The 143,420-nt window shown below is 44.5% G+C and overlaps 2 protein-coding genes, 1 non-coding gene and 1 pseudogene across 6 annotated transcripts; 2 read left to right on the top strand and 2 right to left on the bottom strand.

Moving 5' to 3' along the window:
• Positions 1-26,366: 26,366 nt before the first annotated feature.
• Positions 26,367-87,329, top strand: ACSS1 (acyl-CoA synthetase short chain family member 1). Of its 2 annotated transcripts, none has more exons than XM_059134237.1 (14): positions 26,367-26,735; positions 37,294-37,390; positions 55,099-55,298; positions 62,173-62,348; positions 62,741-62,893; positions 66,014-66,161; positions 67,418-67,555; positions 72,782-72,874; positions 74,034-74,146; positions 74,550-74,676; positions 75,460-75,587; positions 75,701-75,764; positions 78,325-78,443; positions 86,457-87,329. In XM_059134237.1, the coding sequence occupies exons 1-14, from the start codon at positions 26,444-26,446 to the stop codon at positions 86,634-86,636; spliced, it is 2,028 nt and encodes a 675-aa protein (XP_058990220.1). In that variant the 5' UTR covers positions 26,367-26,443; the 3' UTR covers positions 86,637-87,329. The 2 variants fall into 2 exon arrangements, with proteins under 2 accessions (XP_058990220.1, XP_058990221.1); XM_059134238.1 differs by lacking the exon at positions 26,367-26,735 and adding an exon at positions 27,510-27,528.
• Positions 81,520-81,893, bottom strand: LOC131808252 (small ribosomal subunit protein eS25-like; annotated as a pseudogene).
• A 9,437-nt stretch (positions 87,330-96,766) lies between the features above and the next one.
• On the top strand, positions 96,767-142,309 carry APMAP (adipocyte plasma membrane associated protein). 3 transcript variants are annotated; one of them, XM_059134233.1, is made up of 9 exons: positions 96,771-96,947; positions 108,563-108,679; positions 113,094-113,209; positions 129,124-129,216; positions 130,653-130,769; positions 132,056-132,230; positions 132,825-132,959; positions 133,404-133,596; positions 140,064-142,309. In XM_059134233.1, the coding sequence occupies exons 1-9, from the start codon at positions 96,856-96,858 to the stop codon at positions 140,271-140,273; spliced, it is 1,248 nt and encodes a 415-aa protein (XP_058990216.1). In that variant the 5' UTR covers positions 96,771-96,855; the 3' UTR covers positions 140,274-142,309. The 3 variants fall into 3 exon arrangements, with proteins under 3 accessions (XP_058990217.1, XP_058990218.1, XP_058990216.1); XM_059134234.1 differs by lacking the exon at positions 132,825-132,959 and having other exon boundaries at positions 96,767-96,947; XM_059134235.1 differs by lacking the exons at positions 129,124-129,216; positions 130,653-130,769 and having other exon boundaries at positions 96,769-96,947.
• Positions 128,577-128,680, bottom strand: LOC131808695 (U6 spliceosomal RNA). Its single transcript, XR_009344902.1, has one exon. It is a non-coding gene; the product is annotated as a U6 spliceosomal RNA (small nuclear RNA).
• Positions 142,310-143,420: the final 1,111 nt, after the last annotated feature.

Below are 143,420 nucleotides of genomic sequence, written 5' to 3'. Positions count from 1 at the left end.
GGGGTTGCAGAAATATATGATGATCTTGTAACCTTATAAAAACAGAGAGCCAACTGATAGTAAAATGTGATGAGGCCAAAGCTGGAAGAGACTCTATAGAAGCAGGACAGGATGAGGGCAAAGGCAGAGGGTCTGAATCCCAGTCCTTCCCCCTTACTAGCTATGTAATCTTAAGTGGGTGACTCAATTCTCCAAGCCTCAGTTTTCTTCACTTATAAAATGAAGAGAAACTCACATTAGGCTATTTATTCTAAGGACTAAATGAGTAGAGAAAGGATCGAACACAATGCTTGGTACAAAAATGTTGTTCACTGACTACTATTTTGTTTTTCTCTTCTCCTCCATTTCCAGAAAATACAAACAAGGCAATTTCTTCTTGCTAAGATTGTGCACACTTGATTTCTCCATGTGTCACCTAGGAGGGGTTGACACAGCTGAGTTTCTCATGGTTTTACCTAATTGAATCTGAACACCATCAGAATAGGTCAAAGCAATATCCAAGAACTGTTTATCTCACACATTGGTGACATGTACTCTTCAGTAACAGGGGACGTATTCATGGATGCTGCCATCACATCAGGTTAGATATTGCTCCTTTCTGAATCGCCAGTGATAGTGGATTAGGAATGTTGGCTAAGGGAAAAGACATAACATGTGACTCAGCAGTTTGTTCTGGGCTTATTTTGCTTCCTCTGCTTTCTGTGAGACCAAACCCATGAAGAGTTTATGGGTCCTTTTCAAAAGTTAAAGTCACAGTTCAGATGATTATAAATCATGTTATAATAAATCAAATTAATAATTCTGCTATAGCAGTCATAAAACAACAAAATAACACCCCACAGTGTAAAAGGTTTGGTTTAAATAACCTATCCAAAAGATACCAATTAAGGTTTTTCTCCAGAACTTACATGTTCATTTTTAAATCAAATAATAAGCCTTTTGTCTGAGCCTCTTCACAATTCAAGGTTCTTCTCATTCATTCATTGATTCAAAAAGCATTAACTGAGTTTCTTTTGCTGGGCACTTATTCTAGTCACTGAATGGGTATAAATTTAAAAAAAAAAAAAAAAAAGACAAAATCCTTGTTCCTGAGTTGCTGTCTGGTTGGGTAAACTATCTGAAGATAACACCTTACAAAATAATGTTGAAGCTGTTTTTATTTTTAACTTTCAGAAAGTATTTTAAAAAGCCCCTCCTTTCCTTTGCGTTTGTATAGTTCTGCCCCACTCCATCTCAGCCCTGGTTGTGAGATTGCCTACTGTAGGTGCAGGCTAAATAATTCCACTGGATTGTCAAGGGTTATCAGCAAGGAAATCCTGGAGTCTTAGAACGTCTTGAGAGTAAAATGTGACTGACAGATGTATTCCCTCAGTATAAAATGGAAAAATAAGAATCATAGTCGGTTAGTAAGTGGTTGTCACCAGCACTGGAGATGGAAAGACCAACCTGAATATGACATGCTAGTGCTGGCGACATTAGGGTGGCTGGACAATGCCATCTCATCCCACTACCATTTTGCAAAAAATTTGTGCGCCTTCTCCCATTCAGTCTTCACCACAGCTCATAAATCTGGGGTTCTTATCCCCATTTCACCTAGACTAAGAGAAGTTGTGTGGCTTCCCAAGGTTATACAGCTCGCAAGAAGCAGGTCAAAAGGACAAATCAGAGGGACTGAGATCAGCAGAGCTCAGGAATTAAGTAAATAACTGGGTTGGCCTTTTGGCAGCTGGAGATCAAGATAGACCAGCTCAAAAAGAATGGGATAGACTCATGAAGGAGAATGTAAAGACTTGCCTGGGAACTGAAACCTACCAAGACTTTAGACTCTGACTTTCAAACCAGATGCTACTTTAAAGTTCATCCAGACAAACTTTAGAAACTGGTCACTTCTCCAAATCTCTGAAGTTAATGAATAGTCCAACTAGGTAAGAAGTTCCAGTGTCTTGACTCCTAGGCCAATGCTCAACTTCACCCCATTATTTGCTGGCTAGAAAGGTTAGTGGAAGTTCAACTTTTAGTAAAAACTTGAAGGAGCCTGGACTTATCTTTGACAGTGGTTGTTCTCAATGAACCATACTCCCAGTGTTCATATACCTCTGCATTTTTCCTTTCCCTTTGAATCGAAACTGATTCTGTAATCTTCTTTAACCCATTGAACATAAAGAAAGTGACAGGGTACAAGTTTCCATGCTAAGCCTTAAAAGGACCTGGTAGCTTTTTTTTTTTTTTTTTTTTTTTCGCACTGGAAGAAGACAGTCACCGAGGAAGAAGTTTGACTATTTGGAGATTGCCCCCCTGAGAGATATCTAATCTAGCCATATGGAGAGACCACACAGAGAGGAACTGAGGCCCCTGGCTAACAGCCTCAGCTGAGCTTCGAGCCAACAGTTAACACCACCTTCCCAGCCATGAGAGTGGGGCCATCTTGCAAGTGCACCCTTGAGTCCAGGTCAAAACTATCAGCCATGTAGGGCAGAGTTGAACTGTCTCAGCCAAGCCTTACCCAAATTACAGGATTGTGAACAGATAAACAGAAAGGTTATTGGAGTGAGCCACCAAGTTTGGAGATGATTTGTTACATACCAGGAAGTAGCTACAACAGTGAAGGTATGTGCTGGTGGCTCCAAGAATCTGGAACTACCAAATTTGGAAGACTTATCTCCTTAGTTGGACAGAGCCACACACTACATCCACTGGCTCATCTCTAACATCCTTCTGGTTCTAAAGTTCTTTGAGCTTGTGACTCCTTGTGGCTCTTCCCTATGACTCTAAACAAGCCTGGTGTCTACATGATAAAGAGATTGTTGCCCCCCAGAAGATGACTGGCCTGAGAGGGATTGCTTTTCTCACCAAAGATTAGAAATGTAGGTGACAAGAAGGGAGGGAGACTGGTCTTCTAGAGGTAGAGGGATACAGAAGAAGAAGTTCCAAGAATTTGGGTGCTGGCAACAAGGAGATAAAGCTCAGAGTCTGTCTCCATAAAGGACATTTGGGAACATTTACACATTAATTAACCAAACATCCATAGAAAAAGCACCGTGCAAGCCTGAGATATGCAGGTCAACAGAAATTGACTTGAGAAAGTAACTTTTGATTGATTCAGTATTAGCGGAAGCACTTTAAAAACTGCTGGACCTGTAACTAGTTCCTGGCAGCTAGTAAGCAGGCAGAAACATAGATGGAGTCTCCAGGAGAGTTTGGAAGAGCACATATCAATTATATCTACCACTAAAATGTTGCGTGGCAACCAACCACATAACTGTAGTGGCATACACCAATAAACATTTATTCAGCTCATGAGTCTGTAGGGTTCATCTGATCTGGGTCAGTGTAGGCTGCTCTTCACTTATCTTGGAGTTCACAGCTGTTGGCTGACCTTTGTTGGGACAATGGTGGTAACTCTGCTCTGGTCCATAGGTTTTTCATCCTTCCCCTGGGACCAGGGGACTTGCCTGGGCAGGTCCTGCTTGGGACAGTACTACAGGGCAGAAGTGAGAAAACCCAACTGTACAAACAGTTTTAAGACTGCTGGACATATTTGCTATTATCCTATTGGCCAAAGCAACTCACAAGGCTGAGGCAAGAGCCAAAGTCAGAGAGCAAAAGGAATGGATAGAGAGGTTAAGAATGATGAGGATTAATCCGTCTAGCACAGAAATTCTTTTGTAAAGATCAACCTTGATGATGGAAAGGGTAGCTTTTGGAAAGACTTCTCAGAACATCTGTCTGATTAGGCTGCGTGATTAGCCCCTGAGGAACTGAAGCTAAGGAAACCTTCCTCTTCAACAAGCAGTGACTACTATCCTCAGTCCTTTTGTGACATTGTTGCAAGCACACTGTGAAGGCACACACACACAAGTCGTGTCTTTCCCCAATGTCTGCTTCCTTCAGTCATAAAGCAAGGTTAACAAATGAAAAAGCATGCGCAAGATTCCAAACTCAATGGCATTTCATCACATATGTTAACTTGGTGTCTTACACATCACACAAAGCAAAGACAAGACAAGTCACACAATAAAGAAGACAGAACAGGGGTGGGAAATGAATGCACCAAACACGAAGTCAGTCTGTGAGTGTGCAGTTGAGGTAAGGCCTTGGCCTGGTCTGGGTCAAATACGGGCACATGCTGCTTATTATGTTCAGGCAGTGGAAGATCTCTGTTATGCTCAGCAATCAATAGGGCAGAGTGTTTGGCAGCAGCTGCCTTTGGGATGTGGTCAGATGTGAAAGGGTCAGCATCTAGATAGTCAGTTTGCTGCAAAAAAAATTCTCCTTTTTTAAAGAGATGGAATGATTCTTGGGCATTTTTAGATGTCCTCTGGTTCTGCTGGTTATCAGTTCAGGGTCTCACCAGCTGTTGCCAGTTTTAGCGATATGTGGTCTTGGCTGCAATGCCCTCAGTTGCTGGCATCACTGCCTGACAGAAGTGACTGCTCGACACGAGTGACCCCATCTTGCTCTGTACACACTTTAAAGGAATTAATATTTCTGCCTGGTTATTTGCCTGACTACCTTGTGGTGACCACCCTTCAATATCCCCTGACTTTTGGAGATCACTGAACTTTGGAGTCTGGGGATAGAGGCTGTCCCAAGGGTGGAGAATAAATGTGGTGATGGTGGTGATACTAGTGGTCTTTCCAAGTCTATGTTATAAGAACCAGGTGGGTTATTGGGAAGGAATTGCTGATGTGAGATCAGTGCAATAGACTTAGTTATATTACACTTTCCCTACTACAAAATAAAAGGAACTTGGCAGCAATGTCCACAAAAGCCAAACTGTGGAGAGTGCCGAGATGCCCTTCAACAGATGAATGGGTAAAAGATGCGTCCATACATCAATGGTATATTACTCGGCTATCAGAAAGGATGAATACCAGAAATGATGTTACTGTAGGAGAGAGTGCTGAGTGAAATAAGTCAAGCAAAGAAAGTCAATTATCATGTGGTTTCACTTTTTTGTGGAAGGATTAACATGGAGGACATTAGGAGAAGCAAAGGAAAAGTGAATTGAGGAGAATCAGAGGGTGAGACAAACCATCAGAGACTATGGAGTCTTAGAAACAAACTGAGGGTTTTATAGGGGAGGGGAGTAGGGGGATGGGTTGACTAGATGACTAATGTTAAGAATGGCAGGCATTTGGGGAGACAAGATGGTGGAGAACTAGGAGGAGGTGCCGTTTCAACCTGTACCCTAAAGTGAGCTGATTACCTACCAAATAAGTCTGATCACCCATGAAATCAGCCTGATATTGGAATTATACACTTCTGGATCTCTATGGGGGCAGAAGATGCCAGTGGGCAGATAAAGCAGAGTGGGAACATTGGACTGATATCAGAAGATAAACAAAATGGGAAGGGAGCCACCAGAAGCAACCCATTGGAAAGTAATACCCCAATATGGAAGTGCCCTGCCACTGGGGACCAGCATTAACTTGGAGTCTGGTTGAAAGCACTCAAAAAGAACAAAGGATCATGGGGAGAAATTGTGGGAATTGGGGCAGTTAGGGACAGCGGCTTATGTCCCTGGACCTAGGACAGCCACCCTGGTGCTGAGCCAGAGAGAGTGCGGCGAAGAAACCAGGTCTTGGTCCCTGCGCCACAAGCATGCCAGAGAGTGCATGGGTGGCAGCTCCCATGAGGGGCTTGGAGCTTTGTCAGCCAGCAGAACCACTGCCTTTTGCACTCTCCAGGCACATGCTGTGCTGTGCTATCAGAGTCTGAGTCATGTCCCTCACCTCCCCCTGAGAGAGGTGCCTGTGGTCTCCAGCTGGCAGAAGCACAGCCTTTTGCACTCTCCATGTGTACAGGTCACCTGACCAGAATCTGAGTCGCGCCCGACACCCTCCGCTGAGATTGTCTGGTGTTCTCGGACCTGGAAAGTCTGAGCACTCCTAACTCGGGCCAGCGGGAAAATCTCAGTGTGCCACTGCTTGGGACCTCTCTGGCAGCTGCCCAGACAGCTACCACTGTCATGGTTTTGGGTACAAGCAGGAGTTCCTGTGTCCCCAGGGACCTTCACTGGGAATGTGCTCTTCCAGTGGCCAAGGGGGAATTTATGTACTCTGGAGTACCCAGAGGGGAACAGACTGAGGCTTCTCTCTGAGACAGAGGTCTGGGTGCAGTTTGCTTTCCTTTAAACATCCAAAAAACATCCAAAGCTGTCAAGGCAAGAGAAAACAAACAAACAAACAAAACCTCCAGAGAACAAAAGCCTGAAAAACCGGTTTCCTCAGAGCCCACCACCTAGATGGGGGTGGGAGGTCTTAACTCAGTAAACACTGCCTGAAAACCCATGCAACAGGCCCCTACTGCAGAAAGCCAACCAAAAAAAAAAAAAAAAAAAAAGACAAGAGAACAACCACCACTACTTTGTAGATACAACTTTTATTTTTGATTCGTTCCCACTATTCTGGTTCTTTATTTTTTATAGATAATATCTTAACCTATTTACCATCACAGTGAGATGTCCAGTACATCAAATTCCATAATAACCTTTTAACCTGAACTTGCTGATACATATACCTGTGTTTTCCTTTTGCTTTTCTATTTTTTTTTATTTATTTATTTTCAGGACAAGAGTATTCATTATTTTTGCACCACACCCAGTGCTCCATGCAATCCGTGCCCTCCATAATACCCACCACCTGGTACCCCAACCTCCCACCTCCCCCCTGCCACTTCAAACCCCTCAGATTGTTTTTCAGAGTCCATAGTCTCTCATGGTTCACCTCCCCTCCAATTTTCCCCAACTCCCTTCTCCTAACTCCCCGTGTCCTCCATGCTATTTTTCTATTTTTTAATCTTTTTAATTTTATTTTTGTTTAATTTAGTTTATTCTTTTTTTATTTTTATTTTTTAATATTCATATAGAGTTAAGCTTCAGGGTAATCCCCTTTCCCCCATCAATGCTATCCCTATAGGTAAACCAATTATTAATCCCCCATTATCTTAGGAAAGTTGAGTCCTTTAACAAAGATATCAAGATACATCCAGGAAGAATGAAAATAAACTTCCTCACCCATACTGAAAATTTATAACCACTCTCCCATCTTTTTCTTCCACCAGTGTTTCCGTGTATTTGTGTTTGTCCTGGTAGTGTATAAATATTACGCTGTGGTTTTTTTTTTTGTTTTTGTTTTTGTTTTTTTTTTTTGATGAGGTTCTTTTTTTGTTGTTTTTCTTTTATATATATATATTATTTTTCTCTTGTCATCTACTTTTATCAGTCTTTTTGTTTGTTTTTGTTTGTATACTTCATCAATCTTAAGGTACCTTGGGGCCCATTTGGGCTGGGCCTTCTCTTTTATTCTTTTTTTTCCTGTCTCTCTCTCTCCCCCTCTTTCTCTTTTTTATTTTTTCTCTCTTACTTTTTTTTTTTTCATTTGTGTGGAGACTCTTGATTGCTCAGAAGTGTTCCAGGGTGCACCTTGACTGCACTACGGTTGATACATCCAGCTACATCTCTCACCAAAATGACTGGTAGGAGGAATGCCCAACAGAAGAAAAATTCAGAGGCTGGGCCTTCTTCAACAGAGCTAATGGCTTTCAACATAGACAGTATGTCGGAAAGGGAAATCGGGCTAACAATTATCCAGGCAATAGCTAGGTTGGAGAAAGCTATGGATAACAAAAAGGAATTGATTAGGGCAGAACTGGAAGCCCCCAGGGATGATGTTCACAATGTTCTCAATGAGTTCCAATCTAATATAAATTCTGTAAAAGCTAGGGTAACTGAGACAGAAGATAGAATTAGTGATCTAGAAGACAAACAGAGAGAAAGGATCAGGAGGAAGCCTGGAACAAATAGCTTAGAAGCCATGAAAACAGAATTAGGGAAATAAATGATGGCATGAAACGTTCCAACATCAGAATTATTGGAATCCCTGAGGGGGAGGGGAAAGAAGAAGACTAGAAGATAGAGTGGAACAAATCCTCCATGAAAAGTTTCCCAGTTTCGCGAGTGGAAACAGCGTTCATGTACTAGAGGTAGAACAGCCTCCCCCCAAGATTATAGAATCTAGAAAGACCTCAAGACACCTGATAGTAAGAATGAGGAATCATAATTGTAGACAGGATCTCTTGAAAGCAGCTAGGACAAAGAACCTCCTTACATACAGAGGAAAGCCCATAAGAATAACTGTAGGCAGCCGCGGACTGGGCTAGAGTCAAGAGACCAAACCAGTCCCCGACTCACGCCTCCTGGAAGTCCAAGGGTTAATAACTCCATGAGTGGAAAGTTGAGCAGCGCTTGAGAAAGGGCCTGAGCTATGGATCTGAAGACTTGCTTACTTGGTTGCCTTGCATATGCTTATCTGGAACGGGCACAACAGGCCTGCTCATTAAACTATTGTGGGATTGTGCTGTCCTTGCACAGGCCATAAACTATGTCTTAAGTTACTTTGAAGTTAGTGCATCTAGTTTAGGAGTTATCTGAAGACAGAGACCACTGGTATCAGAGGGACTACTATTAGTCCTTGGGAAATAGATAATAGGGAAACTTGAAGGGTTTTCTGTGCATGATGCAAATTCTTTAGTAATCAGCTAAAAATAAATACTTTCTTCTGATTGTTTCTGTTAGCTATATAATGCCTCACAGCCTTGAATAAAATTGGCACTGCTTGGACATCATCCACTGTGTCCCTCCTGTCCCCATCTCTTTACGTCTCATCTTTGTCTCACCATCCTCTTACCCTCTCGACCCTGATCGTGTTGTCGCGCTGGCCACGATAAATAACAACAGACCTGTCCACAGAAACCTGGAAATCCAGAAAGGGCTGGCAAGACATATTAGGGCACTAAATGAGAAGAACATGCAGCCAAGAGTACCTTATTCAGCAAGGCTGACATTCAAAATGGATGGAGAGATAAAGAGTTTCCAAGACCAGCAAGGCTTAAAAGAGTATGTGACCACCAAGCTGACACTGCAGGAAATATTAAAGGGGGGGGTATATAAAAGAGGAAAAATCCTAAGAATATCATTGAGCAGAAATATATGGAGACAATCTACAGAAAGAAAGATTTCAAAGTAACACGATGTCAATAAAAACGTATTTATCAATAATCACTCTCAAAGTGAATGGCTGAAATGCACCCATAAAATGACACAGGGTTGCAGATTGGATAAAATGACAGGACCCATCCATATGTTGTCTATAAGAGATACATTTCGAACCTAAGGATACACCCAGACTGAAAGTGAAGGGATGGAGAAGCATCTTTCATGCCAATGGGCCTCAAAAGAAGGCCGGAGTAGTGATTCTCATATCAGATAAATTAGATTTTAAATTAAAGACTGTAGTCAGAGATAAAGAAGGACACTACATAATTCTTAAAGGGACTATTCACCAAGACGATCTAACAATTGTAAATATCTATGCTCCCAAAATGGGAGCAGCCAATTACATAAGAAAACTATTAATCAAGATGAAGAGTCATATTGATACGAATACAATAATAGTAGGAGATCTTAACACACCTCTCTCAGTAATAGACAGGTCATTGAAGCAGAAAATCAATAAAGAAAAAAGAGTATTGAATGACACATTGGACCAGATGGACCTCATAGATATATACAGAACATTCCACCCTAACACAACAGAATACTCATTCTTCTCAAGTTCACATGGAACCTTCTCCAGAATAGACCACATACTCGGTCACAAATCAGGAATCAAATTATACCAAAAGACTGAGATTATTCCCTGCATATTCTCAGATCACAATGCTTTGAAACTGGAGCTCAGTCACAGGAAAAGTTTGGAAGGAACTCAAACACCTGCAAGGTAGAGACCACCTTGCTTAAGAATGCTTGGATCAACCAGGAGATCAAAGAAGAACTGAAACAATTCATGGAAACCAATGAGAATGAGGTCACTTTGGCCCAAAACTTAGTGGATACAGCAAAGGCGGTCCCAAGGAAGAAATACATAGCCATCCAAGCCTCCCTCGAAAAAATTAAAAAATCCAGAATACACCAGCTGTGTCTACACCTTCAAGAACTGGAGAATCAACAACAAATTAAGCCAATTTCATACACAAGAAGGGAAATAATCAAGATTAGAGCAGAGATCAATGAGACAGAAACTAGAGATACAGTAGAATATATCAATGACACTAGAAGCTGTTTTTTTGAAAGAATCAATAAGATCGATAAGCCATTGGCCACACTAATCCAAAAGAAAAGAGAGAAAGCTGAAATTAATAAAATTATGAATGAAAAGGGAGAGATCACAACGAACATCAAGGAAATAAAAACAATCATCAGAAGTTATTATCAACAGTTATATGCCAATAAGTTAAGCAACCTAGATGAAATGGATGCATTCCTGGAAACTATAAACTTCCCAAATTGAACCAGGAAGAAATTGACAACCTGAATAGACTGATATCTAGTAATGAGATTGAAGCAGTGATCAAAAACCTCCCAAAAAACAGGAGCCCAGGACCTGACAGATTCCCTGGGGAATTCTACCAGACTTTCAAAGAAAAAATAACACCTATTCTCCTGACGCTGTATCAAAAAATTGAAGCAGAAGGGAAACTTCCAGACTCTTTTTATGAAGCCAGCATTACCCTTATCTCCAAACCAGGCAGAGACCACACCAGAAAGAATTTCAGACCAATATCACTGATGGATGTGGATGCTAAGATTCTCAACAAGATCCTAGCAAACAGGATCCAACAACACATTAAAAAGATTATCCACCATGACCAGGTGGGAATCATCCCTGAGTTACAAGGATGGTTCAACATTCACAAATCAATCAATGTAATAGGACAAATCAATAAAAGAAGAGAGAAGAACCACATGGTCCTCTCAGTTTATGCAGAAAAAACATTTGACAAAATCCAGCATCCATTCTTGATTAAAACGCTTCAAAGTATAGGGATAGAGGGAACATTCCTGAACTTCATTAAATCTATCTATGAAAAACCCACAGCAAATATAATCCTCAATTGGAAAAAGCTCACAGCCTTCCTGTTGAGGTCAGGAACACACAAGATGCCCACTTTCACCACTCTTGTTCAACATAGTATTAGAAGTCCTAGCAACAGCAATCAGACAACAAAGAGAAATAAAAGGTATCCAAATTGGTAATGAAGAAGTCAAACTCTCTCTCTTTGAAGATGACATGATTCTTTATATGGAAAACCCAAAAGACTCCACCCCCAAACTACTAGAACTCATACAGCAATTCAGCAACGTGACAGGATACAAAGTCAATGTGCAGAAATCAGTGGCTTTCTTATACACTAACAATGAAAATACAGAAAGGGAAATTAGAGAATCGATTCCATTGACTATAGCACCAAGAACCATAAGATACCTGGGAATAAACCTAACCAAAGAGGTAAAGGATCTGTACTCGAGGAACTACAGAACACTCATGAAAGAAACTGAAGAAGACACAAAAAGATGGAAGACCTTTCCATGCTTTGGATTGGAAGAATAAACATTATTAAAATGTCTATACTGCCTAGAGTTATCTATACCTTTAATGCCATTCTGATCAAAGTTCCTCCAGTATTTTTCAAAGAGCTGGAGCAAATAATCCAAAAATTTGTATGGAATCAGAAGAGACCCCGAATCACTAAGGAAATGTTGAAAAACAAAAATAAAATGGGGGGCATCACATTATCTGATTTCAAGCTTTACTACAAAGCTGAGATTCACCAAGACAGTATGGTCCTGGCATAAAAACAGACACATAGGCCAGTGGAACAGAGTAAAGAGTAAAGAGCCCAGAGACCCTAAACTCTATGGTCAAATAATCTTCAACAAAGCAGGAAAATATATGCAGTGGAAAAAAGACAGTCTCTTCAATAAATGGTGCTGGGAAAATCAGACAGCTATATGTAGGAGAATGAAACTCGGTCATTCGCTTACATCGTACACAAAGATAAACTCGAAATGGATTAAAAACCTCAACGTGAGACAGGAATCCATTAGAATCCTAGAGGAGAACATAGGTAGTAACCTCTTCAATATCAGCCATAGCAGGGCGCCTGGGTGGCTCAGTGGGTTAAGCCTCTGCCTTCAGCTCGGGTCATGATCTCAGGGTTCTGGGATCGAGTCCTGCGTCGGGCTCTCTGCTTGGCAGGGAGCCTGCTTCCTCTCTCTCTCTGCCTGCCTGTCTACCTATTTGTGATCTCTGTCTGTCAAATAAATAAAATTTTAAAAATCTTATAAAAATTAAAAAAATAAAAAATAATAAAAAAAAAAAATCAGCCACGGCAACTTCTCTCAAGATATGTCTCCAAAGGCAAAGAAAACAAAAGCGAAAATGAACTTTTGGGACTTCATCAAGATCAAAATCTTCTGCAGAGCAAAGGAAACAGTCAAGAAAACAAAGAGGCAACCCACGGAATGGGAGAAGTTTTTTGCAAATGACAGTACAGACAAAAGGCTGATATCCAGGATCTATAAAGAACTTCTCAAACTCAACACACACAAAACAGATAATCATGTCCTAAAATGGGCAGAAGACATGAACAGACACTTCTCCAATCAAGACATACAAATGGCTATCAGACACATGAAAAAATGTTCATCATCACTAGCCATCAGGGAGATTCAAGTTAAAACCACATTGAGATACCACCTTACACCAGTTAGAATGGCTAAAATTAGCAAGACAAGAAACAACGAGTGTTGGAGAGGATGTGGAGAGAGGGGAACCCTCTTTCACTGTTGGTAGGAATGCCAGTTGGTGCAGCCACTTTGGAGAACAGTGGAGATTTCTTAAGAAATTAAAAATAGAGCCTCCCTATGACACTGCAATTGCACTACTGGGTATTTACCCCAAAGATACAGATGGAGTGAAAAGAAGGGCCATCTGTACCCCAATGTTCATAGCAGCAAAGGCCATGGTCGCCAAAACGTGGAAAGAACCAAGATGCCCTTCAGTGGATGAATGGATAAGAAAGATGTGGTTCATATACACTATGGAGTATTATGCCTCCATCAGAAAGAATGAATTCCCAACTTTTGTAGCATCATGGATGGGACTGGAAGAGATTATGCTGAGTGAAATAAGTCAAGCAGAGTGAGTCAATTATCATATGGTTTCACTTATTTGTGGAGCTTAACAAATAACATGGGAGACATGGGGAGATGGAGAGGAGAATGGAGTTGAGGGAAATTGGAAGGGGAGATGAACCATGAGAGACAGTGGGCTCTGAAAAACAATCTGTGGGTTTTTTAGGGGCAGGGTGGGGTGGGAGGTTGGTGGAGCCAGGTGACGGGTATTAGCAAGGGCACATATTGCATGGAGCACTGGGTGTGGTGCATAAACAATTAATTCTGTTACGCTCAAAGAAATTAAAAAAACATTTTTAAAAACATAGCTTTAACCATGGGGGTGGGGAGAATGGTAGGTGTAAGGTTTATAGGCGAGATAAACACAACACCGGGTGAAGTGGGTGCAGGGCAAGATTTATTGAAGGCACTCTCCAGCGAAGTTTCAGGGCTCAGGAGAAGGGGAGCCAGGAAAGTGCCCGGGAGGATGTGGGCACCCTGGGGTGAGGTTCAGCAACTCTGGAAAGCAGAGTGGAGGAAGTGGAGCTGGGAGGAAGTTGGTGGGGGTCTTTTATCTATCTCCTGCATAGGTATTGGGTTACCTATGGAGACTTGACCTGGGCATACATCCTTTTGAGGAAGAGTCAAGGGTTAAGGAGTGGGGGCGGCGGGGGGTGGGGGAGTAGGCTGGAAGATGGGGGGACCCTCTCGGTGGTCATTTCCATTACTCTTACTGCACTCAGGGAGCCTCCAGAGCAGCTGGTCATTTCTATTGTTCCTCCTGCACTCCTGGAGCCCCCAGGCCCAACAGCAGATATTTTATGGAACACAGGGTGTTGTATATCAACAATGAATCTTGTAGCACTGCATGAAAAACTGATGATGTATTTTATGGCTAACATAGCACAATAAAAGGTGAAAGAAAGAAAGGAAGGAAGAAAGAAAGAAAGATGGGCATAAACAACACATAAGTATCAGAAGTTCACACACTGGTACCCCCTGTTCACAAGTACATTGATATGTTTATGTCTTGTTTTTAGCTTAGAATCCATCTGAATTCACAGCTTGGACATTTTTATGTGAAGGAATTATTGTAGTTCTACCTTCATTTTTCCAACTTGCCCTCTAAATCACCAGCTGTGACAGTCTTCTCATTACCTACTGATCTTTGAAATGTCTCTGTTCAAATCATTGTCCTATTAGCTACCTTGCTGGAATGTGGTTCAGCCTCAGTTACCGTTTTAGGACTTCTCTTTCAATCTCTTCCACCCAAGGCAGCCTGTATTACCTCTTTTCTCTTTCCCTCTTCAACACCATGTCAGTTTTGTGCAATGACTAAAGTTGCACTAAATCCTGAGTGAAGGCACTAGGGATGCAGCTGAGTGTGGGAGGTGGGGAGATTCTGGGATCTCTACATATCATGGGCAGAGAGCATGTGAAGGGGCTGGAATTCCATAAAAATGAATATTGCAAGGAAGTGTGTGTTCACATGTGTGGGGAGTGGGGGACAGAAATCCATTTCTTTTGCCACGTAATGCAATGAAGAGTCCTTCAAGAAATTTCTGATTGAGATACTCCTGAGACACACATCACATCTTCTTGAACATTTCTTAACTCTGGCTGCATCAACTTGCTTTGCAAGTCTGGCTGCTGCATGGAGAGTCTCAGTCTCTTAATTTCCATCTGGGCTTCTCAGACACTGAGGTATGGGTCCTTTTGGGAGTTCACCTGGTACTCTCACCTGTGAGACTTGGAAGTGCCAAGAGTCACAACTCATGACCGGTGGTTTGAGGGGTGGGGGTTGAATCCTTGAGAATGAATGTTCCCCTTTCCACCTCTGTGACTGCAACTCTAATGTGCATCCCATAAAGAAACCTGAAGGTCTTGGTGGGACCCTGGCCCCAGTGGCCCACAGGGGTAACCAGTTGGAGAAAGGGCGCTTGCTGTTGATGAGGGAGCAGGAGGCTGGCTGAAGACAAAGCAAAAGCTGGCACCCTGTACCCCCTCTCCACCAGCACCCCTTGGTAATGTGTGACATTCCTCAGGCACCCCTGACTGCCATAAGCGAGAAACAAATAGTTTACTTGCAGAAATCACAGCCCTACAAGACAGGAGTCTCCATTGGTTTACAAATGTCCTAGAGATTTACAAAGAAGTTACTTTATCAATAGTACAATTTCCAGAGGCAAATAACTCAGTTCCTCAAACCCTAATGTCACCCTCCCCTCCATAAACAAAACTGAAGGAGGCTGTAGTAGAAGGAAATGTAACTATAGTTAAATCTCTTCTGAACCTAAATCTCACTAACAAAGACGTTTGATAGCAGGATTGGGACATCCCACCAGGAATCTCCCAACTATCTTGACTTTAATGGCTGGCCAAAAGACAACACTGATCAAGCTGCAAGGCCTCTGGTATCCTGGCACCTTGAAGGCCCTCTTTAGCATATGAAAGCTCCATTGAAACCTCCCTTCCCCCTTCCCTTCCCCCAAGAGTAAGGTACACAACCTGCCATAGCTCACAACCTGGGGTGCAGCTCTTCCTGCCCTCGGGTCCTGTCCCCGTGCTTTAATAAACCACAATTTTGCACCAAAGATGTCTCAAGAATTATTTCTTGGTCATCAGCTCCGGACCTCAGCCCACCGAACCTCACCTAGGTTCTAGAACTTCATCACTGTTGCATTCCCTCCTTTTCCCTCTGTCTCATCGTCTTCTGCCATCACTCTTCTCCTTTCCCTAGGTGTCCTCCCAAGTCAAGCCATGAGCTCACAAGCCCTCAAGAGTTTCAGGTGGGGTGGGATGTGTCCACATCCTAGCCATGACAGAATCATTGTGGAATCTAAAACAATTCCTAAGGAGCACCTGGGTGGCTCAGTGGCTTGAGCCTCTGCCTTCGGCTCTGGTCATGAACTCAGAGTTTCTGGATTGAACCCGCATTGGGCTCTCTGCTCAGCAGGGACCCTGCTTCCCCCTCTCTCTCTGCCTATCTCTCTGCCTACTTGTGATCGCTCTCCCTCTCTCTGTCAAACAAGTAAATGAAATCTTTTTAAAAAATAAAAGAACCCTTATGATCTAAAATTTCTTTGCCTTTGGAGACATGTCTTGAAAGAAGTTGCTGTGGCCAAGGTCAGAGAGGTTACTGCCTATGTTCTCCTCTAGGATTTTGAACAGATTCCTATCTCATATTGAGGTCTTTCATCCATTTTGAGTTTATCTCTGTGTACGCTATAAAAGAATGGTCGAGTTTCATTCTTCTGTATATAGCCGTCCAATTCTCCCAGCACCATTCATTGAAGAGACAGTCTTTTTTCCATTGGATATTTTTTCCTGCTTTGTCAAAGATTATTTGACCATAGAGTAAAAGCAAAGGAAACAAAAGTGAAAATGACCTTTTGGGACTTCATCAAGATCAAAATCTTCTGCACAGCAAAGGAAACAGTCAACTAAATGAAGAGGCAACACAGAAAATGGGAGAAGATATTTGCAAATGACACCACAGACAAAGGGCTGATACCCAAGATTTATAAAGAACTTCTCAAATTCAACACCCCAAAAAACAAATAATCAAGTCAATAAATGGGCAGAAGATATGAGTAGACACTTCCCCAAAGAAGACATACCAATGCCTAACAGACACATGAAAAATTGTTCATCATCATTAGCCATCAGGGAAATTCAAATCAAAACCACATTGAGATACATCCTTACACCAGCCAGAATAAAAATTTAATTAGATTTAAATTAAAATTAGAAATTAACAAAATTAAAAATTAACAAGGCAAGAATAAACAAATGTAGGAGAGGATATGGAGAAAGGGGAACCCTCTTACACTGTTGGTGGAAATGCAAGTTGGTTCACCGCTTTGCAAAACAGTGTAGTGTTTCCTCAAAAAGTTGAAAATAGAGCTACCCTATGAGCCAGCAATTGCATTACTGGGTATTTATCTCAAAGGTACAGATGTAGTGAAAAGAAGGGCCATGTGCACCCCAATGTTCATAGCAGCCATGTCCACAATAGCCAAGCTGAGGAAAAGCCTAGATGCCCTTCAACAGACAAATGGATAAAGAAGGTGTGGTCCATATACGGGATGGAATATTACTCAGCCATAAGAAATGATGAATACCTAACTTTTCCATCAACGTGAATGGGACTGGAGGAGATTATGCTGAGTGAAATAAGTCAAGCAGAGAAAGTCGATTATCATATAGGTTCACTTACTTGTGGAACTTGAGGAATAGCATGGGAGACATTAGGAGAAGGAAGGGAAAAATGAAGGGGAGGTCATCAGAGGGGGAGACAAACCATGAGAGACTGGACTCTGAGAAACAAACTGAGGGTTTTAGAGTGGAGGGAGGTGGGGGATGTGTTGGCTTGGTGAGGGGTATTAAGGAGGGCATGTATTTCATGGTATTATACATAAACAATGGATCTTGGAACATTACATCAAAAACTAATGATGTACTGTATGGTGACTAATATAACATAATAAAAAAATAATAAATAATAAAATAAACAAAATTCCATCTGCCCACAGACTGGCTTTACTGAATTCAGTTTTGTAAACAAAGCTTGAATCCAATCAAACAGGCATTTTTGTCAGTCTAGATGATATCCAGTCACTGTCCCAATTTTTATGCGCTGGTTTTTGGGATTGTGTATACATGGTTTGAACATGATAAGAGTCAATTTGTTAGTTTCTCCTTGTATTTCTGTCAATTTTTACTTTATTCTTTTGGAGTTGTGTTTTTAGGTGTATACAGGTTAAGAATTTCTGAATTTTCCTCATGACCATTTACCATATGTAATTTTCTTCTTGATCTCCCATCCTATTTTGAACTATAGCCCATTTTGTCTGGTATTTAATCCATATTTATTTGGTAAATATTTTCCATGCTTTCAGTATCAATATTTCCATATATTTATACTTTTAGGTTGAAGTATATCTCTTGAAAAAGTATCTAGTTGGGATTTTTTTTATCCATGTCAACAATCTTTGTCTTCAACAAGAGAATTTACTTGGAACATAATTATTGACCGTTTTGAATTTGTTTTCACTAATTCTTTGTTATGTGTGTGGGAAAACTTCTCACCTTTCTTTCTTTTGTTTCTTTTAAATGTGTTTCTCCTTTCTTTCTATAGCTCAGATTGCTCAGATTCTCTTATTTTCGTTTCCCTGCTACTAGATTAAAAGTTGTGTTTCTACTTGTGATTAATCTAGAAATTGTAACAGTCATATTTACTTAAATTTAAAGCTCTCCCAACCCCTGGATGGATTATAGGATGCTACTCCCATCCACTTCTACAGTCTTGTTGTTTAGGATTTTGTTTCCATCTCTGATTCACTCCACCATGTAGACATTGCTGTTCCAGTTATATAGCTAATGATTGTTTTGATTTACCCCCAAGTGCAAAAACTTCCTTGTTTATGGCCCTCTTGAATTTTAGATCTTCATTTGGGGCTAATTTCTTTTTCTCCTGAAGGAATTCATTAGCAAGGGAGTTATGTGGAGAACTCTATTAGTTTTTGTTTTGTACTTTGCACTTGTTCTTGAAAAATGGTTTCACTAACTACACTATTCACAGTTGGCAATTGTTTTCCTATAATAGTTTAAAGATATCCCACCTGTGCCAGATTTCAATCTAATCACCATTCCTGTGTAGGCAATCCATCTTTTCTTTCTGTTTTTATGACCTGCTGCTTGTCTTGTCTTTGCTTTCTGACAATTTTACTATGATGTATGTAGGTGTTGATTTCATTTTACTTAACCTGCTTTGACTTGTGCACTTTATAGGCTGAGTATGTCTTTTGCTAATTCTGGAAAATGTGCAGCTTTTAAATCAATGAATATTGCCTCTTCTTATTCTCTCCTCTGGACCTTCAAGTGTGTGTGTGTGTGTGTGTGTGTGTGTGTGTGTGTGTGTGCTTGTGCATGCCTGCACGTCACACTGCATGTCTTGCATCCTCTTTCTCAAATTTTCTATCATTTTGACTCTATGCAACATATTTAATGGGTAAAATTTGATTAATTATAGCTATTACAGATAAGATGTTTGGACATACATCCCCTGATCTTGTTTTATATTTTCTAACTTACCTTTCTTGCTTTGTCCTTTCCCATGTTACTCAATCCAGCTTATATTTTTTTTGTTTTTTTGTTTTTTGTTTTTTGATTGGCCAACTTTTGTTCCATTTCCTTCACCAATGGTTTGTAGTTACATTCTCTATTTCTAGTTTTCTAGAATTATTTCTGATTTCTAAAAGCATACTCTATGTGTGTTTGGGCTATAGTTTCTTCTCCAAATTCCACCATTTGCCTTCCATCTGGCTGGGGTTCCTCCTCAGGATTTTTCTTCAACCATGGTGTTATGGACCAAATGTTTGTGTGCCTCCAAAACTCGTGTGTTGAGATCCTCACCCGAGCGTGCTGACATTAGGAGGTGAAGCTTTTGGGAGATGCTGAGGTCATGAGGGTGGAGCCCCAAGGTTGGGCTTAGTGCCTTTGTAAATGAGACCCTAGAGTGATTGCTTGCCCCTCCCACCATGTGAGGACACAGTGAAATGATGGCTGTTTATGAGCCAAGAAGAGGGTTCTCCCACCAGATACTGAATCTGCCAGTATCTCATCTTGGGACTTACCATCCTCCAGAACACTGAGAAATTAACTTCTGTGTTGAAGTCATCCAGTTGGTCATACTTGTTATAGCAGCCCAAATGAACTGAGACATTAAGCTTGTCTTTCCCATTTTATCAGAATTTTAAAATAAATTATTTTGATTATTTCATATACCCAGTCCACCACCATGATATCTCTCTCTCTCTCTCTCTCTTTCATTCTCCCTACCATATATGACAGATGTGTCATGTCTTTAACCAGAGGGTCTGTCCTTTGAGTTCAGGACTGCCACACTGCCTTGGACACAATCTTTGCTCAGGAACTCACTAAAGAGACAAAAACTATTTCAAGGGATCTCATTATTCAGGAAATACTCTTGAATTTCCTTTGATGGTGACATGATTTCAAGGAATGTATTGTGGTGACATGATTTCAAGGAATGTATTGTGGTGACATGATTTCAAGGAATGTATCTGTTTGACCTGTGTTGTAGTACAAATATCAGGTTTCCCAGACAGGATAGGAAGTAACGTTAACATTAAATGTAGCCTTCCCATAAAAAAGAATATCTTGCCATTTGCAACAACATAGATGGATCTAGAGAGTATTATGCTAAGTGAATTACATCAACCAGAAAATGAAAAATACCTTATAATTTACTCATATATGAACTTTTTTTTTTTTTTAATGCGTGGAATTAAAGAAACGAAACAAATGAGCAAAGAAGAGAGGAGGGGAGCGAAACCAAGAAACATACTCTTAATTATAGAGAACAAAACGAGAGTTACCAGAAGGGAGGGAGGTGTGTGGGGATAAAGGGTGAAAAGGGGGACTGGGATTAAAGACTAGATTTATGATGAAAAAAAGTTAAATGTAGAATTCATCACCAGGTGGCAGTGTTGGTCTGCTTTAAATTTCTCCAAACACCATGTTATAAGATGTTTGGTGCAACTAGATTTATGTTTTCTACCATATTGTTCTGATCCAATTAATGAGCACATATCCTCCTGTATTCTCACCTGGTGCTTTCAGGGTTGGGGTCCTGCTTAATCTGTCTTTGAACCAGCACCCAGGGAAAGCAGTGTCCTCCCCAGAGAAAGCAGTGTCTTCCCCAGCTGGCCAGCACCTGTTTGCTGGCTGAGCCCTCTGTTTTCAGGGTGTTTGTCTCAAAGTTGTGCTATATGTAAAACCTCATATTTGGGTTGATTGAGGTGAGAGGCTGGGGAGCTGATGGAAGCATTCCTATTGCCACAGGCAGAGATAGCAAGAGTGGTTTCAGCTGCCTTTTGCCTTCTTGTGGCAAGAAAAGGGTAGCTCAGACCTGCTCAAGGACTGCTCCCTGGATGCCCTTCTTCCCCTGTAGACTCTTGCGATGAAGGACCCAAGCATCCAGGGTGATCACTGCCAGACAAGTGTCTGAGCAAGGATACCCACAGCACTGAGACGATGAAGGGGACAGGGTGGGCTGCTAGTGGCCATTAGGGCCTTTGAAGAGGAGTGAGTGGACTCTGCAGGCCTCTGCCAGAGAATGAACCCACTGGATGAACCATGAGGACAAGTGGCCCCTGGGCCTTTCTGGCACATGCAGAAAATCCACACACTGTTCAGGATGGCTGTCCTAGTTTGGGAGGTGGCTTCTCTGAATAGTGTTGCACTTGGCTGTCTCATCTACTTTGCCCTCTGGAATATAAGCCTCCTGCTCTTCCTGTTACCTCCCACTGAATCACCAGTTGAGCTCAACGGAAACCCCAAGAGTGAGCTCAGAGCCCTCCCTAGTTGTCTACCCCCTTAATTTTTTCTTTCATCCAAGTTGAAATACAAACCTTCCCAGGCAGAACTGGCTGCCATTCTCAGAAGCTACTGGACCAGAAAGCCATCAGACCGTCCATCCCTGGTGGCACTTCTGTCCAGGACAAAGCCAGTTCTAAGTAGGCCAGCTTTAAAGAAATCCACAGACCATGCTCCTGACTGCATCAGTCGGGTGTGAGGTGCGGCAGATAGTATGTCTCCTTTGGAGCCCTGGATTTGGTCCTGGTTTTCACCTCCTGTCCTGCTTTTTGGTGGGGAACACTCCCACCCTGTAGTTGTTGTGTATCATTGGGTTAACCACACAGGTCGTGGGGTCGGCAGCTCATCCACAGGGATGTGGTGTGCAGTGTTACAGGATGGGAGACAAAGGTTGTGCTGCAGCTATATGGGAATCATTGAGCCCCCACTGCCAAAGGGGATGGAATCAAACCTCTCCAGATGTTGTCATTACCACTGAGTACATGGCAACACTGCAAAGTGGAAACCTGGGGGGAAGCTTTCCCTGACACCCTTCTGAAAGCACTCCTAGACTCCCAGCCAACCAAGTGTTCTCCTTCAAACCTGGTTCAAGCCACCTATTATGGAATTTTTGTTTGGGTTTTGTTTTGCATTTCACTCATTTGAGCAGCTCTCTGTCTCTCTGCCTCTCCCTGCCCCCCCCCCCCCCCCCGCTTTCTGTGGTAAGCTTGAGCTCAGGGCCTGTCTGGAGGTCATCCTTGTCAAGCTGTCAGCCCTTAGCCCTGGGCTGTGCACACAGGAGGGGCTCCAAAGATCACCTATGCATGTCATTGAAGAGAAGTGCAGAGTGGGTAAGCAGAGATCTTTGAAGGCTTTTGTGGAAGTACCCAACTTTACAGATTTGGTGAGTCAGGGCTAGGTCTTACTGACTGGGGGCAGGTGGTTTTCCCATCCATTACCAACAAAACTGTTTCTAGGGGCACCCAAGTGCTCTGAGTAAAGTAGGTGTTTGGATCTAAGGAGGCAAAAGTCGAAGGGGGTGTTGGTGGGCTATAGCCTCCAATGTGAACCTCAGGCCCAAGATATAAAGTAAGCCCCAGCTTCCCATGGGAAACCTCCCAGGCCTCCCTACGTTGGCACCTGCCAACGTACAGCTTTCAGTGCTGAGGACTTTGCCCAGGGGCCTGTTGGAAAGAACATGGGACCAGCTCTGCCTGGATGGTTGGCTGCTCTCTCAGCACCACTGTGGCCCCAGGGAAGCAGCCCGGGGAATATGGCTGGGGCGGATGGACAGTGGCTCCATTTGGTTTTAGTCATGGGAGATATGTTTCCAGGAGGCAGAAAGAATGGCTTTGGCCTCAGGGACCTCAGGGCTATGACACTCAGGAGGCAGGGTCCCAGGTCATCTCTTGGTTAATGGGCTGGCTGCTGGAAGTGCAATTCTGTACCACCTGAATTCTGAAATGTTTTATGTCCACATAATCACTTCTCTTTACCCAACCTGAAGAAAACAAGAACTAGGTACTTCTTTATTTTTTAAAGGTTTCTTTAAAAGGTTTCTTTTAAAGGTTTCTTTATTCGAGAGGGTAAGGGGCAGAGGGAGAAGAAGAGAGAGTCCCTAAGAGGACTCCACACTGAGTTGGAAGACCAATATGGGGCTCAGTCTCAGGACCCAGAGATCACAACCTGAGCCGAAATGAAGAGTTTGATGCTTAACGAACTGCACCACCCAGCTGCCCTTGAACTTCTTTATTTTTTTAAATAAGGATTTTATTTATTTATTTGACAGACAGAGATCACAATTAGGCAGAGAAAGAGAGGGAAGCAGGCTACCCACTGAGCAGAGAGCCCCATGTAGGGCTCAATCCCAGGACCCTGAGATCATGACCTGAGTCAAAGGCAGAGGCTGAACCCACTGAGCCACGCAGGCACCCCTCTACTTCTTTATTTTAAAGTCAAGTCAATTCTATGTACTTTTCTCATTGTTCTCATGAGGATCTTCCTCTGGGAGGCTACTTCAGCTCTCTTACAGCACCACACCTGAGTTCCAAGAAAGCTGGAGCTGCAGCTGGGGCCTGCAGGGCCTAAATCTGGGTCTGTCAGACAGGGATGCCCCCTGTGGCCCGGCACTAAAGAAATCCACCAGCCTGCATTCAAGGGGTGGGGGACAAGCTCCTCTCTCCACAGAGCAGCATACTATCCCTTCTACACAGGGGATGAAATGTTGGTGGTAGTCTTTGGGACACACTACAACAGTTATAATCTTCATGGACAGTTTAGCATTTTCTATTGAAAATGAAGATTCAGGCCAAATGGTGAGGCAGCTATTGAGATGGCAGCAGGAGTGCTGGGTGTCAGTGCTGCTCTTTCACGTGACCGCTGTGGGCTTTTCAGTAAGCCTGTTTATTTCTTTGTGTATCTGTCCTACCAGGGGTTGGTTATTGGTGGTAGCTGTAGATAATTTTTAAGCTAAGTAAAAAATGTGCTTGGCACAGATCAAGTCACATGTGTAATGCTAGCTTCAGCAGTCTTAAAATCCTTGGTTCTCTGGCAGAAGGCGGGCATCACACACACACACGCGCGCGCACGCACACGTGCAGGCGCTGCTGGGGCTGACTTCCAGTGGAAGTGCATCTGACATGTTCTCCTCTGCCTAGTCTTTCCCTCTGCAGATCATATAGCTAGCAGGAAGGAATCTTTCCCAAACCCAAAGAACTCAATCAACCAGTTTTTCCAAATCCCTGTTCTCCTCTGCTTGCCTTCTTTATTACACTTTTACATCTTGGGTGTTGAAATCTTTAAGAATCTGGTTGAAACAAGATTCCATGAGTTTCCTTCTATCCTTCTTGGCTTGAGGACAACAACATAGCCTCCACTAGGGAGCTTCCTGTGTGCCCACTGCAGGCTAGACTAGATACTACTGCATTTAATCTTGACCTTGGCCCTGGGAAAAGAGATGTTAATCCTCTTTTTCAGGAAATGAAAATGAGGCACAGAGAGTTTAAGAAACTTGACCTAATGCCCAGATTAAGGCTCTACAAGGTCCCTCTCTCTCTTTTAGTGATTGGTTAAGTTCCTGGTTTAGAGGAGGGCTATGGCCAAATCTCCTTTTCGGGCTTCTTATTCTTATCGCCTTATTAACCTTAATATGTTGCTTTGTTCCATGTTTCTCCACTTGGTGCCGAGACTCCATTGCTACAATGACTACACCACGACAGACGATCCTTGTTGCGCGAGGATGCCTCTTCACTGTCAGCGCTGGATTCAGCTGCCTCCACCTTTCGTAACTCCCTTATACATTCCTACCCTGATCAATATTGACCCCAGTAGGTAGGGACAGCTCTACACCCCTATTCAGCACGAAGAAGTTATAGAAGATGAGACCTTCCACCTTCAACCACCTTAAAGATTTAAGGGTCAAAGTTGTTCAGGGGGGAATGAAGGAGCAGGAGGCTGGCTGAGGACAAAGCAAAGGCTGGCGCCTTGCACCCCCCCTTCACCCGCTCCCCTCCATATGTGTGGCGTTCCTCAGGCACCCCTGACTGCCATAAAATGATAAATGGTTAACTTGCTGAGATCACAATCCTGCAAGACAGGAGTCTCCCTTGGTTTGCAAATGTCCTTGAGATTTACAAACAAAGAGGTTACCTTATCAATAGCCCAATTTCCAGGGACGCAGAACTCAGTTCCTCAAGCCCTAATGTCACCCTCCCCTCCATAAAAAAACCGAAGGAGACGGAGGTAGAAGGAAAAGTAAATAAAGTTAAATTTCTTCTAAACCTAAATCTCATTAACAAGGATGCTTTATAGCAGGAATGTAACATTCCACCAGGAGACTCCCAATTGTCTTTACTTGATAGTAACCAGGCCTTTAATATCCTGATAGTGCTTTTTTCCGCATGCGTGGGCTAACCGGCCAGTTCTGCTTCTGTAAGATTGCTTTGTCTGCTTTCGCGCTGGGTCCCCTGACCCAATTCACTGACACGAAGTATGCCTGTTCAAACTGTCAATCAATCAGCTCAGCCCCACCCGAAACTTGTTTGTACCTGTCTATAAAAACCCTGCACCAACCCAGCTCTGGACCTCTCGGGGTTATCGGCAACTAGCAGCGCAGAGGTCCAGGTTGGAACCTGCAATAAACGACCCTTGCTGATTGGCTCACGTCTCTGGTGGTCTTTTAAGGTGGGGGTAATACTCTATTGGCATTTCAGACCAAAATCAAAGCCAAGGTTTAAGCTAAGGCCACAGATGCGGGAGCAATGGGAGAAACCCCCAGGTTTCTAAATCAGTCAAGGTTAGCAGAGCATTTTCTTTGCTTATACTCCCCAAGGGGCCTAAGGCTGGCAGCTGGCTGCTAAGAGCATCAGTCCTCGGGCCAGGGTCTGAGCCTCAGACCCCAGAACAACATCCTGGCTCTAGGCACACTAACCAGCCCATTGGGCCCACATGGGCCACTTATGTGTGTCACAGGTCGGCCTGGCAAGATGATGTGCTCACTCCCAAGGGAGCACAAAAGGAGTGATATTTGGACTTCAGCCTCTGAGATGCTGAAAGAACCTAACTGTGGTGGTCTTCACACCCACCTGCGTGCTTCCCTCCACCAGAGGCTTCCATTTTTTGCCGGCTCTTTCCCATAACGGATGGTTCAGGCTACCTGGAGCCTGGAGCCTATACCCGGTGACGCACCCGTCTTTTTTTTTTTTTTTTTTTTTTTTCCCTGGCGCAGCTGTTGGTTCCTGAAGACCCACAAAGTGAAACCAAAACCGCCTGACGCTGAGTGTCAGGCCGGGAAGGCAAAGACAAGGGCATCACAGCCCACCAGAACCGACGGCCACCTTCTGGCCTGTGCTCCCCATGCCTACTCTTCCTTAGCGGACCTCTTCTCTGGGGCAGGCTCCGGGAGGCAGCGTCTTACCGCACAGGCTGGGGGAGGAGTGGGTGGTGGCTGGAGGAGGAGACCGGGCGGGGCCGCACAGACATTAAGGGGCGCCCCCGCTCGCAGCCCCAGCTTGCGGCTCAGAGTGCCTCAGGGCTTCTGGCGAGATGGCGGTGCGTGGCCTGGGCCCCTGCGCGCGGCGGCTCCTGGGCAGCCTGTGCGGGCGCTCGGTAAAGTCGGTGCCACAGCTGCGCGGGGTGAGAGCCGCCCCCGGGGCTGCGGGGCAGCCAGGCTCCTACCAGGCGCAGAGCGCACAGGCGGCCCGGGATCCCGCCGCTTTCTGGGGGCCGCTGGCTCAGGACACGCTGGTGTGGGACACCCCCTACCACACCGTCTGGGACTGTGATTTCAGCAGCGGGAAGATCGGCTGGTTTCTAGGAGGCCAGTTAAACGTGTCTGGTGAGTGGGCTACGGGGGGGTGGGGGTGGGGACGGGAAGTAATCCAGGGCGCCCTCAGCTCAGGAGTCCCGAGGGCATTTAACAGCCATTCACGGCCCCACGGGAGGCCCCTCCTCCAGTCCTCTGCTCCTCGCACTCTCAACGGTGGCGCCTCACCGTCCCAGCCCCCATCCCATCAGGATCCCCGGAGGCTCCAGTCCGGGCCTCAGTCACCCTGAACCCAGATTCCAGCTTAAGCGCTAGGGTTCGCGCGTGCGGAGACCCGGGCGGGCATCCGTTCAGGTCGCCCAGTCATTGGTCTTGCCCCAGCGCAGCTCCTCAGTCCACTGTCCCCAGAGTTCAGCCTGGGGGTTCCACTGCGCTGCGGGCTACCCCTGTGCCAGGCTAGGGAGGAGGGCGCCGGCTCTCAGATGTAGGCCGGGACTTCCCCACTCCTGTCCCTGGGAGAGGCAAAAACTAAAAGCGCCTGACTTGTTGCCTCCGGTTGGGTACCCCAGAGACTTGCTCCGGGAGAGACTGCCCAAGTAAACAAACCGAGTGGCAGGCAGAGGGGTAGGAAAAAATTACCGCCAGCAGTTGGAATCAGTTATCTCCTTGCTCTGGGGCTTGTGGGCGGGAAGGAAGGGATGGGTGTCTCCCAGTTGACTGTTTCAGTTGTGTACTGCCTCGGAAGACCTACAGGTTGCTTTAGACCGGGTGGTGATTGAGATTCCAGAAACCAGCTCCACCAGGCAGTCAATCAATCCTCTGGTATCTTCTGAGATTGAATCCACTAGTATTTCTTTAAGATAAGGTGGGTACACTGTATCCCCATGCCACAAGGGGAGAAGGTCCAGGGACTGGAGGCGGTAATGGCCAGGAAGGGTAGGCCTGGGGTTGGTCTTACAGGGCAAGATGGGACTTGCAGTCAGGTGCCAAGTCAGGGGGGCTGCCTGCTGTCCCAGACTATGGAGTTGATTGGCGTCTAGGAGTTATTTAAGGAAAGCACATGCAGATCTTCATGGCAGGGCCATAACTAGACCTGAACTTCTAGGTAGGATCTGTTGTGTGGCACAGCTCGACCAGGTAATGGCCAAATTTTTCTGCTCCTCTGAGCTTAAGTGCCCCCCCCCCCCCATATAAACTGCAGGCAATAATACCTACCTGCTATTCTGGTTGTGAGGACACAGTGCCAGAAGGTATGGAACAGCCTGGCATTTATTGGTGATCAGTATGTAGTAGTGAATTTAATTTATTATATTTAGAAATAGCCATAAAATTATGGGTAGTGTGTTGCAGTTAACTTTCAAACAAAGAAACTTGAGGGAACTTTGGACCAGATATATGTTTTTTCATATTGTATATTACTTTGCTGGTTTAATCGAAGTGAGTCACTTACTAGATAAGTGTTTTCTCTAAAATTGAGTCAGCAGCAAGTGTCCTTGGACCAATGGAAAGAAAACCAAACACTTAGGTTTGCAGGGTTGATGGCATGTGCCTTTGAAAGGGAGGAGAACAGCCTCTAAAGGCATAGAAAGTGCAGCTTCTGGAGGCCTGAGGCTACTGTGAACATTCCTGGGTGGCTTGCCACCTCACACTCTTTGATAAGCCAGTAGGGACGGACCTCATGGGACAGGCACCAAGGACCTCATGAGCCTCACTGAGTCAGGGCTGGGTGTGTTCAGCAAACAATTCTTCTGCTTCTTTTTTCTTCACTTATTTCTCCTTTCTGGCTACATAGTCAGCTGAGCTTCAGAAAACTGTTGTATAGAAAGCTTTTCACAACTTCCTACCTCTAATGCATATGCCTGCCCACTCAGCTGTCAGGAATATCTCTGCCCTTTGCCAGTGTCTGCAAAGTGTGTTCAGAGTATGGAGAAAGGCCAGGTCAGGCCAGAGCTGCCCTGGGAACCACTTAAAACGTTGTGGAATGGGTGCGGGTGTTTTGGCCTGATCTGTAGACAGCACAATGATGGCTTGTTCCAAAGAAGTATTGCTCTCAAAAATGACATTACTCCTTCAGGAGGATCTATACTAGCGGTTTTCAAGGTGTGGTCCCCAGGCTAGTGGTGTTAGAATCATCTGGGAACATTTTAGAAACATAAGTTTTCACACCCCATTCTAGACTGTCAAAATCAGAAACCTTGGGAGTGGGGCCCTGCCATCTTTCTGTATGTGTATGTGTGTGTGTGTGTGTGTGTGTATGTGTTTTAAAGATTTTATTTATTTGATAAATAAATATTTATTTATTATTTATTTATAATAATAATATTATAGTCATGACCTAAGCCAAATCAAGAGTTGGTTGCTCAACCAGCTGAGCCAACCGGGCCTTGAATCTGTGTTGTTGTTGTTGTTTTTAAAATATTTTATTTATTTATTTGACAGAGAGAGATCACAAGTAAATGGAGAGGCAGGCAGAGAGAGAGAGGGGGAAACAGGCTCCCCGCTGAGCAGAGAGCCAGATGCAGGACTCGATCCCCGAACCCTGAGATCATGACCTGAGCCGAAGGCAGCGGCTTAACCCACTGAGCCACCCAGGTGCCCTGAATCTGTGTTTTTAACAAGCCCTCCAAGGGCTTCTGGTGCACGTTCAAGTTGGAGGACCACTGACCTATATATCCCATACCAGTGAAGATGAAAAAAAAAATAATAAAAAGGATAGGATTGAGATTAGTGTCCTGGGGATGCCTTCTTTAAGCAAACAAAAATGGTATATGGGTAATGCCATACAGTTTAGTGTTCTAGAGTGTATCTAGAATCACACCTAGATGTGAATCCTTGTTTTCCCCTTATCTGTACTTTGCATGCATCTCCTCATGTGTAAAGTAAAGATAGATGTAACCAAACTCTATTCTAGTTACTATTGTTGCATATCCAACTACCCTAAGCTTAGTGGCATAAAGCAGCAACAATTTTATTAATCCCCCAGATTCTGTGGGTCAGGACTTTGGACAGGGGCTGATGGGCAAGCGCCAGGAGATGGCTTCTTTCTGCTCCTGAAGTCTGTCTCCGTCTCTTGTGTCGGCCCTGCTTCTCACTCCAAAGTCGGGGACCTGGACTGGGATGGCTGTAGACTGGGCTCAACTGGAACTGTGGCCCGAAGCACCTACACAGGCCTTGTCACTGGGCGACAGAACATGGGTGACAGGAGGTCTCAGAGACTAGTATTGAGACCAATACTCAGAGCCAAGCTGCTAAGCTTCTTCTGACTGGCAGTGTATGTATGACCTGGGGACATCTGGGGCTGTTGTTAGTGTCAAATGAGAAAATGCTTATAAAGCATTACTTGCATCCAATCACTGGCTTTTGTTATTTATTAATGAATCATGGGGAAAGCTGTGACCTTGAACTTGGCCTTCAGCATTGTTAATAGTGTGCTGTTTCCTCTGAACAGGACTACATCGGTTTGCATATGATCAGTCTTGGATAAGAGGGAAGCAGGCTAGCGAAGGCATGCAGGTGGCCAACACAGCTCTCAAAGTCCATCCTGGGGCTCTGGGACAGCCAGGTCACCAGGTGGGGTCATGGTGTCAGGGGCCACCTGGGCAGGGCAGGTAGAGAGAGCCTCCAGTTGCTTCCCTTATATTTATGTAAAACTGCTTTGCTGAAGCAGTTCTTTTTTTTAAACCAAGATCTAAAGAGGATACTTTTTTTTTTTTTAATTGGGTTTTTTGGGGCACCTAGGTGGCTCAGTGGGTTAAAGCCTTTGCCTTCAGCTCAGGTCATGATCCCAGGGTCCTGGGATTGAGCCCCGCATCAGGGTCTCTGCTCAGCGGGGAGCCTGCTTCTCCTCTCTCTCTCTCTGCCTGCCTCTCTGCCTACTGGTGATCTCCGTTGTCATATAAATAAATAATAATAAAAAAAATCTTTATAAGAATTAGGTTTTTTATTTTAATTCCTATATAGTTAACATGTGTTATATTAGTTTCAGGTGTACAATATAGTGTGATTCAACAATTCTATACATTACTCAGTGCTCATCAAGATAAATGTACTCTTAATCTCTGTCACCTATTTCACCCATCCCACCACCCACCTCACCTCTGATATTTGCAAATGACATAGCTGATAAAAGGTTAGTATCTAGAAAGTATTCTTACCAATCTGAAATTTGGCTGTCTTTCACAGGGCTCAATGGATAAAAGTCTGTGCTTTTTTGCCCATGAGCTCAGGATGTCAGGAAGTTGAGAATGCAGAACTAGAGGGTAATGACATGTGTTGCCTTCAAAACACACAACTAAATTCTGTTTTTTCTCTCTTTTTAAGATTTTATTTATTTATTTGAGAGAGAGAGAGAGAGAGAGAGCACGCACATGAGTGGGGGGAGGGGCAGAGGGAGAAGCAGACTCCCCACTGAGCCTGACTCCAATCATCCCAGGACCCTAGGATCATCTCCTGATCAGAAGGCAGATGTTTAACTAACCGAGCCACCCAGGCACCCCTAAATTCTTTTTTCTTTTTTTCAAAGATTTTTATTTATTTATTTGATAGAGAGAGATCATAGTAGACAGAGAGGCAGGCAGAGGGAGAATGAGAGGGAAGCAGGCTCTCTGCTGAGCAGAGAACCCGATGCGGGGCTTGATCCCAGGACCCTGAGATCATGACCTGAGCCGAAGGCAACGGCTTAACCCACTGAGCCACCCAGGTGCCCCTAAATTCTTTTTTCTAAAGACCAAATTCTGAGTCAGATTTTTTTTAAAAAATGGGTTTTTTTACCTTAAAGCAAGGGTGTAGAAAAACTATTTTTAATTGACCATTGAGTGTAGAGTTTTCTGGATGCTTTTTGGAGCATGAGTTGAAGGTATGGAAACCATTTTGCTTTACTTCCCTCCTCTTTCTGATTGCACCTCCCATAATCCAGACGGCAGACACACTGAGAGTGGCAAGATGCTGCATTTCTGTGCCTCATTTTTCTCTCAGTGACCGAAGAAACTTTTCTAAAGTCTTTCAAGGAAGTCTAAATGGAAGTGTAACCCTTGGTCTTAGGAGGAGGGTCCCCCTGAAGAGACTGAATTCTTCCCACTTGTCAGATGCACAACTTACTTTAAATAGCAGATGTTTCTGGAAAGTTGGCAAATACAATTTGAGACTGATGTAATTTCTTTAAATGTGCCAGGGAGATTTTCTATTTAAAGAAAGCCCATTGTGAATCCTTTTGTGAATATTAACTCCCTCATTTCTTTTGAATAAAATTGAATTTCCCTGTGTGGGTTCACTTAAAGTTGGGGAGGGGAAGAGATGTATTTAAACAACTGACAGTAGTTCTTGAAAATTCCTAGGTAAGTGTGTGCCATCTTTATAATGGAAATGATAATCCTATTGTAATCTTTTTTAAAAAAACAAAACTGGGGCACCTGGGTGGCTCAGTGGTTTAAGCCTCTGCCTTCAGCTCGGGTCATGGCCTCAGGGTCCTGGGATCGAGCCCCGCATCGGGCTCTCTGCTCTGCCAGGAGCCTGCCTCCCCCTCTCTCTCTGCCTGCCTCTCTGCCTACTTGTGATCTTCGTCTGATAAATAAATAAAATCTTTAAAAAACAAACAAACAAACAAACAGGGTGGCTCAGTCAGTTAAGTATCTGACTCTTGATTTCAGCTCAGGTCCTAATCTCAGGGTCTTGGGATCAAGCGCTGCTTGGTGTTTTTGGCTCTATACTCAGTAGGGAGTCTGCTTGCCCTTCTGCCCCTCCCCCCCACCCGTTTTCTCTCTCTCTCTCTAATAAAATAACATCTAAAAAAAAAAAAAAAAAAAAAGCTCAGAACACATGAACCACCAACAGACATTTGCCTAACTTTTTGCAGAATTGTGTTAGGCCAGGTGCACACCTGATCTTAGGAACATGATGGAGCCTCATATCATCTCATCCTCCTGATCCCGATGTGAAGTGGTTTGTGGTCCCATTGTACAGATATGGAAACGAAGGCTCCAATTCATATATGGTGATGAACAGTATGGAAGATACCCAATGCCACAGAGCCTGCATTCTTCCGAGGAGGGGAACCACAAATCATTAAGCAAGTGACCTCACACGGGGGTCACTTGCTCAAGGTTTTTATAGATGCTAAGGGGAGGATTCTGATAGCATCCCTTCTACTCCAAACCCATGATAAAGGAATCTTAGGGACATGTTCCCTGTCCTCAGGGACTTGTGACCCAGATAGGGGAAGATCTAGCAAAACTAGCATTGTGTCCCAGAGTGGTGACTACTGGTCAGGTAAGTAAGCATTAAAAATGGTGTGAAAATGACAGGGATCAAGAGGTCACTGTGTGTTGGGAAATTGGAAAAGACTTACAGGAGGAGGTGGGGTTTGAGCTGAGCCTTAAAAATCACACTAGGTCCTTAACTGCTTGTTCTTGGAAATGGAATTTTCTTGTCCCACTGCCCAGTTCTTTAGGTGGAGTCTTTGTTTTCCAATGTGGAGAAGGAAGAATTTCCTTCCTTCCACCTACCCTCCCTTCTTTCTTTTCCTCCCTGCAGTTGAGGCAACAGCAGGAAACATGCCCATGTGTTAAAAGCCAGCACACACACAGCATCTTAGGGCTACTGTCACCCCAGGCCCTGCATGGAGCTTTGTGAATATGCTGGTGTCATCTGAGTGTTGTCCGCAGTAGCTGTCGAGGGTGTTTTTATTCCCATCTGACCTCATGCAGGAAACTCACAAAGCATCTAATTTCTACCACATCTCTGAGTCTGGAGCCATCACTCCCACAACAAATGAGGAAAGTGAGATTTAAATTAGATAAGCAGTGCACCATCTGTGGTTAATAAGTGGTTGGACAGGGTCCAGACTCCAGTGTGTGTGTTTTCCCTATGACTCCAGGCTACCATCCAGCAAAGGTTTGACCAGATGTCTTACAGAAAGTCTTTAATTACTCTTATCCCCAAAGGAAGAAGAATGTCCCCTCACCCTGCCCCAAATTTGGAACAGAATGTGTGTAGTTGTAAGCCTACGTGTGTGTCTGCAGGAGTGGGTCCAGGACGGCAGTTGTAGCAGCACCTGGGATCTTACTAGAGGCGGAGATGTGCATGCCCACCCAGACCTGCTCATTCAGAGACTCAGGGCAAGACCTCACCATCTCTGGCTAATAAGCCCTCTGGAGTTCTGGGGGATTCAGAAGTGCTAATCTAGACTAGAAATAAACCTTGAGAGATAAAGCCACTAAGACACGAAGAGATCTGTTCCCTCCTCAGGCAGGGAACCAACATGGTGTCATTTAGACTCCAGTGTTGCCCTCAAGGTTGAGGACTTAAATTAAAAGCTGTGGTTCTTCTCTGCTCTGTGCTCTGTGTTCGGCTGCACATGTACAAATATGGTCAGGATATTGGATCCCTGTCCACAGAGGGGCTACAAGTGCCATCTTGGGAAAAGATAGAGGGAAGCATGAGGTCCATGGGATGTGAAGTGCTCAGTGAGAGTGGGAATCTGTAGGCCAGACCTGTAGGAGTGTGGACACCAGGCGAAGGGCAGCAGTGTGGACAGTAGGACAGCGTCCCCCAGACACAGAGAAACAGTCCAAAGGCCCTGAGGGAGGAAGGTGCTCACTAGACTCAACATGATTGCTGGGAGGAGGTAGATCACATGGAGCCTTAGCAGCTGCTTGTTGAGAACTTACTATGTTCTGAACTGGGGTGGGGAGGGGCAGTGAGGCATGTAGGGGACACTGTACCTTGGGCTTCATGCTGACCTGCCTGGATTCCTGCCATCCATCAGCTCCAGAAAGAGAGATAGATGGCTGGTCTCATTGACCACCCATCTATACCCTGGATACCCAATGTCCATCCTGTGGACACTGCCTTCCTGTTTGGTGTAAACCAGGTGGAGGATGCCTTGCTGGGGTCCACGGCTATGAGGGTCTTGGCTCAAAGCTGGGCCGTCATTCATTGAGTGAGAAGTATGTCCTGGTGCCCTGGCTGCCATGGGAACAGACCGTGCAGTGAGGTGTCATGTGTGATTGGAAGCCCTTCCTGCTGCTTTCTGGCTGTGGCATTAGGCAGGTCACTGTACAACCCAGGACACCTGGAAACTGTTTTCCAGGCTACCCCTGGGCTGCCCACTTTTCAGGGTGACTCAAAGAGTCAAACTCAGAGTGGGAGAAATTTTAGAGCGGGCTTCTTAGGTAGAAGCGGGTGTAATCAGCTCACCTGTGATGTGTGAAGCAGCCATGCGCCAATGAGCATTTGTGCGCAGGTGGGAACAGCACCCTCTTCCAGTTGGACCAGCCACCCCCATGCAGGGCACAGCTGTAACTCAGTGTGTGGGTTCTCAGCTGGACACTTCTAGGCTTGTTGTGACCTGCCTAGGGTCATCTCTTCTTAGTCCATCCCTTAGGTCCTCCAGGGCCAGGCAGTAGGAGTGGGGTTTTGGGGCTGGTGGGCTTGTGGTGGGAGTCCAGAAGTGGTAGGGGGTGGGAGGGAGAAAGGGCTTGGCCCTACTAGGGGGTGCTCACTACTTCAACTTCCAGATAGGGTGTGGCCTCATCTGCTGGTTGCTAAAGAGAGGCCAGAAATCGGTGGTTTTAGTGTGAAAACTCATGATTTCTAAATTTTGGACTGATTGACACATACACATTAGGTTTATTGTGTAAATCCAGGTTTGGCCGCCAACCTCCCCCTCAGTTTGACCTCTTGTATTTTCTATCTTCTTTTTTTTTTTTTTTTTAAGATTTTTTTTATTTATTTGACAGAGAGAGAGAGAGAGATCACAGTAGGCAGGCAGAGAGAAGGGGAAGCAAGCTGCTGAGCAGAGAGCCTGATGTGGGGCTCAATCACAGGAGCTTGAAATTGTGACCTGAGCCGAAGGCAGAGGCTTAATCCACTGAGCCACCCAGGCGCCCCTCTATCTTCCGTTTTTATAGCATTTCTTCTCTTCTGTTTTTCTAGTAATTCAAAGAACTTTCTGGTATCAATAAGTAATATTAGTATTAATAGTTCTTCCTGATGACATCTATCTTTATTAGATTTTTTGAAGTATAACATATTTCTGTGAGGATCCAGAAAGTTCAAATACATTTTTAAAATATTTTATATATTTATATGAGAAATAGAGAGCATAAGCAGCGGTGGGAACAGAGGCAGAGAGAGAAGCAGGCTCCCTGCTGAGAAGAGAGCCCAATAGGGGGTTGAATCCCAGGACCCTGAGTTCATGACCTGAGCCCAAGGCAGATACTTAACTGACTGAGCCACCCAAATGTTCTCAAATGTAATTTTTTTATTATAAGAGTAAGTGATAGATAAAATAACTTGACTGAAAAATGTTATTTGCATACAACAGCTAAAGTATATAAATATTTTCATGGGGGTTCACCCTCTCAAGAATTATGAGAATCATTTGATCTTTTAGGGGTATGGTTTCCCATAACTTTTGTCAGGACAGTTACTCCATCAAGAAATATTATTGGAGTTCCTGTAGCTCATTGCATAGTATTATCAGTTGATAACAGCACCCTGCATTCATACAATAGCACTTCAACATTGGTCTTTTATTGGATTCCTATTGTAATCCTGTGATTAGACATGGTAGATAATGTTTCTCCCATTTGTATGGGAGGAGATTGGAGAAGATAAGTAACTGTATTCAAATAAAAAAAAGAGAAAGAATTTGTATATCTGGACATTGGGGGTGACCGTGAAGACCAGGTGGACAGATGACTGCTGGGTCCAGAAGCTACTTGCCATCATTGTTTATCTTGCTGAAGGGGAAGTGAGTAATGAAATCTGTCTGCGAGGGCTGATAGGAAGGGGCACTAAATGAACCTGCCAGATCGAAGCTCACCTTGAAATCAAGAGTAATGAACAGGATGTTAGCAAATTACCCGATCCTACTAATCTTCAGGTTTACAGTAAATTGTCAGCACTAATCTGTTTTTGCAGGCAGTCATGTGATCTGAGCTTGGGTAATAGAGGGGGCAGGAAGCAGAGTCTTCCGGACAACCAGCACGGCTGGTTCCCTATCATTTCATCACTTGTTGGAGCAGAGGCTGGTTTGTAGGGTGCTGGCTGGTTATCTGAAAGGCAATATGAATCCTTGCCCTGGATTACACCTCCAGCAGACTCGAGAGACTGCCGCATGAACTGTGTACTGAATCAGGGTCAGGCTGTTTGCATTAAGCCTTCTTTCTAGCATCTCAGGTTACAGCACTCCATCCCAGCTGCATGTTAGAACCACCCAAGGAGCCCAAAAACCACAAGGCCAACTGGGTCAGGGTCCCTGGGGGTGTCCTGGGTGATTCCCACAGGTGGCCAGGGTTGGGACCACAGGTGGGAAGCACCTGCTTCAGATATTCACAAGGGATCACCCTGCACCCGTGAGATGCTATTTATATACTGGTTGTCTTGTTTTTTGTTTTTTAATTTTTTAAATTTATTTTCAGCATAACAGTATTCATTGTTTTTGCACCACACCCAGTGCTACATGCAGGCTCTGACAATCATTCTCCTTGCAAAGAGTAGATCCCTTGCCTTTGAGGAACATAGGGTCCACCTCAGTGGAAAGCAGCACAAGCCATGGCAAACCAAACCTTCCCCTTATCCAATTTCATAAGAACCCTGTGTAACATCTGTAAAACCTATTTTTGTGCAGTCAATTGCTTGGATCAGCATGTTCAGAAGTCCCCGGAGAGCATCGCTTTGATCTGGGAGCGGGATGAGCCTGGAACTGAAGTGAGGATCACATACAGGTACTGTGTGTCCCCTGACGGCACCTCAGTGCTCAGCAGGGTCTCCTGACCCTTTACTTATCTGTTTGTGGTAGACACCAGCACCAAACATCCCTGCTGAGCTGTTACCAGGAGCAAGACTGCCCAGCTTGGAGAAGGGTTGCCCTTCACCTTGGCAGTTGGTGCCTTTAGTTTCCCACAGAAGGATCTGGTCTTTGGACACAAATATGATGAATGTTCAAGGCATGGGAAGCTTTTGGCACAGTCCCAGGTGCTTCTGTCTTGTTCTAGGCTGAAGTCATCTTTGTTTCAAGGGGCATGTTTTAGCTTTGGAAATGTTCTCTGGTCCCAGGACAGTAAACATGAGTACAAAGTGAATAAAATACATGCTGGAATAAACAAATGAGCCCACTCGGCCTCTTTCTCCCAGCACTCTGAGAGGGGGACCATAAATAAGATCAAGCCATTTAAAGGGGGGAGGGTCCTCCTGACATTTATCTTGGATTCTTTAGATAAGTTCTCCACATATTCCATGTGTCAAGCACTTTTCTGGATGTTGTGTGCATGTTGGGGTTTGAAGGAGCCCAGCATCCAGGAACTCCCTCTTGCTGGGACTGTCTTGCTCAGGGGTCTTTTTGGTTTGTCCCTACAGGCCAGTGCTTTCCCCTTCCCTGGGGTTAAAACCCCCTTTGTTTAAGCCTAAACTTGCCTTTACAATGCTATCTCAGACCCACTGTCAACCTGAGTTGTAATGTCCTTTTTCACCAATACCACCCTTCCCCCGCAGTCAAGTCATGCTCTTTCTCCTGGTGGGCAGCTTGTAACTTTTCTTTTCCAGTCATTCCACAGGTTTCACTGAGGGCCACTGTATCAGTCAATACAAGCTAGAGTATGTCATAGTAACAAATAGTCCCCAAATGCATGGTAGGGTGTGAATGGGTGGTTGCTTTAGACTGAATAGTTACGGAAGTCCTCTCTGAAGAGGTGATATCAGAGCTGGGGTCTTGTTGCCAAGAACGAGCAGCCAAAATTGGAGGAAGAATTTCCAGGCCCATCTAAGACCGTGAAGAAGTGTATGTTCTGGGAACAGAGAGAAGGTGTAAGTGGCTGGGGCAGTGGGAATGAAGGGGGTTGTGGTAGGGTTCCCTGCAGGGAAGCAGGGGGCCTGAGAGCAGCAGTGACTCCCCTGCTTGGTAACTTGGGGGCCATTGGGCACCCCTAGGTTTGTTTCTCAGATTCAGGTTTTATCACAGACCAAATCCACCAAACCTGGTAAAACTGGACTCAAGTTGACATTGGATTCAGCAAAAAGATGTCTGTTATTCTGCTGCAACTCCCTGTGGGCACCACCTTGCCCACCTCCCACATCAACAACCCTCAGCTATCACCCCTTTTTCTAGTGTCTGTGTTGTTTGCTGACCTATCTCCCTACCAGCCTGTGCAGATAAGCCTCTTGCCCTCATGTGGCCCACCAACCAGGAGCATTGGCCCTGGGAGCCTTGGGTCCAGGGCCCAGCGTCCAGGGCCCAACAACTGGGCCAACAACTGAGGCAGATGCCCAGGCCCCTGTGTACACTTGAGTTTGGGGAGCTCTAACAACCAAACCGGCTTCACCATTCATTACTGTTATTGGCCCAACTAGATTTATGTTTAATTCTTTAGTGAAATATGAAGACTCTGTGGGTGGGGTAGATGGGCTTACCTCCTGGATGCTGGAAATAAGCTGATCCAGGGATGGACTGTTTTCCTTCTGTCACTGTCTCAGATGTGCCTGGACCCCCGGGATACCCTCTTGGCTGGAGATCCCCCATGTGCACACTGAATTAGTGGCTTTGGGTGGTCCGAGGGCTGGGCTTGAATTGGCCTGCTGAGATGTGTGGTTGCGTGCAAGCCACGGGGGATAGGCAAGAAATACACTGGTGTGTTAAAACCCAGAAGGGCTTTTGTTCCTTTGTTCCACAGCAGCCCCAGGCAAGGGGCATGCTTCTGAGTAGGCAAAGCATTTATTATTCTCTCTTTAAAAATAAGCAGGCTTAGCCTGGAATGATTTTACAAACCGTAGCTGGGCTGAGTGCCTAAAGACTGCTTCTAGTCGCTGTCTGAGGAAGAAGAGGTATGTGTGTATGGGTTGTCTGTGATCAGAGCTAATTTTTGGCAGCCCCAGGTTAATTATTCTCCTGGTCATCTTAGGTTTTTGACATGAAATTTCCTTTCTGCCTGCACCTAAGCCAGTGCTGAATGTCCTGCAGCATATAAACACCACTAACAGAAAGTGCTTTCCTGCCCCAGAGTCTCATGTGGCGACAGCCAAGATGCCTTTGTTGGCCCAAAGAACAGGTTCCAGACTGGGAACCTGAGCCCTTTCTAGAAACGTTGTGGGGCTGTGGTTTTCAGAGCCTGGCATGCTGGGGACCACACCGATGTGTCCATTTGGAGGTTGGGGGTGGCCCCTGCTGACTCTTCCCCCACCATGACCTCAGGTACAGAAGGGGGCATGTTGGTGGTGCCTGGTGGCTCAGTGGGTTAGGGATCTATTGGCCTTTGGCTCCAGTCATGATCCCGGGGTCCTAGGTTGGAGCCCCAAGTTGGGCTGTCTGCTCAGCAGGAGTCCGCTTCTCCCTTTCTCTCTGTTGCTCCCCCTGCTTGTGTGCTCTTTATCCTTCTCTCTCTCTCTCCAATAAATAAATAAAATCTTTAAAAAAAAATGTGGCAGGTCAGCAAGTGTAGGACCCACGGACCCACCCCTGGGGCAAGCACTATGGCCTTTGCTCTGGAATGGAGGACTCTGCAGTCTGTAGTTCTGAGGCCACCTTCTGCTGGCGTGGTGATCTTGGCCAGCCCTGTCATTCCTCCATCCGTCCCCATCTGTAGAATGGTGTGATCATTATAACCGAAGTGATCCTAGCTGTAGGCACAGGGATGCGACGGAATGCGTTGGAGCTGGAAGCAGCAGGACTAAATAAAAATGATGATTATCATTTTACCAGTATTTTTTTCCAGTACTTTCTGGGTTCCAGAACTGTTTTAAGCATCAGACCTGAGTTACTTTATTTAAATACCACAGCCTGATTAGATAGGAATTAATTTTGTTATTGTTATTTCTAACACTTTATTATGAAAAATTTCATAATTTGAAGAATTTCAAGCAGTACACCTATTGTGTACCTAGCACCCAGTTTTTACCCCTAGAGCTTTACAAAGCTAGTTTTTATCCCATGTGATTTGTGTATCCATCCCTCTGGGGTTGGTCCATCTTATGTTTTGGATGCATTTCAGCAGCATAGCATTAACTAGTGTTCATTGTGTGTTTATTTTCTCTCTTTTTATGTGAAATTTATATGCCATAAAATGCACAAGTGTACATTAGCTCAGTTTTGATCAATGTGTATACCTGTGTAATTCAAATCCTTATTGAGATACAGAGTAATGACCCTGACCCAGAGGGTTCCCATGCCCCTTCTCAGTCACTATCCCTACCCTCCCTAAGCAATAGCTGTTCTGATTTTTTTCCCAAATAGGTTGTCAAAGTCTTATCTTAGAGGTAAAGAGGTGAGTGGATCTCCTTTCCCTCCTAGGGCTGCAGAATGTTTCTGAGGAGGCATGTTCCTGGAGCATCGTTGTAGAGCTTATCATGGAGACCAACAACTCCCGCCCAGTGACCCTAGTGACACCTCCATCCTGCTCACCAGAATCTCCACTGCTCACCCCATGTCTGGGCAGGCACACATGCACACACACGCACACACATGATTGTGCACTCACACGCATACATTTTTGGCTTGCTCATTTTCCAGGCACATTTCTGTAATGTGCTCATTGTATTTGGGATCCATCCTGGAAACACTCTCTCAGGTGGCAATTAGGGCCCTGCCACCTGTTCTGGGACATGTGCCCTGTGTTGTCTGTGGGTGGACTCCACTATTCTGATGACTGGCACATATTTCTAACCTCATCTCCCTTGGGCAGGGAAGGCCTGGCAGGATAGGCTTTGGGAACCCTGGGAAAGCCCCATATCCTCGCCTGCCCCACCAGTTCCTTCCCTCTGTGACATCTCTTGGCACCGGTACCAAGGAGCACCCTGCCAGATGGGCCAGGAAGCTGCAGGAGCGCACTCCACAGTGCAGGTGGGCCCTGAGCTGGTCATGGGGCTCTGGGAGGAGGAGGCATCAACAGCCATGACTCTGCGGGGCAGAGGGCAGCCTGAGTCCCTAGCCTGGAAGCAGGGGCAGAGGTCTGCCCCAGCCCAATTTTAGCCTATTGCTGCCCAGAGAAGTTATTTATGTTCAGAGCTGGCCTGAGAAAGCTGTTCTGTCCTAGGAAACAAGCAGACTACAAGCCCTCCTGCTCCCCTGAGGCCTCTGTGGGCAGTAGCTGCAGAGGCCAGGCAGGTACAGATAACTTGGGTGGCTCCCCAAGGCTGTGTAGCCAGATAGCATCTTGGGTGCAGCTCCTTCCAACAGTCCATATGTGCTTTTCCAGCACAGTGTCTTTCTAGAAGATTGTCCTTCAACTCTCGTTCAAGTAGACAGATTCCAGAGGCCCTTGGGGATGAGGATGTAGACAAAACACAAATCCCTGTCCTCAGAAGTTGATGGTGGGGTGGTGGGTAGATTCTTAGGCTTCTAAACTGCTATCTGGAGCCTGGAGGTTTGGGCTAGGGATTTCCAAGCTGGGGATGGACACAGGACGTGGAGTGGAGGCCTGTGGCTGATCTCAGCCTCTGGATTGTATGTGGGTGCCATGAAACACAGGTGACAGCAGGCTGTGGGGATCTTCCTCAGAGTAGTTACCAAGGCTCAGCTCATCTTGTGTCTGAGTGCTCCGAACAGAGGTCTGAACTTGAACTTGAGCTCAGAACTTAAGGCAAAGACCAAATTTGAGTCCTGTGACCTCGAGGCCTGTCACTCTACCATGTCCCCTGCTAAAGAATAAAGGACCAGATGAGAGGATCACCATTCCAGCAGTAGCAGACCTGGGTCAGTGCGGTAGTCACAACCAGCACAGCACAACAGAGCCCGATGTGCACAGGCCACACCATAAAGGGCCCGTGTTGTCTTAAATATGCCTACAGCATGAATTGAGTATAGTTTTACTATGGGTCAAGCCCCTGGAGGGGCCGATCTCTGTGGCTGTTCCATTTTCTTTCTGGTGGACAGTGTGCACTGTGAGGAAGCCCTGTCCAGAGGAGCAGAAGGGATGTCAGGCCTCTTTCTATCCTGCCTGCCTCAGAAGCCCTAGGCGGGCATAGAGGGGCCGGCTTTCTTCCAGGCATGCTGGGGCCAGGCACTGAGTGTTACTGTTTCCTTATCTTCAAAATGAAAACTTGCTTCTCCTCTGTGGGATGGCCAAGTATGGAGCAGCACCTATGTGATGAAAGTCCAGAATAGGGTCTAGGAAGATGAGGATTTGGGATTTGAGGAGGGAAGGGCATGGGGCTGCTCTGTGGCTGCTGGGGCTGGGAGCTGTTAGGGTGATGTTTTCAGAGCAGGGACTTGAGCTCCGGAGAACAATCTCTAGTCAGCTAAAAAGCAGCCCCTCTCCCTCTTGCGGGCCTGACCCTTGTTACTTGCTCTTCTCCTTGGCCCCAAATTAATTATGTTAATGAGCGAACTCCTTTATTAAAATAAAAAGGGCAATTGAAAGGAAGGATCCTTAATGGGCCTAATGAGGTTGATGGGCAGGGTGCTTTGGAGTAAAATAGCCCCATGATCTGTGAGGTTTCCCATGGCAAGGGCAATTTGCCAGGCAGGGCAAAGTCAGTTTACTCCATGGGCTCCCCTGAGTTGCGGGAGGAGAGGCCCAGGCTCATGTGCAGTGTCCTGGCTTCCCTGAGTAAGAGGAGGGAGGTACCCTGAATACACCCTTTCCCCTGCTGACCTCTGAGTAACTGTGATTGCAAAACGTGGTCGGGAATGTACATGCCGGCTGCCAGGAACTGGTGGAAACCCTGGGTCCCCTGGATTGTGTGCTTACATTTCCTTAAGACTTTGGATCCAGATGTTGAAACTGGGAAGTGTTTTGCATCTTTCTCTACATGATTTCTTATTGTTCTTGTCCTTCTTTTGGATCAGCTAAGTCTATTGGAATTTCGTATTTTAGAACAGCCAGATCTTGGGACTGCAGCAGGAATGATCCACTCTGAGAGTGTCCATGGCCAGGGAAACCTCCTTGATGGGGATCCTTCTGAGAATTTTGCTGGATCTCTGTTTTTGTGGACCCTCTTCTGCATGCAGGGGTTGTTGGGGAATGGGTGGGTTGTGGGAGGTGGCAGGGCAAGGCCTGGTAAGGGCACAGTGCACACCTGGGGTGGGACTGGGGGAGGGTATCTGGTGCCTGAAGGGTGGGGCTGGGGAGGAGCTCTTTGCCTCAGGAGTGGGGACAAGATTTCCTGCCACAGCTTGGTGGGGAGTCTTCTAGGACTAGGTGTTATTGTTCCTGTTTTCTTCCTTTCTGCTTTGGAAGACTCAAGACTTTGGTATAAGCCTGACTCATAGGTTCACTGTGGGTAGCGCTTGGTGTCATGCTGCCCCGCCCCATGTTGGTTCTCATCCGGGCAGCACTGTGGGCACAGAGGGATGTGGTTGAACCTCCTCACCCGTCCAGATGTGCACATCGGGTCCCGGGTTGGGGGAAGTGCATCTTCATTCCTGCTCCCTCTTCCCACAAGTGTCCATTTCTTTCTCCCTTGCTTGGTGGACACAGAAGGAAGGTGTCACTGTGAGGTTAGACCCACTGTCTGATGCAGAGTTTAAAAATCTATACACAGCTATGGTAGGCATGTGTGCCACTGTGCATGGCAGTCCCCAGCAGGACAGCCCATGCAGTGCTGACATCTAGGCATCCAGTCTTGGTCAGGGCTGAGAAGAGGTACTAGTGGGAGGGTGGCATATGTGTGTGCCCTGGGCAGCCCCTTTCCGTGCTCAGTCCACATCCAGCCCCCAGCGCCAGCCAGGCTGGACTCATCTGTCCACTGCCTACCTGGAACAAAGGGCACCAGCAACAGCTCCTGGGAAAGTTGTTGGTGACCATCCTGCATACCAGGCTGGGAGTGGGAATGGGGTGTCCCAGCCCTCTGTCCTCCAGGAGTCATACCTGACCCTGCTATCTGGGGGCATTCCCTGGCTGACTAGGCAGTTGCTGACACTGATGCTTGTAGCTCACATTCATGCTCATACTTGGTTTTAAAGTCCAGGATCTGATGCTTGAGGACCTGGGCTCCTCAAGCTTACCCAGCTGGAAAGGTCAGAAATGGGGTTAGAGTTCAGCTTTGATTGGCTTTTTAGCCAGTGTACTGAGGAATCTGAGAGGGAGGAGGTAACTCTGTAAACAGGACCTCTCCTGCTTGGCAGCACTAACTTGATGACAGGCCAGATGCCTGGGGGTTCCTCGTGGTTCCTGGAGGTGTGTGTAGAGGGTAAACTCTGCTGTGTGCAGACAATAGCCCTTTAGTGACCAGGACCCTGTGTTCCCACTGTCTGTCCCCACTTCCTGCTTAAGCAGACACACAGTAAGTGCTAACATCAGCTGGGGAGAAGAAGCTTCTCGGTGCCAGCAGGCTCTAGGTGGCCTTGAAGCAGGACAAGGGTCAGCTGCAGAAGAAGGTGGGGCCAAGGGCTGGGGAGTTCTGCTGTGACCGTGGAACAGCAAGGAGCAGGAAGCAGAATGTTTAATGGGCGCTCTGGGCCTTGGAGCACCTTCCAAGTTCAGGGTCGGGGATGCCGTGTGTGCCAGAGGAAGGGGTGACAAGAGGGTGCTGGCTACTTCTCAGAAAGGGGCTGCCTGGCCTGGCACTCCTTCATCCTTCATTCTTTGTGCTGGCCCTGCCCAAGACTGTCTTGCCCCTGATCTGCATGTGGTAATAGCAGCGGGTCAGGTTGGGTGAGAGGCTTGACGATTTCCCATCAACAAGTCCAGAGAAACTTCCTCTGAAAGACTAGAGTGAGGTTTTCGAGTCATTGGCAGGTTTTTGAGTCATCTGGACCAACACATCCCCATTCTCCCTGCTGGTTCTGCTTGACTGGGTTAATGAGGCAACAAGGACTTGGAATTTGAATTCCCCGGGGTCCCCACACATCAGTGATGTGTCACTCTGGTAGCATCTAAAGCAGGGATTGCCTGTGCCGGGTGTGCCTGAGTCCCCAGAGAGGTTCCCAACAATGAACTTCAGCTGTGCCAAGTCAGGATCTCCTCACGGGGTCCAGGGACTTTATTTGGAAACATATCTCCAATAACATAGCTGCCTGCCCTGGTCAGAGGGGCCGGGTCTGTCAGGAATCAGCTGTAAACAAAGGAAGTCAGTACCACTCTTTTAAGCAGAAAGGGAGCTGACAGAGTGCTAAGAGATCATCTGAGTAGACTCCCAGCACCTACTCTGGCACAAGAATGAAGACCCCCCAGGCTCCACCAAGTGCTCAGAACACACCACTGTGCCTCTGGTCCCAGCCAGGAAACCACAGTTCTGCTGGCTCAGCTGCTCAGCTTTCGCCCAACATCTTTACAACAAGTGGAATCTCTCCAAGAAAACCCAAGTCCCTCCCGAGCTGCAGCAAAGCACAACCCACTGTGCAACTGCTCCCCATGTGCAGATGCCTGGTTCAACCTGAGTCACAGGCAGAAGCCCAGATGGGAGGTGTCTGTGGCAGGCTGAGGAGACCGGAACAGAAGCCGATGGAGAGAATGGCATGGCGACCGCAGGCAAGTCTATGCGGGGTGGGTTTATGGACCCAGATTCTGCTCAGATTTCTGGGTTGTTGACTGTGACAGTATGAGGACCAGGCCTGTCACCGCCCAGATCCCAGGCCACTCAGGTGGGGCCTGGTGGTCGTTCCTCCTGGTGCAAGGGACCAAACTCCTCTGTGTACCACAGCTGTTCAAGGTCTGCTCTAACTAACATGCTCTGATCTTCACCCTGTCACTCACTCAGCCCTTCCACCAACGTAAGCCCATCTAGTTGTGGATTCATCACAGGCCAGGCCATTTTCCAAAAGAGACATCTCCTATCCTTACATACAAACTTGCTAGCTTTCTGGACCTTATGACTAAATTGTGGGACAGTTTTCCAGTCACGTAATGTTCTACGTGAGGAGGTCTTTGGCATGTTACTAGCTGGTGGAGATGGGTGTGCTTTTGTGGAACTGCAAAGGGCATCCCTCAGAAGGGGTATAAGACCTGGTATGTCCTCCAGCGTCCCAGGGCAGGTGCCTTCAAGCAGGGCTGAACTGCGCAGCCTTCTGCAGTGGCCGAATGATGGGGCTGCCATGAACCGTATGTGCATAGGGGGAGAGCCACAGGGAGCCCAGTTTTGGAATTCACACAGAATGCAGTGCCTTAAACCCAGGATAGGGGAGGCCTGTGGCCTGGTAAAGGAGATAGCTTGAGTGGAATGAACCAGGTGTGCCCTTTGTTCCTCCCCTTCCTTCCAGAGGAACAATTTAAATTTCTATTACCAATTATTTGTCTATTAAATGTGTGATTATTAAGTAAAATGAGTTAAATAAGTAAATAACAATTATTTTTATGAAGGAAAGAGTTGAAGTAAGCTTTAAGGACAGCCTCAATGGGAGATCACAGGAAGCTTTTGGGGCGCTGAGGGCTCATGATGTTGTTTCTGCTGTCACAGGGCTCCTCTTCCCAGTCCCTTGCTCGGTTGGTCAGTGAGTCATGTTGGTAGCTGGAAATCCTCCACCGGGGGAATATTAATACCACAGTAATTGGCAAATGCTATAAATCAGGGCTTTCCCCCCCCTTGGGAAAATTGGTTGTTAACCAATAGACAGCACAATAGTGCACTTCATGGGTCCCATGTTTTTTTTTAGCAGTTTCTCCAAGTTGCTACCAGAGGCCAGGAAATCAGCTTGGGCCCGAGGCAGTTGTACCAAATTCTTCCCTCTTCCGGAGGGAAGCCTCCGGATTCCCACTGCATAGCCTTCAGATTCCCACCGGTTTCCTTGCTTGCTTTCCTCTGCGTACTAATGTGGAATGATCTGTGGACTCATGGTGAAGCCTGGAAATAGAGCAGCCCCCAACTCATGTCTGGTCTAACACTGGCCACCCTGTATCCTATTGTTACCCCTGCTGCTCAGTGGACTCGTGTGGAGGAGCACTGTGGGAAGACCCACAAGGCCACCCGTGGGACAGGTCACGCTGGAGTGGGGCCTGAGAAACATCCAATAGCTCTTTTTTTTTTTTTTTTTTTTTTTTTGACGAGGGAAAAGGCAATGTTTTTAGAAAGTTAAAACCTACATCCTGTTCCTGATTCCACCAGAGAAGGGACACCACTTATGTGGCTATCCTTCGGAGGTAAACAGCCTGGCTGGCCAGTGGACGAGTGTCCTGCCAGGGCACCAGCTGTTTTCTGGGCCAGTGTCCAGGACCAGAGTCCACCAGCACACTCTTGTACAAGGCTACCAGCCTGGCCTCTGGCTCCCTCAGGGTCGGGAGCCGGACGCCGGATCTTGAAAGGAAGAACTTATTTTCTGGAGACAAGATGTGGGCTGGAGGCCAAGTGTTGAGGTCTAAGGGGAATTCAGGCATTAATTAGGACAGAGGTTTTTTCAAGTCTGACCTTACCTCCATTCTACAGGGGTTTGTCTAGAGGCTGACTGCATGTAAGGCTTTGTCAGAGCAGGAGCAAACGACTTTGAGTGAATGTTTTGACCTGGATATGCCTAGTGAGTGTATCCTGGAGCAGGTGGTCTTGAATGTGCAGCCAAACATGGACTCCTGAAGGAAAAAAACCACCCTCAACCCCTCCTCTCTCCTGTTCTCCTCTATCCTGATTGCAAGATGTAACTTGCATGTAACTAGAGGGAGCCAGCTTTGAACATCTCTCGTGCTAATTTTCCTTTTGAACAAGGTCAGCCTCAAGTTCAGTTTTTAGTTTAGTCTTAAAAATGAATGTACATTAAAAACAAAACAAAACAAAACAAAAAACCTACCCTCCCCCAAATGTTACATACATAACAATAGAGTTGGTGAGTGGCAGAAATCATGAAATTTGAGAAGGTTTGCCATGGAAAACCGGCTATCCTGACATTGAGGGCTTTGGGGGGAACTGCTTAAAAGCAGGACCCTTGGAACCAGGCCTGGGTTTGAATCCTTCCCTGACCTTTTCGGGAAGTCAGTTAAGGTCTGTTTGCCTTAGCTTCCTTATCTGAGAAGTGGAGGTTGGGGGAGGGAATGGCAGCTCATACCATGAGCTGTTGTGAAGGGTAAATGTGTGTGTGTAGTCAGAGCAGTCCTGGGCACAGGACATTTACTGAATAGCTGTTACTGTTGTTCCATGGGAAGGAAATGTGAATGGGATGATGGGCAGGAAGGAAGGGGTGTTCTGGATGCCAGCATGTGGGGTTTGGGACCACCAGAATGTGGTCCTGGCTGGCCATGGAGAAGAGGTTCCCTGTACTCACAGTGGGTGGCAAGTGTGGTTGCAGAAGGTGCAATGGCTGTGGATATGGTGGAGATACGGTGGGTGACAGACAGGTGAGGTCCTCAGAGCATGGCACCTCCAGCCTCTCGGAACCAATGTCCATGGGCTGAGTTCCTGCAACTTGCAGGCCACTGGCAATCCGCGCTGTGTGTGATGTATCCTTCTCAGATCCGCTGACCCCCTCAGGGCGAGGACTTGTGTGAGCACCTACTGGGGGAGCACGCAGCAGGTAGGCTATGCAGATGAGGGCTTCACAAGGCTTTTGAATACCCTGAGCCAATGACACAGCGACTTACACTAAAGCAAACTGGCATTCTCATTCTTCCTCCTGGCAAGAGGCACTTGAGGAACCACTGATTTATGATGATTTCCTTTCTCCACCATAATTATAGCTGTTTATAGGATGCCTTCTTATGTGTGTGAGACTTCATGTATGGTCCTTGTCTTAGTCTGCTGGGGCTACTGTAACAAAACACCATATCCTGGGTATCTTATAAACAACAGAAATTCATTTCGTACAGTCCAAGAAGTCCAAGATCAAGGCAGCAGCATAGTCACATTCCACTGAGGACCTTCTTCCTGAGTTATAGCCACTCCCCTCTTGCTCTGTCCTCACATGATGGGAAGGGCGAGGGAGCTCTGTGGGATCTGTTCTATAAGACCATTGACCCCATTCTTGAGAGTGTCACCCTCATGACCTAATCACCTCCCAAATGCCCTATCTCCTAAACCATCACCTTTGGGGTTACAGTTTCCAAGTAGGAACTTGGGAACACACACCTCAGACCACAGCTGTCTCAAACACCTTGGTAGTGGGCCCTGTTCTTAGGCTGCTGCAGACAGGACTGTCAAGGCCCCAGGTGTGCAGAGAACTGGGGTAGGAACCTGTCTCTGATCAGATGTAGTTTGGCTTCCAACAATACACTCTTCTGACATAAACTTTCCAGGCCCAATACTTTCCATAACTATAGCATAGACTCAAGGAAAATATAATTCTTTATTTTATTTATTTTTTAGATAGATAGATTGGGGGGGGGGCAGTGACTGGAGAGCCAAAGGGAGAGAGAGGGAGAGAATCCTCAAGCAGATTCCCTGCTGAGCACAGACCCTGGTATGGGGCTCAGTTTCACAATCCCGAGACCACGACCTGAGCTGAAATCAAGAGTCAGGTGCTCAACTGATTGAACCACCTTGAAAATTCACTTCTGTAAGGAAGGTAAAAAACATGCAGCTCTAGTCTTCTCAGTTTCACTGGTTGACTTTATGTTACCAGTGGCAATTCAGCTGTTTTTTCTTGAAAACCCTGTTATCTGGGGCCTTTCTTGGCAAATAGCAGCTTTGGAAATTTTACATCTTTAAGTGTGGCTACTACTTTATATTCCATTGCATCTACTCTTTACTAAAGGTCATGGTCATGAAATCAAATAATGATGTACAAGGAATTTTATACTTGATTTATGAACCCATTCAGCTGAATTTCCAGGGCATCTCTTCTCCCAGTAGTTATGAGCAGAAGAGTGAGCAAATTTTATCATCATCAAATCAGTGTTAGTGGCTACAATAATGTCAGGGTCAGAGAAGTCTGTCTGGAAGGAAGGAGTTTGTCTCTAGACCTCGTTCCGAGACATAATTCATGAGCCATCGACATGTCCTGACTATCCTTCCACGCAAGCCCCATGTGAGAAAAGGGCCCTCCTGCTTTGTTCTGCTTCCTTTTCTTCTCTTACTATCCGATCTTCCAGAAGTGGCTTGCTGAAGAAAATGCTGAACTGCAGAACAGCAGCTGAGTGCCCTTTCAAATTCTGCATCTAGATGCTGGAGTCGACCCCTCCTCCAAGCACCCAGGCTTGGAGGAGAGCAGAGACTCTGAAAAGCTTTGTGTCTGTCACAGACCTTAACATACACAGTATCGACATGATCACCTGGGTTTATTTCCCTTATTGGCAAAAGAGACTGAGAAGTACCCTCTAGGTGCTTTATCAGTGGGAGCGGTCCCTCTCACTTGCTGTCAGAGGGGTAGGACAATTCCCTGCCTGTATGATGCTGTTGGGCTGGCCAGCCTCACCCTCTTTCCCTGCAGGGAGATGCAAGGCATCTGCAGAGTTGACAGGCACTCACAGTGAGAGCACAGGCCTGAGGAGTCCTGCGCCTGCCAGAGCCCTTGTCGTTTCTCACTTATCTGCAGCTCCCATTCATTCCACAAATATTTACTGAGCCTTCTATGAACTAGGCTCAGCTGTAGGCCCTAGGAAGAAGGGAGTAACCCCCAAATCCCCGCCCACGTAAAGCTTGTACTTAGTGGGATAGATGGACAATGGAGGTGGTATTTATTTAATGAACACTAAGAGCCAGTGTAATTGTGGGCAGTGAGCAGATCATGCATTCTCAATTTGTTTATTTCTTAAATACAAAACACGCACACACGCGCGCACACACATGGCCTATCTTACTTCCCTGGGCTGTCATTGGGAAATGCTAGGACATAAAGATATTTTCCATGAAAAAAAAAAAGCTTTAATTAGAATATAGATAAACAAATAAATACCAGTGTATTTATTCCTGTCTTTCTTCTGAACTCGATTTCCAGTTGTGTCTGTTTTGGACTGAGGTGGTCCAGGGGCCTTTATACTGGCTGACACATTGACAGGTGTCATGTTGGTTATAAGTACTTGAGATCAGATTATGTCTTTAGCATTGGATAAACATTATTCCCTGCTTAACAGTTGGCTATAGAAAGTCTTCTCCCTTCCCCAAAGCCAGGTAGCAGTCACTAACACCATGCCAAATTTATGTATTTGTGCACATTATTTGCATATGTTCATATTGAAGGTTTAGGTCTGAAGAGTCTACATTGCAGACAAACTTAGATATCTTGGTCAATATCTGATAACAAATGTTACTTTTCTCTTTGCACTTGAAAATATAACGCTATCTTCAGTAAGATCATTTCTCAGAAAGCTGAAAGCTGCTATCCGTTGGGAAGACCCTGTTAGTATAAGGAAGCTAGTATTTCCTGCCATGACAAACTGAAGCACCAGCCTCCAAGTGGCTGCATTATCTTTTTGATACAGAAACAGTTCATGGGAGTCTCTGAGAAGTCACAGATATCCAAGAACATGCTTTTGGACAGTTTTTTGAATATGTGGAATGATAGGATCACTCAAATAACATTTATTTTTCAATGATTTGAAGACCTAGGTTTGCTGACCTTATTTTCCAATGGCAAAAGTGTGGAGGAAATCAACATGTTCTTAATTTACATTATTAAGTGTAGAGTTGAGATCAAGGGTCTGGGTGCCGATATTCTACTCTAGAGAGAGACAATGAGAATGTGGGGGTCAATTTGGTAACCTGGAGGTATAACTATAGAGAGTTCATGGGGTCATGGATGGCTGGATGAGAGAACTTGGAGAAGAAAGGCTTCTTGGAAGTATGGAGGGTATTGAGAAATTTGAAGGGCTGCCACTGAATGAAAAACTAGATTTATTCAGATTTAAAGAGCTGAGCTAGGACCAATGTGTGGAATTCGTACAGCTACAGAACTTGGTCCCACTTTAGAAAGACTATTTCTCTACTAAAATGACAGAACAGAGACAGCTCTATGAGGTGGCAACTTCCAGTAATATGCTTCTTAAGCAGAGGCTGGGCCACTGTGGACAATAGTGTAGCAGCAAGATTTCTGGACCCCAAGGCAGAATGCACCATCTGACCTTCAAGGAGCCCTTTGATTTTCAGGTTTATGGCCTTGGCAGAGTGGATAGAAAGGGGAACATGCCTGGAGATTTACCCAGAGCAAATTCTTTATCAGAAACTGCTCCCCTGGTTGTAGCAGCAAGAGTCTGAGACCCACTGGCCGCAGCTCCAGGTGCAGCACACAGTTGATGCCTCTCAATCCTCCAGGGAACCCATAGGTTGCCTCAGCTTAGTCTCCAGACCCTCTTCCAGGGCTATGGCTCAACTGTCCTATAGTAGAGGGGTGCTGCTGCTCCCTTGCTCCTCTTCACCATAGCCAATCTGTCAGAAAGTTCTCCCTGCTGCCCTCAGAGACTATTGCACCAAGCTGAGGTAAAAACGCCCTTCACACACTCATGCATGTGCCTTCATCTCTCTAGTCAGAACTGTGATCCTGTAGGACACTTTCATTCTCATCTCCACAGTGTCTGGATGGAATTTTAGCATCTTAGGAATTCACCAGTTATGTGACTTTAGAAATATTTTTTTTAGAATTTAGATTTTTAGAATTTTAGAAAATGATGACAAAGAGATCTAATGGGAAAGATAATACCTACTGAATATTTGGCAGGGCCATGGGTGGGTGATGCTTTTCACTAACATTTCTGACAGGTACAAAAGTTGCATGGCACCTGCCATTTCTCAGATGACTGCATGGCGGTTGAGAAAGGTAAGCTGCCATGTTTAATGCAGCCACTATAGAAAACTAACCCAGGCTCTTCTGTCTAGACAGTTCACTTGTGTTTCTTGACTTCTGACTGATGCCTTTGGTCTACAGAGTTAAGGACTGAATTTCATCACCATTGATGTGTAACACATATCTAAGCTTCCATCTCCCTGAGCACTGCCCAGAGGCTTAAATCCTTAGCTATGAAAATGGTGCCTCCACTTGGCTTGAGTTACTCTCCTGCATTATTGACCACAGCTGCCTCTTCCTAATACTTCCTTAATACTGTGATAGTATTATCACGGGCTGTCCCAGCCTCCTTCCCTGGATTAGTATGGATGTTCCCAGGTTCTGGATTCCGGGGTTTGGCGCTGGGGTCTGTCAGGAAGTACGTTTTCTTTCTCAACATAAACTTAGGCAAGGAACAGGTGGAGCACCATGAATGGGGTCTTTGTCCTCCTGAAAGCTTTAAGCAGGGGATGAAATCCTGCAGAAGAGGCATGCTGGAGCCAGCCTGGTGGGGAGTTACTAGTGGCGAGGGCATGTGCAGGCTGGAATTATGATCTGGTTCTCATCAGCTCTCCATGCAGGATGGCTTTGGGAAGAAACAAAAGTCCCCTTGAAGTCTCTGCCTGAAATGGGCCGTGTTCATCTTCATTCCGCTGGTGTTTCTAGGTGGCCTCTTGCTGAGCTTGGCCTTTCTCAGAGCCCTTTCCTTGAGGACCTTTTGAACAGAGGGGAAGCAGGCACACGCTTGTAAGGGGACTTGCAGAGCTCAGAGGGTCCAGTCTCTGGCTGCCACGGCCTGAAGAAGTCGGCGCTGCCCCACAGCCCCCACTCAGACCCGTCGGGGAGATGCAGAGCGTGGGTGCGGTTCGTTTGGTTGGCTGCCCCTTATTCTGTCTTTCCCTGTTAGTTCTGTGATTAAATAAATTAAAGTCAAATCACAGGAAAAACGGGTAAAATGATTGGTTATTTGCGTAGTCGGGGGTCAGCTGGCCCATCCGCTGGAACCACAGGGAATGGAGTGTCTAGCTCCCCACGTTGCTTTTCTCTACTCCCACCTCCATTCCAGACAAGTGGGCGCTTTAAGGCGCATAGTCCCTGTTTCTGGAGTTGAGTGTCATTGACTCTGATCGGGCAGATTGGGTCACGTGTCAAGCCTTAAGCCTGTCTGCGTCTCTAGGGAGATGCTGCATTCTGATTGGCAGGCAGAACCTCGTGATTAGTGCGAAAATGGAGGGACGGTCACGTAGACAGGAGAGGTGGGAGGGGGTGGGTATCCGGTGGGCCTTGTGTCTTCAGAGTGCCACGTGCAGTCGGTGCCTTGCAACTGGGAAAAAGGAGGTGCTTTCATTCCCTGCCTTCCCTGCCTCTGGGTTACAGGTGGGTGATTATCACGTGGCCGCCATCGCTTCGACTCAGCGTGGCTACACGGGGTTGGGGGTCTGATGCGTGAGCAGAGGCCTCCCGGCTAGAGCCTTGCTTGGTGCAGCTGGGCTGTGCTCATGCAGAAAACGGGGGCCTTACTTTCCCCACTAAAGGTCTTAGGATATCACTTTTGGGGACGGACCTTTCCGTTCGACTTCCGAGACGTCTCAGGGATGTGACAGTTTAGGCTTTGGACCCCTGTGCTGTCTGAGAAGCCCTGCTGTGAGTGAACCCAAGGACAGCCATCTGACCACGGTAATGTGGCCATGAATCTGCTAGTACTAGCCTGCGAAGTTGAAAACATTATTTTCTGGAAAAGAACTTGTTGTGCAACAAGCCACTGAGTACCTACTGTTTTCTGGGCCCTGGCTGGGTGTACAGTACTTACTGTTCGCAGAATTATGCTCCCCAAATCACTCAGCATTTTGGCCCTTCACCATCTCTGATGGCCTTCTTTTCTTTATACTTCAGGGAACTGCTGGAGACCACGTGTCGCCTGGCAAATATGCTGAAGAGACATGGCATCTGTCGAGGGGACCGTGTGGCCATCTACATGCCTGTTTCCCCACTGGCTGTGGCCGCAATGCTGGCCTGTGCCAGAATTGGAGCTGTGCACACCGTGGTCTTTGCTGGCTTCAGTGCAGAGTCCCTGGCTGGGAGGATCAATGATGGTGAGCGTGTGGAAGGGAGGGAGAAACCTGGGGGCCCCTGGCCTTTGTTCCTTGGGGCCTGGCCATCGGGGACTTGGGAGTGGAGACAGACATTAATAAAAATCACACAGACGAATGACAGATACCACCAGGGACAAGGACACGACTGAATGAGCATTTGTTCTGTGAGCTGAGATCTGATGGCATTGGATTAATCAGGTGAAAAATGAAGACTTCAGCTGGAGGGAACAGCGTAGGTCTCAGCTACTTGGTGGGAGGAGCACAACTCATATAAGTGCTTGGAGGTGACTGGAATGGCTGTGGTGGAAGAAGAAATGTGTAGGGCAACACGAGGCTGGGGATGTATGGGGAATGTCTGCTAGGTCAACATGAGGAAGGATGGGGCAGACCATTTCCAGAGGTCTGAGTCAGGTGTGGGGGCTTGTGGTGCATCTTTAAGGATTTCTATCTGCAGGTAGGTCAGAGTCTCCTGAACAGTGTCCAGAACAATGTTGTCTCCCTCCTTTTTCTGGTGTGGGAGGGCTGTCTGGATGGTGACCTCATGTCTGCGAGGTCTGACCCCTGCTCAGTGAGATCTTAGAGAGCTCCCTGAGCTGGCTCACCAAGGAGGATGCTTGGGGGGGCCACTGGGAGTTCTTTGTGTCTCACTGAAGACTTGCCTTTGGCTAGTGAACAGAGTTCAAGGGCAGAGTTCTGACCTAGACCCTAGCTAGCTGACCACCTTCTTTAGGAGGGACTGAGAAGCCTTTCCGCTCCCTTTCTACATCTCTCCCTCCACTTTCAAGGTTGGTGCTGTCACTTATTTTTCCTTCTCTCTCTCAACTCTGTAGCACCTACCATGTGCCAGGTACTGTTCTAAGCACTTTGCAAAAGTCATCTCCTTTAATTTAACTAAACTAGTCTTCATAAATATGATAGGCGATAATACTTTCCCTATTTTTCCCTTCCCCCATTTTTTATTACTATTATAACCATCTTAAAGTATACAGCTCAGTGGCATTAAGCACATTCATAGTGTTGTGCAACCATCATCTCTGTCTATTCCAGACCTTTTTTATTACCCCAAATGGACATCTCATACGCATTAAGCAGGCACTCCCAGTTTCCCCCTTCATCCAGCTTCTGGCAACCACTAACCTGCTTTCTGTCAGTGATTTGCCTGTTCTGGGTAATTCATAGAATGAATTCATGTGATACGTCGCCTTTTGTATATGACTTCTATGACCATCACAGTGTTTTCAAGGTTCATCCATGTTGTAGCATGTATCATTGCTTCATTTCCTTTTCTATGACAAAAATTTTACTGTGTGGGTATACCATGTTTTGTTTATCCATTCATCTGTTGATGGACATTTGACTTGTTAACATATCACATCTTGGCTATTTTGAGTAGAGTTGCTGTGAACATTCATGAGAACACCTTCTTCTAATTTTTCATGCATATACCTAGGCATGGAATTGCTGGCATACATGGTAAATCTGTATTTAACTTAGCGAGGAACTGCAAACTGTTTTCCAAAGTTGCCGCTCTGTTTCACATTCCCAGAAGCAATGTATGAGGTTACCAGTTTCTCTGAATCGTCAGCCCTTGTTTCATTTAAAAAAAAAAAAAAATTATAACCATCCAATGTGTACGAAGTAGTATTTCATTGTGGATTTGATCGCCTTTCTAATGACTAACATCATTGAGCATCTTTTCATGTGCTTCTCTGTTTGTATGTTTTAGGAGAAATGTCTACATAAGCTCTTTGTCCATTTTTTAAATTGTTGTTGGGTTTTTGGTTGGTTGAGTTTTAAGAGTTATCTCTGTTTTGGATACTAAACCTTTATTAGATTTATCATTTACAATTATTTTCTCCCATTCTGTGGGTTGTCTTTTCACTCTCTCAATAGTGTCCTTTGATGTACAAAAGTTTTTAATCGTGATAAAGTCTGGATCATCCATTTTTTTTCTTTTGCTTGTGATTTTGGTGTATTATTTAAGAATCTATTGATTCTCCAGTGTGATATTGATTCTATTGATTCTCCAGTGTGATGAAGATTTGCCTCCATGTTTTCTTCTAAGAATTTTCTAGTCTTAGCTTTTACTAGGTCTTTGATCCATTTTGAGTTAATTTTTGTATATCATGTGAGGTTCAACTTCATTCTTTTGCCAGTGGGTATCCAGTGGTACCAGCACCATTTGTTAAGAAACTGTTCTTTTCCCCCTCATCGAATGGCCTTGGCACTTGTCAGAACTAATTTACCATATATGTTGAGGCGTATTGCTGGGTTCTGTATTTGGTTCATTGATCTGTATATCTGTCTTTAATTTTCATTTTTTTTAAGATTTTATTTATTTATCTGACAGATCAAAAGTAGGCAGAGAGGCAGAAAAAGAGGGAGAAGCAAGTAGGCAGAGAGGCAGACAGAGAGAGAGGGAGAAGCAGACTCTGCTTCTGAGCAGAGAACTCATGTCCTTGATTCTTCATGTTGTCATACTGCTCTTTTCATTCCAGGAATAAACCCCACTTGATCATGATGCATAATCCTGTTAATATGCTACTGGCTATAGTTTGCTAACACTTTGTTGAGGATTTTTGCATCAGTATTCATGAAGGGTATTGGTCTATTGTTTTTATTTTTCCTGTGATGTGTTCATCTGACTTTGGTATCAGGGTAGTGCTGGCCACATAGAATTAGTTACAATGTATTTCCTCCTATATAGTGTTTGGGCAGAGTTTGAGGAAGATTGATGTTGATTTGTCTTTAAACACTTGGTAGAATTCACCAGTGAGAACTATCTGGTCTTGGGCTATTGTTTGTTGGGAGCTTCTATTTTTGAAGATGAGGAAACTGAGGCACAGAGAGGTTAAGTGACTTGCCTAAGGTCACATTGCTGGTTAGTGACAGAGCCAGGATTTGAACCCAGGCATTCTGCCACCAGAGATCCTGCTTTAACATTACACTAGGCTGTGGCACCTTGATGGCTCAGCTAAGTGTCTGCCTTCAGCTCAGGTCATGATTTCAGGGTCCTGGGATTGAGCCCCACATTGGACTCCCTGCTCAGCGGAGAGCCTGCTTCTTCCTCTCCTCCCTTCTCCTGCTGTCTCTTATTAGCTCTGTCACTATTTCTGCCTCTTTCTTTCAAGTAAATGAATAAAATCTTAAAAACAAAACAAAACACATTACACTAGGCTGATCCTTTCCTTTGCTGAGGATATTATTATGGTTGCCAAGTGTTTCTGTTAAGATTCTTTAAAACAAGCTCAAAGCATTGGGCCCTGGAGATTTAGTAGCTGGATCCTGGAACAGGTCCCAGAACTTCAGGAATCCTATAAAACAAGGCCACAGAAGGACAGGGGCCAGGTCATCTCTGAGGTCCTCAGCAGATGAAACTGCTATAATTTTCTCTATATTTTGTCAGTAAGAGATTCTTACCCAACACCTACACCTTCCACTCCAGCTATTCAGGTGTCAGTCCATGGCAAGACTCTGTTGGGACAGGTGTTTACCTCCTCTTGGGTCAATAAGAGGAGTGGCTGGTTATTTATTGCTGTGTAGCAAACTACTCCGAAACTTAGTGCTAAGAAGAATAAATTTAATTATTTCATGATTCTGTGGGGGCAATGAATCAGATGGGCTTGTGGGAATGTCTTTTCTCTGCTCCATGATATCTGGGATGCAAGCTGGGTTGGCTTGCATAGTTGGGGGCTGTGAAGCATCTTTTTCATGTGGCCTCTTTGCATGACCAGGTTGGGCAACCACAGGCAGTCAGACTGTTGCATGGCAGCTCACAGTTTCTCTTGGATGGAAGTAGAAAGTGCCAATTGCCCTAAAGGCCAGGTTCAGAATACACATATCCTCATTTTTAGTAGTGCATTGATCCAACCAGTCTGGTCATTCCAAATTCATGGTGGGGGACACTAACACCCTATTTCTCCTTGAGAAGTAGTATGAGACCAGATGGAAGAATTTTCAGCTCTCTTTAATCCATCACTGGGGGTCGGGGGTGGGAGTGTTAGCATGGCCACCAGGGTCTCATCATGAGCTAGGCGGCCATTCAGTCAATATGTTCAATTTTAGAATTTCTGTCCCCTGGCCTGGCCTCCAGACTCTAACCACTCCTCTTCCCTTTATATTCCCTCTTGCTTTAGGATGAATTAGGAGTGGAAAGAGAGTGTAGTATGATGGGGAGGGTGGAGGGCAGAATGATTCTGAGAGACTGTGGGGGAGGAGCAAGTAATGGCCCCCACATATGTCTGCACCATAATCCCCCAAAACCTGGGAATATGTTACTTAACACATCAAAAGGGCTTGGCAAATGGGATGAGCACGGAAATAGTGCGATTATCCAGGTGGGCCCAAACCAAAAATGTAAGCCCTGGAAAGAAGAGAACTTCTCTGGCTAGAGGCAGAGGACATGTGGCAAAATAGGAGGTCAAAGCATGAGAAGGAGTTGATCTGCCTTTGTTAGCTTTGATGATAAAGGATGTCATAAGACAGGGGATGTAGGTGGCTCTAAAGGCTAGGAATGACTGTTGGCTGACAGAATGAAAAATGAGGGAAATGGGGACCTCAGTCTTGAAGTTATATGGAGCTGAGTTCTGTCAACACCCTGAATAGCCCAGAAGCAGAGTCTCCTCCAGATCCCCCAGATGAGAGCTTTGTTCCCTCACACATTGATTTTGGGCATGAGACTTCAAGAAAAGAACCCCACCAAGCTCACTGGACTAGAGAACTGTGAAATAAAATATGGGTTTTCTGAGCCACTAAGTTTGTGGTAATTGGCTATAGGAGCAGTAAAAAATGAAGACAGATGCTAATATCTGCTCAAAAGCCAGGGAGGTAAAAATCAAAGCTTTCCAGATAAAGTGTCATGCTGATCTGGCCTGTGCCCTGATGCTGTGCACAAACCCTGTACCTGCCACTGAACTTCAGGGGAAACCACAGAGTGTATCACGTCCCCAAGCACCTCCTAGAGACTAGGCATGCGATGCTGGTTCCTGCCCTAGAGAACTGCTTGGGTGGAAAGCCTCCAACAAATGAGAGCCAGGAACAAGGCATGTGCCATGGTAGGCTGTGGAGAAGCTCTAATCCACATAATGCACCTGGGATGGACAGGGACCACTGCTTTCCCCAGGGGGTCCTGATTTTTCTTTGTCTCTCACCCCCTTGAGGCCAGGTTCTTTCTACCTGCTGGATTATCTCCCTTCTTGCCCCATAGGAGTTGTCCTGGACCAGTCTCAGCACCCAGGATGTAGGCCAGGGTGATCTCTGACGGACTCCATCCAACTGATTTTATTTCCCCAGGGTGACCAATGGCCAGGTCTGAGGAGCAAAGAATGTGCCGCTGGGTTCCTCTGCTGTGCAGAGCCGGATGACACTTTCCTGGGTTCCTCAAAGCCTCTAGAGTACTTCTCTGATCCTTGGGTGACCCAGCCAAGGGCTAAGAGAATTCTTCGGTGGCTCTCAAGGTCATGTCAACTCTAGGGCCCTTGGGATAAAGAAAGAATAAGTGTGTTGCTAGAAGGCACTTTTCTGACAGAAAAGCTGAAGGAGATGGTATCTCTGTCAGGGCTCCCACAGAAGTAGACCCTGAGATGAGCATTTAGGGGTAGCCAGTTCATTTGGGAGTGGTCCTGGGAAGCAGTCTAGGGTGCTGGGGAGTGGGGCTGGGAAGACAAATCCAGTAGACCAGCTTCCACAGTGGGTTCCTGGAGCTCAGTCCCCTAGAGAGCCCTGGAGGGTGATAGAACCACATAGGGATGGGCCTCTGGGGGGCGAGGGAGTTGGACTATTTATATTCCAACCCATGAATCATTGGTGGAAGGCTGCTGGGGTTGGGGCAATCCTTAGTGCTTCTGGCTGTGGCTTTGGAAGAAGTCCTTGGTACAGAGTAATAAAAGGTCTGAGGATGCGTGGGTCCCTACTGGTCAGCACTAAAACTGGGTATTTGTTCTGGGCTCTTCCATTAGGGGCCAGTTAGAGAATAGCCCACTGCAGCCTTGATTCTTTTGGGTCATCCCAGGTTGAGGCATGAAGTGGGATCTCATTCCTTTGCCTATGGTTCTGAGGCCTAGTTTGTGTCTGTATCCTGCTCAGGGCCTTACCTTTGGTCTGCTATGGAAGGTTCAGTCTTCCCATCCTTCCCTGAGCCTGTTCAAGCCTAGCCAGGTCATTGAATAGCAGGTGTGGAGCCTGGAGGGCCATCTGCTAAAGGCAAGGGTGGGGGCCTGTAACTCCTGGCACCCACTGGGAGTGGCCTCTGTTTTCTGGCATTGAAGCTTCTTATCCCTGGACAGGACAGGGGCCACACAGGACACATTGGGGCTTGATCTCTGGCTGTCCAGTTTTCTTGGTCTCTGCATCTTGGTGTTGCTTTGACACCATAGTGGCTGTGGCTGAGGACAGTGTGATGGCCCCTCACCTGGGAAAGCCCCCCCAGCGCATGGCAGGGACTGATGGAAGTGTCCCCATTAGAGCTGTGAAAAGGCCTGGTACTTCTGCATTCAGCCAAAGATTGCAAGGAAGCCAGATCCTCCCATTTTGTGGACTCTTTTGCTCAAGAATGGACTTTGTCGGGGCGCCTGGGTGGCTCAGCGGGTTAAGCCGCTGCCTTCAGCTCAGATCATGATCTCAGGGTGCTGGGATCGAGTCCCGCATCGGGCTCTCTGCTCAGCGGGGAGCCTGCTTCCCTCTGTCTCTCTCTGCCTGTCTCTCCATCTACTTGTGATTTCTCTCTGTCAAATAAATAAATAAATAAAATCTTTAAAAAAAGGAATGGACTTTGTCTATCACATGTTTAGGCCTGGACTGTGTGGCTTCTCACCCTGGGCTGTGAAGCCCAAAGTGGGAAGGAAATTGACCATAAATCTCTGTTTGTATGAATTAGCCAAGTGCAAGGTAGTCATCACCTTCAACCAAGGACTTCGGGGAGGGCGCGTGGTGGAGCTGAAGAAGATCGTGGATGAAGCTGTGAAGCACTGCCCAACCATCCAGCATGTCCTGGTGGCTCACAGGACAGACAACAAGGTCCACATGGGTCATCGGGACATCCCCCTTGAGCAGGTGTGTTTGCTTTGCTCTGTACAGTTGGAGGAGGAGGGGTAATTATTGGGTACACTGGGTCTGAGTTCAACCCAGGTTGAAAACTGTGATTTTCAACCTGGGTCCCCTAAATGTGCTCAGGGTTCCCCAGTGGTATCTGATGGGCTTATATTGTGGTTGGGAAGCTGGAACTCAGATGCAACAAACGTACTGAAACAGTGTAATAGAAATGACTGGATCCTTCCCTTTGTGTTCCCTGCATCTGGAGTTGAACTAAGGTAGGGTAGAAAAGGCAAACTGAACCCAGTCTGCCAAGTCCTTTAGGCATCAGGTGAGAGGTATTTTCAGAGAGGGTGAATGGGGGCAGAGGTTAACTTCCTTGGATGGGACTGTGTATGTCTTCCCCCTTCCAGGAAATGGCCAAGGAGGACCCTGTGTGTGCCCCAGAGAGCATGGGCAGTGAGGACATGCTCTTCTTGCTGTACACTTCGGGGAGCACTGGGACCCCCAAGGGACTCGTCCACACTCAGGCGGGCTACCTGCTGTATGCCGCCCTGACACACCGGGTATGTGCCTTGTTGGGGGAGGCTGAGGGTGCGAGGAGTCACGCCTTTGTGGCTGGGCTCTGGGTAGGGGGCCTTCAGAGCCTGGGTTAGGGCTAGAACTCCTGCTATAACCTAGAGCCTGTATGTGTGAGGGCCTAACGTTTCTCCTAGTATTTTTGGGAGTGGGGTGCTCTAAGTTGTGACACTGGCACTCTGCATAGGTGGGTGTGGGGCCCAAGTTTCTGTGCTCGTTGAAAGAGTCCAGGTCTCTAATCTGAGGCTCACTGCTGGCCTTTAGCCCCTTTGCCCCTGTGTCCTTGCCATCGTTTGCTCTGGAGGAGTCTGGCTCTCCCCAGGCCCAATATGCTCCTTTTGCTACAGCTGTGTTCTGATGCTCAGGGGCCCAGGTGTAAGCACCTTCATCCATAAGAAATGTAAAAAATCATATTTTACAACTGAGTTGGTATAGAGATGGATATTTTACATATTAAATGTCTACTTCTACTTAGTAGATCTTTTTTTTTTTCTTTTTTTTCTGGTGTTTAAAGAAAGTAAAACATTTTCATATGCCCTTAAAGGTATTCTGGGCTTGGATCACTGGGGCCACATTTTAAAAGTAAAATTAGAAAAAAAATTTACTTTTCTTAAGGAAATCTAAGTCCATTATGTGGGAATTGTGTTACAGTGGACCACCCTTTAGGGCCTATAAAGAACATGGTGTGACATGCTTTTATTCTCATAAATGCATTTAAAAAACAGGCCTGATTTGAATGTGGGTGGGTTGGGGGGAGTTTGTGGTTTAATGGGCATTCCTGATCACTTGAGGAATAGTTGACACTTCCTAGGGAGGATTTGGTTTCAAGATAGTGTTTATGGACCTGATTGCTGCAAAAATTGAAACTCGGCTCTAGCTGGTACCAGCAGCAAAGGGGAAGTAACTGGCCTGGTGACCAGCAAGCCCAGGCTCATCCAAGAAGGGCTCAGACATTGGTCCTGGGTGGTGCTGTCTTTCCTTCCTTGGCTCCCTTCCTCTGTGCTGACCACATTTCTCCCAGTGGCTGGAGAGAGCCTCCTAGCCCCACCAAAGTCCAGGCCCCCATTTGGACCCAGTCACTGTGGCTGGGGGTTGGGGAGGAAGGTACTGATTGGCCAAGGTTATTCACATAGGAGGTGAATCTCATGAAATGAATGTGGCAAGCAGCAGGGGCTGGGAGGCAGGTAGAAGGCATGCACACTGCACATGACACAGTCTCTGAGTGGCAATGTACTGGTCCCACTGGCAGCCACCCACACCCAGGGCTAACAATGTTGAAAGCGAGCCTGCAAGATGGATGTGGTACAGAACTAGGCAGAGCAGACAAGGTATTACTTGAGCCCAAATGAATAATAAAACAGTTGTCTTCTGCTTCCTGGGTCACCTGAACATGCCACAGAACCTTCTTGACCTTAGTGTTCTCTGGAAAACCCCACCTTTCCTCAGCTTTCGGTGGGTACATCATATAAATAAAAATACCTTGGAAAATATAACTACTAAGAGCAAATACCAAGAACTTCACAGAGTAGATCAAATTGTTTCCACCAGTTTATAGTACAGTTAACATTAGGGAAGCTATAAATGTGGTGAGAGATTCTTTTTTGTGTTTTCCACTTGTTACCAGAACCCAGTCTATATGAGCACAAGAAGTCAGGGTATAGGTATCTTTTGAATTTCTCTTCAATAAGAGATGTTTTTTTGAAGCATTAGGAATAGAAATTTTCAGCCTTTTGTAGATGAAAGCATGAGCACATGTAAAGGACATTAGGACCGTTGGTTCTTCAGGGAAAAGGATAGTTGGTTCTATTGGTTCCCACGGGGGTGGGAACTCAGGGTTGCCTGCTGGGCCCTTTGGAGCACGGCTGGCCACAGGCTGGAGAGATATCTCCAGCCCCAGGGAAGAGTTGGCAGTTTGGGTCCAAGTTGTACTAAAAATTCTTTTAGTCCCTGAATGCTGTGGGGCTTAGGAGGTCAGCATCCTGATTCTCCACGACAGTGAAAGCACAGTCCTCCTTGAAAGAGTCATCCCTCCCCCTTGGGTCACAGCTGCACAGGGCCCAGGCTGTCTCAAGACCACTGTGCTGTATGTGGACTCCTGGAGAATCTCAGTGTTCATTTGGGGCAGCAAGAAACTGGGCCACTCACCCGAAGATTTAAAAGAAAATCTTTTCATTGGAAAACAATACAGAGTAGAATCCAGAAAACCATCCAAATCAAGTGTGTGGCTTGAAGAATTATGAAAAGGCAAACCCCACTTTGGTCACATAAGCCCTTCCTCCCTGTCTGACTACAGCCCCTCCCTGTATCCTGACTGATAGCGTCATGGTCCCATGTTTCCCCTCTTCTAGCTTTGTCACCCAGTATGTGTCCCCTCATCCTATAGCTTACTCTTGCCTGCTGAAGCTTTTTTGAGATGTCTTTTAAGGCTTTTTTAACCTGTTGTTTCTCTGTCCCTTCCGTTTCCTTACACTTTTCTGTGGCACCCAGCAGTTTTATCCCTTTGTCCTCTGTGTTTCCTGAAAAGGGACATTCAGATTCAGGCTCTGGTGGGACTCTGTGGTGAGAATACAGGAGACACATAGTCTCTCTGTTCAGGCTCTCAGAAGCTGATGATGCTTGAGGCATCTTTTTGGCTTTCATGTTTTTGTAATTTTTAAGGGCTCTAAGAAGATTGTGATATAACTAGTGCAGGGTGCCCTTATTTTAGACTTACAACTAGATGGTATTTTGTACACTTGTGGCCACCACCTGCATCCAGATGTGGGGTATCTTCAGCTCTTAAAGGCATGAAAGCCTCCCCAAAACCCCCCCAGCAGGGCCAGCACTTGCACGACCTCCAGCATACAGATTAGCTTTGGTTGGCTGGGGCTCACCCAACATACACCTGGAGTCTGGCTTCTTTCACTGTTGCCTGCGAGAGTCAGCGTGTTGTGGGTGACAGTAACTGTCTTGTCACTGCTATAGCTGCACAGAGCCCCAGCAATGCACTTGTTTTTCCTGCTCTTAATAGCCTTAGGCGCAGCTGTGTTTTGCATTTACAGAACAGTGTTAGTGACCTGTGGGAATGTGGGGTGACAGGCTTCTGATGGCCTCTTCTATTTCTGCAGCTTGTGTTTGACTACCGGCCAGGTGACGTCTTCGGCTGTGTGGCCGACATTGGCTGGATCACAGGACACAGCTATGTGGTGTACGGACCCCTGTGCAATGGAGCAACCAGCGTCCTTTTTGAGAGTACTCCGGTTTACCCTGATCCTGGTGAGGACTGGGGATGCACACAGGGTCCCCCCGAGGGAGCTGGAGGAAAGAGAAGTTCACAGGAGGGTGGGGTAGAGGTCTTTGATCTGGCCCGGCTGTGGTCCTTGTGGTCCTGTGGCATAGCTGCCGAATTCTTCGCCCTGCAAGGTGGGCTGGGGCTAGGGGTGGTGTCTGCAGTAGGATCAGATAGTCATAGATTTGTCACTGAAAGCCATCTCAGGACAGCCCACTGCAGCATTCCTGTCCCCCTAGCAAACTGGGTGCCTTGGGCCATCCCCTTAGCACTGTTCCTCTCTCCTCTCTGGCCACCTAACCAGATCCAACCCTTCCTCAACCCTCAGAACAGCTGCCAACCTCCCATTACCCCAGACAGAGGGGACTTTATCCAGCTCTGTGCCTGTGCTCTCTGTCAGACAGCATTGCCTGTGGCCTGGAGCCACGTCCGTGAATGGAGATCACTTTGAGGACCCACATCTTGCTCACTTTGGCATCTTCCTCTGAGGCAGCACAAAACCCCAAGAATTTGTTGTAATGCGATGGAATGGTGGTGGCTCTGCCAGGAGGCTCTTGCCAAACCCTCCACAGTGCTAACAGTGATGTGTGTGGAACTTCTTTGTCACCTCCCCTGCTCCTCTCCAGCTTCCTGATGGACTAGGATGCACTCTCAGATAAATGTGCAGGCTATCTTAGATGTGATCTCAGGCATGTCACTTCAGCCCCTCGAAGCTCTGCTCACTCCGTGTGTAGAGCCATGGTGGCTAGTTGTGGGGGATTGTGGGGAATCAGGTGAGTAAGTGCTAAGAGAATTGCCCTGCTCCCCAGGGCTCGCTCAGTGGTGGCTGCCGCTGTGCCAGGGGAAGCACCAGTAACCCCTTTAGAGACCATTTTTGGTGTGACTGAACACAAGTTCTATGTCAGTACGGCATGGGTTATTTTTAAAATTCACAGTGATACTTCTTTGAACTGATCCTTGCTGTATCTTTTGGGTAACACCCTGTGAATGCAGCCATCCAGAGCCAGATGGAGGCTATTGCCAAATGTGCTGGCCCTGGATGGGGGGCTGGGAGATGATTGCCACGGGGAGCCCCTTCTCAGAGGGCTCCCTTCCCATTTCATTAATGGGTCGTTGGGATTCCATTTCTGTGAACACAGGTATTTGCCTGTATCCAGTGCACAGTAACTGTTGACTGATTTCTAAATAAGTTAGATAACGTGTGGTAGACTCAGACTGACAGTGAACTTGGGCCCTTCTGTAGGTCGATACTGGGAGACGGTGCAGAGGTTAAAGATCAATCAGTTCTATGGGGCCCCGACGGCTGTCCGGCTGTTGTTGAAATATGGCGACTCCTGGGTGAAGAAGTATGACCGCTCTTCCCTGAGGACCCTGGGGTCAGGTGAGTGACCCACCGTAGGGTAGAGCCAGTGAAGGATTCCAGATGGCTTTAATCATGAAGGCTGTGTGACTGTGTCTGTGCTGAATTCAAACAGTGCCAGGCTAAATAGGAAACAGAGGTCCCTGCCCGTAAGCAGCTTCCTGGAGGCCCTGGCTGATCGTGGCCTGGGGCACAACATTCCAGACGTTTCTGTGCTTCATCTTTATTATGAAAAACCTGGTAAAGAAGCTCAAGCCCTTCTTTAGTGGCCGCATGGGATTGCAGTATGAGGGGAATTGACTGTGGGTCACGAAGGTGCTCCCCTGTGCTGGGGGCCGACAACCCCCAAGGACTGTGGTAAGCACACTGTGCTGTGTGTTGCTCTTGCTGTAGATATTTCCAAAGCAGAGGGTTTCGAGATCCAAGATTATCTCCGCTTGTGATTTTGACAGAGGTGGCCAAGCCCCATGAATGCACTTTGGAAAGAGGATGTGGGGTTATTTCAGGTGATATGGTGAGGTGGAGGGTACCCAAGCCCTTTCTGTCTCCTTTTCCTGACTCCTGTCATTTCTGCCCCTACACATGCTGTCAGTAGGGGAACAGGGCGGAGAGTGGTGAGTCTGAGATGCCTCTCTTGGCACATTCCCTCTGTGGAGGGTGAAGCCTGCATGTCGTGAAGGGAGTCATGTGGTTGGAGAACACCTACCCTCCAACGCTGGGGCTGGGAGGTGCTCCTGCACTCTGGGCCTGGCAGTGCTTGGGACCTGAGGGCAGGTGGAGGGCCACAGAAACTCAGATCCTCCAGGTGCCATCTGCAGACCACCTAAGTGGGCCCAGGAGCTAGGTCAGGTTAGTGGTGAAGGGAGGTTTGAGTTTCCAGACGTGCTCTGCTAAGGAAGACTCACAAGGACCCCAGTGACAGGGTAAATGCTCCAAGTGCTTTGGAAGGAGGTGCCCAACACTTGCCTTAGAGTGGGGGAGCCCGTCCTGGCTCAAAGCTGCCTCATCCAGGCATCCCTTTAGCCAGACAGGCTTCTGGGGTCCTCACTCCATACGTCACCAGACCCACTTCCTCTCCTAGACCAGGCATGGAGCAGCTCGGCAACAGGGAGCACACACAAAGCCTTCTCCAGACTCTCTGTATTTTGCTGGTGTTGTGGGCATTTTCCTGCCATGTAACCAGTGCCAGGAGGAGAGTGCTACAGGGGTTCCCTTGGGACCTGGTTGTTACTAAGTAGTGCTGGCAGGCAGACAAACAGCACTGGGCACCTGCTCACATGGGAGCAATGTGGACCAGTAAGCTGCATGCTTGGCCAGGGCCCATGTGGTGCTGTCCCCCACTGAGGCTCTGCTGCTCTGGCTGCTTCCCGACATCTGAATTAACCCTCACAGCACACCACACTACAGGCGAATTGACTTCATTTAATCCTACCAGTCAGCAGAACCCAGCTTCCTCAGGACTTTTACCCCAGGATTTGCTTTACACTTCTTTTTAACTTTTAATTTCACAAGTGACACATAGTTCTCTTACTAAGAAAAAGAAACAATTGGAACACTGTCAAGCATGACATCCTCCGTGAGCGTGGCTCCAGGCAACCATGCTGCTTGTGCCCCTTCTGAGCCCTTCTGCACAGTCATGTTCCCATGAGAGACAGTATGGTTCTAAGATGTCTGCTTTCACGTAAACATGATCATGGTCTTGCGGTCTTGCCCCTGTGGTTGGAGATCTGGGATGTTGGCAGTTTCTCAGTGTACCTCATGGCAGCCTCTTAACGTCCTTGTGGGTGTGGGTGAGTGCAGTAGTAATGCATACAACAACCAGCCCCCATGTGACCAGCATGGGAGCCCCTGGCCAGGTCAGGCCGCGGTGCGTCGTGGGTCGTCCTGAGCAAGAGGCAACCAGAGTGGGAGTGTTTCACTGTTCTAGCAGTGGTATGTGTAAGCTGGTCAATTCTGGCTGAGTGCCAGTCTTATATGGCTGTTTCATTAGGGTCATAGCTTAGCCACTGGGGCTGCACCACTGACTGGGTTGCTTATAAACAACATGAATTTATCTCTCACAGTTGTGGGGGCTGGGAAGTCCCTAATCAAGGTGCCAGCATGATTGTCTTCTAGGGACGGCCCCCTTCCTGGGTTTGTAGATGGTGCCTTTTCCCTATGTCCTCACATGAGTGGGGGGGAAGAGGGAGCTCTGTGTGGTCTATTTTGTAAGAACACTAACCCCATTCCAGAGGGCTTCATGACCTCCCAAAGTCCTTACCTCCCAATACTATCATCTTTGGGGGTTAAGATGTCAACATATGAAATCTTGGTTGGGGGACACACACCTGGAGATTACAGTGGGTAGACACTGAGAAGTTGGTTTGTAGAGTCCTAGGGTAGAAAGCCATTAATTTGTGTGTGGGGGGGGGCATATATACATAGCAGTTGTTATATTATACACATAGTTGACCTTTGAACAACATCTGCTTGAACTGTGTGGGACCTACTTAACACATGGATTTTTTTCAATAAATACAGTATAGGACTGTAAATGTATTTTCTTTATGATTTTCTTATTATTTTTTTAAAGATTTTTTTAAAATTTCTTTTCAGCATAACAGTATTCATTGTTTTCGCACCACACCCAGTGCTCCATGTGCCCTCTCTAATACCCACCACCTGGTTCCCCCAACCTCCCACCCCCCGCCCCTTCAAAACCCTCAGATTGTTTTTCAGAGTCCGTAGTCTCTCATGGTTCACCTCCCCTTCCAATTTCCCTCAACTCCCTTCTCCTCTCTAACTCCCCAAGTCCTCCATGCTATTTGTTATGCTCCACAAGTAAGTGAAACCAAATGATAATTGACTCTCTCTGCTTGACTTACTTCACTCAGCATTCCCGTCCATGTTGCTACAAAAGTTGGGTATTCATCCTTTCTGATGGAGGCATAATACTCCATCGTGTATATGGACCACATCTTCCTTATCCATTCGTCCGTTGAAGGGCATCTTGGTTCTTTCCACAGTTTGGCGACCGTGGCCATTGCTGCTATAAACATTGGGGTACAGATGGCCCTTCTTTTCACTCCATCTGTATCTTTGGGGCAAATACCCAGTAGTGCAATTGCAGGGTCATAGGGAAGCTCTATTTTTAATTTCTTGAGGAATCTCCACACTGTTTTCCAAAGTGGCTGTACCAACTCACATTCCCACCAACTGTGTAAGAGGGTTCCCCTTTCTCCACATCCTCTCCAACACATGTTCTTTCCTGTTTTGCTAATTTTGGCCATTCTAACTGTTGTAAGGTGGAGATATATTTATTTGATAGAGAGAGAGAACAGGAAAGGGAACATAAGCAGAGGGAGTGGGAGAGGGAGAAGCAGGATTCCTACTCAGCAGAGAGCCCGATGTGGGGTTTGAACCCTGGACCCCGGGATCATGACCTGAGCCAAAGGCAGACTCTTAATGACTGAGCCACCCAGGCATCCCTCTTTATGATTTTCTTAATTTTTTTTTCTTATCTTCGTCTTACTTTCTTGTAAGAATACAATATGTTGATACATACAGCATACAAAATGTGGGGTGAATGTTTATGTTATTGGTGAGGCTTCTAATCAACAGCAGGCTATCAGTAGCTAAGTTTTGCTTAACTTAGATATATATAAACAAAGTCCCAGTTATAGTCAGATTTTTGGCTGCCTAGGATGCTGGCACCCCAACCCCTGTGATGTTCAACCACCAACTGTTGTACATGTATCTAAAACCGCCACCTAGATCAAGCCTTAGAAATTTCCAGACCAAAGAACATTCTCTTATGGCCCCTCCCAGTCAGTAACCACCCATCACCCCCTCACACACACCTTTTGACCATGCCATGCAGGGACTGATGTGCTTGTCCTTGAACTTTGCACAGCTGGGTTCAGGCGGCCTATGCGGCTCCTGCATCTGCAGGGCTGCAACTATCTGGGCAGCCCTGCTGAGAGTGGCTGCGGTTCTGTTCTTGTGCTCTTGTGCTGTGTATCTCGTGGACACTGATGGTTTACTTCTCTGTCCCCTTCTTAATGGCACTTATGGTTTTTAACTGCGGCGATCCTCCTTGTGTGTGAGCACATCTGCTTTCTTTTCTATAGGCCAGGAGAGTGATGTTCTTGAGAATAAGATAAGTGTAGGTGTAGCTATAGTAGATTTCCACCACAGCTTCCTAAGTAATCGTAGCAGGTGTGTGCACTGCTATGTGTTAACAGACACATGCGGTTTCTCCCAGCTGCATACCAAATTATGCTCCTGTACTGTACTGTTTCTCTCACTTTGCTTTTTTTTTTTTTCTCTTTTTTCTTTTTTCTTTTGTGAAGTGAACTGAAAGTGTATTAAGTGAAGGTGAGAACAGGAAGGAAAGAAAAAAGCTCTCTAGAGGGAGAGGGATTCTGATTGGGCTGCCAATCAGTCTTTCATGGTCAGTCTTTTATAGGAAACCGACCAGGGAACTGAAATCTTTGATTTTACCACTGATGATTACTTCTCCTTTGAATATCTAATCTCTGATATCTAAGGCAAACATGGTTGTCTGCTTCTGTTCCCTTATCTCTGGTTTCCTCACACCTCAGCATTTCTGGGATTTTGGGTAAGCCTACCTCTCTCTCCCTACCTGGCCCTGCCTATCCCTTACTCATTTTTCATGTTTACAGCACTCCTAAAGGTAACCCTGAACCCATTAGCAGTCACTCACTCTTCAAACTGCCCTTTCCTCTACCCCAACTCTAAAACCACCACGAATCTAACTTTCTGTCCGTCTAGAGTTGCTTATTCTGGACAGTTCATATACATGGAATTACATATAAGGGTGTTACACACAACTAATGAATCATTGAACACTGCATCAAAAACTAATGATGTATTTTGTGTTAGCTAATTGAACATAATAAAAAAATAGAAAGCTACTGACCAAAATCGGAAAATAAAATAAAATAAAAAGTAAAAAAAAAAAAAATTAATGAGGGGTGCCTGGGATGTTTAGTGGGTTAAGGCTATTTAAGGTTTATTTCTCTCATATTCTAGGCAACTTTTAAAATTTTTGACCTGATGGTGAAAATATCTGGTAATTTGTATTTTTTGGCACCACAAATCTGATGAATCTCACTGTTTTTTCAAGTTTCCTCTTGCGTCCTTTAGGGAAATTACAGAGCTGTTTTCCCTGTAGAAACCTATCCTTTTTGGTTTCAGGTTTATTGAGGTCTATTATATTGTTTCTCTTTTTGTGTGTGGTTTCAGTGGGAGAACCGATCAACTTTGAGGCTTGGGAGTGGCTCCACAAGGTGGTGGGGGACAGCAGATGCACGCTGGTGGACACGTGGTGGCAGACAGGTGAGAGTCCCCAAGGAGAAGGGGCCCAGGCATGCCTTCGGAACCTGGTGCCAGGATCACTTGCAGTGTATGATAGCACGTGAGAACATGTGGCCAAGCCCGAGTCTTGGAGGGTCAAGTGTGAGTGAGGCTCTGCGATTGCCATCCAACACCGCTAATGCCTCAGCCCCTCAGGTGGTTGGAAATCCCAGTGTCTGGAGTGAGAGGCAGAGCCAGGCTGAGGGATTCCAGCTGGAGGACTCAGGATATGTAATGACGTCTCTGAGCCTTGGGTTCCTCATTTGTGAAGTGGGGGTGCTCCACTACAGGCCCTATGAGGATGGAGGGAGGTGATAGAACTGCTGTATGTTGTCCGAGGCCTGATAGGTAGTAGGTGCTTAGCTAAACAGTCATTTTCCTGCTGGGCCCGCATGCCCAAAACAAGTACAACTGATGCAAATGAGCTGACTGTAAGGGACCAGAGTCTAAATTTAGATTTTCATGGGAAAGCACTTTGTTTTTCTGTGCCATTTGGTTTTTCTCTGCCCTCTGTCCTCTGGGGTATCTGACTTACTGGGATGTTTAGGGCAAGAGACCACCACTGATGTAATAAATGTAGCCAACTGGGATCTTGTTCTTCAAGAAGCCAGAAAGTGAGGCAATGCAAATAGCTCCATTCTCCATTTGGGAAGGCTCAGAATGGAGGCTTTCTGCAACTGAGTCTCCTGAGGCATTTCCATGCAGGCTGAGAGAGGGGAATGCCAAAGAAAATACTTGAGAACAGAACTCTGGGCATTGCTTTTCATTATTTAGAGTGTGGGGGTGGGGAGCACTGGCCCAGAAGCAGTTCATTTCCTCCGTCTTCCTGTGCAAGCAGGTGGACTCTGTCCTTTTCTGCAGAGCTGAGGATGAGGGGAAGCAGCACCTGTCCCTGTGGAGTGCCCCGGCTCCTGGGACTGACCCTCCGCTTTGGGCCCACATCTTATTTCCACAGAACCCAAGTCTGGTCTTGCCTCAGAAAGATATCTTTGTGTCACTGGGGCCAAATAGGGATAAACACCCATCTCCCACCTCGGGGCAGCATTTGTGTGTCCATTGCGGACCCCTGATGGCATGTCTAGATAAAACATCTCAGTAGTTCCTGGGTCCAGTGTGCACTTCTTCTCTATTTTCCCTGCAGAAACGGGTGGCATCTGCATTGCACCACGGCCCTCAGAAGAAGGAGCAGAAATCCTCCCTGGCATGGCAATGAGGCCCTTTTTTGGCATTGTCCCAGTGCTCATGGACGAGAAGGTAAGGCCTGGTGAAGGCATCCCCTTCTGTGTGCTTGCCCTGTTGAGCTCCTGGTGCTCCTGTATGCCTTCCTGGCCTCCCCTGCCCACTATTTCATGTTACACAGGCCCAGCTCTGGTGGGTGGCAGAAGGGTGAGTGTTCACTGCAGCGTCTCCTCCAGGACATACACTTGAAATCCCTGCGTAGAGTGAGCCCTCGTCCTCCTGGACCTCCATCTCAGGCTGGATTCTTGCAGAGGAGAAGGGCAGTTCCTTTTGGGGAACGCTTGTCTTTTTTCACATTCCTGTTTTCACGTATTTCTCTGGTACTTCCATCTGTCATTTCTCAGAAGAACATTATTAATTCTTTGCTTCTCAAGCAGAATCTTCGCGTTCTCTCATACATGGGTCTCTGGGTCCACAGGGAGAGGTCGTGGAGGGTGGTAATGTCTCTGGGGCTCTGTGCCTGTCCCAGGCCTGGCCAGGCATGGCAAGAACCATCTATGGAGACCACAAGAGATTCATGGAGGCCTACTTCAAGCCTTACCCAGGTGAGCCAGCTAAAATGGATTGTATCATGCATTTCTCCACACCTTGGGGATCTTAGGCTCAGAAGATGTCTTTAAGGTAATGATGACTGAGTGTAGTGCGGTAACACTTTGGAGTTGGAGTCCTGCCCCTCCCCCTCAGCTTTCTGAGCCTCCTGGTCTCTGGAGTGGGCAGCGTCCCTGGGGTTTAAGTGGGGCTGCATGCAGAGCCTGAAGCACCCGCCCCTTGGTGTGCACACCACACCTTAGGCTACTAGGAAGGAAGAATGAAGAAACCACTCCAGAAAACTGGCCTGATGTCTAACTGCAAGTTTTCTTCTGGCTTACTTTTCATTTTTTTCCTAGTTTGCTTTATGTCATTGGGCTGGAAGGTTATATACACATTGTGCCTGTTGGAACCCTTCATTTTCATTCTCAAGTTTGTGAATGAGCCTCACTTTGGGGACTGCTTGGGTGTGCTCTTTGCTTATCATCTACTCCTCAGATGTTTGCAGCTGTGATGTGGTCAGAACTCTGCCGATTCGGAGCCACTGCCCTTTCTCTAGCACACAGCCAGATGGTACCAACTAGAAAAGTGTCTCTGCAAGGGGTTAGCAGAAGGGTGGAGAGGCAGGAAGTCAACAGAGCTGGGGTTTTGGAGATTTCTTCCATAGAGTGAGGTCAAGATGTCTGTCTTGCTGTGTCCCTCATGTATGGATGGGAGCCCTGCTCGGTCCTGGTTCAGAGGTATTGCTGCTGAATACCTCTGCATACCTCTGAATACCGCTGCACCCCACTGTGGTGCAGGCCACTACTTCACTGGTGATGGGGCGTACCGGACAGAAGGTGGCTACTACCAGATCACAGGGCGGATGGACGACGTCATCAACATCAGCGGCCACAGGCTGGGGACTGCAGAGATCGAGGACGCGATGGTGAGCACAGTTGGGCCTCCTTTGCTTGGGTAGCTCCGGGAGGCCTTGGATTGACCTATGTGCTAACTCAGGCAGCTGGTTCATCTGCATGTTTTGTTTTGTGTTCTAAATAGGCTAACCATCCTGCTGTGCCAGAGACCGCTGTCATTGGCTATCCCCATGACATCAAAGGAGAAGGTGAGTGCCCACCAAAGGTGCTCCTCATTCCTGGTCTCACACACACTGTGGCACTTTGTAAAAGGAACGTACTCTGGGAATGGGTGGTCGGGGTTTTGTATGCATCAAGCTGTTGCTTTCTTCTGTCCCAGGTAAAGACTTTTGGTGAGGATACTTGATAGCATGTATGTTAGACAAGGGTCCGATTTCTGAAATGTCTTAGTTCTGCTGTCCTTTAAGGGCACACACCCACAGGAGCTAGGACCTAGTGGGCCCCTGCTGATCTTGGGAGTTTCCTCCTCTGTCCACATGTGCATGGCAGCTCATTTTATGGAGGGTGCCCATGAAATACACAGTCCTGCTCACAGCATCTCCTTGCACGTGCTCAGGCACAGTGCCCCAGGCAGCTGCTCTGGGGGCTGGCAGACAAGACAGGCCCTGGTGTGGGCCCTTTTACAGCTCTGGGATTCTTTTTGGAAGAATCTAACCTGTGGTTCCCACTGCAGCTACTGAATGATAACCAGAATAGTCTTTATTTGAAGACACCCCTTATTCTAAAGTCTCCCAGTGTCTAAGTGGGTGGGTCTGGGCAGGGGCAGGGTCACCTGAGTATTGTAATGCCCAGTGCATGGTGGTCACACTCACTTGGCTGGTGTGACCTGGATGCTTGCTGACTATATGCCACACTGCTGGGCAGGCCATCCTACACTGCCTGGCCAAGCACCCTGGCACTCTTGCCCACTTGCTGTCAGGGGCATCCTCTGTTTCAGCATGCCGTGGGGTCATCAGCCTTCCCGCCACATTTGTGTGCTACAGTTCCATTAACTACTCAAATACCTTATCTAAATTGACCCACTGTAAAATTTAATATTCATGTAAACACTTTTTAAAAAACGACTTTATTTACTTATCAGAGAGACAGAGGGAAAGAGGGAAGGAAAGAGAAAGAGATTGAGAGCACAAGTAGGGGGAGTGACAGGCAATGGGAGAAGCAGGCTCCCTGCTGAGCAAGGGGCCCAATGCAGGACTTGATCCCAGAATCTTGGGATCATGACCTGGGCAGAAGGCAGACACTTAAGAGATTGACCCACCCAGGCGTCCTCTTTGAACACTTGAAAACTCATTTTTCACTTTCCCTGGGAAGCATATGTCCATGAGGCTGGCTTCTTCCTTAGCAGGAGACTGGAATGCATGAGAGCAGTCAGGGGTAGGAAGGAAAGGAGGGAGGGGATAGAAACAGGTCCTCTCATGTGAGACTCAGAGGCCTTGGGTCAGCTTGCATCCCCATTAACAGAAGCCACAGCCCAAGTCACTCTGGGATCAGTAGGCCTTCTACTACCCATCAGGCTGCTGGGGAGAATGTCTGTATCATGCTTATGATGATACACATTTTTCTGATTTCTGACGCATTTGAGCACCTATGAATTCATAATACATGAACAACAGCAATATCTATTGGTTACCTCTTTATTCCCACTTCCTATGTTTGCACGTGGTCTGGCTGATGAGAGTTCCTGATCTGGTCTTGTCTGATTAGGACCCAGACTTGGCGAGGAACAGAAGTCCCTGCCTCACAGAGCTTACACGCTGGAGGGTCAAGGTGTGGAGGGGAGAGACAGACAATAGGGAGTAAAAACAAGCAATGAGGAAACTACATAATAGGTTAGGTGGTGTGTGCCATGGAGAGAATTAATTAAGATGGGATTGGATTAGTGCAAGTATACACAGGCTGAATGTATGCAGGCACTTCATGTATGCAAGGGGCACTGCAGGTCCTTGAGGGAAGATAGACTGTTCACAGTGCTGCTGGGATGGCTCATGTGGAGAAACAATGGAATTCAATCTCTGTGTCTCACATATGCAAGATTATCCCAGGTGGATTGAAAAGAAATGTAAAGTCCTGTGAGAACCACTGCTAATCCTTTCTGGAACATGGTAGGCTATTGACAAATGAAACCTAGTGTTTCTGGTAAAATATGGGTTGGTCAGCACCGCCCAGCCAAGCTTCCAGCCAGGATGGAGCTCGCTGTCCAGGACAGTAGCTACAAGCTACAGATGGCCCATGCCACCCAGGAACTACATGTTAACCTTAATTTCATTTACATTTAAATAGCTACTGTGGCTAGGGCCCACCATTTTGGACACATACCCAAAGTGGTACGTGCTATGTTCTCATGCACCATGTCAAAGGATTAGGTAGTACGTCTCCTGTGAACCCACATTATGGGCTACTTAACAGGCACAAGTGTAGCAGGAGAGGTTAAGTCACACCTCCAAGGTGACATCCCCTTCCAGTCAACACCAGAGCTGAAGGGAGCTCTCATCTACATGTTGACTTCACTGGGCTGCTCATAAGAGCTCTTAGAATCGCTTCCACTTTGAGAAGAAAAAAAAAAAAAAAAGAATCGCTTTCCACTTTGGATGAAATGGAAATGCATCTTTAGGGCTAAAGGAAGAGGCTGTTACAGGTCACCAATACATGATTTATAGTTCCTTAAGATATATGATGACTTGTGTACAATGCTCTGCCTTGGGAGTTGGTTCATGGTTGAACCCACCCCAAACCTTTGACTCCTTTCAGTTGCATTTGCCTTCATCGTGTTGAAGGATGACACAGGTGACACAGACGCCGTGTTGAAGGAGCTCAGATCTGCAGTGGCCACCAAGATCGCCAAGTACGCCGTGCCCGATCAGATTCTGGTGAGTGGCACCTGGCCCTCTGGTGCGCTGGCACTGTGTTGTAAGCCTCCTTCTCTACTCCCACAAGTAACAGCCAACAGTGAGCCCTTCCATCAGCAGCAAAATGGAGGTTAGCCTGGGAAACAGGTGGGGAAGGTGAGTTGCTGCATCCTCAGAGAGCGGGTGAGGCCAGAAGACCTCACAGCCAATGTTTACAAAGCTCACCTGTCCACAGGATCATGCTGGGGAGGATTAGGTGCTCTCTTACTCTGGCATGCGGAGGCCAGTTATAGGAGCAGGGCTGGGTGGCGAAGAAAATCAGAGATTTTACATATGTATCTTTTACATGTTTTTGTTTAAATTCCATTTAGTTAACATACAGTGTAATATTAGTTTCTGATGTACAATGTAGTGATTAGACACTTCCATACATCACCTGGTACTCCCCATAACCAGTACACTCCTTAATCTCCATCACCTACATAACCCACCCCTGCCCACCTCCCCTCTGGTAACCATTAGTATGTTCTCTATAATTAAGTCTGTTTCTTGGTTCACATCTCTGTCTTTCCCTTTTGCTCATATATTTTGTTTCTTAAATTCCACATATGATTGAAATCATATTGTATTTGTCTTTCTCTGAGTTATTTTTGCTTAGCACTATATTCTCTGGCTCCATCCTTATTGTTGTCAGTGGTAAGATTTCATTCTTTTTTATGGCTGGGTAGTACTCCATTGGATGGATGGATGGATGGATGGATGGACAGACAGATGGATGGATATCACATCTTCTTTATCCGTTCATCAGTCAATGGACACTTGGGCTCCTTCCATAGTTTGGCTATTGTAGATAATGCTGCTACATCAGTCAATGGACACTTGGGCTCCTTCCATAGTTTGGCTATTGTAGATAATGCTGCTACAAATATCAGGGTACATGTACCCCTTCAAATTAGTGTTTTTGGATTCTTTGTGTAAATACCTACTAGTATGACTGCTAGATTGTAGGGTTATTCTATTTTTAAATTTGAGGAGCCTTTATACAGTTTTCCAGAGTGGTTGTACCAGTTTGCATTTCCACCAACAGTATAAGAAAGTGCCCCTTTCTCCACATCCTTGCCAACATCTGTTGTTTCGTGAGTTGTTGAGGTAAGCCATTCTGACAGGTATAGGTGATACCTCATTGTAGTGTTGATTTGTATTTCCCTGATGATGAGTGGTGTCAAACATCTTTTCATGTATCTATTGGCCATCTGTATTGTCTTCTTTGCAAAAATGTCTGTTCATGTCTTCTGCCCATTTTTTAAATTGGATTGTTTTCTGGGTGTTGAATTTGATAAGCTCTTTATAAATTTTGGATACTAACACTTTATCAGATATGTCATTTGTGAAACATCTCCCATTCAGTAGGTTGCCTTTTTTTTCCAACAAGTAATATTATTTAAAACAAATAATAAACAGCATATAGAACATGAAAAGATAAAATAAGAGTTAATATGTACCAGAGAGAAAGAATATATGGGGCAGGGGATGACACATTCTAGGGGGGCATTGGGGTCAGGCTCTCCCTGGTGCAAAAGTTTTTATTTTGATGAAGTCCAAATAGTTTATTTTTGCTTTTCTTTTCTTTGCCTCAGGAGACCTATCTAGAAAGAAGTTCTATGGCTTATGTCAAAGAGGTTACTCTCTGTGTTCTCCTCTTGGATTTTTATGGTTTCAGGACTCATATTTAGGTCTTTAATCCATTTTGAATTTATTTTTGTGTGTAGTGTAAGAAAGTGATCCAGTTTCATTCTTTTGCATGTTGCTGTCCAGTTTTTCCCAATACCATTTGTTGCAGAGTTGGTGGTCTTCTTCCCATTGGTTATTCTTTCCAACTTTGTTGAAGATTCATTGACCATAGAGTTGTGGGTCATTTTTGGGTTCTCAATTCATCTTTGTGTTTATTTTTGTGCCAGTACCATACTGTTTTGATCACTACAGCTTTGTAATCTAAGTTGAGGCCTGGAATTGTGATGCTTCCAGCTTTGCTTTTCTGTTTCAAGGTTTCTTTGGATATTTGGGGGTCTTTTGTGGTTACGTATAAATTTTAGAATTGTTTGTTCTAGTTCCTGTGAAAAATGCTATTGTATTTTCACAGGAATTGCATTAAGTGTGTAGTTGGTTGGGTAGTTTAGACATTTTAACAATATTTGCTCTTCCAATCCTTGAGCATGGAATATATTTCCATTTCTTTGTGTCATCTGCAGCTTCTCTCATCAGTGTTTTATAGTTTTCACAGTACACATCTTCAAACCTTTTTGGTTAGGTTTATTCCTAGATATCTTTCTGGTTTTGGTGCAGTAGTAAATGCAATTGATTCTTTAATTTCTCTTTCTGCTGCTTCATTATTGATGGATAGAAATGAAACAGATTTCTGTATTTTGATTTTGTATTCTGTGACTACTGAATTCATTTATCAGTTCTTGCAGTTTTTTGTTGGAGTCTTTTGGGTTTTCTACATAGAGTATCATGTCATCTGCAAATAGTGAAAATTTTATTTCCTCCTTGCTGATTTGAATGCCTTTTATTTGTTTTTGTGTGATTGCTATGGCTAGGACTTGTAGTACTATGTTGAGTAACACTGGTGAGAATGGACATCCCTGTCTTGTTCTTGGCTGTAAAGGAAAAGCTCTTAGTTTTTCCCCACTGAGGATGATATTAGCTGTGAGTTTTGGGGGGGGGGGGGCTTTATAGTGTTGAGGTCTGTTCCCTCTAACCCTTCTTTGTTGAGGGTTTTTTATCATGAATGTACTGTATTTTGTCAGATACTCTTTCTGTACCTATTGAAATCATGTTTTTTATCCTTTCTTTTATTAATATGGTATATCACATTGATTTGCAAATATTATACCACCCTTGCAACATAGGAATAAATCCTACTTGATAATGGTGAATGATTTTTTAAATGTATTGTTTGCTAGTTTTTTATTGAGAATTTTTACATCTATGTTCACCAGGCATATTGACCTTTAGTTTTCTTTTTTAGTAGAGTTCTTTTTTCTCTTTGGATTTAATAAAGTTTTATTTTCCAAAATGTACAGTTGGTGGGATCTGTTCATGCATGTTTACCAGCAGCAGGGGCATCTCCACCCTTGGTATTTCTGGTGTAAATTACTTGAGTTCTGTGCTTTGAAACAAGATTTTAATGAGTCCTTTACTAAGGATCCCCCGAACAACTGCCCTGGCCAGGAAACCTTGAATCTTCAGTCTCCCAGAGACAACAGCAGGAGTTATAAGCTTATAGTTGGGAACTTGCTTATAGAGATTGTCATATGTCACTTTTTCAAGCAAGACCAGGTTATTGAGCTTGTCCCAAACTTTGTCTTTGGACCCCTTTTTTCTGGCCTCACTTCTGGATTTGCTCAATCGGTCTTTATCTTTTTTGGCTGACTTCCCAGCATCTTTCTTCTTCTTGTCCTTGGGCAGCATGGTGAAGCTCAGAAAACAGCAGCCACACTGCAGCCTGGCTAAAATGTCAGACAGTAAGTTTAGTGGAATCTTTACCTGGTTTTGGAAGTTTTCCTTCCTTTTATATTTTATGGAATGATTTGGGAAGAATAGGTATGAATTCTTCTTTAAATGTTTGGTAGAATTTGCCTGTAAAGCTGTCTGGGCCTTGACTTTTGTTTGTTGAGAGATTTTTTATTACAGACTCAATTCTTTGCTGGTGACCAGTCTGTTTAAGTTTTCTATTTTTCCTGCTTCAATTTTGGTAATTCATATGATTCTAGAAATTTATCCTTTTATTCTGTTTGTCCAATTTGTTGGCATATAGCTTTCCATGATATTATAATATTGTTTTCTTTCTGTGGTGTTCGTTGTTATTTCTCCTCTATCATTTGTGATTTTATTTGGGTCCTTTGTCTTTTCTTTTTGGTTGGCCAGAAGTTTATCAGTTTTATTTTTTCAAAGAGACAGCTCTTGGTTTCATTGACCTCTCCTAGTGTTTTGTTTTGTTTTTATTATGTTCAGTGAGATAACATATAGTACATCATTAATTTTTAATGTAGTATTCAACAATTAATTGGGTATAGCACCCAGTGCTCATCACCACACATGCTCTCCGTAGTACTCATCACCTGGTTAACCCAGCCCCTGAACCCTTCCTGTCTGAAACCCTCAGTTTGTGTCCTAGTATTTTTTTAAATTTTCTATATAATTTATTTTTCCTGTGATCTTTATTATTTCCTTCCTTTTGCTGGATTTAGGCTTCATTTGTTGTTCTTTCTTTAGCTTCTTTGGGTTTAAAGTTAGGTTGTTTATTTGAGAATTTTGTTTCTTTTTTTTTTAAAGATTTTATTGATTGATTGATTTATAATTTTTTTTTATTTTAAGCAAAACAGTATTCATTATTTTTGCACCACACCCAGTGCTCCATGCAATCCATGCCCTCTATGATACCCACCACCTGGTACCCCGACCTCCCACCTCCTGCCCCTTCAAAACCCTCAGATTCTTTTTCAGAGTCCGTAGTCTCTCATGGTTCACCTCCCCTTCCAATTTCCCCCAACTCCCTTCTCCTCTCTATCTCCCCATGTCCTCCATGCTATTTGTTATCCTCCACAAATAAGTGAAACCATATGATTGACTCTCTCTGCTTGACTTATTTCACTCAGCATAATCTCTTCCAGTCCCGTCCATGTTGCTACAAAAGGAAGATGTGGTCCATATACACTATGGAGTATTATGCCTCCATCAGAAAGGACGAATACCCAACTTTTATTTATTTATTTGACAGAAAGAGATCACAGTTAGTCAGAGAGGCAGGCAGAGAGGTGGGGGGGAAGCAGGCTCCCTGCTGAACAGAGAGCCCGATGTGGGGCTGGATCCCAGGACCCTGGGATCATGACCTGAGCTGAAGGCAGAGGCTTTAACCCACTGAGCCACCCAGGCACCGGGGATTTTTGTTCTTAATGTAGGTCTGTATTGTTAGATACTTCCCTCTTAAGACTGCCTTTTCAGTATCCCAGAGGTTTTGTACTGTTGTGTTTTCATTTTCATTTGTTTCTATGTTTTATTTTTCCTTTGATTTCCTGGTTGACCCATTCATTGTTTCATAGCATGCTGTTTAACTTCCATGTATCAGTGATTTTTCCAAAGTTTTTCTTGTGGTTGATCTCTCATAGAGTTATGATTTAAAAAAAAAATGTGCATTGTATGATTTCAGTTTTTTGTGTTTGTTGAGGCCTGTTTTGTGACCTAATAGGTGTTTCATGTTCACTTAAAAAGAATGTGGGGGCACCTGGGTGGCTCAGTGGATTTAGCCTCTGCCTTCAGCTCAGGTCGTGATCTCAGGGTCTTGGGATCAAGCCCTGCATTGAGCTGTCTGCTCAGTGGGGAGCCTGTTTCCTCCTCTCTCTGCCTGCCTTTCTGCCTATTTATGATCTCTGTCAAATAAATAAATAAAATCTTTTAAAAAAAAAAGAAAAGAATGTGTATTCTGCTGTTTTAGGATGGAATGTTCTGAATATATCTGTTAAGTCCGTCTGGTCTAGTGTGTCATTCAAAGCCACTATTCCATTATTGATTTTCTGTTTAGATGATCTATCTATTGGTGTATGTGGGATGTTAAAGTCACCTACTATTATTGTATTGTTATCAATTAGGTCCTTTATCTTTGTTATTTTTTAATAAATACTTGGGTGCTTCCATGTTGTGGATGTAAGTATTTACAATTGTTTATCTTCTTATTGGAAATCCCCTTTATGCTCATATAGTGTTCTTCTTTGTCTCTTGTTACAATCTTTGTTTGTCCAAGATAAGTATTACTAGATGTTTCTTCACCCCCTCACTTTCAATCTGCAAGTGTCTTTAAGTCTAGAATGAGTCTCTTATTAGCAGCATATAGATAGATCTCTTTTTTTATCCATTTTGGCACCATGCACGTTTTGATTGGAGTGTTTGGTCTGTTTAAAATCAGAGTAATTATTATTGCTTTCATTTATTTATTTGAGAGAGAGAGAGAACATGCAGGAGTGGGGGGAGGGGCAGAGGAAGAGAGAGAAGCAGACTCCCTGCTGAGCAGGGAGCCTAAAGCAGGGCTCAGTCCCAGAACCCTGAGCTCATGACCTGAGGCCAAGGCAGATGCTTAACTGACTGAGCCACCCAGGTGCCGTGATTCAGAGTAATTATTGATAGACACATATTTATTGCCATTTTATTACTTGTTTTGTCATTGTGTCTAGAGATTTTCTCTGATAATTTTTTGTCTTTGTCACATTTGGTTTCTCCTTTGTGCTCAAAGAGTCCCTTTTAAAGTTAAAAATAGAACTACCCTATAATCCAGCAATTGCACTATTATGTATTTATCCAAATGATACAAATATAGTGATTTGAAGGGGCACATGCACTGCAATGTTTATGGCAGCAGTGTCCACAACAGCCAAACTATGGAAAGAGCCCAGGTGTTCATCAATAGATGAATGGATAAAGAAGTGGTGTGTATGTACACACACACATGCACACACACACTGGAATATTACTCAGCCATCAAAAAGAATGAAATCTTGCCATTTGCAGTGATGTTGATGGAACTGGAGGGTACTCTGCTAAGCAAAAAAGGTCAGTCAAATAAAGACAAACACCACATGATTTCACTTATATGTGCCATTTAAGAAACAAAACAGAGAAACTTAGTGGAAGGGAAAGAAAAAATATAAAATGAAGGTAAGAGGGGGAAGAAAACTATAAGAGATACTGATCTCTAGGAAACAAACTGAGGGTTGCTGGAGGGGAGGTGGGTAGGGGGAATGTGTAACGGGGTGATGGGCATTTAGGAGGGCACTTGATGTAGTAAGCACTGGCTGTTATATGCAACTGATGAATCACGAAATTCTACCTTGGTATAACTAATGATACAGTATATGTTAACCAAATTAAATTTAAATAAAGAATTTTTAAAAAGAGTCCCTTTTAATATTTCTTGCAGGGTGGGTTTAGTGGTCACAAACTCCTTTAGTTTTTGTCTGGGAAACTCTTTATATCTTATTCTGTTCTAAGTCACAGCCTTCCTGGATAGAGTATTCTTAGCTGCAGATTGTTCCATTCAGCACTTTGAATATATATACATACATCTATATATGTATCTATATGTCTATATATAGATACATGAATACATACACACACACGGTTTCCGAACACATCTGGTTTCCGAACACATCTGGCGTCAGTGCAGAAAACACGCACTATGTCTATGTTGGGAGTCAGGTCTGGGGAAGAGTGGGGCCACCTTTCCAGTCCCATTAGGTTTCCACTCCTTTATTAACATTTTCCCCACAGTCTTCATTGGTTCAGAGCAGATCCGTGGAGGTAGGAGTGGCCCCGGGCTCATCTGGTATTACACAAATTCAAGCTGTTGGCCTGGAACAGAGTTTCAGGGAGACCTGAACTCCCATAGGTGAACTCACCCCTCTCAAAGATGGATTACTGTTAAATAAGTTCAAAACACAGCTCTTAGCATATTCCTGTTGACATTAAGGGGGTCATGATTGTTTGAAAATGTTAAATGCTAAATTTTCAAACACTGAACAAGACAACATTTTCTCTATAGTAGCTCTTACCTCTTACGTCAGCAAAAAGCAACCTTGGCCTGGGTCAGTGGATGGAGACCAGTTGCCATGGCATATGCATGGTTCTGTTGCTACTGGGGACCTGTCAGTAATATAGCAAATGGGAGACAGAGGTATCGTCAGTGAGGCAGACGTGAGTATGGGCAGACCCTGCCTGAAGAAGGGCTTCAGCAAAACCCCTAACATATGGTTGATCCTGACCTTTGGGTTGATATTAATTTATGTCCAAACTGTGGGAAGAAAAAAAAAGAGAACACAGGCCTTTGTGTTCTCTAGGTTTGTTCTGGCAGCTCAGTCATTCATTCCTGAGTCCCTAGTGAGTGTGTCATCCCTGGGGCAGAACCTTTCCTATCCCAACACAATTGGATACTGCTGGGAGTCTGGGTGCCACCCAAATTTGAATGCTGTACCTCTTCCTTGCCAGGTGGTGAAGCGTCTTCCAAAAACTCGGTCTGGAAAAGTCATGCGGAGGCTCCTGAGGAAGATAATCACAGGCAGAAGTCAGGATCTGGGGGACACGACCACCCTGGAGGACCCCAGTGTCATCACAGAAATCCTGAGTGCTTACCAGAAGTACAAAGACAAGCAAGCTGCCTCTCAGTGATGACCTCTAATCAAGACCCAGTGCCTATACCCTTAACTGTCCTTCCAGAATGTAGTTCTCAGATTTGCTCATTTCCTACTGTGTCAGAAGCAGTCCTCTCCCAGAGCATAACCCATACTGCCCCTGTGTGAAGTCTGTGCTAAGCCCTGCCTTCTTACTGCTGAGAACCTATGAAGAGGTACTATGAGACATGCTTAGCTTTTGTTTCCCCTTGTCCTGGATTTGGTTTCCTGGAATGAAAATCACTGTCATCTCCATTTCTGTGTACCTCCTGGCAGCACAGGAAGAGGAAAAGCCTGGTAACATGTGCCTGCTCAGATGACTGAGAACTAGAAGCAATCATGTTTTTTTCCCCAGATACAAAAGGCAGAAATTTTATTTTTGTACGTTTATATTTTGGAAGAATGTACAAATACACACATGTAGTATGTGGATTTACATGCACATGCTCTTTGTAACATTTAGAATTGTGAGAATCTTTTGTGCCTCTGCTTATGAAAAAATATGAAGATGGTCAGAGGGTACATTTTTAATGTTTGGCATATTGGGGAATCCATATTGGCAATGTTTATACCTCTGTCTAAATATAGCTATCTTGAGAACTTTCAAGCTTGTAGCATCCTTTTTTTGTGGGGGGTATATATTTCTATTTGCCTTGGTTTATGTATAATAAAATCTAACTCTTAAAATTGATGGTATGAATGTGCTGATTTTAGTTCTAGAACCATTCATGTATTGTTTCTCTAAGCTGTGAAGTGGAAAGTTTTCCCTTTCCACCTTGGATGCCTCTTGGTAGGAAGTTAACATGCCCCAAATATGTGGGATGTTCAGGGAGGGAAGCCAATGAAAACTCAGGTGACTCCTCATTACCGCACTAATTTGGCTAGATATGGATCCTTGAAAACTGCCCATCCTTTTTTCTGTGGTTGGTATGTTCCAAGAATGAGACTTGTAACTCTGAAACAAGTCTCTCTCTCTCTTTTTTAAGTATGCCTTAAGTCATCTAACATTAACAAGATGGTATCAATCATTAGGTTGCAAATCATTACGTTGATTATTTATTAGCTAAGCATGCAGGGGCCAATGGGATGGAGTACAGGTGACAGCAGCCTGCTGAGCTGGGTTCTTGGGAACAGGGAAAGGTTTTCCTTATCTATACCCCATGTTATATGGTGCCTTGCAGTTGTGTAGGTGTTCAAGGGGTGTCTGGGGTACTCAACACCTACTGTGGATCACAACCGTGCTTGCTTCTCTCTGATTAGATGTGTATGCCTATGACACTAACAGGGTAGCTATTAGCTGTAGCCCGCAGATATACTGAGTGATGGTCCGTTCTCTGTTGCAAAGCAACAAGCAGTGCTTAGGAACAGAGACCTGTGGCATGTGCGGTGGCCCTGGTGGACTGTAGTTATGGCACTGTTTATGAAATGGCTTAGATATAAACTTGGACAGTGACCAGCACAGTTCAAATAAAGCTTTATTTTGTTCATTCTCTTCTCTCTGTGGTGATATTTTTGATCAAATAATGCTTTTGTTGTTGTTGAATATAATCCTAAAGACAAACTGGAAGGGGCCTATTAATTCCAAAGAGAACACTTAAAAAGCCATTTGAGAGGAAATCTATTACAGGGAAGAAATATAGACTAAGAGCTCACCTACCTCAGACTGTTATTTGGTAAACCTACTGGTGTCTAGATTGCTGTGCTATCCAATACACTAGTTCTACGTAGTTCTTTAGGTGTAAGTAAAAAAAATATATAGAGAGAGAATAGAATGGAATAAAATAAAATATTCTGTTCCACAGTGACAGTAACCACAGTTCACATGCTCAGTAGCCATGTGGCCAGTAGCTACCAGATTGGACAAGATGGACAACAACATTCCCACCATTGCACAAAGTTCTGGTGGTGGTTGCTGTTCTGGAACACCCAACAAGAATGAGGCAGCAAAAATGATCTCAGGGTCATAGACTGCCTCCATGAGCAGCACAGTCTTGCCCTGACTCGGGGTTATCCTTTCTCTAGATGTTGGGGAATGAGAAGAGTGGGCAGCTACAGTGAAAGAGGAGACATCAGTGGTGTGGAAACAGGGTTGGACTGGGATCCAGAGATAGCTAATCTCAGTGTTAAGGGTGTCTCCAGGACAGCATGATTGACAATAACCATAAATCCCAGAGGCAAATTCTATTCAGATTCAGAAGAAAAGCAGTATGTGATGTTGTTGAAGAATAGTTCTCATTTAGAGCAGCTAAAAGAAAAGTTGTGCTCAAAGGGAAAAATTCAACTATTCAACATAATTTCTAAAGGGCAAATGTCCATATTAAATAAAATAGAAAAAAAGAAATCACAGCTAACATTCATGACATAAGTGCACAGTATTTATCTAAAGAGAGATCATGAGTTGGTTCAGGTGAATGCTCATCCCTGATTTACTCACCACAATGAGTTCATGGTGAAGAAAAGGGAGTATGAATTCTCATGCAGTTTCCCTTGCCTGACTGGAGAGAGGGCTGTGGAATTAACATGAGCTCTTGATTGTTGTAGAGCTAACTTTGCACCCCCTGCATGGACCACCCTTGTCTGGCTCCACCCTTGATCCCCAAGCTCAAACCAAAGGTGTGGCCCCTTCCTGCAAGAGCTTTGAAGAATATCAACTGTATTTTATTTTTATTATTTTATTATTATTTCTTTAGGTGTTTACTGTTGACCTCTGCGTAGCTCTATGAACTGTTATTTTGGATTGGGTTAAGAAGCCAAAATCCAGGCCAAGAGGAAGCTTTCCTGGAGAGAGTGCTTTTGGAGGGTGTGGTGATGCCAAATAGAGTTGTAGTGACCTCTAACTGGAGTTCTGTAAGTTTTCCCTTCATCAGTTTGGAAATTTTGTTGTATAATATGAATAGACCAAATAAATACATAATTTCTGGGTCTGTGAATACCAGCTGTCTTTGGTTTTTGCAGTATTATTTTTTATTGACTTGTTTTTATTCATCCCACTTGGGCTCTGTAGGGTTAGATCTGTAGCTTGATATCCATCTTAATCAGTTTTGGAAATACCTCACTCATGACAGGAATCCATCAAAATCCTAAAGGAGAACACAGGCAGTAACCTCTTTGATGTTAGCCACAGCAACTTTTTTCAAGACACATCTCCAAAGGAAAGGAAACAAAAGCAAAAATGTACTTTTGGGACTTCATCAAGATCAAAAGCTTCTGCACAGCAAAGGAAACAGTCAACAAAACAAAGACGCAACCCATGGAATGGGAGAAGATATTTGCAAATGACACCACAGACAAAGGGCTGATATTCAAGATCTATAAAGAACTCCTCAAACTCAACACCCAAAAAACAGATAATCACATCAAAAAATGGGCACAAGACATGAACAGACACTTCTCTAGAGAAGACATACAAATGGCTAGCAGACACATGAAAAATTTTCATCATGGGCCATCAGGAAATTCAAATCAAAACCACATTGAGATATATCATTACACTGGTTAGAATGGTTAAGAGTAATAAGACAGGAATCAACAAATGTTGGAGAGGATGTGGAGAAAGAGGCACACTCTTACACTGTTGGTGGGAATGCAAGTTGGTGCAGGCACTTTGGAAAACAGTGTGGAGATTCCTCAGAAAATTAAAAATAGAGCTACCCTATGACCCTCTAATTGCACTACTGGGTATTTACCTCAAAGATACAGATATAGTGAAAAGAAGGGCCATATGTACCCCAATGTTCTTAGCAGCAATGTCCACAATTGCCAAACTGTGGAAAGAACCAGATGCCCTTCAACAGAAGAATGGATAAAGAAGATGTGGTCCATATATACAATGGAATATTAGCCATCAGAAAGGATGAACATTCAACTTTTATATCAACATGGACGGGATTGGAGGAGATTATGCTGAGTGAAATAAGTCAAGCAGAGAAAGTCAATTACCATATGGTTTCACTTACTTGTGGATCATAAGGAATAATAGAACATTAAGAGAAGGAAAGAAAAAGTGAATTGGGGGGAAATTGGAGGGGGGGACATGAACCATGAGAGACTGTGGATTCTGAGAAGCAAACTGAAGGTTTTAGAGGGGAGAGGGGTGGTGGAATGGGTGGTGGAATACCCTGGTGATGGGTATTAAGGAGGGCAAGTATTGCATGGAGCACTAGATGTGGTACATAAACAATGAATCATGGAACACTGAAAAATAAAATTAAATTAAAAATAAATAAATTCAACAATAAAAAAAGAAAAAGGAAATACCTCACTCATTGTCTCCTCAAATACAGTTTTCATCTATTTGGTCTCCTTTTTTGCAGATCCCGAACTTCCCATATGTTGGAACATCTCACCTTCTATTTTTTAGATCTCTTACTGCTTTTATCTCCTGTGTCCTGAAAGTAGAGCCTGAGTTGAGGGCCTGCATGTGGGTGATTTACTTAGGAATGGGACTCTAAGGACAGTGCAAGCAAGTGTGGCATTGGGTCAACCAGCACTTTGAACCACTGCTCCCTTCACCATGACTCAATAGGGAGGGATCTTAACCAGTGTGTCTATGACCCAGTTCAGAATGAGTTGTCTGAAACTCCACATGGCCTCTCAACTTTCTCCTCTGGAGTCTGCAGATGCACTCAGGAAAAAGTGGCTTCTGGCACTGGGATCATCTCCCTGAGTCTCTGTCCCCCAAAAAGCTCTCCTGTCTGCTGCCCTGGTTTATAAGTATCAGAGTACCATTTTTGTTCTCACTAATCTTGCTCTTCAGAGGGAAAAGAGGGGGAAGAAAAAAAAGGAGCCTCTGTTTCTACACTCTTTTTCTCAGTTGTCCAGATTCCTCTTCTCCCTATCTTAAGGATATGTAGAGAATAGGGGATGCCCCCAAATTTGTTCCCAATCAGCCATGCCAGAGGCAAGCTGTGACCTTCCAAGCACACCCCCAGGGAGTTCCATCACAGTGGTCTTTGCAGAATGTGAAGGGGAAGTTCCTGTCTCCACTAGTCTTTATTCCAAATAGCAGAGAAGGAGCTGGTTAGTGACCCTGGGGCTTGCAACAAAGTGTACCAACTATGACCAAGGAGGTGACAAACCAGAGGGCAAAAATCTGAGGTAAAGTACACCTAGAAAGAGCATAGGGGAAGAAAGCCACGTCTGGCTGGCCTAGAACATCATCAACAAACTGGAAAGTACCAAGGAGTTCAGAATGCCTGCTGGAATAGATGACCTGCCAACTTCCTTTGCAGATAAGGTGTAATTTTCTTGGTAAGATCCACCAACTGGGTAACTGTGTCTAGTCTCCTTGCTCCTGCAGACCAAACTTCTGCTGAGCAGCCTTCTGGATGCACAGCATCATTTTGGGCTGATTCTTTCCCCAAGAAGGATGTCACTTCAGCGAAGCACACATCTGTTTATTCCTGAGCCAATGAAACACTTAAATTTTATACATTTGCACAAAAAGGAAGGGCAGAAATTGTCCAAAGGGAAATAACTGGTTGTTTTCAAGAAACGGTTTCTGGATGTGATGAAATGTAATTAACAAGTGACCTGTGTCAACCAGGATACATCAGTGCTAAGATTCCCAAGGAAACAATGGAGCAGATGAGCTCATTTCTCAACAGAGGTAACAATAATGATGTCCAGGTCTATGTAGATGCTGACTAGTGAATGTCTTTCCTACTGAGCAACTTTTCCTACCAAGTCAGTGTTGACCTTAAGAATCCTCCTCATTAGGGTAATTAAGGCACTTTTCTCCAGTCAGCTTACTAATAATCCTTATCTCTCCCCTTGCCTACTTCTCACTGGGGCAGACATCATTCAATGTGCCATCCCCACCCTGCTCATGCCTGTGCCACCTAGTCTCCTCTCTCATTCCTCCCTGCCCTGAATACTCAGTGGAACAGGGGACCTGGTCCTCTAACATGGCAATCGGACGTGAGCATCTCACCAAAGTCGGGAACATCAGAGTCTGCTTCCAGGAATCTGGAATGCAGATAAAGAGAGTTAGTTAAAGATAGATAAAGAAGTGTGTAAACCTGGTGATTCACATACCTGCACCCCGGGGGATAAAAATATATTATATGTTTATAAAAAATAAAAAATTATATATAAAAAAAGATAGATAAAGAGTTAGTTAAAGATATCTGCAGATAAAAAGAGTAGTTAACTGGTGGGACACCTGAAATGGAAGGTCATGAAGAGCTGGGATTGAGGCAGTAATTGTATGTATGGGCATGTCCAAGCAGAGAATGCTGGCATATGAGATAGGATGCATTTAGGAGCAAGCACATACTGCTCAGCTGACCGACCTTGGATATACAAGGGGTGGTTTTCCTCATGTTACCCAGAAGCCCAAGGGTACGTGGTTACTGGCAAGAGTCAGCAGCCTGGGTTTTCTGTTCTCATAGTGTTGTCTTCTAGACCTCAGGGTGATTTTCCACTGTCACAAAGATGCTACTGCCATTCTAAGTATAACTCTGGGGTCAGAGCAGGATAAGAAAGGGCAGGACCCTATCACTCCTTTTTTAATTTTTATTTTTGGAAAAGCAAGAACATTTCCTAGAGGCTAAAAGAAACCCGAGATTTCTCCTTTTAACTCAAGGTCAGATTGTAGCCTGTGTCACTGTATTCAGCTCTAATAAAAGGCATCAAGGACAAAGACGGACAGTCCCATAATAAGGCATGTCACAAATCACACAGGGTAAGAGACAAAACACAGTGGGGTACCAGGGAGGTTGAGAAGAATACTGCTGTTTTTCCAGGTTCTCATACCAGTTCCTGTGAGGTTGGGCTGCACTTTGTTTTGGAGTTCCATGGGATATCCCCATATCCTTCTAATAAATCCCTCCCTCATCTTAAGTGGACTTTCATGAATGTCTGTGTCTGGCAACTGGTTGATCTCTAAGATAATTTCCTACTCTAAACAAGTAATTCTACATGATCTAACTTTATGCTCTCCACTGTCCCACCTGAGCTGACACCAGCGCTTCCTATTCCAACACAACAACTTAGCTTGAAATCCTGGATGCAGGGTGGGAAGAAGGGCTCAGTCCATCGCTGTTCTTCTTCACCCCTTTAGTGTCTTTTAGATGATTCTTCTTCCTTTATTACTCATAACCTTGAAATCTACACTGATAGTCACCCTCTTATTGATCAATCCATAGACACCCCACGCCTTCCTCTTAAGCCTGTTTCTTGTCCTCTTCCATCCCCTCAACCTGCCCATTATAATCCTACTTAACCAAGGCCTGGTTCACTGGTCACTTTCTCCATGAAATCTTCTCTGGGCACTGCTACCTGATGGGACTTGCTCCTTGTAGCCCTCAATGCACTGTGTAGTTCCTCCATGGCCCTGTTTTAGATTGGTTATTATGCTAACCTCCCCCCTGGGATTATAATATGTCTGCACGTTGGCTTACCTTATTTCACCTTTGTTTTGTCATAGCACTTGGCTAAGTGCCTGAAAGGCTTTCAAGAGATATCTACAAAAGGAATGGAAACAGTATAGGGTAGGGAAAAAGCACTGGACTGGAAATAGGGAGCATTCCCTATGTCCACTGTACTGGACACAGGGAAATAGGGAGCAAATCGAGAGCTAGTTTAAGCCATGAGGCACCCTACTGGCTGCTCTCTCAGCATCACTGTCGCTCCTTCCCTGCTGGCAGAACCCTGATTTGTTGAGATAAGTAACTTCCATGTGGGTCAATTTCAATGCAAGTGAGCTTCATCCCCATTCTCAGGGTGCATGAGGGTGGCTTCTGGTTGGTCTAACCCAGTGGTTTGCAATCAGGGGCTATTTTGCCTTCAGGGGATATTTGGCAATTTTCGGAGACATTACTGATTATCATGACTAGGTGGGATTCTATTAGCATCTACCTGTTGGGAGACCAGGGATGCAGCTAAACATCCCGCAATGCACAGGAGAGCTTCTCCCTGCCACCCCCAACAAAGACTTATCTGGCCCAAAATATCAGTGCTGCTGAGGTTGATAAACCTGGACTAACCAATTACATTGTTTCCATCTCCCTGCTGATAACTGGGTGGCAGCTAGGCTACAGCCTGGGGAGAGAACTGAAATAAATCACAATAGGCAATGTGGATCTCACCATGAAAAACGGTACTAAACTGTGCCACCCAACACAAGTTCAAACCCTCTAATTTAGCTCATTCAGACCATTTTCTCTGAAACAAGACAAGCTGATCTCCCAATTAACTCCACTTGGATTCATGTGTTCCAGGTAGGACCATGGGCTCCCCTGCAATGAGTCTCCTACTAGTTTATAAATTCTGGCCCATCTCTGCGAAGACCATCTGTTACAAACACCAGCCTTAACCCCTCAAGGACCTTCCATAACCCTCCCATTTTTTAGGTGCCTCACAGGTCCTCTGGTTAATTTCTTTGCTATGGCAAGTTCAATAAACCTAACTTCTTATTACTATTACTTACAGGTATGTTCCTGACTGTTTTGATTGGTGGGCTTTAATGCTGAGCATGGAATACAAATAATTCTAATCCAATAAGCTAAATCCTATATTTGGGGTATGTTCAAAGTGGCTTAGAAACAAAGATGTTCTGCTTAAGAAAAGGGGAAGAGTTTTCAGCAATGATGCTTGAAGTGAGTCCTAAATGACAAAAGTTGTTTTGGCCAAGTGGTGAAGGAAAACATTTTCACAGGAAGGAATAAGATGGACAAAAGCAGGGAGGCATAAAGTTAAAAACAACAAGCAATGCTGAGTGTCTAAAACTCAAGAGGGAAAAATCCAGATAGGATTATCCTGACAGGTCCAGATCATGCAGGGCTGTCTGAACTATCCTGGATCTAACCGCTATCCTGATTGTATTGGATAGGAAATGAAGTAAAATATTGCCAAGGCCTTATATATCCCTGCCAGACCTGGTAATCCTTGCAGAACTCATGCTGGTTCTTCATCTCTTACCACAGCCATGTGGGATTCTAGTGCCACCTAACACTAGGAACGGCAATGGCATGTTTGATCAGGAAAGACTTTAGTTGCAATAAGGAAATTAACTCTTGATACTCCATTTTGAACATGACTTTCCTAAAAATGATGCACAATAATGGGATATGGTTCCCTCTGCCTGGAAATCCTGTTTCTTCTAAAAATCCTAGTCATTTCTCAGGTCTTTAATCCATAAAATACTCTCATAAGATCATGTTACTTCCCTGTAATGCAATTTTTACATTTCACATTTATCTTTATGATAACCTGATTAAAGTCATCTCTCACCAGTTTAATTTCAGTGAGGGAGCTTGTCTATGGTTTGCTCACCATCACCTCCCAGCACCTAGAGATAGACCTAGCTGATTAAAATATTGTTAAATGTTTGAACTGAGGATTGCTTTGTGCTTTCTTAGATCTTATATTGTAATCAATGATTTCTATATACCCCGCTTTTGCTTCCAAGGGTAACCCTTACACAAACCTTATCAAATATTCTGTTGTAGCAAAAAAGATTTAATATTCAGTGGCCTTAATCTAAAGAACAGCATATATGTCCCAAATTTTCCCCTTAAAGGGATCTGTTTGTAAAAGGTCATATGATTTTCCGGTGAGCATTACTGCCCTCCTAGCCTCCAATACCAACCCGTCAACTAATCAATCAATTAATTAATTAATTAATTTTTACCACGCCTGTACGAACCAAGCTCCAATGCAACTCGTTTTATTTTTATTTGTTTATTTATTTATTTACCCCGCCTATACGAACCAGAACCAGGCTCTTTGTCATTTAACATGCAGTGCCACATTCTACCCACACAAGGGGCCACCACCTCAGCCCAGCGCCGCCGATGTGCACGTTCACCCGCCTACCGACTGCGGGGGTTCCAACGCCAGCAGTGAAAGGAACTCAGGAAGTGAAGGGCTGGGCTGTAAGTGCCCGGGGTTAGACTACCCACAATCTGGGGCTTCAGAAACGTCCTCACTGGATCGGGGCCCACTTCCGAGCCCCGCACCTGGCCAGGGGCCTCCCCGACCTCTTCCACTCCATCCCGCCGAGAAGAACCGCCCAACGGACGCTCTAGAGGGCGCCATGGCAGCTGACGGAAGGAGCGCGCCAATCACGTCACTTCCGCGCGCAGCCGGGGCGGGGCCGAGGGCGGTGCGTGGCCCGGATCGGGGAGGGCCGGGGAGGGCCGGGGCGGGCCGGGGCAGAGCTTTTACTCCTCTGTTCGGGTTAGTGACGGGCTTGACGACTGAGGGCTCACACCATGAGTGAGGCGGACGGGTTGCGGCAGCGGCGGCCCCTGCGGTCGCAGGTCGTCACGGACGATGGCCAGGCACCCGAGGCCAAGGACGGCAGGTAGGCCGGGTCGACCCTCTGTATCCACTAGGACGGCAGTATCAGCAATTGGGTAAATGCGTTGCCAGGCGCTCTGCAGGCTTCATCCCATTTACTTTCCCGGGCAAAACTCGTTTTATGGGGGGAAGAAACAAGCTCCTACCAAGCGAATGCACTTGCCAGGTCCTTAAGGCCTGGGTGCACCCTGCGCCCAATTTCAGCATTGTTTCCTGGTTCTTGGGGTCCTGAGACCGCCTCGCTCCACATCTGCCCCTTTCTGCTCCTCATTCCTTCCCCAATTTACAGAGCTGTGGCTTCCTCGCCTTTCCCAAGCTTTCTCGCCCCCTCCTTCCTATCCTTCCTACTGGCCTACCCAGTCCCCCGGGGGAGAGCCACCTTGCCACGGTCCTAGGTCTTCCCAGCTCCCCGCTGTCCCTGTTCTGAAAGGAAGTCCGAAAGCATGCTCGGGTCGCGGCTCCTGTTCCCGCGAAGACCTGGACTCTGCACCTGCTCTTCTGCACCTTCCCACCTCTCGTTGTGTGACCAGTTTTCACTGTGGTTTTCAGGAAAATGTAGAGAACAGAAGTGACATTGTTAAGCAACTTTTGTGAGAGTTTAGGCTTGCAGATTTTTCCTGATAGGGATGGAGAATCATAGAAAACTAGTTGATGCCTACCTAATTAAAAAACAAAACAAACTCAGATTTTTGGCCTTCACGTCTCTGAACCTTCCAGAATTTGAGTATACTATGTTTTGTTGCTAAAACTCAAGACATGCATTAAAAAATATAATACTTACACTCCCCCCTTTAATTTTGTCTCCTGAGTCTCATAACTGTAAATTTTTAGGGAGGACCAAGAGGCCTCCTGGACACCAACCTCAAAGTTGTAGAACCGATAGCCTAGAAGTTGATAGAAATATTGGAAATATTTATTGGTGTGCCTAGGGTTGTGGTACATAATGAGGGCTAGGTTTTGTGGGAACAGACTGAATATTCACTGATGATAATAAAAGGGCCACACTTGAAGGAGAGCTATTGCAGAAAGGAGTGTTTTGGTTTTAGAAAGGCAATTTGCAGAGAAGATAGTTTGGTGATATTTGACTCCTAGGGCCGGTGGGAAGGTCAGTAATATGCTGAGTAAACTCAGAGGTTTCCAGAGACACAGGACTTTCATTGCTAACCCTGGGCAAACCAGGACAAGTTGGTCACCTTACTGATTGTGGATATTGTGAAATCATGGTCTGCTGATGAATGAGGAGCCTTTTAGAATGGACATGCAAGGACTGGCATGGCTGCACTACAGAAACCATGAAAGCAAGCCTTGCTCGTGTACTTGTACATGGGAAATGAAAATGCAGCTGGCTCTGAGTTTGCCTTGAGGTGGAGTGTGGTGAAAACCAGGGCATATGGCACCTGAGAGCACTTGTTGGATGGACCCAACTCTCAGCTGGGCTTTTCTGACACTCCTGACCACATGATAGAGGGGCAGATTTAATTAAATTTTCAGTTTCTCTGTGGGATTTCTGACTTAATGGCAGGATGAACTGGATGTTACAGAATCATCATCTGCTGCTGTTCTTTTCGACTGTACCTTTTACAAAACCGTGTGTATTTAAGACATTTTCTTGACTTCTCTCCATGAATGTTATTCTTATTTTCCTGTATTTCTCTCTTTCTCTTCCCCATTTCTATGTATCTGTAATGGTCTGTTTTTTTAAAGTGAGTTGTCATTTTTTCTGCATTTATTATTGTAACTCTATAGTTGTTTTTCTTATTTTTCTGACGCAATTCTCCTCTTTTTTTTAAATTTCTTTTATGATCATGTCTAGTACCTCACTGTTTTCTTAATTTACCTTAAAAGTTGAGGACTCACCAAAAGACAGGAAAGCATTGTGTATAGTGGGTGAAGTAAAGGAATCTGAAGGAAGGAGAAATCTGACAACTGTAGAGTAAATTTTAGATGAGCTAAGCAGGAAAAAGAAGACCTTGAATGGTATGTTCTTCAATCAAGAGAACAGAAATAAGACAGTAGATTTTAGTGGATGGGACACTTACTGATACCTTAGCTAGTCTCCTGACTCTTGACATGAAATGTAATGTTAGCTCTGTTTGACAGCTGAGGGTACCTAAGTCTATGGGAGTCAAGTGGTTTATATAAAGTTAGAGTAATGGAGTGAAAGGAGAAGCAGAAATGAATGAGTGAGGACAGCAGTGGGAACTGGACAATGATTGAGAAGCATATTTTTAAATTATGCTTTGGAAATAAGGTTTTATGCCAAAACTCTTGAATTTCTGTATTTAAGCTATACTGAGGAATGTGGTCATTAACTCCTTTTCTTCAGTGTGGAATATAGATGAGCTATGCACTTTAACATACTAGTGCAAACTTTTAATTACTGTTATTTGGCATCAATTTCTCCAAATGCCTTACAAACTCTGTCAGAAGGATTGCAACACTAATACTGTTCCTTCTCTTTTGGAACATAGTTCAGTCTGGGAAGAGAGGGTAGCTGTTTAATGTCTCTGTGTAACTGTTAAGGATTGAAGAGTGAGTATATTCAAAAGTTAACAGTTTTTCAGTAACTTCTAAAGGATTTTAAGCTAATTAAGAATCCCTCCTATATTCATTTTCCGTTTCCATTTTTAAGACTGAAGATTAAGGAAGGCAGGGTAGAGAGACAGATGGGGCCATCATGAAGTTGTGGTTATGAGGAGTCAGGAATCAGTGTTTTCTTCTCAGCCCTCCCCTTGGATGTGTGTTTCAGATTGTTCTTTTAACTTGTTTCTAACTTATTTTCAATGCTAAAATGAATGAAGGCATCTATAGTCAGGGAGCCCCAGTGTAAAGGAATGTGAGCAACCAACAAATTCAAGACTGGGCTTGCTGCTATTTAACTTTTTCAGGTTCAGGGGTCACCTTGATACCTGGGGCTCTCGTCCATGGATTTGTGACTAATAGGTTTTTTAAAAAAATACACAGATTGTTTTTGATCTCATGGAGCCTTCAGTCTATGACTCAAGGCCCTGATGTCCTGTATGCTGAAGGGGATGGAGAACACCTTTTAGGTGTTTGCCTGGTGAAGTTACAGAGGATTTTGTAACACATGGCTGAGCCAAAAGTTATTGACAGCTCCTGTTGCATCACCATGATTGCTCTCTTGGGCTTAGAAATCTAGGAAATTCCAGGGTGCAGATGTCCTCAAGGAGGTGAGCATCACTTTGGGCTCTCTAAGAGACTGGAGCAAAAAAGTTTATTTCCCAAACTGCATCTGGGAGGGAAGTTGCCAGCCTTCCTGGATGTGTCAGCACAGATTGGGAAAGAGAATATGATGTGCAACATCAAAATATGCAACACTTTGTTAGTGAAAATAGAGAGGGATAAATGGAGTATCCTTTATTTAAGTTAACGTGAGGCAGGTGTGCAGAGGCAGGAGGCAAAGGTGGAGGAAAGGCAGAATTATAGGTGACTGTGAGTTTGTAGGAATGAACCTTGGGCCAAAATAAATGTGCCCAGAGCTTAGGTACAGAGGTTCCACTGCCAGACAGTCACAGACTCAGATGCCTCCAGAAGAGCAGCAGTCCTGCTACCTGTCAGTTATGAAGCACTTTTCTTGTTCCAAACCCTGGTCTTAGCACTGCACATACATCCATCATTTGGTTTAGTTCTTAGAAAATCCTGGTGTGTTAAGGTCTGGAGCAGGTGTGGGGCCAGGAGAAGAAGAGCATGTGTGTCTGAGGAGCGGAAAATCCTGTGTACCAGCCCTGAAGCCTTAGGTTTCATAGATCTCTGCTTTTTCAAGAGAAGCTGGAAACCCATATTTTTATGTGAAATCTCCTTGCTTTTCAGTCATGGCAATTAAAGCCTTTTTGTGGAGTGACATTTATGGTTTAGGCTAGAGCTTTGCTTTGAGCTCTGGGCACCGCATTTTAGGGGGAATTTTTACAAACTCTTGAGACAACCAGGAAAGTTCTGCAAGCCCCACCACCTGAGGGACTCCTGCAGGACTGGGGATGGTTTGCCTGTGAAGGATGGTGTGATCTGGGAGGTCAAGGGTTTGTTCTTCCTGAGGGCACTCATCTGGGCCCAGTCAGTGCAAGCAAAGGGAAAGTGTCTATCTTAGAACATGTTGCATGAGGTGACCCAAGCAGCCAATGTCTCCCATAAAATAATGAGGGAACTGCTTTATGCTGTAACCTTCATGAACATCGATCCTGCACTCTGGCGGGCACTTCCCTGGCCTTTAGGGCCGGTGGGATCTGCCCCTGGCCGTGGGCCAAACCTGTTCCACCATCTTCCCCTCACTTACCATGCCTCAACCTGCCTGCCTGCCTTGGCCATTCTGTCTCTGTGGCCAAGGTTTGGGAATGGGGGCTTAAACTTAACCCCTTAAAGTATGTGTTCTTCATTCATGCCAAGTTCTTGAGTCCTGCTATTACTTTTTTTTTTTTTTTAAGATTTTATTTATTTATTTGACAGAGAGAAATCACAAGTAGACAGAGAGGCAGGCAGAGAGAGAGAGAGAGAGGGAAGCAGGCTCCCTGCTGAGCAGAGAGCCTGATGCGGGACTCCATCCCAGGACCCTGAGATCATGACCTGAGCCGAAGGCAACAGCTTAACTCACTGAGCCACCCAGGCGCCCCCCCTGCTGTTACTTCTGCTTGCATTCCTCTGCCCCAGGTGTTTGAGATTTTCCTACCTTCACTGAAGTCTCTGTTCAGAGGTCACCTGCTTTTGACCCCTATTGTGGCCAGCCCTCCCCCTCCTCCTGCCCCTGACCCTGCTGTGTTTTTCTTTGTTGTACTTGTCACTCTCTGGTATCTGCTTATTTATTAGAATATATAGAGGGTGGGAAACTCTCAGCGCCCTGGGTAGTACCTGGCATGTGTGTGTGGTTGATTATTAAATGCTGTGTGTGAAGGATTAAGTGAGTTGAAGCTGTGCTGTCTGATGTGGCAGCCGTTTGCCTTATGTGGCTATTTAATTTGATTGGACTATATTAAAAATTCAGTTTTCATTTGTACAGTGTAGGGAGTTTGAGGGATTTGGGGGCTGATAAAGGAAAAAAGATATGGATATGAGGTGGCAGTGGCACACACAAGCTTTATTGGGTGACACTTGGACAGGAGAAGGGCCCCAGTCCAGAAAGGGAGGTTAGTGAGGAGGGTAAGAGAGCAGCCTCCTCTATCTAGGTGAGTCTCTGGGTCAGAGAGCTCCAGGGGCAACAGCAGCAGCTCAGGGCCTTAAAATATCCAGGCCCTGTCTTATCAATGGGTGACTGCTATTGGTGAGATTTATAGAGTATGCAAAACAGGCAGACTCTAAATGGCTAGAAGTTTGCTTGTTTGGCTATTTTTAAAATAACCTTGTCTATAAAAGTTTGAGTTTGGTGCTGGTGGGCCTGTTGAGCTAATGGGTCTCAGCCTGTAGTGAGGAAATAAATACAGTACACAGTGGCTGTCTTTAGCTCATGTAGATAACATGCTAGCCCCATTCCAGGTGCTCAGCTGCCACACCTAGCTAGTGGTTGCTGCATTTCTGTCATTACCAAGAGAATTCCATTGGACAGCACTGCTAAAGGAGTTTAAGTGGTTGTTTGTAAAACTTGACCATAGAACTTTCCAGTAGAGGCTGTGTCTCATGAGCAGCCAGGGGGATGCTGATGTGTATTATCACCCAGTGGAGAGTTGGATGAGGTTGATGGTATCCAGCTGCACATCAGGGACAACTGAGGAGCACAAGAAAAAAGGCTCCCCAGTCCCACGCTGGCTTGCCCAGTAAGAATTCCTGGGCCTTGTTGCCCCAGTCATCTGGTGTAGGCAGGCCAGGGACTGACCACATTTGTGAGCATTGGACTGGGTGGCCTCTGAATTTTCCTTCAGCTTTTTAGACTGTGATTGTAAGAGGGCATTCACTAGAACTCTGGCAAAGATTGGCTCCCAGTGTCTGGCTGCCTTTCTAGTTGGAAGCGCCCGCTTTCAGTCCTGGCTGGACTTTTTCTTCTGGGAATCAGTGAGCCTTTTACTATTATGTGAAGGGGTAACCAGATGTTCAAGCAGCATGTCACAATCTGTGAGTTGGATTACTAAATTTAAGATTTTAAAAAAATGTAAGCTACAGTGTGTTATAAGAATGTACAGTATAGGAGTCTAAGACAAATGAGAAGGATGTGTTTTATGTGGAATCATGTCAGGTAAGGAAAAGGTAAAGTAGCATTTTGGCCATTGTCACCACTTATGTTAATGACAGCTCTGTGGTGAAAGATTTTACAATTCAGTTTCCCCTAAGGGACTGCACCTTTCCTGGGCTGGGGAGGTAGGGGAGGAGTGATTACATCAGCCCCCTTTCGAGGACATGGACTTCCTTATTGGACCTTACCCAAATGATTTGTGCAGTGTAGCCTCACCATGTGCCTCTGTATTTATCTCTCTGGGGATTCTGCTTGTAAAAGAACCACAGGGTCAGCCATTTCTGTCAGTTATACTTGTAAACAGTCCTGCTTTACCATATAGATACTCTGTTATTTCTATTGTATTAAAAGGCTTTAGGCCATTTAAAGAAAATTGCTTAAGTTACAGCATCCTGGCCTCAGAGTGGCAGTTTGCACAGTTGGGTCATTGACTTTTTTGTTTGTTTGTTTGTTTTTTTAACAGGATAAAATTTATGTAGTTTTTAAATGTCCAGTTCATTGGTTTTTAGTATATTCACAAATTTTTGCCAGAATCACCATAATATAAGTTTAGAACATTTTCATCACTGTTAACACTTTTAAAAATTGAGGTGAAATTCACGTGACATAAAATTACCTGCTTTAGAGTGTATATAGTTTAGTGATATATAGTGTTAGGCAACATGTTCTAGTTTCAAAACTTTTTCATCACCCCATAAAAACACCTTTTACCTATTAAGTAATCACACCTTATTTCCCCCTCTTACCCTCTTATCTGTCAGGGAATGAGTGGATAAACCACTTGTGATACAGGCGTACTTCTGAGAAATTGTGTGTTCAGTTTCAGACCACTTTTATCTTAATAATGTGAGTCAAATGAAGTTTTTGGTTTCCCAGTGCATAGAAAAGTTGTGTTTATACTATACTGTAATCTGTTAAGTGTGCGATAGCATTATGTCTAGAAAACAATGTACATACCTTTACATTAAGTTAAAAAATAATTTATTGTCCAAGAATGCTAACTGTCATTTGAGCTGCTGACTGATCAGGGTAATGGTAGCTGAAGCCTAAGGTGGTTGTGGCAGTTTCTTAAAATAAGATACATTTGACATATCAATTGGCTCTTCCTTTCACAAACAGTTTCTCTATAGCAGGTGATGCTGCTGATAGCACTGATATGACTTCTTTCAAAATTGGAATCAATCCCCTCAAAATCTGCCACTGCTTTATCATCTAAGTTTATGTGCTATTCTAATTCCCCCATGGTCATTCCAAGAATCTTCACAGCCTCTTCACCAGGAGTAGATCCCATCTCAAGAAATCACTTTCTTGGCTCATCCATAGAAGCAACTCTTCATCTGTGAAAGTTTTATCATGAGATTACAGCAACTCAGCCACATCTTCAGGCTCCACTTCTGATTCTGGTTCTCTTGCTGTTTCTACCACATCAGCAGTTACCTCCTCCACTGAATTCTGGAACCTTAAACTTATAAAAAAAAATATGTAATGTCTGTGAAGCACAGTAAAATGAGATATGCCAGTATATACTTACAATGGAATAGTGCTGAGTCATGAAAATAAATGAGTTACTGATCTGTACTGCAGCCTGGATGAGCCTCAAAACATATGCTGAGTGGAAGGAGCCATTCACGGAGGTCACATATTGTATGATCCCATGTATACGAAATGTGCAGAATGTCATGATCAAGTTGTTCTGAGTTTTTCCAACTCCGGCCCTGAGGGCTGTAGGTCTTCTCTCTGTCTGCTTGTCCATAGCAGGTGACGTTGTTAATGGTGACTGCAGCTTTAGAACCAGACCTGGCCCTCTGTTGTGCTCCTTCAGTTCTGGCAGTGGGCTGTGGGCACACTTGTCTTTCTCTGACCACTTTTCTCTTTGAAAAGTAGAGATATACATAGTTCCACCTAGCTAGCTACCCACATGAAGCATGTTGCGTGGCATGTTCTTATTGTCATTGTTTTTATCATTCTTCTTTTCAGACCTCTCAGCAGGTTGCATCAGCCTGCTGTCATGACAGTTTCGCAGCTGATCCCATGCCATATGTGCATTTTCATGCACTGTGCTCTTGCACACTTGAGTGGCATCAGTCAGTTGCATTAGAAGACTCTGTGGCCCTGGAGATAGGAGACAGGGCTGGGAGGTAGAGGTTGGCCTGGATTTTCTCTTCCTAGGGATCCCTTCCAGGAGCCTGGGCACCCTTGGCCTCTCCCAGCCAGGTCTGTAGGATGGATCACCTCCTTTCCCAGGTAGCAAGAGGGAAAGGCTGGCGACCTGGCATTTTGCCTGGGTAGGGTTTGGGCTCTGAGCCCTGTATGAGTGCAGAGAGGGAAGTTAGGAAGAAAATTCATTTTTGAAGGATTATTAGAAGGAAGATAGACACAGAATAGCGTTCTCATTACCAAAGGGGGAAATGTCAAAGGTAAAAGGAAGTGCTCAGTGCTACTCCCTATACTGTCCTGTTCTGGAAGAGAAAGGAGAAGAAACCAGACAGCACCTTCTACTCTGCTTGGAAAGGGCCTTAGCTCGGCATCCTGGCTTATCATTTACAAGTTCTGCTTTCCACATTGCTGCAGGATGTAGTATAATAAGGATCTGCTCTCCTTCAGCTTCCAATAACTTGTTTCTGACATCCTTGAGAGCCCTTATCGGTGGCGCCTTTGGTGTCTGTCTGTTCCCAACGATTTAAGCATCTTCTGAGATCATGTACATTTCCTCTACCATGCTCCTCACTGCCTTCTGAGTCCTAGCTAGTAGAGTCTTTAACGTTTGTTTTTCTACTAAGTCTGTTTAAGGAAATCTGGACAAAATTTTCTGTCCTACTTCTCAGTATTTTTCCTTCCTCTATCTGCTGCTCAATTCCAAAGCTACTTCTACAGATTCAGGTATTTGTTGCAGGAATACCCTACTTCCAGGCAACGAAACTAATTTAATTAGAAAACTAGATTAGTTTTCTATGGCTGACATGACAAATGACCCCATACATCATGGCTTAAACAACAACACAGGATGAACTTGCAGTTCTGACTTTAGGTAGTCCCGGACAGTTCTCCCTGTGCTGAAGTCAAGGTGTCGACAGGACTGTGTCCCTTTCTGGAGGCACTAGGGGAGAATCTTCTCCTCTCTCCTCTTTTTCTTTCCCTTTGCTTTTCATTTCTACTGGTCAAAACAGATGCTTTATTTTTTGCCATTTCATTTATTAAAATCATGCATATTTAAATTGGGTGGGGCATTGAGGTTACAAAACCCTCTTACATAGTGGGGAGCCCATGGGCTTCATGTGAAGAAACCTGCCTGAAGTGGCATAGCTGGCTGTTGGGGAAGTTAGAGCTGGCCTTTAGGCCCCACATTTCTGTACTGTACCTGGAATCAGGTTTATACGTGGAAGGCTAGCCTGTCAAGACTCAAACAAAACGCAGCTCTTTGATGAAGTGTTTGTTAAGTGTGAGTCTTGATTTTTTTTTTATTTTTATTTTTATTTTTATTTTTTTTTTAAAGATTTTATTTATTTATTTGACAGAGAGAGATCACAAGTAGGCAGAGAGAGAGGAGGAAGCAGGCTCTCTGCTGAGCAGAGAGCCCGATGCGGGACTCGATCCCAGGACCCTGAGATCATGACCTGAGCTGAAGGCAGCGGCTTAACCCACTGAGCCACCCAGGCGCCCGAGTCTTGATTTTTTTTAAGTCAACTTTTTTTTGGGGGGAGGGGATAGGGAAAGATTCTTCAACTTAGGAGCACATGATTTATTTGCTTAAAGTTAATCTTGATGTAAGTATATAATAAATTTGAATGCACTTAAAGCAAGTAATGATCCTATGAAGTAGCGAAGAGGCTAAATGTGCTGTTTACCACGTGAGTAATGATGTCAGTGAGGATCGTTTTAGTTACCATTGGTCATTTGTCCGAAAACATCACACAAGATTCCCAAGGCAGCTTTTAGATCTTCCCAAGCCTTTAGTAGTGATGACTTGGAATTGTGATTGTATAGATTCTTTGTGAGTAACTGTCAGTATCTGTCAGCCCTCTAAAGGTCGAGAGCTGAGATTTGCTTCTGAATTCTTGAAGGTGTAGTGTGATTGGCAAAATGACTGGAGAATCAGACTCTCAGCAAGTTGTATTGTGTTCTCTTTGCTTCATGAATTTGTCTTTATCTCTTTTATCCACCAAAGCTGGGAATCTTAGAGACCCATAAGACTGAACGTTGCTGCTTTAAATCCATATACTAGGAAATAGTGACTTTTGGTAAACACATCTTCTCTTGTAGACGGGTGTGTTTGCATTACATCATCGCACTCTTTATTCCATTTTTGTGTTTACCAGTTCTCTGATTTGCCCTCTTGGAGACTGCAAATCTCTTAGAGATTGAAGGTTCAGTTTATCAGACTATCTGGCAAATAACTGATAAGACTTTCCCACACAGCTGGAAGATTAAAAAAAAGAACAGAAGCATGTTTGCCAATCATAGCAAACAGTCCTAAAGTTTCATCACAAGCCGCAGAGGTCAGTGGTCTCGCAATGAGACCAGACTAAAAGCCTGCTCTTGCTTCACAGGCTTTGAGACCAGCTGGACTTGTCCCATCTCAGCTGCTGCTGATCACCTTTGTATATTCCATCTCTGGCAGCTCCTTTTTTAAAAATTATAATTTATTTTTATTTTTTTAAATAAACATATAATGTATTATTAGCCCCAGGGGTACAGATCTGTGAATTGCCAGGTTTACACACTTCACAGCACACACCATAACATATACCCTCCCCAATGTCCATAACCCCACCACTCTCTCTCTACCCCCCTCCCCCTGGCAACCCTCAGTTTGTTTTGTGAGATTAAGAGTCTCTTATGGTTTGTCTCCCTCCCAATCCCATCTTGTTTCACTTATTTTTTTCCTACCCCCCACAACCCCCACATTGCATCTCCACTTCCTCATATCAGGGAGATCATATGATATTTGTCTTTCTCTGATTGACTTATTTTGCTAAGCACAATACCCTCTAGTTCCATCCATGTCATCGTGAATGCAATATTTCATTTCTTTTGTTGGCTGCATAGTATTCCATTGTGTATATATACCACATCTTCTTTATCCATTCATCTGTTGATGGATATCTAGGTTCTTTCCATAGTTTGGCTATTGTGGACATTGCTGCTATAAACATTTGGGTGCACATGCCCCTTTGGATCACTATGCTTGTATCTTTAGGGTGAATACCCAGTAGTGCAATTACTGGGTTGTAGGGTAGTTCTATTTTCAACTTTTTGAGGAACCCCCCAGGCTGTTTTCCAGAGTGGTTGCACCAGCTTGCATTCCCACCAACAGTGTAAGAGGGCTCCCCTTTCTCTGCATCCTCACCAGCATATGTCATTTCCTGACTTGTTAATTTTAGCCATTCTGACTGGTGTGAGGTGGTATCTTATTGTGGTTTTGATTTGTATTTCCCTGATTCTGGCAGCTCCTTTAGTGGCCGTGTGTTCCGAGTGACCTTCTTGATGCTGGCTGTCTCCCTCACCATTCCCCTGCTTGGAGCCATGCTGCTCCTGGAGTCTCCTATAGACCCACAGCCTCTCAGGTGAGCTGTCCTGGTCATTTTTGGGAGGGCTTGCTTCGCAAGGGTAGGGTGGGATAATGTCTAGGATACCTAATTTGTTCTGAAAGGTAAGTTACTAGGAAAGAGAGATATTTGTGATTTCTTTAATGCTTGAGTTTTGTATGGAATCAGATGTTACACAATATATGAATGGTATTGTTCATAAGATTTCAAAAACAAAAATGAAAAACCGCATATAAAACCCAGAAAAATCCCCAATAAGAGAAGTTTATGTGTTAATTAACATGAATTCATTTGAAGTGGCAAAAGCACACAAAAAGGTTAAGTTCCTTTGTTTAAATTTTGTTAAGTACTGATTTTTTCAAAAGCCTTATAATTAGTAATCTGTTTTTCCTAAGTTATCTCTCATTGGTGGGCATCTATGAGTAATGTAGTCCATTATAACTTGAAAAAAATAGTATTTACCTAGGACCCTATGAAATGCATTCACGTTTGTAATTATAGTAATGCAGAGCCAGGCTCTTAATGTTGTGATGATTTATGGCATTGATTTGAGCTTATGCCAAAGGGTTGTGCAATCTGGTTTGACAAGTAAATTCCCCTTTGCTCTTGAACCTTCCAGAGAAGTGAAGCTTTTCGAAGTTTATTTTAAGTGATTTTAAAAACTTCAGGCAAGACCTGTGTCCCATTATAGAGTGAATATAACACTGAATAATGTGTGTGTTTTATAAATAAAATTAAGGCTTTATGTTGTACTCAGTTCACTGAGAATGTATACAGCATTTAGAATGCTTAAGGTAGGTAGCTGAATACAAAGATACAAAGAGGACACAATTCTACCTTAGAGTGACATTTGTATATAAGAGTCAACTTTTTCTGTTGCTGGATTTAGAATTAGTAACGTATATGGTGCTGTTAAAACATAATTAGCTTGCATAACTTTGGGATTGTGTGTAGGCCTAGGCATTGTAGACCCATGACAGTGGTGACTTCTAATTCCTGGTGTGTTGGTGGACCTCTCCATTTGTCCTCTGGCTGAGCTAGGCCCAAGGGCATACTTGGTGTCCTGACTGGTGCACACTGTGGGTGATAGGGGTTCTCTCTTGCTAAGCCCCGTCAACATGTAGAAGGATGTGGTTCAACCTACCCCAAATAGAAACTGACTTGGGGTTTTCTGAATAATCTAGTTGGCTAAGGTGGGAATGTGAGCTGTGTCCACAGCTGGGCATCAAAATCTGGACTGGGAAGTTAGCCTTGGAGAAGAGCAGGAAAGTGAAAAGAGCAGAGGAACATGGAGCTTCAGTGACTGGAGACCTTTGATCTCGGTAAAGGTGAATTTATATGTGGGAAGAGTGAAGAAATTCAGAGGAAAGACCGGTGTGTGCTCCTGACCAGAAACCGAAAGGGAAAGTGGCCCACTAAGGATTTGAAATTGTACAAAGTACATTCTCTCTGTAGAGTAAATGAGCCTTGTGAGAAGGGGAGGGAGGAGAAGCCCAGTGAAACCAGGGTGGCTGACAGGGATCTTTCCCATGCTCAGACTTAGAAGGTGACTTGCTCAATAATTGGAAGGGGCAACCCCAAATGCAGAACAAAAGCAGAAGACTGGAGGAGGTAGAAGAACAGAAGTGAGCTGAGGTTTGGAGGAAAATGCTAACAGCAGCAGCAAAAAGGGCTTCTTTCAAACTCTGTTCAGAGCAAAAAGAGCAAGGAAGGGAAACACACTGTGTGGAGCAAGTGGGTGGTTGCAGTATTGATGCTGACAGGAGAGCAGAGCTCTCAGCTTCTGCTGCACCTCTGTTCTCTCCACCAGCGACTGCCGTGGGGAGCAGGATCCGGCCAACTGGACAGGAGGGAGGATGGCTGACCGAAGTGCCTCAGAGAGTCTATCTCTGGTGTCCATGTCCTCTGGGGGAGAGCAGAGACCACACTCAGCAATTGCCGGGAAATCACAGAGAAAAATGAAGATGGGTGCAGGCCCCTCCAGAATGGACTATTATGCAGTTGGTTTTAGTTCTAGGGAGCAGTCACCAGGAAGATTGCAGGGCCTTGTCAAAAACCTGCCATGCAAAGCACCCTTCTTTCTTCCTTGTTTGGAAAATGTACAGACTGTGGTAGATAGGACATACAAGACATTCTGATTTTTGGAGGATTTTGGTCAGTTCTTTAGGATACATTTGACACATGAAGTTAATGGGACTTAATAAGAGTTAGCAGCACTTGGGAGTTAACAGGGAGCTGATAAGAGTTTTTGAGTTCATAGGCTTTAGCAAGGGTCCATGTGGCCTGGCTGGCCTTCCTGAGGCCATTCTTCCTTGATGCTCCTGCTGCTCAGGCTGTAGGAGTTAGGGCCCTTTCTTGCCCATCCTTTGCATTTTCTCATAAAAGTTTTCTTCTTGCCTCCCTATTGAGATAATACTCAGGCTGCTTGTTGGCAGGGATGGTGCATGAAATACTGATTAGGTTAATGCTACAAATATTTCTCGAGGACTTCCTTTGTATAGGGAATTAGGCAAGGTCAAGGATTGGGCAGAAGGGGGTGGCTGAGTCTCGGGTGTACTGTCCTCTGTCCCTGGGCTGTACATGCTTGTCTGTGTTGTTCAGTCTTCACGTGCACCTTGGGAGGGCTGACCTTCCCAAGGTCAGAATTCAAACCTAGCCATGTCCATCTCCATATCCTAGGCTTTTCTCAACAAAGTATGCAGGTTGCAGCCCTGCTTTCTTCATTTAGAAGTAAAACTCGTAGCTTTATTAGGTAGATACTTATCTAATAACTTTATTAACTTAATTCTTTTAATAACTTCATTAACACCTAGTTAAATCATGATTGTTTTTTCTTTTAAAGCAGGTGAAAGCTGTAACTGGGAGGCAGGGTAGAGTGAAAGAGGGGTGGGTTGGGGGAGTTTAATTCAGAGGAAATTGTGCTGTGTCCTAAGCACATGCTTGACTCAGGGGAGGCAGTAGGTGTTCTGCTGGAAAGGGAAGAGGGTTGGGCAAGACAGGGAAGCTTCTTTTTCATTCAACAGTTTCAGCTTCCCCTTCCCTCTTGGGTCTCCCACTCTGGAACAGTGACTGGGAAACTCCCCTGCTTGAGGGCAAGGTAGGGCAGGAATTGGGAGATATTTTCCCTCTTTGCCCCTTCTTCCCTTCCTCCTCCTTCCTGCAGTGTTGGTTGGGAACCTCCTATATGGCAGGTGCTTGAGATACAGCAGTGAAAAACACAAATCCCTGATCTCATGGGCCATGTGTTCTAGTGGGGATAGACAGTATATGCAACAGAGAAGTGAGCAGCTACTAAGTGCTATAGAGAAAATAGAGTGTCGGGAACTTCGCTTTGGAGGGAGGTCTGGTGTATTATATTGGGTGGTCAGAGCAGGCCTCCCTGAGAAGGTGAGGGCAGAGCACAGAGGAGCTGGTGCCAAGGATTTAAGGGCGGGAAGTTCCTGACCTTCCTGTCAGGAACCGGCAGGGAGGGCCCTGTAGAGGGCAGAGTGAACAGGAGGAGAAGACCTGAGAGAGGTGACTGGCCAGACTGCAGGGAGAAGGGCACCCCTGCAAGGCCATAGGCTCTAGCTGAGATGGGGCCATTGCAGGGCTGTGAGAGCTGAACGCTGTGATCTGAATGTATTTCACAAGGTGCACAGTGCTGGGTTGAGGATATACATTGTAGAGAATATGGAGGAAGCAGGGGCCAGAAGATGGTGGCCTGGACCAGGGTGGTAGCAAAGGACATGGGGAGAGGACCTTCAACCATGTCTGCCTCCCGAAAGTGCCACCAGCAGGATTTGAAGGCTGAGAAGGACCAGCAGAGAGGGAAGATTCCTGGAGCTCAGTCTGTTGTCAAAGGAAGGGTCCAGGGCCCAGTGTAAGCTGGCTTCAGAGAGAAACCTGGCTGGGCCCTGAGAGGGACAGGCAGGAGGCAGAGAGCACCTGTGCTGGATGATAGGCTGGTGACACCAGGCCAGGACAAACTCCTCTTGTTTCTTCTGTTTTCTCTGTGAAGTAGGAAGCGAGGCTATCAGCTGTGGGATGTCACCACCACTCCCCTCTGTCTTAGTTGGGATTTTAATGACTGGGCAGATACTGAAAAATAAATGCCAGGGCATGTGAATCAGAGGGTGGGATGATGTCTAACCTTTGTCAGGGCATTGGACTGAGACTGGAGCTTGAGTAAGTGGAGGCCCCAGATACTCTCAGCTGATTACCAAAGTTCTTGCATTAGCCATAATCATATTTTAATGTTTTTTAATACTATGACCTTTTCTGATCTCCTAGAATGGTGTTTTCTTTAGCCTTTGTGTTTCTGGCAACTAAGGATGTTATTGCAGTATGCCCTCTTTATCAAAGAGTGGGGAGTTACGCATGAAGGTCCTCAGTAAACACTTTCTTCATGTATTTCTTATAGACAAATCCCTATAATTGCATTATTTTACAGCTTCAAAGAACCCCTTCTCTTGCTTGGTGTTCTGCAACCAAATATGAAGTTACAACAGGCGGAAAGGCTGTTTGAAAATCAACTTATTGGGCCAGAGTCCATAGCAAATATTGGGGGTGAGTAAAGCCCTGAAACTTCAAGGCTCCCTGAGGGGGGATTCTGCCAGAGCAGCCTTGATGCACCCTGCTTCTGGGTGGGGGGGGGGGGCTCTGGCCATCCTCCTCAGCTGTAGACAGGACCCCTCAGCTCTCTGAGTTACAAGTTTTGAGTTCATGTCTGTGGAGCACTTCATTCTGTTCAAAGTGTTGGGCCCATTAAATTCAAAGGAAAAAGGAAACACACTGATGGATGTTCATTAATCAAAGATAGGTGTTACTCGATAGGACATTTTTCTTCATTCAGTTTGTCTTTGCAAAGATTCCATTCTGAAAAGAATACAAATGAGGGGCACCTGGGTGCCTCAGTCGGTTGGGGGTTGGGCATCTGCTTTTGGCTCAGGTCATGATCCCGGGGCTTGGGATTGAGACCGAGCTGGCTCCCTGCTTGTGGAGAGTCTGCTTCTCCCTATCTCTCTCCCTCAGCCTGCTGCTCCCCTTGCTCATGCTAGCTCACACTCTCTTAAATAAAATAATCTAAAAAAAAAGAAAAAAGAATACAAATGATTTCCACTGTTAGGTTGTTTGGTTTGTTTTGTTTGAAGCTGACTTTGGTGGGTATGTTTAAGGGTAACTTAACTGCTTCAGACTTGCCCAAACTTGAGAGCTAGACATGGATCTGGTTCTAATTCTTGAGTTTCTAGCCACTAGGCATTATCTGCCTTTTAGAATGAAGATTAAGCTCCAGAATCAAAAGACACAGTTAGGGGCGCCTGGGTGGCCCAGTGGATTAATCCTCTGCCTTCGGCTCAGGTCATGATCTCAGGGTCCTGGGATCAAGCCCCGAATCGGGCTCTCTGCTCAGCAGGGAGCCTGCTTTTCTCTCTCTCTCTCTCTCTCTCTCTCTCTGCCTGCCTCTGCCTACTTGTGATCTCTGTCAAATAAATAAATAAAATCTTTAAAAAAAAAAAAAAAAGACACAGTTACCGAGCAGTTGAAGAGCTGAAAATGGCGTGAGGATTTCTGAGCATCTTGCTGGGGGAGGCTGCCTCACTGGGCAGTATGGTATGCTTCTGTGCGGCGGTGGTAAACTCCTGTGTCCGAAGTGTGTGGCTTCGCCTTGGGCAGAGCATGGCGGTCCCTCAGTGGGATGGACCCCTTCTCTCTCCCCTGCTATTGGATGTAGGACCTAGTCTGGTGCCTTTCTGCAAATGTTAGTGGTCTGGCTGGCAGTCAAAATTGTAAGAGGGATAGGCCTTTCATGATAGAACCTTGTATTTCTCTTCAAAAGATACTGACGTTTATTAATATAACAAGTTTTGTTTTTGGTGAAAAGCCAAAATTGATATTTAAACTGGAACTCCAAGGAATAAGAGTAATCTTTTTTTGTTATCTTTTAAAGAGAATGTTTCTCTTGTCCCTTCCCTTTCCTCTTGGGCTGACACCTCATTGCTCCATGGCACCAGGGCTTGCCTTTTTCCTTAAAGGAGTTGGTTGTTCTCTCTGTGAACACTGTTAGGCACAGTGGGGGTCTCTTACCCCCTCTGCAGGTATGCTTAGGCCCCAGGGAACCACTGCTTCCCATCTGCCTTTTGGAGTTGTCCTGGGGGATATAGCTGATACTGGAGGAAGGCACTGGCCTTAGGAGGGTGTGGGGAGAGTAATCACCAATTAACATGCGTTTATTGTTTTAAATAAATTTTATTTTATTATATTATATTATTTTATTTTTTATGTTCAATTAGCCAACATATAGTACATAATTAGTTTTTGATGTAGTTTTGAGCAATTCATAGAGCATTTTAGATTCATAGCAAAATTGAGGGGAAGGTACAGAGGTTTATCATACACCCAATCCCCCACCAGCACATATACACAACCTCTTCTGTTATCAACACTGATACCAGAGTGGAACATGTGTTACAATAGATGAACCTACCCTGACATGTCATTAGGACAAGGAGGCCATGGTTTACCATAGGGCTTACTCTTGGTGTCATATATTCTATAAGTTTGGACAGATGTACGAATGATGTGTATCCACCATTATCCTATCATACAGAGTAGTTTCATTGTCCTAAAATTCCCCCAAATCCTCTGAGCTCCACCTGTTTATCCCTACCATCCTGCAACCTCTGGAAACACTTATCTTTCTAGTGTTCCCCATAGTTCTGCCTTTTCCAGAATGTCACAGAATTGGAATCATATAGCATGCAGCCTATTCAGATTGGCTTCCGTCACTTATTAATATGCACTTAAGGTTCCTCCATGTCTTTTCGTGGCTTCATAGCTCATTCCTTTTTTTAAAAATTAACATATAAAGTATTATTTGTTTCAAGGGTACAGGTGTCTGATTCACCAGTCTTAACACAATTCACAGAACTCACCATAACATATACCTTCCCAGTGTCCATCACTCAGCCACCCCATCCATCCCGTCCCCCTCCCCTCCAGCAACTCTCAGTTTGTTTCCTGAGATTAAGAGTCTCTTATGGTTTGTCTCCGTCTCTGGTTTCATCTAGTTTTATTTTTCCCTCCCTTCCCCTATGATCCTCTGTGTTGTTCCTCAAATTCCTCATATCAGTGAGATCATATAATTGTCTTTCTCAGATTGACTTATTTTGCTTAGCGTAATAAGTTCCATCCATGCCATTAAAAGTGGTAAGATTTTGTTTTTTGGGTTTCTTTGATGTCTGCTTAATATTCCATTATGTATATACCACATCTTCTTTATCCATTCATCTGTTGATGGAGATCGAGGCTCTTTCCATATTTTGACTGTTGTGGACATTGCTGCTGTAAACATTGGGGTGCATGTGCCCCTTCAGATCACTACATTTGTACCTTTAGGGTAAATACTCAGGAATGCAATTGCTGGGTTATAGGGTAGCTCTATTTTCAACTTTTTGAGGTACTTCCATACTTTTTTCCTGAGTGGCTGTACCAGCTTGCATTCCCACCAACAGTGTAGGAGGGTTCCCCTTTCCCTATCCTTGCCAGCCATTCTGACTTGTGTGAGGTTGTATCTCACTGTGGTTTTGATTTGCATTTCCCTGATGCTGAGCGATGTTGAGCACTTTTTCTTGTGTCTGTTGGCCATCTGGATGTCTTCTTTGCAGAAATGTCTGTTCATGTCCTCTGCCCATTTCTTGATTGGATTATTTGTTCTTTGGATGTTGAGTTTGATAACTTCTTTATAGATTTTGGATACTAGCCCTTTATCTGATATGTCATTTGCAAATATCTTCACCCATTCTGTCAACTGTCTTTTGGTTTTGTTGACTGTTTCCTTTGCTGTGCAAAAAAAGCTTTTTATCTTGGTGAAGTCCCAATAGTTCATTTTTGCCCTTGCTTCCCTTACCTTTGGCAATGTTTCTAGGAAGAAGCTGCTGTGGCTGAGGTCGAAGAGGTTGCTGCCTGTGTTCTCCTCAAAGATTTGGTTGGATTCCTGTCTCATATTGAGGTCTTTCATCCATTTTGAGTCTATTTTTATGTGTGGTATAAGGAATGGGTCCAGTTTCATTTTTCTTCATGTGGCTGTCCAATTTTCCCACCACGATTTGTTGATGAGACTTTTCCATTGGACATTCTTTCCTGCTTTGTACAAGATTAGCTGACCATAGAGCTGAGGGTCTATTTCTGGACTCTCTATTCTGTTCCATTGATCTATGTGTCTGTTTTTGTGCTAGTACCATCCTGTCTTGATGATTACAGTTTTGTAATAGAGTTTGAAGTCTGGAATTGTGATGTTGCCCACTTTAGTTTTCTTTTTCAACATTCCTCTGCCTATTCAGGGTCCTTTCTGGTTCCATATAAATTTTAGGATTATTTGTTCCATTTCTTTGGGAAAAGTTGATGGTATTTTGATAGGGATTGCACTAAATGTGTAGATTGCTCTATGTAGCATATTTATTCTTCCAATCCATGCAGCTCATTTCTTTTCAGTAATATTGTGAAATATTGTGAAAATATTTGTTCTTCCAATCCATAAAGCTTATGCCTTTTTATTGATGGTAATACTCCATGTGTGAATGTACCAGTTTTTCTGTTTACCTACTAAAGGACACCTTGGTTACTTCCAAATTTTGGCAATTATGAATAAAGCTGCTATAAACATCCACATGCAGGTTTTTCTGTGGACTTATGTTTTCAACTCATTTGGGTAAATACTAAGGAACACAATTGCTGGATTCTAAGAATATATTTAGTTTTTCAAGAAACTGTCAGACTATCTTCCAGAATGGCTGAACCATTGTGCATTCTGACCAGCAGTGAATGAACATTCCTGTTGGTCTACATCTTCATCAGCATTTGGTTTTGACCATTCTGAGATATGTGTGGTGGTAGTTCATTGTTTCAGTTTGCAATTCCCTAATGGACATGTAATGTTGAGCATCTTTTCATATGCTCATTTTCTATTTGCATATCTTCTGTGGTGAGGTATCTAAGGCTATTGGCCATTTATAAAATTGGGTTCATTTTCTTATTGTTGATTTTAAGAGTTCTTTGTATATTTTGGATAACAATTCCTTTATCAGATATATATTTTACAAATATTTTCGCCCAGTCTGTGGCTTATTTTCTAATTCTCTCAACAGTGTCTTTCACAGAGCAGAAGTTTCCTTTAATCAAGTCCAACAACAGTTATTTCTCCATCATTATGTCTTTACTGTATCTAAAAAGACTTCACCACATCCAAAGTCACCTAAATTTTCTCCTATTTTCTCCTCTAGGAGTTTTATACTTTTGTGCTTTACATTCAGGTCTATCATCCATTTTTAATTAACTGTCATGAAAGGTGTAATGTCTGTGTCTAGATTCATTTTTTACATGTGGATGTCCAGTTGTTTCAGCACCATTTGGAGAAAATACAGTCTTTGCTCCATTATATTATAATATATTATGTAAGATAATATTGTGAAACATCAGTTGACTAATTTATGTGGGTCTGATTCTGTACTCTATTCTGTTTCATAGAATTGTCTTATTCTTTTGCCATTACCATAATATCTTGTTTACTGTAGCATTTCAGTAAGTCTGGAAGTCAAGTAGTGTCATACTGTTGGCTTTGTTCTTCAATATTTTGTTGGCCATTCTGGATCTTTTCCTTTTCCATAAGAACATTATAATCAGTTTTAGGATATATACAAAATAATTTCCTGGGATTTTGATTGGGATTGCTTTGAATCTATGAATCAAGTTGGGAACAACTAAGCTTTTTTGCAGTATTGAATCTTCCTATGGATGGACCTGGAAAATCTTTCCATTTATTTAGTTTTTTAAAATTTCTTTTATCAGAGTTTTATAGTTTTCTTCATATAGATCTTGTACATATTTTGCTATATTTAGACCTAAATGTTTTATTCTTTTGGGTGCTAATGTAAATGCTATTCTGTTTTTAATTTAAAGTTTTCCTTGTTCATTGCTGGTGTATAGGGAAGCAATTGATTTTTGCATAGTGTCCTTGTATCCTGAAACTTTGCTATAATCACTTATTAGTTCTAGGAGTTTTTTTGTTGTTGTTGATTCTTTGGGATTTTCTACATAGACAGTCATATTATCTTTGAACAAAGACAGATTTATTTCTCCCTTATCAATCAGTATGCCTTTTATTTCCTTCTTTTATTACATTAGCCAGGACTTCTAGTACAGTATTGTGAAGGAGTGGTGAGGGGAGGACATTCTTTGCTTTTGCTCCTCGTTTTAGTAGGAAAGCTTCTAAGTTTGTCACCAGTAATTATGATGTTAGCTGTCAGTATATTGTAGATGTTCTTTTCAAGTTGAGGAAGTGCCTTTCTATTTCTAATTTGCGGAAAGTTTCTTTTTCTTTCTTTCTTTCTTTTTCTTTTCTTTTTTACAGGTTGTGAAACATGATATATTTAGTTCCCTACTTTTTTCTCCATCCTTCTACCACCTAATTTTAACCTACACTACATTAGTTTAATTTAGGGTGAATTAGATCCCTAGATACTTTTCTTCTTCTTGTTCTTATTCTTTTCTTTTTTTTTAATGTTAGGTTAGTCTTCATACAGTACATCATTAGTTTTTGATGTAGTGTTCCAGGATTCATTGTTTGCATATAACACCCAGTGCTCCATGCAATATGTGCCCTCCTTAATACCCATTACCAGGCTAACCCCTCCCTCCACCCCCCCTCTAAAACCCTTAGTTTGTTTCTCAGAGTCCACAGTTTCTCGTGGTTCATCTCCCTCTCCAATGCCCCCCCTTCATTTTTTCCTTCCTTCTCTTAATGTCCTCCATGCTATTCCTTATGTTCCACAAGTAAGTGAAACCTTATGATACTTGACTTTCTCTGCTTGACTTATTTCACTTAGCATAATCTCCTCCAGTCCCATCCATGTTGATGGAGAAGTTGGGTATTCATTCTGATGAGTAATATCCTATTGTAAAATTTTTATCAAGAACGGGTGTTGGAGGGGCACCTGGGTAGCTCAGTGGGTTAAGCCTCTGCCTTTGGCTCAGGTCATGATCTCAGGGTCCTGGGATAAAGCCCCACATTGGGCTCTCTGCTCAGCAGGAAGCCTGCTTCCCCCCACCCCGCCTGCCTCTCTGTCTGCTTGTGATCTCTCTCTGTCAAATAAATGAATTAAATAAAATACAAAGAGTGTTGGAGTTTATCAGATGCTTTTATGCATCTGTAGATATGATCATGTGATTTTTCTCTAATCTGTTCATATTATGGATTACTTAAGTGATTTTCTTTTTTTTTTTTTTAAGATTTTATTCATTTTTTGAGAGAGAGGGCATGAGTGGGGGGTGGGGCAGGGAAGAGCAGAGGGAGATAGAAAAGCAGGCAGGAGAGAGGAGAGGCAAGATAGTGAAGGAGTAGCAGACTGAAATGACATCAGGTCACAGGAGATCAGCTAGATAGTTATCAAACCGTTCCAAACACCTACAAACCCAACAGAAGATCGAAGAGAAGAAGAGTAGCAATTCTAGAAACAGAAAATCACCATTTTCTGAAAGGTAGGACCTGAGGAGAAGTAAATCTGAAGCAACAGGAAGATAGACCCTGGGGAGAAGGGCCAGCCCCTGGCAAGTGTGGAGCAACGGAACACAAAATCCAAATTTTTAGAAGTCTGCTCCACTGAGGGACATCACTCTAGAGGCTGAGCCGGGGGGAAGCCCTCACAGGGACAGTGTGGTCTTAGGTTCCACGGGATCACAGAAGAATCAAGGGTGTCTGGGTGTAGCAGAGCTCACAGGTATCAGAGTGGGGAAGCTGACTAAGAGATGGAACTGAGGAGTGAGCTCTCAGCTTGGGGTTACCTTAAACTGTGATCTGTGGCATAGTCGGACCACTGCTCTTTGAGCAGGGACCCCACAAGTGGCAGATCTGGAAAGACCCATCTTCCTCTGCTAGAAGAGGAAGAATCTCCTGGGTTTGGAGACTCCAAGCGGTGCTGTGTGCCAGAGACAGAGATGCTCAATCACAGGCTGGGTGAGCTCGAGTGCCACCGGAGACAGGGAGATGGGAGTGATTGACTGTTTTTCTCTGTCAGTGCATTGAGGAGTAGGGTCCTGAGCTCTCGGCTTCTTTGGGCCAGAGATTTGGAGGCCACCATTTTCATTCCTGTCCTCCAGAGCTCTACAGAAAGCATTTAGGGAACAAAAGCTCCCAAGAGCAAACCCAAGGAGATTACTTAGCCTGGCCCTGGCAAGGGCAGTGCAATTCCGCCTCAGGCAAAGACATTTGAGAATCACTACCACAGGCCCCTCCCCCAGAAATCAGCAAAAACATCCAGCCAAGACCAAGCTCACTGATCAAGGAGAATGTTGTTCTCCTTGGAATTCTGTTGAATTCCAGAGGAGGGGAAGGCAAAGCATGGAATTCATGGCTTTCTCCCCATGATTCTTTAGTCTTGCAAAGTTAATTAATTTTTTTTAATTTTATTTTTTTCTTATTCTAATTTTTTTAAATTTTCTTCTTTCCTCCTTGAACATTTACTAATTTATCTTAACAATACCTTTCTAAAAAAAATCTTTTTAAACCTTCATTATTATAGTCATATTTTATCCTTCCTTGTATCTAACTTTATTTTTTGTATACATATAGGGTTTTTTTCTTCTAAAGAATTTTGATATATAATTTTTTCTAATAGATCAAAATATACCCTAAATCTAGCACAGGGCTGCTGCTTCCAGTCGGCGATGAGAGAAGAATTAGGCACAAACAAGTCAGCTGCAAAAGATTGGGAGCAGGGGACAACAGTCGAAAAGGACTGCTGCTACAAGCAACTCCACAGTCTCACTTTTATTAGATAGAAAACAATAGCCAACAGAAGGACTGATGAAGGTCAAACGTTAGTCACGTCTTGCAGGCAAGCAAGGAGGAGGGTAAGGTTTATAGTTAACCAAGCACATTCAAAGGACTCATCTAACTAACAATGGGCACTTCTGGGAAGAGAAAGGAGCGATAACGAAAAAGGGAAGCAGGCGGTTTTTCGTTCCCCCCTGAACTGACCGGGCGGGCGTTCCCGGGTGCTCGGCTTCCCTGAAGCAGGCGGCGTTCCACCCTGGGCGAGCCAGGTATCCCCAGCTGCCCAGCTTCTGTGAAGGGGCCGCATTCCACCCTGAGCGAGCCGGGCATCCCCAGCTGCCCAGCTTCACGGTCGTACATCGTACTTCTCCCCAAAGACCTGTTGTCAGTATCAGTATTTTTTAAGGCCATATCTAAATGTGCTTGGCAACTAGTAAAATCCTCCAGGGGTTACAGTTTAAGTAACAAATTGTTCCGAGGGGCAGCAGCACAGGGCTTTGTTCTAGTCTCCAGCCTGAGCAAATTCTCTCCAATTTATCTTTCTTTTTCCAACTAACTTATCAATTCCTTTTTTAGAATTAAAAAAAAATTTTTCTTCTTTACAATCATACTCTGTCCCTTCATCATGTTTACTGTTATTTTTGTATATATATAAATTTTCCTTTCTTTTAAATTTTGGGAGGTAGTTTCTTCTAAGAGACCAAAATACACCCTAAATCAAGTGAGTGGCTCTGTTCTATTCATCAGTCTAATATATATAGATATTAGAATAATATCTGTCTATCTACCTATCTATCTATCTGTATGTATATATATATAACTTTTTAAAAAATTTCTTTTTACCCCCTTTCTTCTCCTCCTGATTTGGGGTCTCTTTTGATTTGGTTAGCATACATTTTTCTGAGGTCTTTGCCACCCTTTTAGTATTTTATTCTTTCAGTCATATGTTCTTATCTGGATAAAATGACAAGGCAGAAAAACTCACCACGGCAGGGTGGGGGGTGGTTGGAGAACAAGAGGCAGTACCAAAGGCTAGGGACCTAATCAATATGGACTTTGGTAATATGACAGATCTAGAGTTCCGAATGACAATTCTCAAGGTGCTAGCTGGGCTCCAAAAAGGCATGGAAGATAGTAGAGAAACCCTGTCTGGAGAAATCAAAGCCCTTTCTGGAGAAATAAAAGAACTAAAATCTAACCTACCTGAAATTTAAAAAGCTATTAAGGAGGTGCAATAAAAAATGGAGCCTCTTACTGCTAGGATAAATGAGACAGAAGAGAGAATTAGTGATATAGAAGACCAAATGACAGAGAATAAAGAGGCTGAGCAAAAGAGAGACAAACTACTGGACCACGAGGGGAGAATTTGAGAGATAAGTGATACCATAAGATGAAACAATATTAGAATAATTGGGATTCCAGACGAAGAGGAAAGAGAGAAGGGGACAGAAGGTATATTGGAGTGAATTATAGTAGAGAATTTCCCTAAAATGGCAAAGGGAATAAGCATTAAAATCCAGGAGGCACAGAGAACCCCCTTCAAAATCAATAAAAATCCATCCACACCCCATCATCTAATACTAAAACTTACAAGTCTTAGTGACAAAGAGAAAATCCTGAAAGCAGCCTGGGACAAGAAGTCTGTAACATACAATGGTAAAAATATTAGATTGGCAGCAGAGTTGTCCACAGAGACCTGACAGGCCAGAAAGAGCTGCCATGATATATTTAGAGCACTAAACGAGAAAAACGTGCAGCCTAGAATACTATATCCACCTAGGTAATCATTGAAAATAGAAAGTGAGATAAAAAGCTTCCAGGACAAACAAAAACTAAAAGAATTTGTAAACACCAAACCAGCCCTATAGGAAATACTGAAAGGGGTCCTGTAAGCAAAAAGAGAGCCTAAATGGAAAGGAACAGAGACAATATACAGTAACAGTCATCTTACAGGCACTACAGCGGCACTAAATTCGTATCTTTCAGTAGTTACCCTGAATGTAAACAATTATAAGAACATATTACGAGCAACTATACACCAGGAAATTTGACAATTTGGAAGAAATGGTTGCATTTGTAGAGACGTATAAACTACCACAACTGAACCAGAAAGAAATAGAAAACCTGAACAGACCCATAACTAGTAAGGAGATTGAAGCACTCATCAAAAATCTCCTAACAAACAGGAGCCCAGGGCCAGATGGCTTCCCAGGGGAATTCTACCAACCACTTAAAGAAGAATTAATACCTATTCTCTTGAAACTGTTCCAAACAATAGAAATGGAAGGAAAACTTCCAAACTAATTTTACGAGGCCAGCATTATCATGATCCCAAAACCAGACAAAGACCTCACCGAAAAGGAAAATTACAGACCAATGTCCTTGATAAACACAGATGCAAAACTTCTCACCAAAATACTAGCCAATAAGACCCAACAGTACATTAAAAGGATTTTTCACCACGACCAAGTGGGATTTATTCCAGGGCTGCAAGGTTGGTTCAACATCTGCAGATCAACCAATGTGATACAGTACATTAACAAAAGAACAAGAACCATATGATACTCTCAAAAGATGCTGAAAAAGTATTTGACAAAGTACAGCATCTTTTCTTGATCAAAACTCTTCAAAGTGTAGGGATAGAGGGTACATACCTCAAGATTATCAAAGCGAACTATGAAAAACCCACATCGAATATCACTCTCAATGGGGAAAAAATGAGAGCTTTTCCCCTAAGGTCAGGAACATGGCATGGATGTCCACTATCACAACTGCTATTCAACATAGTACTAGAAGTCCTAGTTTTGGCAGTCAAACAACAAAAAGAAATCAAAGGCATCTGAATTGGCAAAGAAGTCAAACTCTCACTCTTTGCAGATGATATGATACTTTATGTGGAAAACCCAAAAGACTCCACTCCAAATCTTCTAGAACTTGTTCAGGAATTCAATAAAGTATCAGGATGTAAAAATCAATGCACAGAAATCAGTTGCATTTCTTTACACCAACAGCAAGACAGAAGAATGAGAACTTAAGGAGTCAATCCCATTTATAATTGCACCTAAAGCCATAAGATACCTAGGAATAAACCTAACCAAAGAGGCAACGTATCTGTACTCAGCAAACTATAAAAGTACTCATGAAAGCAATTGAGGAAGATACAAGGAAATGGAAAAATGTTCCATGCTCATGGATTGGAAGAACAAATATTGTGAAAATGTCTATGCTACCTAATGCAATCTACATGTTTAGTGAAATCCCTATCAAAATGCCATCAATTTTTTTCAAAGAAATGGAACAAATAATCCTAAACTTTATATGGGGCCAGAAAAGACCTCGAATAGCCAGAGGAATGTTGAAAGAGAAAGCCAAAGTTGGTGGCATCACAATTCCAGACTTCAAGCTCTATTGCAAAGCTGTAATTTTCAAGATATTATGGTACTGGCACAAAAACAAACACATAGATCAATGGAACAGAATAGAGAGTCCAGAAATAGACCCTCAGCTCTATGGTCAGCTAATCTTGTACAAAGCAGGAAAGAATGTCCAATGGAAAAAAGACAGTCTCTTCAACAAATGGTGTTGGGAAAATTGGACAGCCGCATGAAGAAAAATGAAACTGGACCCATTCCTTATACCACACATAAAAATAGACTCAAAATGGATGAAAGACCTCAATATGAGACAGGAATCCAACCAAATCTTTGAGGAGAACACAGGCAGCAACCTCTTCGACCTCAGCCACAGCAGCTTCTTCCTAGAAACATTGCCAAAGGTAAGGGAAGCAAGGGCAAAAATGAACTATTGGGACTTCACCAAGATAAAAAGCTTTTTTTGTACAGCAAAGGAAACAGTCAACAAAACCAAAAGACAGTTGACAGAATGGGTGAAGATATTTGCAAATGACATATCAGATAAAGGGCTAGTATCCAAAATCTATAAAGAAGTTATCAAACTCAACATCCAAAGAACAAATAATCCAATCAAGAAATGGGCAGAGGACATGAACAGACATTTCTGCAAAGAAGACATCCAGATGGCCAACAGACACAAGAAAAAGTGCTCAACATCGCTCAGCATCAGGGAAATGCAAATCAAAACCACAGTGAGATACAACCTCACACAAGTCAGAATGGCTGGCAAGGATATGGAGAAAGGGGAACCCTCCTACACTATTGGTAGGAATGCAAACTGGTGCAGCCATTCTGGAAAACAACATGGAGGTTCCCCAAAAAGTTGAAAATAGAGCTACCCTTTGACCCAGCAATTGCACTCCTGGGTGTTTACCTTAAAGATTCAAATGTAGTGATCCAAATGGGCATGTGCACTCGAATGTTTATAGCAGCAATGTCCACAATAGCCAAACTATGGAAAGAACCTAGATGTCCATCAACAGATGAATGAATAAAGTGATGTGGTGTATATATATAACGGAATACTAGGCAGCCATCAAAGGAAATGAAATCTTAACCATTTGCAACAACGTGGATGGAACTACAGGGTATTATGCTGAGCGAAATAAGTCAATCAGAGAAAGACAATTATATGATTTCCCTGATACGAGGAATTTGAGAGGCAAAGTGGAGGTTTGGGGTTAGAGAAAGAAAAAATGAAACAAGGTGGGATCGGGAGGGAGATAAACCGTAAGAGACTCTTAAGCTCATAAAACAAACTTGAGGATTGCTGCGGGGAGCGGGGTATGAAGAGGATGGTTGGGTTATGGACATTGGGGAGGGTATGTGCTATGGCGAGTGCTGTGAAGTGTGTAAGCCTGATCATTCACAGACCTGTACTCCTGGGGCAAATAATACGTTATATGTGTAATTAAAAAAATTAAAAAAAAAAAAAAGCAGGCAGGAGGGAGGAGTAGAGAGCCCTGACCAGTACTTGATCCCAGGACCCTGGAATCTGAAGGCAGATGCTTAACCAACTGAGCCACCCAGGTGCCCTGGATTTTTGCATTTGTATTCATGAGAGATCTTGATCTATAGGTTTTTTTTTTTTTTTTTTTTTTAATTTTTTTTTTTTTTTTATTTATCAGAGAGAGAGAGGGGGAGAGAGTGAGCACAGGCAGACAGAATGGCAGGCAGAGGCAGAGGGAGAAGCAGGCTCCCTGCTGAACAAGGAGCCCGATGTGGGACTCGATCCCAGGACGCTGGGATCATGACCTGAGCCGAAGGCAGCTGCTTAACCAACTGAGCCACCCAGGCATCCCAATCTATAGGTTTTTTGTAATGACTGTCTGGTTTTGGCATTAGACTAATGCTGGCTTCGTAGAAAATTTTAGCAACTATTTCCTCTTCTTCTATTTTCTAGAAGAGATTATAGGGAATTGGTGTCATTTCTTCCTTAATTGTTTGGTAGAATTAATCAGTGAACCCATTGGTGAAAACTTTATGGTTTTTCTCTTTGGAAGGTTATTAGTTATTGATTCATTTCTTCAATAGATACAGGCCTATTCAAATAGTCTGTTTCTTCTTGTGTGTGTTTTGGCTGATTGCATTTTTCAGAATATTGGTTTTTTCATCTAGGTCACCAAAGTTCTGAACATAGAGCTGTTCATGATACTCCTTTATTATCCTTTTCTGTCCATGGAGTCTGTAGGGATGTTCTGTCTTTCATTTCTGATATTGGCAATTTGTATCTCCTCTCTTTTTAACTTAGTTAGCCTGGCTAAGCGATTATCATTTATGGATCTTTTCAAAGAACCATCTTTTGGTTTTGCTAATTTTTTTCTTTTGATTTCCTGTTTTCAATTTCATTGATATCTGCTCTAACTTTTATTTATTATTTCTTTCTTCTGTTTATCTTGGGTTTGCTTTGCTCTTCTTTTCCTAGTTTCCTAAGATAGATGCTTAGATGATTGATTTTAGATCTTTCTTCCTTCCTAATATATGCATTCAATGCTATAAATTTCTCCCTAAGCACTGCTTTCACTGCATCCCACATATTTTGAGAAGTTGTACTTTCATTTTCATTTAGTTTAAAATGTTCTTCAGTTTCTCTTGAGATTTCTTCTTCGACCTATGAGTTAAATAACTTCTAATTAGAAGTGTGTTAATCTTTAAGTAATTCAGGATTTTCCAGCCATTTGTCTGTCTTAATTCCATTGTGGTCTGAGAGCAGCAATGTATGATTTCTGTTCTTTTAAATTTGTTAAGGTGTGTTTTATGGCCCAGATTGTAGTCTGTCTTGCTGAATGTTCTATATGAGCTTGAGAAAAATGTGTATTTTGCTGCATTTGGTTGAGCAGTTGATAGATGTCAATTGTATCCAGTTGATCAATGGTGCTGTTGTGTTCAACTATGTGATTATTGATTTTCTATCTTTAGAGCTTGTCCATTTCTGATAGAGAGATGCTGAAGTTTTCAGCTCTTGTATTTATCTGCCTCTTCTTGCATTTCTATCAGCCTTGCTTCATGATATTTGATGCTTTTATTAAGCACATACACATTAAAGCTTATTATGTCTTCTTGGAAGATTGACCACTTACTATATGTATTATTCTTCTTTGTCCCTGATAATGTTTTTTTTCTCTGAAGTTGGCTGTGTCCAAGATCAATGTAGCTACTCCCTTTCTTTGGATTAGTGTTGGCATGGTATATCTTCTTCTATCCCTTTATATTTAATCTATGTGTGTCTTTGTATTTAAAGTGAGTTTCTTAAGGACAACATGTAGTTGAGTCTTATTTTTTTTTTAATTTACTCTGAGAGTCCGTTTTTTAATAGTATACTTAAACCATTGATGATAAAGGTGATAAAGTGACAATTGATGTAGTTAAATTCATGTTTACCATTATGTTACTGTTTTCTATTTGTTCCTTTGTTTTTTTTCCCTATTTTTTTCTGCACTCTCTGGCCTTTTATAGTTTTTGGTTTTGTTTTGTTTTTTGTATAGTTGACACACAGTGTTACATTAATTTTAGGTGAACAACTTAGTGATTGACAAATTTATACATTATGCTGTATTCACCACAAGTATAGCTCTTATAGTTTTAATTGACCATTTTATGATTCCATTTTGTCTTCTTGCTTAACCTATCAATTATACTTTTTCTAAAAAAAATTGTTTTAGTAGTTGTCCTAGAGTTTGCCCATATATATTCAAAAACTATGGAATGTTTCACGAATCTGCATGTCATCTTTGTGCAGCAGCCATGCTAATCTCTGTGTTGTTCCAGTTGTAGTACATGTACTGATAAAGTGAGCACTTAATGTGCTTTAGTTTTATCCTGAGGCACTTCTTAGCATTTCTTCCCCTTTAGTTGGGTATAATCAGTGTGTGCAGCAGACATCAACCTGAGGCAGACATGAACAAATGTCCCTGAGTGCTGAAGGTTAGCCCAAGAGTCCACACTCTTTTGAGAGTGGAAAATCCTCACAGTTTTTTCATTGACTGGTGTCTTCTACACTCTTGCTCCAGTGTCAGGTTGAAGCCCATGTGCCAGTGCCCCAGGCCTTCATAGTTTTATCACTGCATGCTTTATGGACTTTTTAAGAACTCAGACATCACCTCTCCTTCATCTTCAAAGCTGTCATTTTCTTTCTAGAGATGCAAAATACAAACAGACCCCCTCTGTTGTAGAAGGCAGTATGATCACAGTTCTTAGGTTAATCTAGTAACTCTCTTGTTCCTTTTTATTTTTTTAAACAGATGTGATGTTTACTGGTACAGCAGATGGCCAGATCGTAAAACTTGAAAATGGTGAAATAGAGACCATCGCTCGGCTTGGTTCAGGTCCATGCAGTAAGTCAGTGACAGCACCCCCAATATCTATCTGTGATCATTGAGAAAGGTGCTGAATGGCTGGGCGGAGCTAAATTTCCTTAGAAGTCAGGTTCATCCTTGCAGATGAAGAGCCCCTGACCACATGGCCAACAGAGCCTGACCTGAGTGTTACCCCCAGCTCTTCATTTGCCGTGTGGTCCCTGGACCTCATGGTACCTGATTGTCACCATGCAGGTGCAGCTTGCCAGCTAGGCAGTGGCCCCAGCACCTGCCAGTTACTTTAGGGCCCCACACCTCTGTCATTCCATAGTGGCGTTCCCCCTTGAGGCCACTTTGAGGAAGATTAATAGCCATGGTCAGTGTGCTGCTATGGAGAAGCAGTCTGCTCGGTCATCACTTGCATGCCGAAATGTTGTTCCTGCGTTAGCTTCTCAGGAATTTCAGCAGTGTCTTTCAGAGTGAAAACACCTGTATGTCACTCAGGTTTGGGGAAATTAGACTAGAAGAATCTCACTGTTTAAAACTTGGTAGCCCACAGTTTTCTTAGTAGTTACCACTTTTTAAGAGCTACAATGCTTTTGTAAAAATGATGCATTTTCATTGTACAAAGGTACAAGGAGAAAGTAAAAGTCACCTGAGAGTCTTCACAGATATAACTATTAACATTTTAGTACATAGGTTGTCAGAGCTCTTTCTGTTCATGGGTACTCTGGTTTTGTGATGGGATCATACTCTACATTCATTTTTTTTTTAACCTGCCTTTTCCACTCTGTATTTTGGCAGGAAGTGGCCCAATGGTAAGTGTCCTGCAGTAAGGATTCCTGTAGTAAGCACCCCATGGAAAGCACCCTGCACTAAGCACCCTTCATAAAGCACCCCACAGAAGGCACCTTGCACTGAGCACCCCTTCAGTAAGCAGTTTACAGAAGCATCCTTGCATACGAAGCCTGGCAGTGAACACACCTGCAATAAATATGCATTGCCACAGGTTTAAAAGGAGTATAGGTATTAATCTGAGGAATAAAATAGTATCTCTCCCTGTAAGCCAGGTGGAGGGAAAACTGCCAAGGTCCTAGACAGGCAGAATATTCAGGTCAGCAGTTGGGATTAAACTGACAATTACTGAGGTCCTTGGGGGGAATTCTAGAGTTGGGGCCTGGGTCCTGATGATGTCCCCGAGTTAACTGTTCAAGCCTCAGGATGCTGATATGAATGCAATTCTTGGATACCAATTGCTCTTGGTTTGTTCTATATTCTCAGGTGGTCCCTCTGGATACACTAGACAGTGTCATAAGTTCTGAGGGGACTGGAATACTGGGGGTTAAGTTTCTAAAGCCATATCCTTTTCTGTTCTGAACAGCAGGATGTATATTTAGGAAGGGATGGAATAGGTACTTGGAGGCACAGGTACAGTCTGGGACCAGCCACTGATTCCTATCCATTTGTTTCCCTAGAAACCCGAGATGATGAGCCTGCTTGTGGGAGGCCCCTAGGCATCCGGGCGGGGCCCAATGGAACCCTTTTTGTGGCTGATGCATATAAGGGACTATTTGAAGTTAATCCCTGGAAACGTATGTAGCAATGCCTTATTTCCTTCTGGGATTATTTCAGATGTTTTAAACAATATGTGCATAAGTGGATTTAATAGAATTTGTTCAGTACAGTCTACTGGAGACTCTAATATTTTCTTATTCATTGAACAATCTTGGAAGTACTGCCTACACATATCAGGTATCAAGTAACAATACCCTAATTTCCTGTTTGTGTTTTAGCAACAGGGTCTATTCCACAAAATGTTAGAACTCCTGTCTTTATTTTTCTGTGTCTCTGTCTTATCTTCCACTTTGTTTCCTATCTGTTTAATTGTTCTTTGTCCACTTCCTCCTCCCATTTTTCTCCCTGTGTGTGCTTCAGCGGGGGAGTTTGTATGACGCAAGAATTTGTTATTGTGGGGGTGGGGGTGCCTGGGGCTCTGGATAGCCCCCTCTGCTGTTGGCTGGCTATGTGACTGCAGGTGCCTTAGTCTCTCTGTGCACAGGTTACTCATCCATGAAACAGGGCTTGCCTGTTGGTAATGCCTGCCTTGTGAGATTGTGTGAGGGTTTAAATGAGATTGTACATTGAGACAGTTTAGCACTCTATAAATGGTTACTCTCCTGTTTTTAAAGTTTACCACTGTCACCATTTCTGTATTTAAAACTGGATGAATGGAGCATTTTGTATTTCTGTCAAGCAAACTGAAAGATAGTTGCCTTTCACCTAAGATTCTTAATAGATTTTTTAAATGTCATTTGGTATTTTTTTTAAAGATTCTATATTTATTTATTTGACAGAGAGAATGACAATAAAAGAGGAGCACAAGCAGGGGGAGTGGGAGAGGGAGAAGCAGGCTTCCCATTGAACAAGGAGCCCAGTGTGGGGCTCGATCCCAGGACCCTGGGATCATGACCTGAGTTGAAGCCAGTTGCTTAACCAACTGAGCCACCCAGGTGCCCCAAAAGTCATTTGGTCTTGGTGAAAGGAAGAGGTCCTCATCCTTAGAGGAAGGGTTTTGCTGTTAATGAAGTCATGTAAAAACATTCATCTCTAAGAGCTGGAAGAAAGGAAAACAGTGTTTTTTACTGGAAGAGGAAATAAATCTACTAGCATATGACATGGAGAAGCCCATTTTAGTTTTTCCTTTTAATTCCGGTAGGCTGATTGAGACTTTGAAATTATTGACCTACAAGTTCTTAGAATGAAAACAGGTCTTCTCTTCCTCCCTCCTTTCCTTCCTTTTTTCATTATTTTCTTTTTTCTTTCCTATTTTGTCCCTCCCTTTTTCCCTCCCTCTCTTCTTTTCTTTCTTCCTACCTAGGTGAAGTGAAACTGCTGATCTCCTCTGAGACACCCATTGAGGGGAGGAAAATGTCCTTTGTGAATGATCTTACAATAACTCAGGATGGGAAGAAGATTTATTTTACGGATTCTAGCAGCAAATGGCAAAGACGAGATTACCTGCTTCTGGTTATGGAGGGAACGGATGATGGACGGTGAGTGTTCATTTCAAGTCTTCTACTTGGTGAGATCATCAGTCAGGCAGGGTGACTTCAGCAGAGTTTATCTGTGGGAGTCATTGGAGTGTTTCTGAGAATAATATTATAGCTTTAGAGATGGGACTTTCATGACTTCTGGAAACAGGTGATGGATGCAACAAAACAGAACAAGATGTCCTCACTTTCTCTTTGAAAAAATATAATTAAAACAGGCCAGTCGATCTGAGCATGTGGTCTAGGCAGTCTGGGTGACACCTCCCAGGCTGGCCTCCGTTTCAGGTCATCCCTCCCAACGGGGACTCCTTTGAGGCTGGAGCCATGGGGGCCCTCCCTGGTGGTGAGCCAGCTCCTGGTTCAGCCAAAGAACTGACTGAGGGGTTCTTTAGAAGAGGATGCCTGGGGTCTGCTCTGGATGGGAAGGCTAGCCTGGAGTGAGGTCTGGGCAGAGGACCACTAGGGGGCCTGTCACTACAGCATGAGGCAGATCCCCTTCCATAGGCCCTCTGCCTGAGGCTCAGAGGGGAGCAAGGCTCCAAGGTGGCAGGGGCCACAGACTCTCCCACTTGAGCATTTGCTGTTGGTGCTCCACAGCCTATTAGAGTATGACACAGAGACCAAGGAAGTGAAGGTTTTACTGGACCAGTTGCGGTTCCCTAACGGAGTGCAGCTTTCTCCCATGGAGGACTTTGTACTGGTGGCGGAGACGACAATGGCGAGGATAAGAAGGTGTGTGTGGCCCTAGCCGAGCTTTGGGGGTGTGCCAGAGCTCGCTGTGGCCCAGCCTGGGTCAGGGAGGTGTTGACCTACATAATTGGAGTTGGGGCAGGGCACCTTCTCCTTTGTTGATAGTGGAAGCAGTAAAAGTCAGGGGTGCCTTTTCTTTCTCCTCCATCTCAGCCTGCTTAAAACTTGCAGTCTAGGAGGGTCTCAATTTAATGCTGACCACACATCCTGGGTTCCTTTCTCTACTGGGTAGGCCAACTCCCTGCTACTGCTTCTAGCTTTCCCCTAGGGTGGTGAGTGCCCCTTTCACCATCTTGTGTCTTCCTTCACAGTGGACACGTCTACAGTTATAAATCAATTGGGACTAAGACCATTTTGGTGTTTGACTAAAAGTTTTCCTTAAATTTGGGGACCACTGCTCACCATTTGCTTGGATGAATTTTTCAGATTCTACCTGTCAGGCCTGATGAAGGGAGGGGCTGATCTGTTCGTGGAGAACCTGCCTGGATTTCCAGACAACATCCGACCTAGCAGCTCTGGAGGGTACTGGGTTGGCATGGCAACCATTCGCTCCAACCCTGGGTTTTCTATGTTGGATTTCTTATCTGAGAGACCCTATATAAAAAGAATGATTTTTAAGGTAACTATGAAAACTCTAATTCCAGAAAACAAAATGAAAATGCATCTAATTACAATCTATTTTGACCTTTGGAGCTCTAAAAATTCTCATGCTGCTTATAATATTTGGTACTTACAGTGACTTATATTTTACGTGTGAGTGAGCAGAGGGTCAAAGGGAGGGAGAATGGGAGAGAGAGTCTTAAGCAGACTCCACACCCAGTGTGGAGCCCACTGCAGGGCTGATCTCATGCCTCTGAGATGATGAGTGATGACCCAACATGAAATTGAGAGCCAAGCATCGGATGCTTAAGCAGCTAAACCACCCAGGTGCCTCACTTTTAGTGACTTCTTTAAAACACATTTTATGCTTCAGACTGAAATGTAAGTTGAAACACTTGAACCCTTTGATGTTACCCTTCTGGTTTCCTTGTGTGGGTATTTTTACCATCACCCTCACCATTCTGTCCTGTCAATCACACCTGCCCCTTTGTGATAGCTGTTTCAGGCCTTCTCCCCACTCCATAGACCCTGCAACTTGGCCTTCAAGTGGGGCCCCTGCAGACCACACTGCTGTTCCTCCTCAAAGGGTGTCAGGCACACCTTCCTGTAGCCACACATGGAGACACACTTTCCTCAGATCCCATCCCACCCTGGTTCCTCCTACCCTCTGAAGCCTTCCCATCAGTCATATTCCCCCATCCCCAGAGGATCCTGACCTTTAACCTCAGCACACCAAACTCTTTTTCATTACAAAAATAATCACCCACCCTCACCAATGGCCAGCCACAAACCATTTAATGAAGCCTTTCCTCCAGTGACTTCCCTGAAATGACCTCAGTGTAATTCCCTGTGTCTTACACTGTGGATGAGGAACTGGCTAATATTGGCACTTGCGTCATGCAGAAGTCTTCATTTCCAACAAGCTCCATTTCACAGGCTGAATAGACATTTGAAACTGAGGATGGATTTGAATATTGAATAGATATTAAAATAATGGTAACTTAAGGCCTTGGAAGGTACCAGGCAATAATTACGGAGTCTGCACAGTGCTGGGCCCTATGCCTGGTCCCTGCTGAGGGGCTGTAGGTACCTGGATGCTGGTCTATGGCCTTTAGTTTTGTTGCAAGTTCTGTGGGTATTTTCCTCTTCTTTGCCTCGTTGGCTCCAGAGCCAGCATCTTTTCCCACTGTGAAAAGAAGGCAGGGTGGTGAGGTAGGAGGAAGAATGGTGAGGTAGGAGGAAGGACAGGGTTTTTTTGTTTGTTTGTTTTTAAGAACAGGGGTTTTGAAGGCTAGGCCAGTTGTGGGACCCTGGCCAAATGATGTGACCTCTCTGCCTTAATTCCTCTATCTTTCAAGTGGGAGGAGTAACAGCATCATTCTATTTCATTAGGTACTGAAAAAAATGTAATGGGAATATGCATATAATGCCTATAGCTGACTACTGTAGGTGTTCTCTTTCTGTTCCTGTCCATTTTCCCACAGTGAAGCGGTGCTGGTGTGTCTCTCCCCACCCCAGCCCCTGACAGAACGCATGCTCCATCAGGGCAGGTGTTCATCTGTTTCATTTGCTCCTTTGTCCCCAGCACCTAGAACATGACGGGTGCTCAGAAATTACTATGGCAGTGATGTGTGCTCAGAGATAAGACTACAAGCACGAGGAGGAGCTGGAGTGGTGGCACATGTTCCCAGTACAGGAGAGCTCCACACCTTCCTGAAGCAGATCGAGACCAGTGGGAGAGGACCATAGGCCTTGCAGACATGACAAAGTCTAGATCTTATCCTAACTTTCATTGAAGTCATGGAGGATTTTTTTTGTTTTTAGTTTTGAGATAGTATCAGAATTAGAAAATTAACAAGAGGGTACAAAGAATTTCTTTCCCTGAACTATTTGCAAGTAAGTTGCTGACCTGATGCCCTGTCGTCATCAGGGTTTGGGGAGTTGCCCTCGTGGATTCGACCCAGGCTGAGATGTGGCCTTCAGCTGCCATGTCTCTTTATTCTCCTTCGATCTGGAATAGCTCCTCAGTCTTGATCTTTTTGAGAATTACAGGTCAGTCATGTTGTAGAATGTTCCTCCGTGTGGGTCATTGGGCATTTCTCATGATTAGACTTAGGTTATGTGTCTCTGGCAGGAAGACCACAGAACTTGTGTTCTTAGTATGTCTTGTCTAGAGGCACATGATGTCAGCTTGTCCCATACTGGTGGTGGCAGCGTTGGCCATGTGATTCAGTGATGAATGCTGGCTTCTCCACTGTGAAGTCACTCTTTTTCCCTTGGTAATTAATAGGTATTTTGTGGGGAGGTACTTTCTAAATAAGTAAACATCAGTGTAATCTCCTGGTTGCCTTTATTTTTCAGTGATTTTTAATCTCTTACTGCCATTATTTATTTTGAGGCTCAGATTGGCTGTGGCCAGCGGAAGCCCCCTCAGTGTGGCTTTGACCTTTGCACATGCCCCTACTGTTTTTGGAGTGGTTCCTTACTTTCTGGCACAACACGTTGTTCAGGCTTATCGTGCCCCAACTCTGTAATCGACCACTTCTCCATGAGCCCTGGTTCCTTTTACAGGGGATCTGGTGCTACATGTGCTCATGGCTTTTGGTGTGTCACTGCTTCTAGTCCCCCTAAACAGACAAAGCTGGGGAACATATGTGTTTGTATTCATACATAGATAAATACATTTAACCCTTGAGCAACACGGGGGCTAGGGGCACTGGGCCCCAAACAGTCAAAAATCTGCATATAACCTTTGACTCCCCAAAGACTATTTTTTTAAATTTCTTTTCAGCATAACAGTATTCATTGTTTTTGCACCACACCCAGTGCTCCATGCAATCCGTGCCCTCTCTAGTACCCACCACCTGGTTCCCCCAGCCTCTCACCCCCAACCCCTTCAGAACCCTCAGATTGTTTTTCAGAGTCCATAGTCTCTCATGGTTTACCTCCCCTTCCAATTTCCCTCAACTCCCTTCTCCTCTCCATCTCCCCTTGTCCTCCATGCTATTTGTTATGCTCCACAAATAAGTGAAACCCTATGATAATTGACTCCCTCTGCTTGATTTATTTCTTGACTTATTTCACTTAGCATAATCTCTTCCAGTCCTGTCCATGTTGCTACAAAAGTTGGGTATTCATCCTTTCTGATGGAGGCATAATACTCCATAGTGTATATGGACCACATCTTTCTTATCCATTCGTCCGTTGAAGGGCATCTTGGTTCTTTCCACAGTTTGGCAACCGTGGTCATTGCTGCTATAAACATTGGGGTACAGATGGCCCTTCTTTTCACTCCATCTGTATCTTTGGGGTAAATACCCAGTAGTGCAATTGCAGGGTCATAGGGAAGCTCTATTTTTAAATTCTTGAGGAATCTCCACACTGTTCTCCAAAGAGGCTGCACCAACTTACATTCCTACCAACAGTGTAAGAAGGTTCCCCTTTCTCCACATCCTCTCCAACACATGTTCTTTCCTGTCTTGCTAATTTTGGCCATTCTAACTGGTGTAAGGTGGTATCTCAATGTGGTTTTAATTTGAATCTCGCTGATGGCTAGTGATGATGAACATTTTTTCATGTGTCTGATAGCCATTTGTATGTCTTCATTGGGGAAGTGTCTGTTCATATCTTTTGTCCATTTTTTAATATGATTGTCTGTTTTGTGTGTGTTGAGTTTGAGGAGTTCTTTATAGATCCTGGATATCAACCTTTTGTCTGTACTGTCATTTGTAAATATCTTCTCCCATTCCGTGGGTTGCCTCTTTGTTTTGTTGACTGTTTCCTTTGCTGTGCAGAAGCTTTTGATCTTGATGAAGTCCCAAAAGTTCATCTTCGCTTTTGTTTCCTTTGCCTGCCAAAGACTATTAACAACTACTGTTGATTAGAAGCCTCACCAGTAACAGTTGATTAACATGTAATTTGTAGTTATGTGTATTTTTATAATAAAGTAAGCTAGAGAAAGAGTATTATTAACAAAATAATAAGGGAGAGAAAATATATGTATAGCATTGTATCTATCAAAGAAAATTGCATATAGGTAGATCTGCTATGGTTCAGACTGGTGTTGTTCAAGGTCAGCTGTGTATTTGGTGTACGTGTACATGTTTATACATGTGTTCATTTATTTGTCATCTGTTTATTTAAATTGAAAACTGTACGTAATGCTGGTCCCATATCACAGGATTTATTCTGGTTTTCTCCACTTCCATAATAGTTTTTCTCTTCTGTAATAGTGAAACACCTGGATCCTATTATCCTTCATATCTGTTTGATCAGATTCCCAGGATGTCACCAGTCTGTGGCCATTTCCCCCATCACATGGCCCCTGCTAGGGCTCTGGCATCCATACTGGGCCTTCTCCCTCCTCCTGGCTATGTGAGGCACCTGCCTTTCCCCTCAAGGGTTCTGTTGCTTATACCAAGCTGTCCCTAGGTAAACACCCTCCTCAATCTGCCTGGGCTCTGCCAGCCTGTGCCAGGCCCTGCTTGGGCTCCAAAACCATATTCCGTGCCCCTGCCCGCCCCCCAGTGTGGACTCTCTCTCACCCTGCTTGGACTGACTCGTGGTCTGAGCCACTGCAGTTCCAGCCTCTGCACACACCTACCTTGCTGGACCTATAAGCTGCTCCCTGACTGACTTCTGCAGGAGAGGTGTGATGTAGTATGAGACAGTTTTAAAGAGACAACTGTAGCTGCTTCTTGGGGAGCAGCCTGTAGCATGGCTCCACAGGCTGTGAAGAGCCTGGTGTGGAGGAGGCTGCTGAGCCAGGAAGGGTGGTGGGGCAGGGCCTGGCGTGGGGATGGTACGTACAGAGCACATGATGATACCCTGTGGTGCCAGGCTTGCAGGGACTGGAGAGAACGGAGGGCAGGGGTCAGCAGCTGGTGTCCAGGACCCTGTTTCCTTAGACAGGGTGTCTATCGAGTTTGAAGAGCTATTAGAAATTCTGGGTGGAGAAGGGTCAGCCCTAGGATTTGGAAATTGGGGTGGAGATTTGAGAGCTTTCTGGGAAAACAACTTAATCCCAGGAGAGGGGATGACATGCCTTAGGGATAAGATGGAGAGAACAGAGAAGGAGGACCTGGCACTGAAGTGAGGTGGCATTTCAGGGGCCATGGGAAGTCTTACGAAGTATTTTAAGCTATAATCAACTCTGATTACCCTACAACTTTCCAGAACACAGGTGATTTGTATGGCTGCTTGGACCTTTCCAATGACTAGGAGACATTATTCATTGGACATTTACAGTTGTTTGGCTGTTTACCCTTACATTAAAAGGTATACATCTGCCTATTAATTTTCACTCACTGGTCTTATGCAGTAGCATACTGTCGTCATTTCCTCCCTGGTGTCCTGCTCTGCCAGAAATTGTGTATCTCACCTTCTGGTTTCTCTGCTTAAAACCCTTCAGTAGTCCCTTGTGGCCCTTGACCTGGCTGAGCCACGGGCTCCTGGAGGGTGCTCTGCTCCTTGTGGATGTTATCGCTACACTGGCTTCAAGCAGAGCTGCCAGGGCCTGGGTGGCAGGGGCACATTCATTTAACCTGTCCAGGTCTTTTCTCCAACATGAACCACTCTCAGCTCTCCATCATTTGCACTTTGCACATGTGAAATATTTTAAGCCCAGTCTGAGGGCGTGGCATTTATTCTAGTTAGGCTGTGCTGGTTTTAACCTGACATTCTGGGGTCTATGTCAGCATGGGCTTAGCTTCAGTACTGTGTCTTCCTCGGATGTGAGGAGCCATGAACCCTTCTCTCGGTTCACCCAGGTCATCTGGTGTGGCACCTGCATCGGGTCTGGTGGGTACTGTGGTGAGGGCTGTTGGAAAGCTACCATCCTGGTGCCAGACTAGCCTTGCCTCTGGATGCAGGTGACGGGAGGATCCTTGGCCTACTGTGCATGGGGGCAGATGTGGGGGAGGTCTGCAGAATGACAGGCCCTGTGCCAGGGGCAAGGGAGCTGGGTTAACCTGCCTCTGCTTTATGTAGCTTTCCTGTCATTAGAAGAGCTGGGCCCTTACAGGATGGTGAGGGGATGTGGCATTTGTGAAAAACAAAATTCAGCTGAATACCTGTCAGCTTATTGGCTTTGTTCAGTGACTCATGAGTCAGAGACCATCCAATACAGAAAGGAAGCTGGGAGGAGCAGTACAAAATGAAAGACTTTTATAGGCAGGAGGGAGAGGGAGCAAGGAGGTTACACTGGAAAAAAAAAACAGATTGGTTATCACCAGCTGACTTTCCTTTAGGGGATGGCAGGCAGATTACCTCACGTCTGGTACTGTTCAGGTGATTCCTGATTGACTGGTTTAAGATTCCATTTCTAGGACAACCCAAACTGTAAATAAGGTAGGTCTCAATTTGGTGACTTGGGGCTGAGCATAACTGAATCCATTTTGAGCCTGCTGTCTTGTTTTTAGCAGGATCTGCTCACAACACCCTCTTGGTCAGAAGCTAACCTCTCCTCACACTGTGCTTCCCTTCCAGCTGTTCAGTCAGGAGACTGTGATGAAGTTTGTACCACGGTACAGCCTTGTTCTAGAACTCAGCGACAGCGGGGCCTTCCGGAGAAGCTTGCATGATCCCAACGGGCAGGTGGCTTCCTACATCAGTGAAGTGCACGAGCACGACGGCCACCTATACCTGGGCTCCTTCAAGGCCCCCTTCCTCTGCAGACTCAGCCTCCAGTCTGTTTAGCAGCCTTGATCATGGCTGTGCCAGAAGTCCTCACACTGGGCACCACCACTGATCCAGGAGATCCCGTGCACACAGCCCTTTCTTCCTGCACTTGCCAGTCCTTGGATATGGACATTGGAAGTGGACAGTGAGACCCTGTGGATGTCTGGGCCCCTGTGGGATACCCCTCACCTGGGTTTCACATTGCACCTAGAGGGAAGCATAACATGCCACAGGGAAGATAAATCTATGTTAAACCATTTTCTCTTTAAAAACCTTTCTAAGTACAGTGATTCTCTAGGACTTATAGTAGGCCTCAGGGTTTGGTGGATAGAGCAGATGAAATGTCCAGGGATCTTGTTTTCACTACTGCTGTCCTGCCAGCCTCAGTACCTTTACTATAAAATGCGGTAATACCTGACTTTGGGGGTGGGGCACAGGAAGGGCAAGGAGAGCTCAGTGCAAAAGTGTGGAGGCTGGTGGGTAGAGCTGTGTAAGTGGTAGAGCTGTATTCTCTAGAGCCGTATGGGACGTGGGCCCTTGATCCTGTGTGTTCCCTTCTATAGCTCGCCCCCTCCAGCCTACTTTGGTTCAGCCCCACTCTGAACCACAGGGTTTTTAAGACTCCTGAGTCCCCATCAACCATTTAAAGACAAGGACCTGAGTAAGTGGATAGAGGCATGTTGATCCCAGGAGCTCAGAATGGACCTGCTAAACTTTGTGAATAATCTCCCACCTCGATGGAATGATCCAGCAGTTGGATACTACAGGGCAGGATCTAAGGGAGTCCTGTTGACATCCCTTTGTTCCTTACCTATAGACTAGTAGATGAATAGTGCACATGTTAATATCATTTGCTGGAGTGTCACAAGCCCGAAATTGCTATATATCCTGACAAGTATGTACAAAGCAGTCCTAATTTTGTCAGGGGGACCTGTATAATAATGATAATTAAATTGATTTTCCTGCTCATTAACCTTTTCTGATGGTGTTGCCTGGAAGTTTCTTCTCTAATATAATTGGGTTGGTGAATGGAGTTTGATTCCATTGCAGGCTGATAGGAGGATCCTATCAGCCAGACAAAAGGTTGCTTAGGGACAAACAGTCCATCTGGCTTGCTCAGTGTCCCTCACAGGGGAACTGCCTCTGGCCATCACCTCCTGGTGGTGCTTCATTCTGGGCAAGTCGATATTACACTGTGTTCCTATTTCCAGCCCACAGAATGGGGCTGATACCTGCTCCTTTCTGTCCTGGCTGTTTGTGAGAATACATAAGACATGTGTCTCTGGAATCGTTTTCAGTCACTTGACAAGGAAATCATTTAAATAGTCAATGATGACTGTGATAAAACCTGAACTGCTTGTGCGGTGTTGCACTGGCTGGCAACAACCCATCTGCTCCCTCTCCCAACCGTGGCCCCCATCCCCTGCGCTGGCCTGGCCTCATGGTAGGGGAAAGAGTCAGGATCTGAAGGTTGGCTCCTCTGTTGTGTTGTGTGCTCAGGGATAGCTTTAAGTGCAACAACAGTGGGACAGAGCCGGAGACTGGCTTCAGTCCAGCCGATGTGACCCAGAATGTGTTAGGTCAATGACGCAATGTTATTTATGTTACTTTAGGGGAAAGAAAATTGCATATAGATTATGAAATACTTTTGAATGGATGATGGTGCACCCCATATATCAGCTGTATAGGAATAAGGTAAAAAGTGATCATTCTGCCATAAAAAACAATTTAAATGTGTGGAATGTATAAAAGCTGACTTCTTAATTGAGAACAGAGGGCTTTGCTTTTTAGTCCTTGCTTTTCACCAAGGTAAAAAAGCTGGTAAATTGCTTTTCACTGTTTTTAGCAAAGGAGTCTTGATTTTGACTTAGATGTTGATTTTCTGTCTCAACGTGTCACTTCCTGTGTTTTATCTGGTAATTGCCATGCTGAGGTACAAAATATGGCCTCATTAGGTTTAAATATGTGGTATGGTTTTGTTGTAAACTTAAAGCAGATTTGCCCTAATGTGAATTACTAACCTGCTTTTAAAATTAAATCAAGTGATTCATTCATTGTGTCCTTCTTTATTGTCTACTACAAAACCTCCAGTGGGACTCAGATACTACCTTTAACAGGACAGAAGCCCTATTTTGTGATTTTTATCATCAACATGCATTTGCAGAGTGGTCTTTAGTTTGTAAAGTGTTTTTGTGAACACTGACACTTTATTGATGGAAAGAGATAATAGTCATTTTATAGGGGGAACTGAGGCTTGGGGGAGTGGTTGGAGAGGATTTGCCCAGACTCACTGGGCACACTGCTGAGTCAGGACCCATGGTCTGACTTCGGGATCTGCTGGGAAATCTGGGCAATGAGGCAGGATGGTGTTCCTAGGACCCAGCCCAGGGGCTAGATGTTGGCTGCACATCAAAGTCCTCTGGAATTCCCAGTCTTCCAGAGTGGCCTAGCATCATCATAGTTTCAAGCTTCACAGGTGGTCCCCATGGCAATGGTGGGGCACTCCTCATTGCCAGGGCCCACCTGTACCCTAGAGAGGGGCTGGGCTGGGCGGACACCTGGAGCAGGGTCAGTAGAGCTGAATCCTTGAGAATCTCAGTATAGCTGGTGAGGAGATGTTGGGCATGGCCAGGGAAAACTAGAACACTCAGGGCGAGACTGTTAGAATTTTGACTGGGTTTGCTCAGTTTTTGAGACCTTGAGCAATGAGTATTTTTTCTCTTCAGTCCTAATTCTGTTATGTCTTAGAATCCTATGTACTTAACTTTATATTTTCTCAGTGAGAATAACATTGATGATATCACAGCTTCCCTCTGTGTCACAGTCATTGCCTCTGAGTCAGAGTAAAGCTCTAAGTTTAAAAGAGCAGTTAAAATTGGGTCGGCAATAAGACCAGTTATTAATAAGACCATGCCTGCTACCTACGATAAGTTACACCATCTCCATGCAGGTGTTCTGTTTCATCTGTTTGAATCCTACCAAATGGCTCTCTGGCCAGTCTGTTCCCAGGTTGGGCTTTGGTGTGCTCGGTCTAGAGAGAAGTATTTCATGGGGTGGGGTGGGGGAGCAGAGTTACATTGCTATAACAAGCCTCATGCCCATAGGACCTGCTCTGCAGGCAGCTGTAGCAAAACATCTCCAGTAGTGGGGTTGGCAGAGGTGTCT

Source organism: Mustela lutreola, chromosome 9, assembly GCF_030435805.1.
Source record: "Mustela lutreola isolate mMusLut2 chromosome 9, mMusLut2.pri, whole genome shotgun sequence".
NCBI lineage: Eukaryota > Metazoa > Chordata > Mammalia > Carnivora > Mustelidae > Mustela > Mustela lutreola.
The sequence above is the reverse complement of the archived record's forward strand: the minus strand, read 5'-3'. Positions and strand labels throughout refer to the sequence as shown.

What these genes read in the sequence shown, in the direction of transcription:
- ACSS1 (XM_059134237.1), top strand. Translation starts at nt 26,444, where the DNA reads ATGGCGGTGCGTGGCCTGGGCCCCTGCGCGCGGCGGCTCCTGGGCAGC. An exon ending in CCTGAGGACCCTGGGGTCAG is followed by an intron (nt 67,556 to 72,781) that starts GTGAGTGACCCA and finishes GTGTGGTTTCAG; the next exon opens with TGGGAGAACCGATCAACTTT. An exon ending in CCATGACATCAAAGGAGAAG is followed by an intron (nt 75,765 to 78,324) that starts GTGAGTGCCCAC and finishes GACTCCTTTCAG; the next exon opens with TTGCATTTGCCTTCATCGTG.
- APMAP (XM_059134233.1), top strand. Translation starts at nt 96,856, where the DNA reads ATGAGTGAGGCGGACGGGTTGCGGCAGCGGCGGCCCCTGCGGTCGCAG. An exon ending in CCCGAGGCCAAGGACGGCAG is followed by an intron (nt 96,948 to 108,562) that starts GTAGGCCGGGTC and finishes TGATTCTGGCAG; the next exon opens with CTCCTTTAGTGGCCGTGTGT. An exon ending in GTCCATAGCAAATATTGGGG is followed by an intron (nt 113,210 to 129,123) that starts GTGAGTAAAGCC and finishes TTTTTTAAACAG; the next exon opens with ATGTGATGTTTACTGGTACA.